The sequence below is a fragment of the Budorcas taxicolor genome, chromosome 5 (genome assembly GCF_023091745.1).
Source record: "Budorcas taxicolor isolate Tak-1 chromosome 5, Takin1.1, whole genome shotgun sequence".
NCBI classification, from domain to species: Eukaryota; Metazoa; Chordata; class Mammalia; order Artiodactyla; family Bovidae; genus Budorcas; species Budorcas taxicolor.
The window spans coordinates 160044377-160170979 of record NC_068914.1 but is presented as its reverse complement, the minus strand read 5'-3'; the positions used below and the strand labels follow the sequence as shown (position 1 = coordinate 160170979).

The window sequence follows — 126603 nt, the reverse complement described above, 5'->3', positions numbered from 1 at the left end:
AAACCACTTCAGCATTCTTGCCTTGAGAACCCCGTGAACAGTATCAAAAGGCAAAATGATAGGATACTGAAAGGGGAACTCCCCAGGTCGGTAGGTGCCCAATATGCTACTGGAGATCAGTGGAGAAATAACTCCAGAAAGAATAAAGGGATGGAGCCAAAGTAAAAACAATACCCAGTGGTGGATGTGACTGGTGATAGAAGCAAGGTCCGATGCTGTAAAGAGCAATATTGCATAGGAACCTGGAATGTCAGGTCCATGAATCAAGGCAAATTGAAAGAGGTCAAACAAGAGATGGCAAGAGTGAATGTCGACATTCTAGGAATCAGCGAACCAAAATGGACTGGAATGGGTGATTTTAACTCAGATGACCATTATATCTACTACTGCAGGCAGGAATCTCTTAGAAGAAATGGAGCAGCCATCATGGTCAACAAGAGTCCAAAATGCAGTACTTGGATGTAATCTCAAAAATGACAGAATGATCTCTGTTCGTCTCCAAGGCAAACCATTCAATATCACAGTTATCCAAGTCTATGCCCCAACCAGTAACTCTGAAGAAACTGAAGTTGAATGGTTCTATGAAGACCAACAAGACCTTTTAGAACTAACACCCAAAAAATATGTCCTTTTCATTATAGGGGACTGGAATGCAAAAGTAAGAAGTCAAGAAACACCTGGAGTAACAGGCAAATTTGGCCTTGGAATACGGAATGAAACAGGGCAAAGACTAATAGAGTTTTGCCAAGAGAATGCACTGGTCATAGCAAATACCCTCTTCCAACAACACAAGAGAAGACTCTACACATGGACATCACCAGATAGTCAACACCAAAATCGGATTGATTATATTCTCTGCAGCCAAAGATGGAGAAGCTCTATACAGTCAGCAAAAACAAGACCAGGAGCTGACTGTGGCTCAGATCATGAACTCCTTATTGCCAAATTCAGACTGAAATTGAAGAAAGTAGGGAAAACCGCTAAACCATTCAGATATGACCTAAATCAAATCCCTTATGATTATACAGTGGAAGCGAGAAATAGATTCAAGGGATCAGATCAGATACAGTGCATGAAGAAGTATGGACGGAGGTTCATGACATTATACAGGAGGCAGTGATCAAGACCATCCCCAAGAAAAAGAAATGCAAAAAGGAAAAATGGCTGTCTGAGGAGGCCTTACAAACAGCTGTGAAAAGAAGAGAAGCAAAAGGCAAAGGAGAAAAGGAAAGATATACCCATTGGAATGCAGAGTTCCAAAGAATAGCAAGGAGAGATAAGAAAGCCTCCTCAGCGATCAATGCAAAGAAATAGAGGAAAACAATAGAATCGAAAAGACTAGACATCTCCTCAAGAAGACTAGAGATACCAAGGGAACATTTCAGGAGAAGATGACCACAAGAACAGAAATGGCATGGACCTAACAGAAGCAGAAGATATTAAGAAGAGGTGGTAAGAATACACAGAGTTCAGTTCAGTTCAGTCGCTCAGTCGTGTCCGCCTCTTTGCGACCCCATGAATCGCAGCACGCCAAGCCTCCCTGTCCATCACCATCTCCCGGAGTTCGCTCAGACTCATGTCCATCGAGTCTGTGATGCCATCCAGCCATCTCATCCTCGGTCGTCCCTTTCTCCTCCTGCCTCCAATCCCTCCCAGCATCAGAGTCTTTTCCAATGAGTCAACTCTTCGCATGAGGTGGCCAAAGTACTGGAGTTTCAGCTTTAGCATCATTCCTTCCAAAGAAATCCCAGGGTTGATCTCCTTCAGAATGGACTGGTTGGATCTCCTTGCAGTCCAAGGGACTCTCAAGAGTCTTCTCCAACACCACAGTTCAAAAGCATCAATTCTTCAGTGCTCAGCCTTCTTCACAGTCCAACTCTCACATCCATACGTGACCACAGGAAAAACCATAGCCTTGACTAGATGGACCTTAGTCAGCAAAGTAATGTCTCTGCTTTTGAATATGCTATCTAGGTTGGTCATAACTTTTCTTCCAAGGAGTAAGCGTCTTTTAATTTCATGGCTGCAGTCACCATCTGCAGTGATTTTGGAGCCCCCCAAAATAAAGTCTGACACTGTTTCCACTGTTTCCCCATCTATTTCCCATGAAGTGATGGGACCAGATGCCATGATCTTCATTTTCTGAAAGTTGAGCTTTAAGCCAACTTTTTCACTCTCCTCTTTCACTTTCATCAAGAGGCTTTTAGCTCCTCTTCAAGTTCTGCCATAAGGGTGGTGTCATCTGCATATCTGAGGTTACTGATATTTCTCCTGGCAATCTGGATTCCAGCTTGTGCTTCATCCAGCCCAGCGTTTCTCATGATGTACTCTGCATAGAAGTTAAATAAGCAGGGTGACAATATACAGCCTTGACGGACTCCTTTCCCTATTTGGAACCAGTCTGTTGTTCCATGTCCAGTTCTAACTGTTGCTTCCTGACCTGCATACAGATTTCTCAAGAGGCAGGTTAAGTGGTCTGGTATTCCCATCTCTTTCAGAATTTTCCACAGTTTATTGTGATCCACACAGTCAAAGGCTTTGGCATAGTCAATAAGGCAGAAAGAGATGTTTTTCTGGAACTCTCTCGCTTTTTCCATGATCCAGCGGATGTTGGCAATTTGATCTCTGGTTCCTCTGCCTTTTCTAAAACCAGCTTGACCATCAGGGAGTTCACGGTACACGTATTGCTGAAGCCTGGCTTGGAGAATTTTGAGCATTACTTTACTAGCATGTGAGATGAGTGCAATTGTGTGGTAGTTTGAGCATTCTTTGGCATTGCCTTTCTTTGGAATTGGAATGAAAACTGACCTTTTCCAGTCCTGTGGCCACTGCTGAGTTTTCCCAATTTGCTGGTATATTGAGTGCAGCACTTTCACAGCATCATCTTTCAGGATTTGAAACAGCTCAACTGGAATCCCATCACCTCCACTAGCTTTGTTCGTAATGATGCTTTCTAAGGCCCACTTGACTTCACATTCCAGGATGTCTGGCTCTAGGTGAGTGATCACACCATCGTGATTATCCGGGTCATGGAGATCTTTTTGTACAGTTCTTCTGTGTATTCTTGCCACCTCTTCTTAATATCTTCTGCTTCTGTTAGGTCCATACCATTTCTGTCCTTTATCGAGCCCATCTTTGCGTGAAATGTTCCCTTGGTATCTCTAATTTTCTTGAAGAGATCTCTAGTCTTGCCCATTCTGTTGTTTTCCTCTATTTGTTTGCATTGATCGCTGAAGAAGGCATTCTTATCTCTTCTTGCTATTCTTTGGAACTCTGCACTCACATGCTTATATCTTTCCTTTTCTCCTTTGCTTTTCACCTCTCTTCTTTTCACAGCTATTTGTAAGGCCTCCCCAGATAGCCATTTTGCTTTTTTGCATTTCTTTTCCATGGGGATGGTCTTGATCCCTGTCTCCTGTACAATGTCACGAACCTCATTCCATAGTTCATCAGGCACTCTGTCTATCAGATCTAGGCCCTTAAATCTATTTCTCACTTCCACTGTATAATCATAAGGGATTTGATTTAGGTCATACCTGAATGGTCTAGCGGTTTTCCCTACTTTCTTCAATTTCAGTCTGAATTTGGCAATAAGGAGTTCATGATCTGAGTCACTGTCAGCTCCCAGTCTTGTTTTTGCTGACTGTATAGAGCTTCTCCATCTTTGGCTGCAAAGAATATAGTCAGTCTGATTTCGGTGTTGACCATCTGGTGAGGTCCATGTGTAGTCTTCTCTTGTGTTGTTGGAAGAGGGTGTTTGCTATGACCAGTGCATTTTCTTGGCAAAACTCTATTAGTCTTTGCCTTGCTTCATTCCGTATTCCAAGGCCAAATTTGCCTGTTACTCCAGGTGTTTCTTGACTTCCTACTTTTGCATTCCAGTCCCCTATAATGAAAAGGACATCTTTTTTGGGTGTTAGTTCTAAAAGATCTTGTAGGTCTTCATAAAACCGTTCAACTTCAGTTTCTTCAGCGTTACTGGTTGGGGCAGACTTGGATAACTGTGATATTGAATTGTTTGCCCTGGAGACGAACAGAGATCTTTCTGTCGTTTTTGAGATTGCATCCAAGTACTGCATTTCGGACTCTTTTGTTGACCACGATGGCTACTCCATTTCTTCTGAGGGATTCCTGCCCACAGTAGTAGATATAATGGTCATCTGAGTTAAATTCACCCATTCCAGTCCATTTTAGTTTGCTGATTCCTAGAATGTCTCTTGTTTGACCACTTCCAATTTGCCTTGATTCATGGATCTGACATTCCAGGTTCCTATGCAATACTGCTCTTTACAGCATCAGATCTTGCTTCTATCACCAGTCACATCCACAGCTGGGTATTGTTTTTGGTTTGGCTCCATCCCTTTATTCTTTCTGGAGTTATTTCTCCACTGATCTCCAGTAGCATATTGGGCACCTCCACCTAGTCAAAGCTATGGTTTTCCCAGTAGTCATGTATGGATATGAGAGTTGGACCATAAAGAATGCTGAGTGCGGAAGAATGGATGCTTTTGAACTGTGGTGTTGTAGAAGACTCCTGAGAGTCCCTTGGACTGCAAGGAGATCCAACCAGTCCCTCCTAAATGAAATCAGTCCTGAGTGTTCATTGGAAGGACTGATGCTGAAGCTGAAACTCCAATACTTTAGTCACCTGAAGCCAAGAACTGACTCATTGGAAAAGACTTGATGCTGGGAAAGATTGAGGGCAGGAGGAGAAGGGAACGACAGAGGATGAGAAGGTCGGATGGCATCACAACTCAATGGACATTAATCTGGGTAAACTCCAGGAGTTGGTGATGGGCAGGGAGGCTTGGAGTGCTGCAATCCATGGGGTCGCAAAGAGTCGGATATGACTGAGCAACTGAACTGACTGAGAAGTTGCAGATCCCAGTGCTGGGTTGCCTCAGAGCAAATAACTACCAGGGAGAGAGTGCAGCTCCACCCATCAGGAGATAATTGGATTAAAGCTTTATCAAGCAAGGCCCAGTTTTTCCCATGTCCAGTGCCTCCCATCAAGAAACTTACAGCCTCTCAGCCTCATCCATCAGAGGGCAGACAGAAAAAGCAAGAAGGAGAGTCTGATAGCAGTTAAATAAAAAGCCATATTAGAAAGTTAATCAAGATGAAACCCTCCTCTGATAGCTCAGTTGGTAAATAATCTGCCTGCAGTGCAGGAGACCCCAGTTTGATTCCTGGGTCAGAAAGATCCACTGGATAAGGGATAAGCTCCAGTATTCTTGGGCTTCCCCTGTGGTTCACCTGGTAAAGAATCCGCCTGCAGTGTGAGAGACCTGGGTTCGATCCCTGGATTGGGAAGATCCCCTGGAGAAGGGAAAGGCTGCCCACTCCAGGATTCTGGCCCGGAGAAGCCCACGGACTGTATAGTCATAGTCACACTATGGTTTTCCCAGTGCTCATGTATGGGTGTGAGAGCTGGACCATAAAGAAGGCTGAGCGCCAAAGAATTGATGCTTTTTTGAACTGCGGTATTGGAGAAGACTCTTGAGAGTTCCTTGGACAGGAAGGAGATCCAAGCAGTCCATCCTAAAGGAAATCAGTCCTGAATACTCATTGGAAAGACTGATGTTGAAGCTGAAACTCCAATATTTTGGCCACCTGATGCGAAGAACTGACTCATTGGAAAAGACCCTGATGCTGGGAAAGATTGAAGGTCGGAGGAGACGGGGATGACAGAGGATGAGATGGTTGGATGGCATCACTGACTCAATGGACATGAGTTTGAGTAAGCTCCGGGAGTTGGTGATGGACAGGGAGGCCTGGCGTGCTGCCGTCCATGGGGTCGCAGAGAGTCGGACACGACTGAGCGACTGAACTGAACTGAGAGTCCATGGGGTCACAAAGAGTCGGATATGACTGAGCAACTTTCACTTTCACTCGTGATGAAAAAGTGGAAAGTTATGCCCCATATGAAGGGACAAGGTAAAACCCCAGAAAAACAACTAAATGAAGGAGAGATAGGCAACCTTCCTGTAAAAGAATTCAGAATAATGATATTCACGATGATCCAGGATCTTGGGAACAGAAGGGAGACGAGATTGAGACGATTTTACCAATGTTTACCAAAGACCTAGAAGAACTAAAGAATTAAGAGAGATGAATAATACACTAGATGAAATCAGTAGCAGAATAACTGAAGCGGAAGGACGGATAAATGACCTGGAGACCAGAATGGTGGAAATCACTGCCACAGTACAGCATATAGAAAAAAAAGAATGAAAAGAAATGAAGACAGCCTAAGAGATGTCTGGGACAACATTAAATGCAACAACATTCACATTATAGGGGTCCCACAGGGAGAAGAGAGAGAGAAAGAACTTGAGGACATATTTTAAGAGATAATAGCTGAAAACTTCCCTAACATTGGAAAGGAAATAATCAACCAAGTCCAGGAAGCACAGAGTCTGAGGCAGAATAGAGCCAAGGAGGAACACACTGAGACACATAGTAATCAAACTGACAAAAATTAAAGACAGAGATAAAATGCTTAAAGCAACAAGTGAGAAATGGCAACATACAAGGGAGCGCCCACCAGGCTATCCACTGATTTCTCAACAGAAACTCTACAAGTCAGAAGGGAAAGTCATGATATATTACAGTGATGAGAGGGAAGAACCTGCAACCAAGAATACTCTACCCAGCAAGACTCTGCTTTACATATGATGGAGAAATCAAAACTTTCCACATGAGCAAAAGTTAAAGAGAATTTAGCACCACCAAACCAGCATTACAACAAATGCTAAAGGAACTTCTCTAGGCAGGAAACACAAGAGAAGAAAAAGCACTACAGAAAATAAACCCAAAACAATTAACAAAATGGTAACAGGGTCATCACCTCAGTTCAGTTCAGTCACTCAGTCATGTCCAACTCCTTGCGACCCCATGGATTGCAGCACACAGACCTCCCTGTCCATCACCAACTCCCGAAGCTTACTCAAACACGTGTCCATTGAGTCGGTATTGCCATCCAACCATCTCGTCTCTGTTGTCCCCTTCTCCTCCCGCCTTCGATCTTTCCCAGCATCAGGGTCTTTTCCAATGAGTCAGTTCTTCGCATCAGGTGGCCAAAATGTTGGAGTTTCAGCTTCAGTATCAGTCCTTCCAATAAATATTCAGGACTGATTTCCTTTAGGATGGACTGGTTGGACCTCCTTGCTATCCAAGGGACTCTCATGAGTCTTCTCCAACACCACAGTTCAAAAGCATCCATTCTTCAGTGCTCAGCTTTCTTTATAGTCCAACTCTCACATTCATACATGACTATTGAGAAAACCATAGCTTTGACTAGGTGGACCTTTGTTGGCAAAGTAATGTCTCTGCTTTTTAATATGTTGTCTAGGTTGGTCATAGCTTTTCTTCCAAGGAGCAACTGTCTTTCAATTTCATGGCTGCAGTCAATATCTGCAGTGATTTTGGAGCCCAAGAGAATAAAGGCTGTCACTGTTTCCATTCTTACCCCATCTATTTGCCATGAAGTCATCGGACTGGATGCCATGATCTTAGTTTTCTGAATGTTGAGTTTTAAGCCATCTTTTCTCCTCTCCTCTTTCACTTTCATCAAGAGGCTCTTCAGTTCCTCTTCACCTTCTGCCTTAAGGGTGGTGTCATCTGCATATCTGAGGTTATTGATATTTCTCCCAGCAATCTTGATTCCACCTTGTGCTTTATCCAGCCCGGCATTTCACATGATGTACTCTGCATAGAAGTTAAATAAGCAGGGTGACAATATACAGCCTTGACGTACTCCTTTCTCAATTTGGAATCAATCTGTTGTCCCATGTCTGGTTCTAACTGTTGCTTCTTGACCTGCATACAGATTTCTCAGGAGGCAGGTCAGGTGGTTTGGTATTCCCATCTCTTCCAGAATTTTCCACAGTTTGTTGTGATCTACACAGTCAGAGGCTTTGGCGTAGTCAATAGATGCTTTTCTGGAACCCTCTTGGTTTTTCTGTGATCCAATGAATGTTGGCAATTTGACCTCTGGTTCCTCTTTTTCTGAATCCAGCTTGACCGTCTGGACATTCTCGGTTCACATACTGTTGGAGCCTGGCTTGGAGAATTTTGAGCATGACTTTGCTAGCGTGTGAGATGAGTGCGATTGTGCAGTAGTTTGAGCGTTCTCCGGCATTGTCCTTCTTTGGGATTGGAGTGAAAACTGACCTTTTCCAGTCCTGTGGCCACTGCTGAGTTTTCCAAATTTGCTGGCATATTGAGTGCACCACTTTAACTCAGCTGGAATTCCATTACCACTGCTACCTTCGTTCGTAGTGATGCTTTCTAAGGCCCACTTGACTTCACATTCCAGGATGTCTGGCTCTAGGTGTGTGATCACACCATCGTGATAATCCGGGCCGTGAAGATCTTTTTTGTACAGTTCTTCCATGTATTCTTGCCACCTCTTCTTAATATATTTTGCTTCTGTTAGGTCCATACCATTTCGGTCCTTTATTGTGCCCATCTTTGCATGAAATATTCCCTTGGCATATCTAATTTTCTTGAAGAGATCTCTAGTCTTTCCCATTCTATTGTTTTCCTCTATTTTTTTGCATTGATCAGTGAGGAAAGCTTTCTTTGCTCTCCTTGCTATTCTTTGGAACTCTGCATTCAAATGGGTATATCTTTCCTTTTCTCCTTTGCCTTTCACTTTTCTTTTCACAGCTATTTGTAAAGCCTCCTCAGACCACCGTTGTTCCTTTTTGCATTTCTTTTTTTTGGAGATGGTCTTGATCACTGCCTCCTGTATAATGTCACGAACCTCCGTCCATATTTCTTCAGGCACTCATCTATCAGATCTAATCCCTTGAATCTATTTGTCACTTCCACTGTATAATCATAAGGAATTTGATTTAGGTCATATCTGAATGGTCTAGTGGTTTTCCCCACTTTCTTCAATTTCAGTCTGAATTTGGCAATAAGGAGTTCATGATATGAATCATGAACAGCTCCTGGTCTTGTTTTTGTTGACTGTATAGAGCTTCTCCATCTTTGGCTGCAGAGAATATAGTCAGTCTAATTTCTGTGTTGACCGTCTGCTGATGTCCATGTGTAGATGTCTCCTCTGTTGTTGGAAGAGTGCGTTTGCTGTGACCAGTACATTCTCTTGGCAAAACTCTGTTAGCCTTTGCCTTGCTTCATTTTGTACTCTGAGGCCAAACTTGCCTTTGGCCTTGTATAGGGTCATACATATTGATAATTACCTTAAATGTAAATGGATTAAATGCACCAACCAAAAGACATAGAGTGGCTGTGGGTGAAACATGTTCCTGTATGTACTTCCACTTACCACATCACTCTGCTTGACCCACCCACAAATTGTATCTAATTATTTTATATGGTTAACTTAATAATGTTCCCGTTATGCATTGCAATTATAATTATCTTTTTTTTTTTTTTTGGTCTGGCTATTGATTGTGAAAACTGATAAACATCTTTTACAGTTGTGATTATATAGCTGCTGCTAAGTCGCTTCAGTCATGTCTGACTCTGGGCAGCCCCATAGACGGCAGCCCACCGGGCTCCGCCGTCCCTGAGATTCTCCAGGCAAGAACACTGGAGTGGGTTGCCATTTCCTTCTCCAATGCATGAAAGTGAAAAGTGAAAGTGAATTCGCTCAGTCGTGTCTGACTCTTAGCGACCCCATAGACTGCAGCCTACCAGGCTCCTCCGTCCATGGGATTTTCCAGGCAAGAGTACTGGAGTGGGGTGCCATTGCCTTCTCTGGATTATATAGCTATTGCTCAGCAAATACCATTATATGATAATTGGTCAACAGGAAAATAATAGAACTCTATACCACCAAAATTATTATCTAATAGAAAAGCTTGTCATCACTTTAAAAAATTCAGATGCATATCAGAATGATCTTGAAATTTTTTGAAGAATGCAAATGGTCAGGTATTGCTTTTTCCCCAGAGCTCCAGATATGTTTCTAATGAGCAGTCATGTTTAAAAACAACTACAGCACATGATGATCCTTTACTTTTATCTAGTTGCTTCACTTTCCCTATTTCATATTTAGTGCTTTCATCTCATTTAGTTTATGTTCTTCAATTTTTTCATCTTTTTCTTTTGATGTTTTTTTCTCAAGCCTTTATCAAGTGTAGTAGAAAAGCTTTTGTATGAAGTGAAGTGAAGTGAAGCCGCTCAGTCGTGTCCGACTCTTTGCGACCCCATAGACTGCAGCCTGCCAGGCTCCTCTGTCCATGGGATTTTCCAGGCAATAGTACTGGAGTGGATTGCCATTTCCTTCTCCAGGGGATCTTCCCAAACCAGGGCTCGAACCCGGGTCTCCCGCATTGTAGACAGACACTTTACTGTCTGAGACACCAGGGTACGAATATATATATATATATATATAATTATGTATGAAGAAAGCTGAGCACTGAAGAATTGATGCTTTTGAACTGTAGTGTTAGAGAAGACTCTTGAGAGTCCCTTGGACTGCAAGGAGATCCAACCAGTCCATTCTAAAGATCAGTCCTGGGTGTTCTTTGGAAGGACTGATGTTGAAGCTGAAACTCCAATACTTTGGCCACCTCATGCAAAGAGTTGACTCACTGGAAAACACCCTGATGCTGGGAGGGATTGGGGGCAGGAGGAGAAGGGAACGACCGAGGATGATGGCTGGATGGCATCACTGACTCGATGGACATGAGTTAGGGTGAACTCTGGGAGTTGGTGATGGACAGGGAGGCCTGGCGTGCTACAATTCATGGGGTCGCAGAGTCGGCGACCATGACTGAGCAACTGAACTGAACAAAACTGAACATATATTTTGGAAAACTTACAAGTTTTGATTAAGAAAGTTTGTACCTAATGAATAAATTTGCCTAATAAAAAAAATTATCACATTTTCATTTCACTTGTTTCACTTAGCAGGAATAGAATGCTAAATTTCTAATTAAAAATAGATAAGCAACAAGCAACAAAGGTTTACTATATAGCATAGGGAACTTTAGTCAATATCTTATAATAAACTATGGGAAATAATTTCAAAAATACTATTTTCGTATGTGTATACCCGAGTCATGCTGCTGTGCATCTGAAACACTCTAAATCAACTGGACTTTGAGAAAGTATATACACTGAAATAATGAGAGTAATTACACGAAACGCTGAGAGTAACTACACGAAATGAAAATGGTCTTTTGCTGTTGTTGTTCACTGGCTGAGTCCTGTACTATTCGTTGCCACCCCACAGGCAGCACCTCGCCAGGCTCCTCTGTCCTAGACTGTCTACCAGAGTTTGTTCAAATTCATACACATTGAGTCAGTGATGCAGTCTAACCGTGTCATCCTCTGCCCTTTTGACTTCAATCCTCCCCAGCATCAGGGTCTTTTCCAATGAGCTGGCTCTTCTCATCAGGTGACCAAGTATTGGAGTTGCAGCACTAGTCCATCCAAAGAATATGCAGGGTTGATGGTCTAAATAACTCAACTAAAAGGCAGAGATTGAATGAGTGGATAAAAGAGTAAAACTCTATTAAATGTGGCCTGTAAAACACTACTGATAAACATAAAGACATAAATAAGTTGAAAGTAAATGAATGAAAAAGACAAATGCCACACGGACAACATGCATGAGAAGGCAAGTGTGGTCATTTTATTTTACATGAATCCCCCCCACCGCCCTGTTTTATTGAGATATAATTGACATATAATGTGGCTATTTTTTTTTGATAGGCAAAGGAGAAACTCAAATCAAAGACAGTCACAAAAGATAAACACATCATAATGATAATAGGATGAGATGGTGGAATAGCATCACTGACTCTATGGACATGAATTTGAGGAAGCTCCTAGAGTTGGTGATGGAAAGGGAAGCCTGGCATGCTACAGTCCATGGGATCACAAACAGTCAGACACGACGGACCGACTGAACTGAATGATAATAGACACAATTCAGCAAAAAAACATAACCACAATTGTGTATCTAACTAACAATTAGACCTCAAAAATATAGGAAAAATAAGTTAACAGAATTAGAGCATGAATAGACAATTCCACGGTTACAGGAGGAGAGATTATCATCTTCTCTCAGCAACTGCTAGAACTAGAAAAAACTGCAGAAAAGATACAGACCACCACCCTCTTGACTTGACTCCCAGAGGACAGAGCCCCAACAACGGCAGAAAACACATTCTTTTCACGTGACAAGAAACGCACCATGGACTCAAGACAGACCACACGGTAGACTTACACAAGCTCAACTCGTTCAGAAAGGTAAAGGATCGCACGGAACATTCTGTGACCATAACAAACGGAATTACAAATCAATAACTGCGAGGATTTTTACAGAAACTCTAAGACTCTGTAAGTGAAAGTGTAACTTGAATTCAGAGGTCAGACCCAAACAGGGGCGATGAAACGACTGATTTCCTGGGCCGCAGGAACCCCACTGACCACGCTGACCCCAGGCCACAGTGGCCCCCGAACCACGCCCGCCGTGACCCCGGCCCGCGCCCCGGCCGCCCCGCGCCCTCCACGCCGTGTCCGTTGGCCCTCCGCCCTGCGCCTCCGACGCAGCTCGCACCGGGCGCGGCCATGGGGCCCGGGCCGGCTCTCCTGCTCCTGGGCCTGGGCCTGGGCCTGGGCTGTGGGCCCGGCCGCCGGCCTCCGCCCCCGGCTCCCGCGCAGGCGCCCGGCTCGCCGTCCCGAGGCCTCCCCGGCCCGACGCCCGCCTCGGCCCGGCGTGCCCCGTCCGACACCCGGGCCCTCGTCCAGGCGCGGCGCCCGGAGGCCGCGCTCCGCTCGGTCGCGGCCCCCCGGGACCCCGGGGAGCGGGGCGCAGGCTTTGGCGGCCTTGGAGCCGGCCGCGCCCGCGTCAGCCTCCGGGCCCGCGCGGCCCCGGGCGGCGGCATCGTCCTGAGCGGCCGCCGCGGCCTCTGCCTGCCGGCCGGGCGGCCCCCGAGCCTCGCGCCGCGCTGCCTCCGCGCGCACGTCCAGGTGCGCGCCCGCCGCGCCGCCGCTCACGCCGCGCCCGCGCCCGCGCCCGCGCCGGTGGACCTGCAGCTGTCCGCGCCCGGCGGGCGGCTCTCCCTGCGCTGGCTGTCCCGCCTGCCGCGCTCGCTCGGGCCTCTGGAGTGGACCTTCCGCCTCGGGCTGCTCGGGCCCGCGGCCGCCGAGAGCCGCGCGTTGCCCCGTCGGGCTCTGCACCGCGGCCGGCGCTCCTACCCGGGATTCGTGGCGCGAACCGAGTGCCCCACGGACGGGCCCACCCCGGTCTTCTTAGAAGCTGTCAGCCCGAACAGCTCAGAACCCACTCAGTCCTCCGTGTCCTGTCAGGTATCCCGACCGATGACCTGTAAATTGGACCCCGTGCGGATAAATAGGAACGACGATAAACCCGTGCGACTGACCAGGGACATGGGAGACACCTTCAATGCAACAGTCATCCTCTTCTGTCCAGTCCAAGAGTACTTTCTGCGGATTTGGTATATCTATCCTGTGCCTTATGTAGGGGCCGTGCCTGACTGGACTAAACCTATGCAAAAGCCACCGGTCAAGGTAGATAGAACTTCAACAGTGTTGACTATACTCCCATATTCTTTCACTTGGGGGGTGTATCTGTTTAATTTCTCGGTGGTTGTCAGAACGCGGGATCCCCGGGTTCCAGGGCAGAAGGACTCAGACAGCATCTATGTCGTCATTTTTAGACGTCCCCTGAATGCTGTTATTTCAGGGCCTTCCAACATCACAATTAACTTCACAGATGGGGTGACTCTCAATGGAAATACGTCTTCTGATCCAGAGGAAACAGACCCTCTAGAGAAAGAGAGGCTTAAGTTTCTCTGGTACTGTACCACAAACCCAAGAGACTATGATGGACAAAAAATAACAGTGATAAGCAAGGAAGTGTGTCTCCCGGGGCAGGTTGACCTCAAGTGGACATGGGCCTCTGGTGCTATTCTCACCCTTTCTCCAGAAACACTTCAAGGTGGCCGTGTATATTTTTTCAGACTGGTGATCCAGAAGACCGGCAGGTCAGCATTTGCTGATGCAACGCTGCACGTGCTTCAAGGAGAGCCGGTAGCAAGCATCTCATGTATTGAAAATTGTGACCAGGTTCTGGTTTTATCAGAGAGATTCTCGTTGTCTCTGGATTGCACAGGTTGTACAGCAGGCCGAGATGTCTATCGGTGGTCCATTCTGACGTCTTCAGGTCAGGAGGTGCCATTTGACTGGACGGGGCAAACTTCAACAGGACGGCATGGTGCTTATGTGTCTATAAAAGCTTTTGCTTTCTGGAGTTTCAAGGAAGATAAGTTTTGGATTTCTCTAAATGCAGCAACTTGGAGTGGAGTCACCTTGGTCTTAAGGTATCCTTTCATTATTCGCCATGTCCCTATAACCACAGACTGCAAAATTGTTCCAGAAAAAGGAATTTCCTTCAGTACTCAGTTTGTTGTCATTTGTACTCATTTCAAGCAGAAGAACATTGTTCTTACATATAAAATAATAGTTCCTGATGTACATGGTTTTGGTGAAATCAGTTCTTTGAAAGAGAATAACTTTGGATCCATCCTGTATTTGGGGAAGAGTTCCACATCGCCCCCTTCCTTTCTCCCTGTTGGTGTGTTGGACAGTCATTATGCCTTGAAAATAATTGCTCAGGCATATAATACCTCTCTGGGAGCTTTTTCCCAGGTGGACTTGTATGCCACTGTGCGGCCTCCCACTGACGTAAAGTCATCAACGACTGTGCTGGAGGAGTTATCCAACTTCACCACGGGACCAAATTCCTCCCTGTCCACTTTGCTTCAACAGCAGGATTTTCTAAATGCAAGTTATTTAATATACGTAGTAGCTTCTGTCATGAATAGCATGAAAACTGACGCAAGTCTGCAAGCTGACAAAATTAAACTCCGAGAACACCTTTTCAATCAGACACTCATTCTTCCTATAAACACTTTGGTGAATATTAGCCAAGTGGTTATGGCTGTTACTAAATTAACAGAAAAAACCTCTGAGATCAGCGCATTCTCTCAGAAACTGGCCACGGTGAGGACTTGGCAAGCAAGCCAAGCCCTCCAAGATAGTCATCAGAGAGATAAGAGCATTTCTTCTGAGCAAATAGAAAGTGTGTGCACTGGAATATTAACAACCTTGTCTAACATCCTGAAACTGCTGGTTCATTATGAAGTGTTCGAGGAGCCTTTCCACGTGGTTGAATCTCTAGCAGACACGGTACTGGCTGTGAAGGTGCCAGAGAATGAGACCACTGCCTTGAGGACCTCCAACTTTAAAATGCATGTCAAGAAAACCGAAAAGTGGAATGTTACCAAGTTCTTCAGCACCCAGAAGCACTGTCAGAATTGTTTTTATCCCACCCTAAATGTGAACAGCGTTGCTAGTCTGCCTGCCAGGGCTCCCATCTCCACGATGTTTTGTGAATTTGCGGATGACCCTTTCCCTTGGCTAAATCATGGGGAAAACATTTTGACCCAGGTGGTTGGATTCCGAATGACAGGAGTCGAGGTCACGGGTGACGTGACTGAGATACCACCTGATGCAGTGGAAGTGTACCTCATCAGGAAAAACCTGAGCTTTGGAACTTTCAATCTCACGGTGGGACCCAGCTCAGAGCCTTACGCAGTGGATGAGTCATCGGCAAAGACGACAGGGGCATTCAGCTTTGTTGTGGACAGTGCAGCAGGGAGGGACGTGTTGATCCACATCATGACAGACGTGTCTGTCTTGTTCACGGTGTTTGTGTACGCAGGCCGTGAGATCACACCCAACTCTTTTATGACCAGCTACTTGGTGCCCCATAAAATCCCTCCAATTGCCAACGAGAGTGACCTGTTTGACCCAGAGTGTCCGGTGAAGGAGGCCCGAGTGGTCTGCCTCCCCGCGGCCCTGGTGCAGGTCATAGCTCAGCGAACCGACTCCTCTGAGTGCACCATCGCTGTGATTCTACAGGCACCTCGTTTCGTCCTAAACCCCAATAACAAGTTGGTGAGAATTTCTGTTTTCAGCACTGAATGTTTGGACATGTTTGGGATCCAGAGCGACTGGAGAGAAGACACCTGCGTTGTGGGAGAGAAGACCACTTGGCAAAGAGTGCACTGTATGTGCAAGAACCCACGGCGGGCCAAACGGCAGCTGGATATAATCAAACAGGCCAACCTTCGCCTGCGTGCCCACTATTTGATGGCCAAGGTGATCGTGGTCCCTAACCCTGTGGATTTACGAGTGGAGACCATCAAGAACATCACCCAAAACCCTGTGACTCTCTTCACGGTACTTCTCATTTTGCTGTTGTACTTGATCCTTGCATTCTGGGCCTTGCACAGAGATGAAACGGACCAGTATCTTAGGGAGCATGTGATAGTTCTCCTTGATAACGATCCTTATGATAATGTGTGTTACCTAGTCACTGTTTTTACAGGAAGCCGTGGTGGTTCTGGCACCAGGGCCAATGTCTTTATCCAACTGCATGGAACCGAAGGTAGCAGCGATGTGCACTGTTTAAGCCATCCACAATTTACAACTCTCTACCGAGGAAGCATCTGCACTTTCCTCCTAGCGACACAAAAGGACTTGGGCGACATCCATTCCTTCCGCGTGTGGCACAACAATGAGGGCAGGTCCCCTGAATGGTATTTAAGTAGAATCAAAGTGGAGAATCTGTTCACCAGACACATCTGGCTCTTCATGTGCCGAGAATGGCTTTCTATTGACACATCTCTGTATCGAACCTTTCAAGTTACCCCCCCAGATAAGCCTCTCAAGAAAATGGACTTTTTCCTCATAGATTTTAGTTACAAGCTGGGGAGAAGCCACTTGTGGTTCTCCGTTTTTTCTGGTGTCATTTCTACACCATTCAACAGGCTCCAGAGGCTGTCCTGTTGCTTAGCCATGTTGCTGTCAATGCTTCTGTGTAACATTATGTTCTTCAACCTAGAAAAAGAGAATGAAGGAGAGACACAAGAGTGGAGGTTCACCGAGTTGATTTTGATCGGATTGGAAAGTGCCTTTATTACCCTCCCTGTGCAGCTAGTGATCAAATCTTTGTTCATCTATTCCCAGAGGAGACCTCGGGTGACTCTAAGTGAGGTCACTCCTCGGAAACATCCTTTGAAACCGCCAGCAAGTGAGCACTGGGAAGAACGATTGGGAAACTGGCATGCCTATGAAACTGCCAAGGCAAGCTCCCAGGAGCCTGTGTCTAAGAGACATCGTGCAAAGCCCAAGGCTTCTGTCAACGTCACCTCTAAAAGACAGCCCCCGGCCAAGCAAGCAGAAAGCAAGGTCTCCCGTACCCAAAGCAAGGTCTCCCGTACCCAAAGCAAGGTCTCCCGTACCCAAAGCAAAGTCTCCAGAACTCGAAGCAAGGTCTCCAGAGCTCAAAGCAAGGTCGCCAGAAAACAACACCAGGCCTCCCACACCCAGGGAAAAAATATAAACACTAATAACCCAAATATTGAAGATAATACAAATGTTTCTGTGGAGAAGCAGCCTTCCCAGACCAGGATTGTCCTGCCTCGATGGTGTGTTTGTATAGCCTGGGTATTGGTTTTTCTCATCTGCAGTATATCCTCCTTCTTCATCATATTTTATGGACTCAGTTACAGCTACGAAAAGTCAACAGCATGGCTGTTTGCATCATTTTGTGCATTCTTTCTGTCAGTCTTTCTAGTGCAAATGTCTAAAATTATATTTATCTCAGCCTATAGAACAAGTAAGGCCAAGTACGGTAAAAACCTTCCGTGGATCGGCAACTACCGCTTCACTGAGATCAAGCTGCGTAACACGTGGAAGGACCCAGAAAAAATGCAAAGGAGCCATGCAAATGTCATGGAGCTCCGAAACTCAAGAATGTACCAGCCTCTCACTCAAGACGAAATCACGATATTCAAAAGAAAGAAGAGGATCAAGAGAAGAGCTTTCCTGTTCCTGAGTTACATCCTCACTCACTTCATCTTTCTGGCTCTCTTGCTGAGCCTAGTCGCCGTCCTGCGCCCCACTGACAGCTTTTACTATAATCAGTTTATTCGGGACCAGTTCTCTGTGGATCTGGCAGGCGTGGCCAGGCTGGAAGACATCTATCAGTGGCTGAACAGGGTGCTGTTGCCTCTGCTCCACAATGACCCGAATCCCACGTTTTTCCCTGACAGCTCCTCTAAAATCCTTGGCCTGCCACTGATGAGGCAGCTGAGGGCACAACCTGGAGAGATAACGTGTCTGCCGGCCAAGAAATTTGTGGAGGGCAGCCTCAAAGGAGAGATTCGCTGTCACCCCGAATATGGCATTGACCCAGAAGACACAAAAAACTACTCTGGGTCATGGAATAGAGTTAGTAAGCGGGACACTGACCAGACGGCCGGAGGGTTTACTTACAGGCCTCCAGAGAAGAGGTGGGCGTACTCTTCCTATGGGCTGCTGCACACCTATGGCTCAGGAGGATACGCCTTCTATTTTTTTCCAGCAGAGCAGCAGTTTAATTCCACACTGAGGCTCAGCGAGCTCCAGAAAGGCCACTGGCTGGATGAGAGGACCTGGTCTGTGATAGTGGAACTGACCACCTTCAATCCAGACATCAGTCTCCTCTGCAGCGTCTCGGTCATCTTCGAGGTCTCTCAGTTAGGTGTTGTGAACACAAGCCTGCATGCGCACTCCTTCTCGCTCGCTCATTTCAACAGAAAATACTCAGCCGACTCAGCAGAAAACTACCTGTACTTGGCCATCTTCATTTTCTTCCTTGCCTACACTGTTGACGAGGTTTATGTAGTCACACAAGAAAGGACTGCCTACGTGCAAAGTGTATACAATTTGCTCAACTTTGCTCTAAAATGCATCTTTACCTTGTGGATCGTGCTCTTTTTCAGGAAGCACTTCTTGGCCATCGGTGTAGTTCGGGCTTACCTGTCAAATCCCGAGGATTTCATTCCCTTTCACGCAGTGGCTCAAGTGGATTACACCATGAGGGTGATTCTGGGTTTCCTGGTGTTTCTGACGATCCTGAAGACGCTCCGGTATTCCAGGGTCTTTTACGATGTGCGTCTGGCTCAGAGGGCCATCCAGATTGCCCTTCCTGGCATCTGCCACATGGCATTGGTGGTGTCCGTGTATTTCTTTGTCTTCATGGCATTCGGGTACTTGGTGTTCGGGCAGCATGAGTGGAACTACAGTGACATGATCCACGCCACCCAGACCATATTTTCCTACTGTGTCTCAGCTTTTGAGAACACGGAATTCTTCAATAACCGGGTTCTCGGGGTCCTCTTCCTCTCATCTTTCTTGCTAGTGATGATCTGCATATTGATCAACTTATTTCAGGCAGTGATTTTGTCTGCCTACGAGGAAATGAAGCAGCCCGTGTATGAGGAGCCCTCAGAAGAGGCGGAAGCCATGACTTATCTGTGTCACCGGCTAAGATCTGCTTTTTGCTGCCTGTGCTTCAAACCCAGGGCGGAAGACGAGCCCAGGTTCTTCATCAACATGGTGTACGGGCAGCCAGAGAAGAAGAGCCGCCGCTACCTGGGGCTGAAGACCAGAAACATCAATGGGAAGAAAATGGTTTACCTCGTCGTGTGATCCGTGGCAGTGTCGAGGCCCACAGGCAGGTTTCTCCAAAGGCTCGGTTTCTGGGGTCGAGGGGCGTTTTGTGGCTCAGTGTGTTTCCCACCCGCATTGTTCACAGTGCACCCCGCGTCTGGACGCGTCTGCAGTGGGGGCCTCCACGCTTGGGACTTGAAAGGAGGGTCAAGGGCAGTGTGGCCTCTGCGGAGAGAGGAGGGCGACCATCTGTGAGTCCCGGGTTCATTTCTCTTTGTCTTCGAAGTTGCTGTCTTTGGCACCGACTGCAGTTTAGAGGGTTAGAGACCTAGATTTGGGGGAGGGAGCTGAAAGGGCCCCCAACCTCATCTCAGCTTGTCAGAAGCAGCAGGTGAATGCTCCTGCTGTCCCGGCCCCTCTCCCACCGAGGCTGGGAGGCCAGGGCTAGTGGTTGAGGGCAGAGCCCAGGTCCCTCGGCCCTGCTGGCCCTTCCCTTTGCTGATGGGGCTGCAGAGCCTCCCCGCCTCCTTACTCCCACCACACACACTCCAGCTGGGCAGGGCTGGAGGGGCCTCGTGAGGGGTTCCAGGAGTGGCCCTTGTGCCTGGAAATGGCGGGATGTGGACCAGGGCGCAGCAAATTGAAGCTTCTCATGTGCTCTTAAGGCCACTGCAAGTTATGGATGTATCATATAGTAACGTTTCTGACCACGAGACATGACTTTTGTTAAACAAAGGGATGTGTGTAACACACACACACACACACACACACACACACACACGCTGTGGGGTTTACACTGGAAAGCAGTAATATTCCATGTACTGTTCTTGGCATATATACTTTTAGGATTTGGGCTTTTGGTTATTGTTGGCCTGGTGGATTATTTAGAATACACTGTTTAAGAAAATAGGCTAACAGCTCTTGTATTTTCACCCCAAAGCATGTTTCTTTATGTAGATGCCACTTTAAGCTTGATCAGAATTAAATGTGCGATTTCTTCCCTGAGGCCTTGCAGTGATTTCTGTGACGGGGGTGGGTACAGAAATGGCACCTGCTCTGCAAATCCAGTGCCAGGAAAGGGGGACCACCTGCAGGTGGTGACGGTACGTACCAGGTGTTTGTCACTCGCTTGACACACTGACGGTTCTCAGCTGCACTGGAACTGTTGTCACACCGCGCACCTTTGCAGGGACGGGCACGTGCGTGTGTAGGAGCCTTCCATCCCTTTCTCCCTGGGGCGGTGGTGATCTTGCTTGCCGGCTTAGATAACGAAGAGGCTTTGTGCCTTGCCCCAAACCAGCCAAACTGTTATGGTCAGAAGCTCAGTTCTGGCTTTTCTAATCCCTGGTGGGAATTCATGGGTGTGGCAAGGTTCTGGCCCAGTGGTTCTTAGTGAAGTGCATGTTCCAGGAGTACTGTTCTTATTGTTGTTCAGTCGGTCAGTTGCGTCTGATGCTTTGCGCCCCCATGGACTATAGCACACCAGGCTTCCCTGTCCTTTACCATCTCCCAGAGCTTGTTCAAACTCATGTCATTGACTCGGTGATGCCATCTAACCATCTCATCCTCTGTCATCCCCTTCTCCTGTCCTCAGTCTTTCCCAGCATCGGGGTCTTGCTAATGAGTCACCTCTTCGCATCACATGGTCAAATTACTGAGCTTCAGCTTCAGCGACAGTCCTTCCAATGAATATTCAGGACTGACCTTCATTAGGATAGACTGGTTGGATTTCCTTGCAGTCCAAAGGACTCTCAACAGTCTTCTCCAGCACCACAGTCCAAAAGCATCAATTTTTGGCACTCAACCTTCTTTATGGTCCAACTCTTACATCCATACATGACTGGAAAAACCATAGCTTTGACTAGATGGACCTTTATCAGCAAAGTCTCTGCTTTTCAATATGCTATCTAGGTTTTTCATAGCTTTTCTTCCAAGGAGTAAGCATCTTTTACTTTCAAGGCTGCAGTCAACATCTGCAGTGATTTTGGAGCCCAAGAAAATAAAGTCTGTCACTGTTTCCCCATCTATTGCCATGAAATGATGGTCCACCTCATGTTCCTGGGTAGCACCTCTCATTATCTCCCGACTTCAATCCCTAATTTCCTATGACTATAGCCTTGACCAGTACCTGTCTGTAGGGGACTGGTGCTGGGGTCCACGTGTGGGCGCCTGCAGGAGAACAAGTGTGAAGGGAGGGAAGGGGTACCCCCACATCACCCCTTCCTGCTCCTGTGGTTGTGACCCTTCACCTTTAGGTCACCCTCTGACTTCCTGAACCATCCTGCCATCCACAAGTGCCCACACAGATGGCACCCAGCAGGAGGGCCCAATGCCAAGGTGTCCAGGGGACCTTCCTGCAGCTGGCCCCCTGGGAGGTGACACCTGGTCCCCCAGCACAGAGCCAAGAGTACCATGAAGTCCCCTGTGACCCCCCCCAAAGCCCTGACTCGGGACTGCATCACAGACCCTGTCACCTCCTGTCAAGTCCCGCCTCTATATGTGAGCCCAGAGGTCTGCAGAGACCCATGAGCCCTGTGGCACCAGGAGGGCACCGCTGCCCCCTGGGGAGGGGGAGGGTGCTGGGAGCCCTCCAGGACAACGTCTGGGGGAAGAGCCCTGCTGGGAGCTGGGCAGCAGGTCTGTCCAGGCAGCACGGATGGTGCTCAGGCAGCCTGGGGAAGCCTGGCGCTGCCGTCTGTGGGCTGGGCGGCCTTGGCCTTGGCCTCCCAGAGCCCGGCTGCCCTCCTCTGAGTGAGGAAGGGCTCAATGCCTCATGGCATGCATCCAGCAGATGGACCGGGCACGTCCAAGTGAGGGCCACCCTGAGCCAGGCCCAGGAGCAGCCTTCACTCCCGGGTACATGGTGGTCCCTCCCGGGGCCTCAGTCTTTACTCCTGGGAGGGGACGCGCTGGAGGAGGGCCCTCTGAGTCAGAGAAGCTGAGGCCCTGGGGCCTGCAAGCCAGGCTGTCCAGGGTGCGTCCAGGGTAGCGGCCAGCCAATGAGCCCCAGCACAGAGGGAGGGGCCAGGCCTGCGGGAAGCACTTGGCATCCCACCCAGCTCTGTGCCCTTGGCTGCGGCTCCCTCTGGTGGACGTGGTACACAAGAGAAGGCCTGGCCAGCAGGCCCCAATGCCAGGTCAGGGAGCCAGCCTGCTGAAATAAAACTTCTATTGTATATAAGAAGCTAAACTTCTTAGGACGATCTGTGGTCTCTGAGCGGCCAGGACACGCGCCGTATTTCTTGGGGCCTGGCTGCCCCGGAGAGTCCACCTGTCCCTTCCGTGTGCCCAGGGCCCGCACTCATCTCTTGGGGACCTCGCCCCCTCTGGTCCCCAGGAAGGTCGGATGGCGCTGCCAGCCGCGCTCCAGGCAACCCCGGGGATGCGGGTCGGCGGGCGCTGTGCCCAGGGCGGCCTCCGGGTACCTGACAGTCGCGCAGCAGTGTGGGGGCCGCCATGGTGCGCGCGTGGTGCAGGATCTGCGCTTCGCCGCGACCTTCCGCGTGGGGGCGGGGTGTCGAGCCTCGGGGGCGGGGCTGGGGGCGGGGCTGTCCCCGCCCACTACTTGCTTCCGACACACCCACCGCGCCAGGAGGGTTACCCTACAGGCCCGGGAAACCCAGGGCCACCCCAGGCTGGCAGCTTTGATGTGAGCCCCCACCTACCCGATCAGACAGGAGCCAGGGGCAGCAGGGGCAGAGGGCGGGCTTGCGGGTTTGGTGGGACGAGGGAGTCCCTCTCCATGGGGACCCTCTGAGAGGTGACTGCAGAGTCCCCTGGGAGGCAGAGGAGCCCTGGGGCAGCGGTCCCTTTGGACAAGTGGGACCAGGGGGCGTGCTGTAAGGGCCCCAAGCCTGGGTGCCTCTGTCCTGGGTGTGGCCTGGACAGTTGCACAGGGCCTCACACTTAGAAGGACCCCGTGCTCGCTTTAAAGCTCTGCTGTGGTCATCTCGACACTCGTGACCATCTTTGAACAAGGTGCCTGCATTTTGGTTTTGCACAGGGCCCTGAAAATCATGCAGTCGGTCCTCTGACAGCCCACGCATCAGCACGTGCATCTTCTCTGAATTCCCCACAGCTCACCACCTCCACGGCCACTAACCCCAAACTGAGTCAGGACCAGCTCACTCACGTACCCAGTGTTCTTGCAGCAGGCAGGCCTGTGCCTTTGGTTTTCCTGGACCCCGCCTAAGAGGCCCCCATCCTTTCAATCCTGTCCACCTGCAATCTATCTCCCACACAGCAAGACAATGCTTCCAACCTGGAAATCAGATCAGGCCCTTCCCTGCTCAAAACCCTCAAACACTCCCCAACCCACTTGAGATAAAATCCAAATACATGACCACGGTCTCTGAGGCCCAGCTTGCTCTGGTCACTGGCCGTCTCTCCAATGACATCTTCTACCACTTCCTCTCCTCTCTGCTTCCTCAAGCCCCACTACTAACCTTCTCTCTCCTTCCTGCCACCCTGCATTTGTGCTTACAGCTCCCTGTCCTAGTTATGCCCTTCCCTAGCCCTTTGTGAGGCATGCTCCCTCATTTCATGCTGAACTGTTCGCTCAGAGGGCACCTCCTCGAAGAGGCCTTCCTTGATTCCCCATCTCATCCTCATTTTTCTCTCTTTAACTGCCTTATTTTTCATCTTATCACTTATCACACTCAAAATCCCACATAGTGTATCACGCTTGGGTTAATTTTGATTGTCACTCACTCCTATTATAATGGAAGCTCCATGGGAACTAGGCTTAGTGATGAAGCCTAGAAAAGTGCCTAGTATATAGTAGGTGCTAGAGAACGCTGTGTGAAATGACTAATGTTAAATGAATTAATTGGGAATGAAAAGCAAAAAATCAGAGATCAGAAGGGGTAATCAGAGATAATAAGAAACAAATAATTAGATGACAGATCTAAACCAAACGTATCAGTCATTATATGAAGTGCTGAGAGTAATCACTTTAACTGTAAACGGTCTTTGGTTGTTTTTTCAGTTGCTAGGTCCAGTTTATTATTTGCCAAGACATGGAGTGCACCTTGCCAGGCTCCTCTGTCGTCCACCATCTCCCAGAGTTTGCTCAAATTCATATTCATTGAGTTGGTGAAACTATCTTACCATCTCATCCTCTGCCTGCCCTTCTCCTTTTGCCTTCAATCTTTCCCAGCATCAGGGTTTCTTCCAATGAGTTGGCTCTTCTCATCAGGTTCCAAGTAGTGGAGCTTCAGGATCAGTCCTTCGAAAGAACATTGAGTTGATGGTGTAAATAACTCAATTAAAAGCCAGGGATTGACTGAGTGGATAAAAGAGTAACATTCTGTGATATGTTGCCTGTAAAAGACCACTATAAATAGGAAGACATAAGTTGAAAGTAAATGAATGAAAAGGCAGGTTTTAGGTTGTTTTAGAAAAAGCAGAGGAACCAGAGATCAAATTGCCAACATCCGCTGGATCATGGAAAAAGCAAGAGAGTTCCAGAAAAACATCTATTTCTGCTTTCTTGACTATGCCAAAGCCTTTGACTGTGTGGATCACAATAAACTGTGGAAAATTCTGAGAGATGGGAACACCAGACCACCTGACCTGCCTCTTGAAAAACCTGTATGCAGGTCAGGAAGCAACAGTTAGAACTGGACATGGAACAACAGACTGGTTCCAAATAGGAAACAGAGTACGTCAAGGCTGTATATTGTCACCCTGCTTATTTAACTTATATGCAGAGTACATCATGAGAAACGCTGGGCTGGAAGAAGCACAAGCTGGAATCAAGATTGCCGGGAGAAATATCAATAAATTCAGATATGCAGATGACAGCACCCTTATGGCAGAAAGTGAAGAAGAACCAAAGAGCCTCTTGATGAAGGTGAAAGAAGAGAGTGAAAAAGTTGGCTTAAAACTCAACATTCAGAAAACGAAGATCATGGCATCTGGTCCCAACACTTCATGGCAAGTAGATGGGGAAACAGTAGAAACAATCGCTGACTTTATTTTTGGAGGCTCCAAAATCACTGCATATTCAAAAGCAGAGACATTACTTTGCCAACAAAGATCAGTCTAGTCAAGGCTATGGTTTTTCCAATAGTCATGTATGGATGTGAGAGTTGGACTATGGAGAAAGCTGAGCGCTGACTAATTGGTGCTTTTGAACTATGATGTTGGAGAAGACTCTTGAGAATCCCCTGGACTGCAAGGAGATCAAACTAGTCCATCCTAAAGGAGGTCAGTCCTGGGTGTACATTGGAAGGACTGATGTTGAAGCTGAAACTCCAATATTTTGGCCACCTGAGGCAAAGAGCTGACTCACTGGCAAAGACCCTGATGCTGGGAGGGATTGGGGGCAGGAGGAGAAGGGGACCACAGAGGATGAGACAGTTGGATGGCATCACCGACTCAATGGACATGGGTTTGGGTAGACTCCGGCAGTTGCTGATGGACAGGGAGGCCTGGTGTGCAGGTGTTCATGGGGTCGCAAAGAGTCACACAGTACTGAGAGACTGAACTGAACTGAACTGAGCTGAAATGAATGGAAAAAAAAATGCCACTGCTGGGAGCCAGCGTGAGGAATCCCACCCGTGACAAGCTCATGTGGCAGAGGCCTGATGGGCAAGGCGAGTCAAGCCTCAGGTTTTCCCCCTGGTATTTCCAGAGCAGGTACCCCCAAAATAAGAATCTGCCTGCCTTGTACTTTTCCACTCTTCTGACACACTCTGGAAAAAGTTAACTCAGGGCTTTAGTCTTCTGCATTTGAAAGGGTGTTTCAATCCAAAAACCCCTCTGATGACTTTCTAGCCTGCCTGCAGGACTCTTACAGCTGCGCATGTGATTGTGGCCTCCCGTGGGAGGCATAGGAATCTTAAAACATCCTAGGAATGTAGGGGCTTCCGAGGAGTCAAAATCATTAGAACAGGACTGATTAAAGGTTTCATTTGTTGAGCTAATACTTGCTGCCAAATTTTCATATCTTTTATTTGTAGATATAGTTGGTATATAGAAAAACAGATAGTAGACCCGGTATTAGCAACATTAGATCTTTGAGTTAAGTACTTTCTTTGTTATAACCCACTGCACCTTTAGGAATGTAACTTTATTTAGTATTTGAGGGTGATGCAGAGTAAAGAAAAATCACTTCTAGGGAAAAGGAGTTTTCTGGTTGATAGACCATTATCCAGGAAGAGAGCCATAAAAATGTTAACAGGCCTCCTGGCCAGAAGATAACGTAAACCACCTGAGACCTTTTGTATATGGGAAGATATGCGAAAAGAAAGCCTGGTCTCAATGAGGGTCAGGACTGCTGCCCCTGCATAACTCTGCATATTCCATTATTTCTTTATGTACAACTTGGGGTATATAAGCTGATTTTGAAAATAAAGTCTTGAGTCTTGCACCGATGCTGGGCTCCCCATGTCGTTCTTTTCTACCTTTTTTCGGCTGAATTCCCATCTGGAGCGGGGAGGCTCACCACATCTACTTACTTCTCCTGGCTTCTAAGACCCACGCGAAAGGGAGCCTAAGGTGGGGCACCCTTCGATATTCAAGTGGGCGCCGGTGGCCTAACGTAGATGGTGCAAACCTCATCTCGAGTTTTATTGGTTTTCCCCGTAAACCAAGTTATTCAGCATCATTTTCTCCACCTTAATTTCCTACTATACTATTTCATCCTAATCTAATCTTGTATTTCTAAATAAGAGTTTTCCTCACCTATCCGTCTCCCCTTCGAATCACCCTGGATCCACCAGGGCTGGACCCCGGCATGCCACATAGACAATAAGCTTGAGAAGGCCAGTGTTGCAATCTTATTATCCTTCATTCCATTGCCTTTACCTATGTATCAGTTTAGTTCAGTCGCTCGGTCGTGTCCAACTCTTTGCGACCCCGTGAATCGCAGCACACCAGGCCTCCCTGACCATCACCAACTCCTGGACTTCACTCAGACTCACATCCATTGAGTCAGTGATGCCATCCAGCCATCTCATCCTCTGTCGTCCCCTTCTCCTCTTGCCCCTAATCCCTCCCAGCATCAGAGTCTTGTCCAGTGAGTCAACTCTTCGCAAGAGGTGGCCAAAGTACTGGAGTTACAGCTTTAGCATCATTCCTTCCAAAGAAATCCCAGGGCTGATCTCCTTCAGAATGGACTGGTTGGATCTCCTTGCAGTCCAAGGGACCCTCAAGAGTCTTCTTCAACACCACAGTTCAAAAGCATCAATTCTTCAGTGCTCAGCCTTCTTCACAGTCCAACTCTCACATCCATACATGACTACTGGAAAAACCATAGCCTTGAATAGACGGACCTTAGTTGGCAAAGTAATGTCTCTGCTTTTGAACATGCTATCTAGGTTGGTCAAAACTTTTCTTCCAAGGAGTAAGCATCTTTTAATTTCATGGCTGCAGTCACCATCTGCAGTGATTTTGGAGCCCCCAAAAATAAAGTCTGACACTGTTTCCACCATTTCCCCATCTATTTCCCATGAAGTGATGGGACCGGATGCCATGATCTTCGTTTTCTAAATGTTGAGCTTTAAGCCAACTTTTTCACTCTCCTCTTTCATTTTCATCGAGAGGAGTTTAGTTCCTCTTCACTTTCTGCCGTAAGGGTGGTGTCATCTGCATATCTGAGGTGATTGTATATTGTGATCTAATTGACATATAATATGGCTATTTTTTTTTAACCAGGCAAAAGAGAATTCAAATCAAAGGCTGTCACAAAAGATAAACACATTTCATAATGACAATAACGGCAATTCAACAGACAGACAAAACCACAATTGTGTGTCTACCTAATAAATAGACCTCCAAAATATAGGAAAAATAAGTTAACAGAATTAGAGCATGAATAGACAATTCCACGGTTACAGGAGGAGAGATTATCATCTTCTCTCAGCAACTGCTAGAACTAGGAAAAACTGCAGAAAAGATACAGATCTAAGGAGCACCACCACCCTCTTGACTTGACTCCCAGAGGACAGAGCCCCAACAACGGCAGAATACACATTCTTTTCAAGTGACAAGAAACGCACCATGGACTCAAGACAGACCACACGGTAGACTTACACAAGCTCAACTCGTTCAGAAAGGTAAAGGATCGCACGGAACATTCTGTGACCATAACAAACGGAATTACAAATCAATAACTGCGAGGATTTTTACAGAAACTCTAAGACTCTGTAAGTGAAAGTGTAACTTGAATTCAGAGGTCAGACCCAAACAGGGGCGATGAAACGACTGATTTCCTGGGCCGCAGGAACCCCACTGACCACGCTGACCCCAGGCCACAGTGGCCCCCGAACCACGCCCGCCGTGACCCCGGCCCGCGCCCCGGCCGCCCCGCGCCCTCCACGCCGTGTCCGTTGGCCCTCCGCCCTGCGCCTCCGACGCAGCTCGCACCGGGCGCGGCCATGGGGCCCGGGCCGGCTCTCCTGCTCCTGGGCCTGGGCCTGGGCCTGGGCTGTGGGCCCGGCCGCCGGCCTCCGCCCCCGGCTCCCGCGCAGGCGCCCGGCTCGCCGTCCCGAGGCCTCCCCGGCCCGACGCCCGCCTCGGCCCGGCGTGCCCCGTCCGACACCCGGGCCCTCGTCCAGGCGCGGCGCCCGGAGGCCGCGCTCCGCTCGGTCGCGGCCCCCCGGGACCCCGGGGAGCGGGGCGCAGGCTTTGGCGGCCTTGGAGCCGGCCGCGCCCGCGTCAGCCTCCGGGCCCGCGCGGCCCCGGGCGGCGGCATCGTCCTGAGCGGCCGCCGCGGCCTCTGCCTGCCGGCCGGGCGGCCCCCGAGCCTCGCGCCGCGCTGCCTCCGCGCGCACGTCCAGGTGCGCGCCCGCCGCGCCGCCGCTCACGCCGCGCCCGCGCCCGCGCCCGCGCCGGTGGACCTGCAGCTGTCCGCGCCCGGCGGGCGGCTCTCCCTGCGCTGGCTGTCCCGCCTGCCGCGCTCGCTCGGGCCTCTGGAGTGGACCTTCCGCCTCGGGCTGCTCGGGCCCGCGGCCGCCGAGAGCCGCGCGTTGCCCCGTCGGGCTCTGCACCGCGGCCGGCGCTCCTACCCGGGATTCGTGGCGCGAACCGAGTGCCCCACGGACGGGCCCACCCCGGTCTTCTTAGAAGCTGTCAGCCCGAACAGCTCAGAACCCACTCAGTCCTCCGTGTCCTGTCAGGTATCCCGACCGATGACCTGTAAATTGGACCGCGTGTGGATAAATAGGAACGACGATAAACCCGTGCGACTGACCAGGGACATGGGAGACACCTTCAATGCAACAGTCATCCTCTTCTGTCCAATCCCAGAGTACTTTCTGCGGATTTGGTATATCTATCCTGTGCCTTATGTAGGGGCCGTGCCTGACTGGACTAAACCTATGCAAAAGCCACCGGTCACGGTACGTAGAGGTTCAACAGTGTTGACTATACGCCCATATTCTTTCACTTGGGGGGTGTATCTGTTTAATTTCTCGGTGGTTGTCACAACGCGGGAACCTGGGGTTCCAAGGCAGAAGGACTCAGACAGAATCTATGTCGTCATTTTTAGACGTCCCCTGAATGCTGTTATTTCAGGGCCTTCCAACATCACAATTAACTTCACAGATGGGGTGACTCTCAATGGAAATACGTCTTCTGATCCAGAGGAAACAGACCCTCTAGAGAAAGAGAGGCTTAAGTTTCTCTGGTACTGTACCACAAACCCAAGAGACTATGATGGACAAAAAATAACAGTGATAAGCAAGGAAGTGTGTCTCCCGGGGCAGGTTGACCTCAAGTGGACATGGGCCTCTGGTGCTATTCTCACCCTTTCTCCAGAAACACTTCAAGGTGGCCGTGTATATTTTTTCAGACTGGTGATCCAGAAGACCGGCAGGTCAGCATTTGCTGATGCAACGCTGCACGTGCTTCAAGGAGAGCCGGTAGCAAGCATCTCATGTATTGAAAATTGTGACCAGGTTCTGGTTTTATCAGAGAGATTCTCGTTGTCTCTGGATTGCACAGGTTGTACAGCAGGCCGAGATGTCTATCGGTGGTCCATTCTGACGTCTTCAGGTCAGGAGGTGCCATTTGACTGGACGGGGCAAACTTCAACAGGACGGCATGGTGCTTATGTGTCTATAAAAGCTTTTGCTTTCTGGAGTTTCAAGGAAGATAAGTTTTGGATTTCTCTAAATGCAGCAACTTGGAGTGGAGTCACCTTGGTCTTAAGGTATCCTTTCATTATTCGCCATGTCCCTATAACCACAGACTGCAAAATTGTTCCAGAAAAAGGAATTTCCTTCATTACTCAGTTTGTTGTTATTTGTACTCATTTCAAGCAGAAGAACATTGTTCTTACATATAAAATAATAGTTCCTGATGTACATGGTTTTGGTGAAATCAGTTCTTTGAAAGAGAATAACTTTGGATCCATCCTGTATTTGGGGAAGAGTTCCACATCGCCCCCTTCCTTTCTCCCTGTTGGTGTGTTGGACAGTCATTATGCCTTGAAAATAATTGCTCAGGCATATAATACCTCTCTGGGAGCTTTTTCCCAGGTGAACTTGTATGCCACTGTGCGGCCTCCCACTGACGTAAAGTCATCAACGACTGTGCTGGAGGAGTTATCCAACTTCACCACGGGACCAAATTCCTCCCTGTCCACTTTGCTTCAACAGCAGGATTTTCTAAATGCAAGTTATTTAATATACGTAGTAGCTTCTGTCATGAATAGCATGAAAACTGACGCAAGTCTGCAAGCTGACAAAATTAAACTCCGAGAACACCTTTTCAATCAGACACTCATTCTTCCTATAAACACTTTGGTGAATATTAGCCAGGTGGTCATGACTATTACTAAATTAACAGAAAAAACCTCTGAGATCAGCGCATTCTCTCAGAAACTGGCCACGGTGAGGACTTGGCAAGCAAGCCAAGCCCTCCAAGATAGTCATCAGAGAGATAAAAGCATTTCTTCTGAGCAAATAGAAAGTGTGTGCACTGGAATATTAACAACCTTGTCTAACATCCTGAAACTGCTGGTTCATTATGAAGTGTTCGAGGAGCCTTTCCACGTGGTTGAATCTCTAGCAGACACGGTACTGGCTGTGAAGGTGCCAGAGAATGAGACCACTGCCTTGAGGACCTCCAACTTTAAAATGCATGTCAAGAAAACCGAAAAGTGGAATGTTACCAAGTTCTTCAGCACCCAGAAGCACTGTCAGAATTGTTTTTATCCCACCCTAAATGTGGACAGTGTTGCTAGTCTGCCTGCCAACGCTCCCATCTCCACGATGTTTTGTGAATTTGCGGATGACCCTTTCCCTTGGCTAAATCATGGGGAAAACATTTTGACCCAGGTGGTTGGATTCCGAATGACAGGAGTCGAGGTCACGGGTGACGTGATTGAGATGCCACCTGATGCAGTGGAAGTGTACCTCCTCAGGAAAAACCTGAGCTTTGGAACTTTCAATCTCACGGTGGGACCCAGCTCAGAGCCTTACGCAGTGGATGAGACATCGGCAAAGACGACAGGGGCATTCAGCTTTGTTGTGGACAGTGCAGCAGGGAGGGACGTGTTGATCCACATCCTGACAGACGTGTCCGTCTTGTTCACTGTGTCTGTGTACGCAGGCCGTGAGATCACACCCAACTCTTTTATGACCAGCTACTTGGTGTCCCATAAAATCCCTCCAATTGCCAATGAGAGTGACCTGTTTGACCCGGAGTGTCCGGTGAAGGAGGCCCGAGTGGTCTGCCTCCCCGCGGCCCTGGTGCAGGTCATAGCTCAGCGAACCAATTCCTCTGAGTGCACCGTCACTGTGGTTCTACAGGCACCTCGTTTCGTCCTAAACCCCAATAACAAGTTGGTGAGAATTTCTGTTTTCAGCATCACGTGCTTGAATATGTTTGGGATCCAGAGCGACTGGAGAGAAGACACCTGCGTTGTGGGAGAGAAGACCACTTGGCAAAGAGTGCACTGTATGTGCAAGAACCCACGGCGGGCCAAACGGCAGCTGGATATAATCAAACAGGCCAACCTTCGCCTGCGTACCCACTATTTGATGGCCAAGGTGATCGTGGTCCCTAACCCTGTGGATCTACAACTGGAGGTCATCAAGAATGTCACCCAAAACCCTGTGACTCTCTTCACGGTACTTCTCATTTTGCTGTTGTACTTGATCCTTGCATTCTGGGCCTTGCACAGAGATGAAACGGACCAGTATCTTAGGGAGCATGTGATAGTTCTCCTTGATAACGATCCTTATGATAATGTGTGTTACCTAGTCACTGTTTTTACAGGAAGCCGTTGTGGTTCTGGCACCAGGGCCAATGTCTTTATCCAACTGCATGGAACCGAAGGTAGCAGCGATGTGCACTGTTTAAGCCATCCACAATTTACAACTCTCTACCGAGGAAGCATCTGCACTTTCCTCCTAGCGACACAAAAGGACTTGGGCGACATACATTCCCTCCGCGTGTGGCACAACAATGAGGGCAGGTCCCCTGAATGGTATTTAAGTAGAATCAAAGTGGAGAATCTGTTCACCAGACACATCTGGCTCTTCATGTGCCGAGAATGGCTTTCTATAGAATCCTCTTTGGACCGTACCTTTCAAGTTACCCCCCCAGATAAGCCTCTCAAGAAAATGGACTTTTTCCTCATAGATTTAAATTATAACCTAGGGAAAAACCACTTGTGGTTCTCCGTTTTTTCTGGTGTCATTTCTACACCGTTCAACAGGCTCCAGAGGCTGTCCTGTTGCTTAGCAATGTTGCTGTCCACGCTTCTGTGTAATATTATGTTCTTTAGTCTAGAGAAGGAGATTGAAGCCGAGCCACAAGAGCGGAGGTACATCAGGTCAATGGTGATCGGATTGCAAAGTGCCTTTATTACGCTCCCTGTACAACTAGTGATCACATATTTGTTCATTTATTCCCAGAGGAGACCTCTTGTATCTCTAGATGAGGTCACTCCTCGGAAGCATCCTTTGAAGCCAGCTGCAAATGAACACTGGGAAGAACGGCTGGGAAAGTGGCATGTTTACGAAATTGACAAGGCACACTCCCAGCAGCCTGAGAAGTCTAATATACATCCTGCAAAACACAAGTCTTCTGTCAAGGTCACCTCTAAAGGACAGCCCCCGCCCAAGCAAGCAGAAAGCAAGGTCTCTGGCTCCCCAAGGAAGATATCAGGCACCAAAAGCAAGGTCTCCAGGCCCCAAAGAGATGTCTCCAGCTCACAAAGAAAGGTCTCCAGCACCCCAAGAAAGGTTGCCGACACCCCAAGAAAAGCCCTCAGCACCCAAAGAAAAATCTCTAAAGCCCAGGAAAATAATAAAAACACCAACAACCCAAATGTTGAAGACAATCAAAGCATTTCTTCCGAGGATCTGCCTCCCCACCCAGGTTCGCGAGCCCTCAAAGAGAAGCCCAGGATGGTCCTGCCGCTGTGCTGTGTTAGTGTGGCCTGGCTCTTGGTTTTCCTTACCTGTGCAGTATCCTCCTTCTTCATCATATTTTATGGACTGACTTACGGCCTCGAAAAGTCAACAGCATGGCTGTTTGCATCGTTCTGTGCGTTCTCTCTGTCAGTCTTCCTAGTGCAGCCATCGAAAGTCATACTTATGTCAAGCTACAGAACAAGTACATCCAAGTATTCAAAGAACCTTTCATGGATCAGCAACTATCGCTTCACTGAGATTAGGTTGCAAAACCTCTGGAAGGACCCAGAAGAAATGGACAGACGCCACCAGTTTGTCATGGAGCTGCGAAACTCAAGGATGTACCAGCCTCTCACCCAAGACGAAATCACGATATTCAAAAGAAAGAAGAGGGTCAAGCGAAGAGCTTTCCTGTTCCTTATTTACATCCTCACTCACTTCATCTTTCTGGCTCTCTTGCTGAGCCTAGTCGCCGTCCTGCGCCCCACTGACAGCTTTTACTATAATCAGTTTATTCGGGACCAGTTCTCTGTGGATCTGGCAGGCGTGGCCAGGCTGGAAGACATCTATCAGTGGCTGAACAGGGTACTGTTGCCTCTGCTCCACAATGACCTGAATCCCACGTTTTTCCCTGACAGCTCCTCTAAAATCCTTGGCCTGCCACTGATGAGGCAGCTGAGGGCACAACCTGGAGAGATAACGTGTCTGCCGGCCAAGAAACTTGTGGAGGGCAGCCTCAAAGGAGAGATTCGCTGTCACCCCGAATATGGCATTGACCCAGAAGACACAAAAAACTACTCTGGGTCATGGAATAGAGTTAGTAAGCGGGACACTGACCAGACGGCCGGAGGGTTTACTTACAGGCCTCCAGAGAAGAGGTGGGCGTACTCTTCCTATGGGCTGCTGCACACCTATGGCTCAGGAGGATACGCCTTCTATTTTTTTCCAGCAGAGCAGCAGTTTAATTCCACACTGAGGCTCAGCGAGCTCCAGAAAGGCCACTGGCTGGATGAGAGGACCTGGTCTGTGATAGTGGAACTGACCACCTTCAATCCAGACATCAGTCTCCTCTGCAGCGTCTCGGTCATCTTCGAGGTCTCTCAGTTAGGTGTTGTGAACACAAGCCTGCATGTGCACTCCTTCTCGCTCGCTCATTTCAACAGAAAATACTCAGAAGAAATCTACTTGTATGTGGCCATCTACCTTTTCTTTCTCGCCTATATTGTCGATGAAGTCAATGTCATCACGGATGAATGGACTGCCTATGTGAAAAGTGTATATAATTGGCTCAGCTTTACTCTTAAATTCTTCCTTACCTTGTGGATCGTGCTCTTTTTCAGGAAGCACTTCTTGGCCATCGGTGTAGTTCGGGCTTACCTGTCAAATCCCGAGGATTTCATTCCCTTTCACGCAGTGGCTCAAGTGGATTACACCATGAGGGTGATTCTGGGTTTCCTGGTGTTTCTGACGATCCTGAAGACGCTCCGGTATTCCAGGGTCTTTTACGATGTGCGTCTGGCTCAGAGGGCCATCCAGATTGCCCTTCCTGGCATCTGCCACATGGCATTGGTGGTGTCCGTGTATTTCTTTGTCTTCATGGCATTCGGGTACTTGGTGTTCGGGCAGCATGAGTGGAACTACAGTGACATGATCCACGCCACCCAGACCATATTTTCCTACTGTGTCTCAGCTTTTGAGAACACGGAATTTTTCAATAACCGGGTTCTCGGGGTCCTCTTCCTCTCATCTTTCTTGCTAGTGATGATCTGCATATTGATCAACTTATTTCGTGCTGTGATTCTGTCTGCCTACGAGGAAATGAAGCAGCCCGTGTATGAGGAGCCCTCAGAAGAGGCAGAAGCCATGACTTATCTGTGTCACCGGCTAAGATCTGCTTTTTGCTGCCTGTGCTTCAAACCCAGGGCGGAAGACGAGCCCAGGTTCTTCATCAACATGGTGTACGGGCAGCCAGAGAAGAAGAGCCGCCGCTACCTGGGGCTGAAGACCAGAAACATCAATGGGAAGAAAATGGTTTACCTCGTCGTGTGATCCGTGGCAGTGTCGAGGCCCACAGGCAGGTTTCTCCAAAGGCTCGGTTTCTGGGGTCGAGGGGCGTTTCGTGGCTCAGTGTGTTTCCCACCCGCATTGTTCACAGTGCACCCCGCGTCTGGACGCGTCTGCAGTGGGGGCCTCCACGCTTGGGACTTGAAAGGAGGGTCAAGGGCAGTGTGGCCTCTGCGGAGAGAGGAGGGCGACCATCTGTGAGTCCCGGGTTCATTTCCCTTTGTCTTCGAAGTTGCTGTCTTTGGCACCGACTGCAGTTTAGAGGGTTAGAGACCTAGATTTGGGGGAGGGAGCTGAAAGGGCCCCCAACCTCATCTCAGCTTGTCAGAAGCAGCAGGTGAATGCTCCTGCTGTCCCGGCCCCTCTCCCACCGAGGCTGGGAGGCCAGGGCTAGTGGTTGAGGGCAGAGCCCAGGTCCCTCGGCCCTGCTGGCCCTTCCCTTTGCTGATGGGGCTGCAGAGCCTCCCCGCCTCCTTACTCCCACCACACACACTCCAGCTGGGCAGGGCTGGAGGAGCCTCGTGAGGGGTCCCAGGAGTGGCCCTTGTGCCTGGAAATGGAGGGATATGGACCAGGGCGCAACAGTCTGAAGCTTCCCATCTGCTCTTAAGGCCACTGCAAGTTATGGATGTACAATTTAGTAACATGTTTCTGTCTATGAAACATGTCTTTTCTGAATCAAGTTACGTGTTTATGCTGAGTGGTTCACACTGAAAGGTTGTAAATATTCCATGTAACGTATGTTACCATATATACTTCTAGGATGTGGGCTTTTGGTTATTGTTGGCCTGGTGGATTGTTTATAACACATTAGTTAAGGAAATGATATAGCAGCTCCTGTATTTTCACCCTAAAGCATGTTCCTTTACGTAGATGCCACTTTAAGCTTGATGTGAATTAAATGTATGATTTTTTTCTTGAGGCCTGTGGTGATTTCTGTGATAGGGGTGGGTACACAGATGGCGCCTGCCCTCCACATCCAGTGCCAGCAAAGGGGAACAATCCACAGGTGGTGGCTGCTTTTTCCCAGGTGTTTGTCACTCATCACCCCTGGAGAACGGAATGGCTACCCACTCCAGTATTCGGGCCTGGGGAATTCCATGGACAGGAGCCTGGCAGGCTACAGACCACGGGGTCACACAGAGTTGCATACAACTGACTAACACTTTCAATTTCACTTGGCACCCTGGAGGTGCTGATCTGCACTGCGTGCCCGTGGCACCTCACACCTTGGCAGATCTGGGTGCATGCACAGCTATAGGCCTTCCATCCCTTCTTCCCCATTGTGGGGGCACTCTTTTTCATCAGGTGAGTAAATGAAGAAGCTTTGTGACTTGCCCAAGGCTACCCAAGAGTTAAGAGTCAGAAGCACAGTTCTGGGTTTTCTATCTGCCCTGGCGGGAAGTCCCAGGTGTGCCCAGGTTCTGATCCAGTGTTCCAAGTGAACTTCATGTTCATGGTTAGCACCTCCCATTAGCACACGACTTATGAACTGGTTGAGAGAGTAGAAAACTGGGGCTAACTCTTTAGATTGGGTTCCGGTCAGGTGCACTCACCCATGGAACACAGAATTGTAGAGTGTAAGCCCTGACAATGTGCAGGAACTGTGGGCCAGGCCCCCTTAGAGGCTGGGAAGACCCATGGCAGATAAGGCAGTCTCAGGTGCTCTTTGGGGGAGGGTGGGGAGCGCCCAGACATTCTTCCCAAATTAGGCATCAGGTCAAGTCTCCAGCCCTTCTGATGGTGTGGGAGGTCCAGGGTCACACTATTTGGGCTCCCTTCCCTGGAAATAAGCCCCCAAGTCAGCACTGCATCTCATGATTCAGAGGTGTGACAGAGTCAGAAAGGGACCACCCAAGTGGGCAGTCCAGGAACAAGGCTGGGAATGGGAAGCCATCTGAGACAGGACCAGGGACAGCAGCTGAATGCCCCGGGGAGACACGACTCTCCACTTGTGGCTTCAGTGAGAAGTCTAGCAGATTCGCAGGGCTGTTCCCATGTGTACTGGGAACGAAGGGAGTGCCAAGGGCCTTCCAGTGTCAGAGAGCAATGACATGTATTCTTATAGTTTAGAAATCTCAGAGATGCCTATTATAACATTGTCAGCGTGGGAAGTAATAAAGGGAAACCTCACTAAAATGGAGTCGGGAGGCCAGATGCGGGGTCTCATGCATACCCCACTCTGGTCAACACAGATCCCAACTGGAAAAGAGGTACTGGCAGGAAGTGATGCAGGAGGAAGAAAGATTTCCTCCTTGCCTGGCAACTACGTAGCCAATGAGAGGCTGTCACAGCTTAGCCAGTGAAAAGCTATCATAACAGCCCCTCTCAGCTACCCTTCTCTATCAAAGACTTCTCTTTTCTTTGTTCTACCAGACTTACTTGTCCCAAACTGCAATTCATTGCTGCTCCTGAATGAATCCATTTTTTCTGGTAAAAATAACGGGCTGTTTTATTGTTTTAGGTTAACATCAGGAAAATAAAGTAATGAGAAAACTATAAATTCAGGTTTCTTTAGAAGGTCATTTTCCTGGAACATTGCATCAATTTCTAAAGGAGTCTTTTAAGATGCCTTTATTCTTACCACGTTTCCAGGCACAGGGCAGGCATTTTTTAGAACAAGTTGGAAACAGTTATTCATGCCTCCAGAGTGTGCATTGCCCAGGAAAACAAGATAGATGTTCTTGGATTTGTTTTTCACTCAGAGGAGTGGAACAAGCTTTGTATGCAGAGAGGTGGCACCGTCTGAAGCTACATGTCCTTCATCTACCTCAAAGTGTTGTGTTAATTAAGAAGACTTGTATTTGTAAAGCCTGCTTCTGTGTGTATATTATGTATTATACTCCAGTTCAGTTCAGTCGCTCAGTTGTGTCCAACTCTTTGCAACCCCATGAACCACAGCACACCAGGCCTCCCTGTCCAACACCAACTCCCGGAGTTTAGCCAAACCCATATCCATTGAGTCAGCGATCCCATCCAACCATCTTATCCTCTGTCATCCCCTTCTCCTGCCCTCAATCTTTCCCAGCATCTGGGTCTTTTCAAATGAGTCAGCTCTTCGCACCAGGTGGCCAGTTTTGGAGTTTCAGCTTCAGCATCAGTCCTTCCAATGAATATTCAGGGCTGATTTCCTTTAGGATGGACTGGTTGGATCTCCTTGCAGTCCAAGGGACTCTCAAGAGTCTTCTCCAACACCACAGTTCAAAAGCATCAATTCTTCTGCGCTCAGCTTTCTTTAGAGTCCAACTCTCACATCCATACATGACCACTGGAAAAACCATAACCTTGACAAGATGGACCTTTGTTGACAAAGTTATGTCTCTGCTTTTCAATATGCTGTCTAGGTTGGTCATAACTTTCCTTCCAAGGAGTAAGCGTCTTTTAATTTCATGGCTGCAATCACCATCTGCAGTGATTTTGGAGCCCAGAAAAATAAAGTCAGCCACTGTTTCCACTGTTTCCCCATTCACTTGCCATGAAATGATGGGACCAGACACCATGATCTTAGTTTTCTGAATGTTGAGCTTCAAGCCAACTTTTTCCACTCTCTTCTTTCACCTTCATCAAGAGGCTCTTTAGTTCTTCTTCAATTTCTGCCATAACGGTGGTGTCATCTGCACATCTGAGGTTACTGATTCCAGCCTGTGCTTCCTCCAGCCCAGCGTTTCTCATCATGTACTCTGCTGAACTCACCAGGTGCCCAATATGCTACTGGAGGTCAGTGGAGAAATAACTCCAGAAAGAATGAAGGGATGCAGCCAAAGCAAGAACAACACCCAGCTGTGGATGGGACTGTAGATAGAAGCAAGGTCCGATGCTGTAAAGAGCAATGTTGCATAGCAACCTGAAATGTTAGGTCCATGAATCAAGGCAAACAGGCGATGACAAGAGTGAACATCGACATTCTAGGAATCAGCGAACCAAGATGGACCAGAATGGGTGAATTTAACTCAGAGATGACCATTATATCTACTATTGTGGGCAGGAATCCCTTAGAAGAAATGGAATAGCCATCATGGTCAACAAGAGTCTGAAATGCAGTACTCGGATGCAGTCTCAAAAATGACAGAATGATCTCTGTTCATTTCCGAGGCAAACCATTCAGTATCACGGTAATCCAAGTCTATGCCCTGACCAGTAACGCTGAAGAAGCTGAAGTTGAACAGTTCTGTGAAGACCTGCAAGACCTTATAGAACTAACACCCCAAAAAAGATGTATTTTTGATACTCTTAAATATTTACTTAAAAACTATACAACAGTTAAAGGCATTTTGTCTCTTGGCCATAAATTCAGTTCTCTAAATGCATCTTCCCTCCACCACCCTACAGAGGGCCAGCCTTTCCTTTGAGCCAGAAGAAACCTCTAGTGTCTTGCATTGTGGAAGACTTCACCTGGGTGCTGGATACACTGTTGTATTTACTTTGTGAGATTTCACCTTGCTGCACACTTAGGAAGTACGTATTTTTCTGTATGTATGTTATACTTTTAAGACTTTACTTAAAAAACTAAAGCCTGCTTCTGGCATTTCGTTCAGCACTAAAAGCAAAAATGCTCATCTTTGGAGCTTAATTTTACTGGAAGAAATGGAGAAAGGAATGAGCAAGGCTATACTTAAGTGAGATCAAGTGCATAAAGAATGAATCCTCCAGAACACCCCCTTTTGTTGCTACTAGCAGTGCTTTGCTTTAGATTCTAATCTGCAATTTCTTATTTTTCAATTTTCAAATCTTTCTCAGTCTTCACTTAACTACAAATGTATAATATCAATAGTATTTACAATGTTCTGCCTTTTCCCGGAATGTCATAGAATTGGAATCATACACTATGTATCCTTTACATATTGGATTCTTTCACTTAGTTATATGCCCTTACATGTCCTCCATGTCTTATTATGGCTTGATAGCTCATTTCTTTTTAGTGCTGAATAAAATTCCTTTGTCCATAGTTTATTTATCCATCGACCTACTGAAGGACATGTTGGTTGCTTCCAAGTTTTGGCAATTATGAATATGAATAAAGCTGTAATAAACATCTGTGTGCAGGTTTTTATATGGACCTAAGTTCAATTCCTTTGTTGAATACCAAGGAGCACAACTGATGGATGATATGGTAAGAGTATGTTTATTTTTGTAAGAAACTGCAGAACTGACTTCCAAAGTGGCAGCACCATTCTGCATCCCTGCCAGCCACGAATGAGAGCTCCTGCTCTCTACATCCGCAGCAGCATATGGTGTTGTCAGTGTTCCAGATTTTGGCGATTCTAATAGCTGTGCAGTGGTATCTTATTATTGTTTTCATTTGCATTTCCCTGATGATATAGGATGTGGGACATCTTTTCATATGCTTACTTGCCATTGTGTATCTTCTTTGGTGAGGCATCTATTTCAAGTCTTCGGCCCATCCTGGGTTGTTTTTATTGTTGAGCTTTAATAAGAGTTCTTTGTATATTTTGGATAACAGTCCTTTATCATATATGTCTTTTGCAAATACTTTCTCCCATCCTATGGCTTGCCTTTTTAATCTTTTAATTGGAGGCTAATTGCTTTACAATGTCATGTTGGTTTCTGCCATACAACATAAGTATACATAAGTCCCCTCCCTACTGAACCTGCCTCCCACCCCCCAACCCCCCCACCCCCTAGGTTGTCAGAGCACACTGGGTTGAGCTCCCTGTCCTATATAGCAACTTCCCACTCGCTGTTTTATATATGGTAGTGTATATCTTTCAGTGGTGCTCTCTCAGTTCCTCCCGCCCCCTCCTTCCCCCACTGGGTCCTCAAGTCTATTCTCTGTGTCTGCATCTCTCCTCCAGCCTTGCAAATAGGTTCATCAGTACCATTTTTCTAGATTCCATGTATATACATTAATATACAATATTTGTTTTTCTTTTTCTGACTTACTTCACTCTGTGTAACAGGCTCTAAGTTCACCCACCTCACTAGAACTGAGTCAAATTCATTCCTTTTTATACCTGAGTAATATTCCATTGTATACATGTACCTTACCCATTCCTCTGTTGATGGACATCTAGGTTGCTTCAGTGTCCTAGCTGTTGTAAATGGTGCTTCAATTAATGTTAGGGCATGTGTGTCCTTTTGAAATATGGTTTTCTCAGGGTGAATACATGGCTTGTCTTTTCATTCTCTTGATTTAATGCCTATTTCACATGCAGTTTCTTTTGGGAAACGATTTTTTTCTAAAGCTTTATTAGATATTTTAAATCCTTTTGGATTTTTTGTAAGCTTTTTCATTCATCAGTAAACTGTTGTTGTTCAGTCTGACATTTTGCAACCCCACGGACTGCAGCACACCAGGCCTCCCTGTCCTCCACTATCTTCTGGAGATTGCTCAGACTCATGACCATTGAGTCAATGATGCCACCCAATCATCTAATTCTCTGTTGCCCTCTTCTCCTCCTGCCCTCAGTCTTTCCCAGCATCGGGGTTTTTGCCAATAAGTTGGCTGTTCACATCAGGTGACCAAAGTATTGGCGCTTTAGCTTCAGCATCAGTCCTTCCAACGAATATTTAGGGTTGATTTCCTTTAGGATTGAATGGTTTGATGTCCTTGCTGTCCAAAGGACTCTCAACAGTCTTCTCCAGCATCACAGTTTGAACGCATCAATTCTTTGGTGCTCAGCCTCCAGCTATCACATCCATACATGATTGTGGAAAAATCATAGCTTTGACTATACGGACCTTTGTTAGCAAACTGATGTCTCTGCTGTTTAATACACTAAGTTTGTCATAGCTTTTCTTCCAAGGAGCAAGCATCTTTTAATTTCATGGCTGTAGTCACCATCTGCAGTGATTTTGGAGCCCAAGAAAATAGTGTGTCACTGTTTCCATTGTTTTGCCATGAAGTGATGGGACCAGATGCCATGATCTTAGTTTCTTGAATGTCGAGTTTTAAGCCAGGTTTTTACTCTCCTTTCACTTTCCTCAAGAGGCTCTTGTAGTTGCTCTTTGCGTTCTGCCGTAAGGGTGGTGTCATCTGCGTAGCTGAGGTTATTGATATTTCTCCCGGCAATCTTGATTCCACCCTGTGCTTCATCCAGCCTGGCATTTCGCATCATATACTCTGTATATAAGTTAAATAAGCAGGGTGACAATATACAGCCTTGACGCACTCTTTTCCTAATTTGGAACCAGTCCATTGTCCCACGTGATGCTTCTTCATGGGCATACAGTTTTCTCAGGAGGCAAATAAGGTAGTCTGGTATTCCCATCTCTTGAAGAATTTCCCAGTTTGTTGTGGTTCACACAGTCAAAGGTTTTAACGTAGTTAATGAAGCAGAAGTAGATGTTTCTCTGGAATTCCCTTGCTTTTTCTATGATCCAACGGATGTTGGCAATTTGATCTCTGGTTCTTCTGCCTTTTCTAAATCCAACTTGAACATCTGGAAATTCTCTGTTCATGTAGTGTTGTACTTCAAGCCTAGCTTGAAGGATTTTAAGCATTACTTGCTAGCATGTGAAATGAGTGCAATCAATAACTGTGGACAGCTCAAATCAAAATTAACATTAGTTTCTGCCTAAGACCACATGACTTGCTCTTTGAATATTATTTCACTTAACTTTCAGTGCAGCTAGGAACTTGTCCACACTAATGGCTTTGACAGCATTCGTGGGATAAGCTGTCATATATCTGAGAGTGGATTTAGGTCAAATTGGAAATGCTTCAAGATGGTCTATCTATGGCCAGACTCAGAAATAAAAACCAACAGTATATAATCGTTGAATTGACCCCAAAAATGCCATTGCTGTAAGCACACGTCGAGGTCACGTTCTAGTAGTATAATAAAAGTGATTGCTAATTCCTGAGACTCAGGACAGGAGCATTCTTTGGGTCAATTCAAAGATTATATAGCATTGGTTTTCATGTTTGAATCTGCCCAGATGACGAAGGGCATTGCAGGCCACTTAGGTCACTTCAAGGCTCTGGAGGAGCACAGTGGCAAGTCCCAGGCGCACACAGCTTTTAAGGACAGCAGGCAGGGACAGGACCGATTTTGAACCCCTTTTATCTGTTGTCTCAGAGGACACACTAACCACTGCGTGCAGGGCTCGCCCAGAACCCGGGCTTCCGTCCTAGTGAGGAGACGGTAACGGGAGAACTAAGATCAGCGCATTTCTCTCGGAAGCACAGGGTGAGCGAAACTGCCTGGGGCTACAAACCTCAGGGGATGGGCGGTCTGTGGGGCTGCACACTGGCAGCACCGAAGCTCGAGAAGGAAGCTGAGAGACTCCGCGCAGCCAGGACGACAGGCCAAGATGAACGAGTCAAAGCGCGCCAAGGGCTGCCCAGCCCCTGCCAGACAGCAGATCTTGAGTGTGGGACGCCGCCGCAAGGCGGAAGCGAAAATGAAAGGCATTCAGTCGTGTCTCTTTGCGACCCCAAGGACTGTAGCCCCACCAGGCTCCTCTGTCCATGGGGATTCTCTAGGCAAGAATCCCGGAGTGGGTTGCCATGCCCTCCTCCAGGGCAATCTTCCCAACCCAGGGATCGAACCCAGGTCTGCCACATCGCCGGCGGAGTCGTCACCTTCTGAGTCACCGCGGAAGCCAAGCGGAAGGCGAAGAGGAAGTCCGCCACGGAGCCCCGCCCCCGCCGCGCAGCCCCGCCCCCGCCGCGCAGCCCCGCCCCCGCCGCGCAGCCCCGCCCCCACCGCGCAGCCCCGCCCCCGCCGCGCAGCCCCGCCCCCACCGCGCAGCCCCGCCCCCACCGCGCAGCCCCGCCCCCACCGCGCAGCCCCGCCCCCACCGCGCAGCCCCGCCCCCACCGCGCAGCCCCGCCCCCACCGCGCAGCCCCGCCCCCACCGCGCAGCCCCGCCCCCACCGCGCAGCCCCGCCCCCACCGCGCAGCCCCGCCCCCACCGCGCAGCCCCGCCCCCACCGCGCAGGCGCCCAGGGCAGACGGCGGCCGTGGGTGAGGCCCGCGCACGCGCCCAGGCCTGGGCTTCGCCGCCGCGGAGGCAGCGGAGGTGAGTGGCGCGGCCTGGCGGCCTGGCGGCCTGGCGGGCACTGAGGGACCGCGTGCGGCCGCGCGCTGGTCGCCTGCCGGCGTCTCCCGCTGCCCTGGCCGGGCCTGAGTTCCTCCGCGGAGAACTCGGGGGTTCTGAAGGCAGAGGCAGGCGCCGTGGGGGCCAGGCCGCGGAACTTGCGCCCGGCTCGTTCGCGCGCTGCGCGGCGCTGCGGGCCCGGGAGCCGTCCGAGGGCCGGTCGGCCGACTGGGCAGAACCGAGGGGGAAAAGTCAGTGGACTTGACGGCAGGGCGGCAGAAAGAGAGGGACCCCAGAGGTCCCGAGACCCGCGGGGACACCACCCGAGCTCACCGTACTTGCGGTTGAGATGTCCGTGGGAGGCGAGAGAGAAGGGGGCTGAGGAAGAAATCCATGAAGTGACAATGGTTAAGGATTTTCCTAAACTACAGATCAAACTGCTTAATGCAGCACAAGCAGGATAAGTAGGTTGAAAAGGGGGGAGGGGGCGGGGAAGTAGATATGTATTCAAACCGCTGGAAGCCGAAGGTGAAGAGAGAAACTTCAGGGCAGCCAGAGGGAAGGCCCCTAGGTGGAGACGCGAGAGAGGCCCTCCAGGCGGCTGGAAGGCCAGGAACGAGGCCGGGAGGTGGGAGAGCGCAGGGGACGCGTGAGGGAAGCCGAAACGCAGCGCAGCCTGCTGTATGGACGGTGGACGGCGGAGTCTTTGGGAAAAGATAATTCCTGCGTTAAAGAGGCCTCACATGACCAGGAAGGTTTGAAACAGCACTCGGAGCCTTGAATTTTGTAAAATCCTGTTGAATTCTCTCATGCTTATAATTTATGCGTCTCCTGAAGTGATGGTGCCCTGTTTCTTCCTGTATTGTTAACTCTCCTGAGTTGGCGTTCACTGGTTTTCGAATGCTGAACCAGGTTTGCATTCCTGGGTGGAATCCAGTCTGCCCTGATGCTCTCAGCTTCTTATGTATTATTGGATTCAGTTTGCTAATATTTTGCTGAAGAATTTTGTTTGTGAAGGATATTGCTCTGTTTTGTTATTCGGTGGCTTCAGTTCAGTTCAGTCGCTCAGTCGTGTCCTACTCTTTGCGACCCCATGAATTGGAGCACCCCAGGCCTCCCTGTCCATTACCAACTCCCGGAGTTCACTTAGTTGTGTCCAATTCTTTGTGACCGCATGGATTGCAGCACGCCAGGCTTCCCTAACCTTCACTATCTCTGGGAGTTTGCGCAAACTCATGTCTGTTGAGTCGGTGGTGCCATCCAACCATTTCATCCTCTGTCATCCCCTTCTCCTCCCGCCCTCAATCTTTCCCAGCATCAGGGTCTTTTCAAATGAGTCAGTTCTTCACACCAGGTGGCCAAAATATTGGATCTTCAGCTTCAGCATCAGTCCTTCCAATGGATATTCAAGGTTGATTTCCTTTTGGATGGACTGGTTTGATCTTGCAGTCCAAGGGATTCTCAAGAGTCTTCTCCAGCACCACAGTTTGAACGCATCAATTCTTTGGCACTTAGCCTTCTTTATGGTCCATCTCTCACATCCCTACATGACTACTGGAAAGACTATAGCTTTGACTATACGGACCTTTGTCAGCAAAGTGACATCTTTGTTTTTTAATACACTATCTAGGTTTGTCATAGCTTTGTAGTTTTCCTATAATCAGTTCAGTTCAGTCTCTGAGTTGTGTCTGACTCTTTGCAACCCTGTGGACTGCCCCACACCAGGCTTCCCAGTCCGTCACCAACTCCTGGAACTTGCTCAAGCTCATGTCCATTGAGTCGGTGATGCCGTCCAACCATCTCATCTTCTGTTGTCCCCTTCTCCTGTCTTCAATCTTTCTCAGCATCAGGGTCTTTTCGAAGGAGTCAGTTCTCATCAGGTGGCCAAAATATTGGAATTTCAGCCTCAGCATCACTCCTTCCAATGAATATTCAGGACTGATTTCCTTTAGGATGGACTGGTTGGATCCCCTTTCAGTCCCAGGGACTCTTAAGAGTCTTCTCCAACACCATAGTTCAGAAGCATCAATTCTTCAGTGCTCAGCGTTCTTTATAGTTGAACTCTCACATCCATACGTGACCACTGGAAAAACCATAGCTTTGACTAGATGGACCTTTGTCAGCAAAGTAATGTCTCTGCTTTTTAATATGCTGTCTAGATTGGTCATAACTTTTCTTCCCAGGAGCAAGTGTCTTTTAATTTAATGGCTGCAATCACCTTCTGCAGTGATTATGGAGCCCAAGAAAGTAAAGGCTGTCAATGTTTCCATTGTTTCCCCATCTATTTGCTATGAAGTGATAGGACCTTAATTTTTTGAATGTTGAGTTTTAAGCCAGTTTTTCACTGTCCTCTTTCACTTTCATCAAGAGGCTCTTCAGTTCCTCTTCACTGTCTGCCATAAGGGTGGTGTCATCTGTGTATCTGAGGTTATTGATATTTGTCCCAACAATCTTGATTCCACCTGTGCTTCATCTACCCTGCATTTCGCCTGATATACTCTGCATATAAGTTAAGTGTATGCAATATACAGCCTTGACGTACTCCTTTCCCAATTTGGAACTAGTCCGTTGTTCCCTGTCCGGTTCTAATTGTTGGCTTCTTGACCTGCATATAGATTGCTCAGGAGGCAGGTGAGATGGTGTGGTATTCCCATCTCTTGAAGAATTTTCCAGTTTGTTGTGATCCACACTGTCAAAGGCTTTGGCATAATCAATAAGGCAGAAGTAGATATTTTTCTGGAACTCTCTTGCTTTTTCTGTGATCCAACGGATGTTAGCAGTTTGATCTCTGGTTCTTCTGCCTTTTCTAAATCCAGCTTGAACATCTGGAAGTTCATAGTTCATGTACTGTTGAAGTCTGGTTTGGAGAATTTTGAGCATTACTTTAGTAGTGTGTGAGATGAGTGCAGTTGTGCAGTAATTTGAATATTCTTTGGCATCACCCATCTTTGGGATCGGAGTGAAAACTGACCTTTTCCAATCCTATGACCACTGCTGAGTTTTCCAAATTTCTTGGCATATTCAGTGCAGCACTTTCACAGCATCATCTTTTAGGATTTGAAATAGCTCAGCTGGAATTCCATCACCTCCACTAGCTTTGTTCGTAGTGATGCTTCCTAAGGCCCACTTGACTTCGAATTACAGAATGTCTGGCTCTAGGTGGGTGATCACACCATCATGCTTATCTGGGTCGTGAAGATCTTTTTTGTACAGTTCTTCTGTGTAATCTCTTCTTAATATCTTCTGCTTTTGTTAGGTCCACCATTTCTGTCCTTTATTGAGCCCATCTTTGCATGAAACATTCCCTTGGTATCTCTGATTTTTTGAAGAGATCTCTGTTCTTTCCAGTTGATGCTGTTGGGTATCAGTTAATCAGGTATCAGCTAATAGTCTAGTCCAGTTAATGGTATCAGGGTACTCCTGGCAGTTTTGGTTGTTCATGTGATACTGGCCTCAGAATTTCTTTGGCAGTCTTCCTCTCTCTGCTTTCCTTTTCCTGTGATCCGTGCATCTGCGTCTGGCTGCACCGGGTCTTTGCTGCGCGTGGGCCTTCTGGGCTGCTCTCTGCTGGTGACGTGCGGGCTCCCCGTTGTGGCGGTCTGCTCGCTGCAGAGCGCGGGCTCTGGTGCGTGGGCTTCAGCACTCGCGGCTCCCGCGCTCTCTGGTACATGGGCCCAGTTGCTCCTCCACGTGGGGGTCTTCCTGGTATCAGGGACCCATCCTCTGTGTCCTGCATTGGTGGGTGGCTTCCATACTACTGAGCCACCAGGAAAGCCCCCCTGCTCTGTAATTCTGAACGTTTCTGTAGGTTGTTGTTACTTCTGTAAATGCTTGACGCTTTGCTGGTAAAGCCGTCTGGGCATGAAGTTTTGCTGGTGCTCTGTTTCATTTTAAAGTAAAATTTAAAGTTACAGATTCACTTTTCTTAATAAATATAGGTCTTTTCAGGTTCTCCATTTTGAGTCACTTTTGATAATTGGTGTTTTTTTTTTTCCAAGAAATGTGTCTATTTCATCTAAACTGTCGGGTTCATTTGGTGAAAATGTCACTGCGCTCCCTAACCCTCCTAATGTCTGCGGTCTTGGTGACGCCCCCTATTTGGTTCCTCGTTATGGTAATTTGTATCATTTTCTCTCTGTCTTGATCAGTCTACCTAGAGGCTATCAACTTTACTGAGGTTTTGAAGTAACCAGCTTTGGTTTTATTGATTTTTTTTCCTATTGTTTGTCCATTTTCTATTTCTTTGATTTCTATTCTTTATTATTTCCTTTTTTCTGTGTAGTTTGTGCTTAATTTGCCTTTTTCTAGCTTCTTAAGGTAGAAAGTTAGATGACTTATTTTAAACCTTCATTTCCAGTTTAGGCACTTAAAGCTGTGAATTTCTCTAAAATCAGCTTAAACAGCATTGTGTATATTTTGATATTTTAGTTTTCATTTAGTTCAAGCTATTTTCTAATTTCTCTTGGGATTTCTTCTGTGAATCATGATTTATGCAGAAATATATCATTTAATTTCCAAATATTTGGAGGTTTTCCATGTATCTCTTTGTTACTGACTTTAATTCACTTATTTAGGGGTTAGAGAAGGTACTTTATGATTCCAGGCTTTTAAAGTTTGAGGCTCATTTTTTGGCCTAGCCTGTAGTCTTATCTTGGTGGTTACCTCATGCACACTTGACAAGAATGTGTGGCCTTGAGCAGGCCTTGTGGTCGTCCTGAACTGATGGACACCTGACGAGCGTGTGTGGCCGTGGGCAGGCCTTGTGGGCGCCCTGAACTGATGGACACCTGACGAGCGTGTGTGGCCGTGGGCAGGCCTTGTGGGCACCCTGAACTGATGGACACCTGACGAGCGTGTGTGGCTGTGGGCCGGCCTTGTGGGCGCCCTGAACTGATGGACACCTGACGAGCGTGTGTGGCCGTGGGCAGGCCTTGTGGGCGACTGAACTGGAGACTCCTCATCTGTGCTGTGCCCGTCTCCCCGTGGGCAAGAAGCAGGCAGTGGGGACTTTGAGATGTGGGTGGTGCTTGGTTCTGTGGGTGATGTACCCCATCTCTTGGCCTTGCAGATGGCGTGTGAGACAGAGCGAAACCCCCTGGGTGTGTTCAAGTGCCAGCTCTGTGCCTTAACAGCTCCGTACAGCTACCAGGGGCAGCAGCCCCCTGACAGCCAGTCTGTCGTGTGAGTACCAGGGTCCCAGCCCAGGAGCCTTCCCAGAGCTCGCTGGCCTGAATCTGACACAGAGCTTGGGTGTTGCGTCTGGGCCCACCCAGCCCAGGCTCTGGGTGCTTGAAGTGTGACCCACACCTGAAGGGTTCAAGGGCCATCTGGCTCTTCTGGCACCTCCCAGTCCCTCCCTCCGTGTTCGGCCCAGGGTCCAGCCTCGGGTGGACTTTGCTGCCTGTGGCTCCTGTTCTGGTAGGAGTGAGCCCTGAGGGCCAGCATCTGCCCAGGGAAGGCCTGCAGTGGAGCCAGTGGGTCCCAGGCCTTGATTCTTGACCTTCAGCTCGTCCTTCATCAGACGCCGCCTTGTGAGGATCTGACCAGTCCATTACGTGTGATGGGTGCTGGGGGCCAGGCCTCTTCCCTCCGGCCACGGGGATCCTGGGGGTGTCGCCTCAGGACTCTCTTGCTCTCCTTTCTGATGCACTGGAGGCCAGCAGGGCACCCACCAGCAGCCTCCACGTGCTCCCTGCGCAGAAGCCGTTTGGGAGTGGGCGTCATCGTGGGGGCGGGGAGAGGACTCGTGCCTGCCCCCAGCCCCATGCTGTTGAGTCAGGCGGGGTCTGGGGTGGAGTTGCCGCAGCCCTTCTCTGGGCGGAGGAGGAACGGCGCTCTCTCGGCCACTGTCACGGAGCCTGGAGCAGGTCTTGTTTCAGTCCCAGGCTGGCGCCTTTGTTCCACTCTGCTACTACTTGGAGGCAGTGGGGGCCCAGCCCCAGCCCCTCCCACGATGAGCGCCCACAGCGGGCGGCCGCCAGGGAGGTCTGTGCAGCTGCCCGGTTCCTGTCAGCAGAGGCCGGGCCTTTCCACCCCCACTTCCTGTCCTGCAGCCTCCTGGAGGAGAGCTACGTGATGAGGGACCCCTTCACCCCCGACAAGGGCAGATTCCTGATCATCGGCTCGAGGTGCAGCATGTGCGGCAGGCTGGTGTGTGTGGGCCCGGTGGGTAAGCCGCGTGTGCCTGGGGCCCTTCTCTCTTTACCCCGTGGCTGGGACCTCACGTGAGTGGTCTCGGGAGAGGTGACCTTTGTGCCCTTCCCAGGGGCAGTGTGAGCGGCAGCCTTTCCTGGCCTTGGTGTCCCTGGGCCCCTCACGGTCACTTGGCGGGGGCAGCTGCTCTGCCTCATCATGGGTGGGTCCCTGCAGCCAACAGAGGGCTTGGGGACAGGCAGGCTGGGGTCAGTTTGAGGGTCTCAGTGGGGGTTGAGGAGAGATTCTTGGAGGCTCTGCACCGCCCCCCCCAACCCCTTAGCCCCTAATCGCTTCCCCTCCCCCACCAAGTGCAGCTGGCGTTGTGCTCTTCCTTCCGTGGGACTGTGGCCTTCTTTCTGATCGTCCTCCAGGCCCCTCCAGAGGAAGGGGCGTTTTTTCTGGAGCATTTGTTGTGTGCTAGCCCCTGTGCTTGGGACGTGTGTTGCCGGCAATGCCTTCTTTATTCCTATCCCGGCCCTAGTTAGGCAGAGCAGTGCCGCACCCATTTTACAGGTGAGGAGACTGAGATTTGGAGAGGTGGAGTTTGCCCAGTTCACTGGGCTAGCTGAGCCTGTTGTGTGAAAACCCGAGGACGGATGGAAGTGCAGCTGTGTAGACCCTTACCCCAAGTGACTCTGCAGCCCAAGCATCCCTGAGTATTCTGGCTGGGGGCCGAGGGCCAGCAGCGGAGGGGCAGGGGGCTGTGTCACAGAGCAGATTGGGACAGCCAGTCTCCATCCATCAGAAGTCAAGGTGATGAGACTGGCAGGTGGGAGGAAGCCTCAGCTCAGGCAAAGGCCCAGAGGGAGCCGCTCCACTGTGGGGCCATGTGAGGAGACGGGCAGCTGGCGCCGCGGAGGCCCTGTGTGGACGGGACGCAGCGGGAGTCGGGAGTGGGGCCAGGCGGGGGAAGCCAGGACTGCCGCCCTGGGAGTTCGGGCCACACTTGGTGACAGAGGGGATGGGCCCCCGTGTGGCGTCATATCTCCACGGTTGTCTTGGTTGAGGCAGAGCCTAAGCTCCTGGAAGGAAGGGACCCCGATACACGGGACAGATGAGACAGAGCCCGGCCCAGTGGCGCTGGCTGGGGGGGCACAGCTGTGGTCCTCAGCGCAGGACCCGTCGGGTCCCCTGCAGAAGTCGCAGCTCCCACCATCACATCTACATACCCGTTGGTGGGAAGGGACAGGAGCGCACACGCCTGTTCCTTCAGAGAGCTTGACCAGGATGTGGCACACAGCTGTGGTGACGCCGCTGAGCAGACTCAGCCACGTGGCCACACCTGGCTGCAGGGCAGCTGGGAGGCAGGCCCGGGCCCTGCGCCGGACGGAAATCAGTGCAGCGTTAGTGGGTGCCACGCTCGCCACTGTACGTGGTGGAGCAGTTCTGACCTCCTGCCCGGACCAGCCTCGGCTGTGGCCTCCGGCTCTGTGGGCCGTCCCTCCCATCCCCGGCTGCTCCTAGCACCAGTGTTACCGAGCCCGTTTCACCGCCGTGATAGCCAGGAGAGGGAGGGACCTCGGGTTTCCAGTCCGTTGGGCCTGGCTTGTGCTCATCCTTGGCCCACAGTGGAGCCCCGCCCTGCAGAAGCCAGGCTGCACCGTCTCTCCTGGCCGCCTTCGCGGGTCTCACCCAACCACTCCCACGGCCTGCGGGCTCCGGCCCTGGCTCTTTTGCCCCCACTGCCCTCTCAGAAGCCCACCGGCTCTTCTCTTAGAAGAGGACCACCCTCCTGGAGGTGGGCACCCGGCCCCTGAGCCCCCCTCTCCCTCTTGCTGTCTGGCTCCAGCCACACACCCCAGCTCCTCTCTGATGCTGTGTATCTGGGGGCCTTGCCTCACCACCCTGCCCTGCCTGCAGTGAAGGGCTGCCCTCTGGGAGATGTTGCACTGGGCTTCTTGTGGCACTCAGCACTCCCCTCCCTTCTTTCAGGAATGCAGTTTATTCTACTCGAAGAGATTTTGCCTCCCCTGTGTCCAGGACAACGTGGATGCTTTCCCTCAGGAAATTCAGCAAGACTTGGAGAAAAGGAAAGTCCCCTCCACGAGGCCTGCCAGCCAGCGCAGTTCTCAACCATGAGTGCAGTCAGGTACCAGGGCTGCAGCGGTGCCCACCCAGGGCTCGTGGCCACGTGGGCTTCCGTGGCCCAGGTCAGAGACGGGGCCGAGATGGAGCCGCTGTGCCGGCCTCCTCTCTGGGCCGTGGGAGCCATGTCTGGAGCCCAGGGGGGCTGGGGTCTGCCTGCAGCAACACCAGGGTCAGGTGCCAGCCGAGACGGCGCCCACAGGCAGACCCCAGACGCCCGCGCTCAGGGACCGCAGCCTCCCACCCTCACAGCCCCCACCTTAGCAGCTGGTGAGACGCTGACGTGGGCTCGCCGTGTGGCCCCAGTCCTTAGTGGGTAGAACTGCTCCATCCGATTGTATAATTTCTGCAGGGCCAGTGCACACTGCCTGGGGGTGATAGAGACATGTCTGATGAGGGGATGAATAAAGAGCTTTTATTGACGATGTTGGTGCTGGGTTTTGTCTTCTGGGCCGCACTGTCCCAGGTCCACTCTGTTACTGGACCCTGACAGGCGGAGACAACCTCAGGCTTGGGTTCAGGGCAGACCTATAGTTGGTACTTGTTTTTCCAGCCAGGCAGTTCATCTCACAGCATCACTCAAAACTCCCCAAATAATTTTTAAAAATAGTTTATTTTTTAAAACCATTAAGGCAGTACTGTACCCTGAAATTAACTCTTTACATTCATCAGTCTTACAGTAGGACATTCCAAACATGTAAGTTCCCATCAGTTCAGGATAGAAATTAACATACGTGATCAGTTCAGTCTCCTTAAGGGAAAATGAATAAGATCCAATTTTTTTTTTTAATTAACGTTATTTTATAGCCATTTTCTAATTGCCTGGCACGACCACCAGGAAAGTGACCAAGGAGATCCCACTTGCTGTCCTCTGCATACCCCGGCTTCCCTGACCCCAGGTGCCCCACTGATCACACCCAGGGGGCTGAGCCACAGAGGTCATTTGGAGCCTACCCAGAAAAGCTCTGCTTTGGAATTGCTCCTGTTTAGTATGAAATACAAGGGGTCTGTCAGCCCCTAAATGCTTTGAGAACATTAAGGCACCAAGAACAGTAACGGACCAACACACACCAAGGAGTCACGCTCAGTCCTGGCTTTGGAAGCTGCGTGGCTCTACCGCATGTCTGGCAAAGGCTTCCTCTGTGCCTGTGTGCCCCAGCCACAGACACGCATCAGGAAGAAGCCCACCCAGGTTTGGAACAAGTCGCCCGGGAGATTCACGGGGTCTGTGGCTTCTGCTGGAGGCTGCCAGAGGAGCAGCCAGTGAGAGTCCCTGTCTCAGCATCTCTCAGATTGCAGAGCTCTTTGGTAACAGCCCCCAGGTAGTAATTCCCTGAAGAGCAGACAGCTGCTTACTCCATAGGAGAAGCTCCGCGTCTCCGGTGGGACCGACCCTGCTTGCGTGAAGTTGGCTTCTAACCTGGGTCTGCCTTGCTGATCGACAGACAGGCGTGCCTGTGCTGCTCAGATGCGAAATGATGAAGAGAACAGATTTACAGGGAGATAAATTCCAGATGGCTCAGGAGAGAAGGAGAGCTCAGACGTGTGTGCGTGCGTGCGTTCGTGCGTGTGTGCGTGTGTGTGTGTGGTGTCCGGGGAGGGGCGGGCCTGTGTGCGCATGCAGTTGTAGTTCTGTTGTGACATTTCAGCTTTTTTGTGTGTTTCCAGCAGGTCCAAGAGCCAAGCTACTAAACAGTATACATCAGTTCACACTGATCTCGAAAGAATCCCAATGTTTGTTGTCAGATGCATGATTGTAGGTTAGTAAAATATTATGATTTAAAAAAAAAACACAACCTCAAATCACAGTATTTAAGATATAGCTATTAACATAGTTCCTTTTACCATACAGTGTAGGGAAAAAAAAGTGATTCTCGAATACAAATACTGTAACTGTAGGGCAGTGAGTGGTGTCCATCTCATGTGAGGTATGTTGTTTTTTAGGCCTGATGAAAGGACCAGGCCATCTGTGCCTTTAAAAAGAAACTTCCCCAAACCGAATGATTTTTCCTGGAAAAGAGCAGCTACTCGTCTCCAGGGCCTCTCTGCCCGTGGCCCCCACCTTCCGTCCCAGGAGGCAGGGCTGGTGGTGGGGTCTGGTCTGCACTCCGGCTGGCACGACGCTGTGCTGGCCACACCGCTGGGGGTGGTAGTGGTGGGGGAGGCAAGAGAGGAGGCGGCGGCTGTGCTGCCTTCTCTGGGGGAAACAGGGAAGCTGTTCACATTTGACCCAAACTAGCAAACACATTTTCAAATGAAAAAACCTGACCCAGGTCTCAGTTTGCTGTTTTGCGATGTAAAAAAATTGCTATTTCTTCGCTTTTTTTTTTTTTTTCCAAATAATGCATTTAACAGCCACAGGGCCCCCCTTGGCGTGGATGCAGTGTGGTCCGTCCTGTGCAGAGGATTCCAGCAGCATGTGGCTCCGTGTCTTCCGGCTGAACCACATCACGGGGCCCCCTCTTCCCGGGGGTTATACTCTCCCTGCCTCACTGAAATTCTGAGAAGCAGTCTAGACCTGAGGCGTCTGGGCGCCTCAAGCCAGGGAAAGGCGTGTGGAAGTGAACCTCAGGCAGGGGACTCTGTTCTAAGCGGGAGTAAAGTAGGAACCTGCCACACCCCACACAGACAGCATCATGGAAAGCGTCATGTAACTCTTCAGATGAATTTGAAGATGCGTGGTCTTTTTTTTTTTTTCCCTTAGAGCACTTCCAGTACCACAGTTTAGTTCGTCGGCAGTTCCCGGAGAAGCAGGAGGGCCTCCTGTATTCCCAGTCAGACCGAGTTGCTGCCCTTGTTTTCACTCTGGTGTGTGTCCCTGGATGAGGGTTGAGAACCATTTTCCTAACTGTGCTAAAAAATGGTGCCTAAAAATAGATGTAAATCTCAGCCAACACTCAGACCTCAACCTTTGGAGCCTAATGTTGGATCTTCCTGGAGAGAAGTTCCCCAGAGGAAAGCGTGCCCCGGTAAAGTCAGCCCTGGGAAGGGGGGGCATGCGCAGGCGGTGGCGCGCAGTCGGCAGCACTCAGGCCGGCTGGTCGGCATTCCCCGCCACGGCCCTTGGTCCGCTCTTCCCAGGGGGGCTGTCTGCAGAGCCTCCCTGCTGCACTCGGGCCGTGCCATCTAGAGAGCTGAGGCAGGAGTCCCCTTAGCTACCACTCCAGGCAGAGATTTCGTTGCCGAGAATCTGTCATCCCAGGGGAGCCGCATAAGCCCGCTTGGACCAAGACTTAAGAACAAATACAGTCCAGTGCCTGCAGCAACAGCGCTGTGAAAACCCTCCCTGGACACCTCTTGATAGTTAAGCCCTCAGTTGGTGGCATCGGTCTTAGTTTGTGGCATCTAGGGACAGTACGGTTTCCTTGCCTCTCTTGAATTGACACGGCTGCTGTAAGCTTAAGGAGCAAGCGACCCCTCCAGGAACATGTGCAGCCAGGGGAGCAGACTCAACCACGGGGACCACTCTGAAGCACCCTCACCCACCTCAGATGCAGGGGCGGGAGAGGGGGAGCAAGCCACCCCCGGGCCAATCCACACGTCCAGGCAGTCCTTCTGAGCCCGGTGTTTCCACTCGAAGGTGGGATGACACGGTCCGACCCCCTCGAGGGTCTGAGGCCTGGAGGTGACGCCGGAGCCTGCGCTGACGCCGCAGGTGGGGAGCCGGGGGCACCTGCACATCTCCCTTGCAGGATCCGCATTTTGGAAGCCGTGCGGGTTGAAGAGGCACTTGCTGGTTCTCCAGGGTCCCTGGAAGCCCCTACTGAAGGTCAGGCCAGTGGCCAGGTTGGTCTTAGCTGGAAGCACCTGACTCCCTAGTGAAACAATGGACTTCTATTTAAACAGGACTTTTTAAGACATTCCAGAGACGAGTGTGGTCATTGGGTCAAGACAAAAAAGGCCCTCTGTCGTGCATCCGGCCGTGAGCCATCAAAATGTGCCTGGTGTCACAGTGGCTGGAAAGGAGCCAGGCACAGAGGGGCTCAGGTGCGACTCGGGGCGGAGGCCATGGGGAGCCGAGCTGACGAAGGCTTGCACAGAGATGCCTCTCTGCCGTCGCCTGCCAGAATCTCCCTGTGAGCAGGCTCCTCCTCGGCCAGCAGGTGAAGCTGCAGAGGAGGGAGGCCCTGCGTGGGCCGATCACCTGGGCCCTCGGCAGCGAAGGCACAGAGTCCTAACCCCTGGACCACCGGGGAATTTCCAAGGCTCCCTTTAAACGATGAAATTTCCTTTAAAAATCCACACAGGCTTCCGTGTCTCGGTGCACACAGCAGCGGTGGGTACACAGTCTCTGAGCCCTGATCACAGACGGTCTGACTAGGGACGCGCCGAAGGCCCCAGTGCTCCGTGGATCTTAGATTTAACAGAGGCACATGACAGCCCTATTGACGTGGCTGTCCAGCTGCAGATTTGGGGAAACAGTAGCTGCTCAATTAATAGCTTTCTCATCAGTCATCTAACCAAGGGCCTACCTGTGCCTGGAGCTTCTGTTCAGATCGTAGGCTGCCGTGTTCTATGCTCTTCAAGTGGAAGGAAGGGCTTGCTTTACCAGGGCCAGCTCTCAGGCATTCTGGAATTCTTTGCCTTTGATTCACAGTCACTGTTGACACCTATGCATGTATCCTCTTTGGGAAGATGCTTTGAGCCCCTCTTCCCAGAGAGCTGTGTAGAGGTCACAGGGTTCCCGGGGGCCAGGCGGGCAGTAGGCAGGGCTGTCACCAAACTGCTCCTCTGACACTGGACGTCACGGAGGCGGCATCCACGCGTGCAGCCCTCAGACTTCTCGCGGTCTGGGAGGGGCAGAAGTGAGCCCGTGGGACCCCCAACCGGAAATGCCCAGGAGGCAGAGAGGAGGGCCACTGGGGGGCAGCCAGGCGGCCCGGAGGAGCCCCATGGTCCACCTGTCCAGACAAAGGTCCCCAGTAGTCTGCGGCCTCTGGGGAGTTTGGCACTTGGTGGTAAGTGAGGGAGCGAAGAACCAGGTTTAAATGATGGCTTAAGAGCGGATCAAGGTGGAAAAAGGAGTCTCGCCATGACCTGCATCCAGGACCGCAGGCAGCTGGCTCTACACTCGTTGTCTGAAGTTTCTGGAACCCGCTTCCACTGGACCTTATGCTGATGTCTGCTAAAATATCACAAGCAAGAAGCGTGCTCCTTCCATAGCTCCTGTTTGAAACACTACCATATACTAAACTGGTGAATAATTCATCCATAATTTGACTATCAGTGCTCGGAGAAATCTTTGATTGCGTGACCCCAGATACTCTGAGTGGCAATGAGTGGCTCTGTTATTTCAAGTGAATTTCTTCTTATTAGCAAGTGAACAATGTCAGGTTGCTTTAAGGCCAAGGTCCTCTGCAGCTTCACCATGGGCTTCCCTGGTGGTCTGGCCAGACCCCCAGAGGACCAGATGCTCGCTGACACCGGGGATGCAGAGCCTGGGCCGGCAGTCAGCTTGTTCAATGGCAAGCATGAGCTAGGAGCTGTTTCAGATAGATCCTAAGAGAATCTAAACAGGACCGACAAGTCTTCCGAAAGCCTGAGTCTTGGGCCTCACTTTCCAAAGCCGTGTCTGTGTGAGTAGACCTGTCCTGAAACACTAGAGCGAGAGGCGGCACCCACAGGATCCAGCCCGAGACCCCAGACCTCGCACGAGCCGGGCCTCCAGGCTCGCCAGCCCAGGGAGTGCCCATCTTAGGGAAGAGCGGGCACACGGGCGCACCTGTGACTCAGCTTACCTCCTTTCTGACTTAGGGTGACCCCTGACTGGCATCAGTTCTAAAGCAGAAATGCTGTCATTTGTCTCCAGCAGGCCCTTTGATTATCTTAAAAAAAAAGATAAAAGCATCACCGAATGTGTAATATGTACAAAGACGTCCTAATTGTGAGGCTTGCTTTTTTTTAAGCTGCAGTCTCAGTTTTCTGTATCATAATGCTGATCGTGGAGACTTTCAAACTCAGTCCTAGCCATTCTTTAACAGCAGATAATAAAGACCTTATAGAACCAAATGTCCCAAAGACAGAGGGGAGGGGCGTCAAGGGTCAAAAAGGCTGCCGGCCCATGAGGCGTCCAGGGGCTGAACCAGCCAGGGGGTGGGGAGGCACTCTGACAGCTCTCTGACGGGACAGTTAATCCAAGTGGTGGACAGGACCATGTGCTCTAGACAAAACCATAATCCACACTGCCTCCAGACTGGACTGAGGTTGAAAACTTGACCTTTAAGGCTGAATCAGACATTTTAGATTTTGGTAAAACCACCTTATATATGTAGCTGGAAAAGGAAACAACTCTTGAAATCCTCGCGAAAACCACCAGCCTGTTGTGAATCCGGAGACCAAAAGAAACCATTTCATCCCCCCACCCTGGCCCGCCCTGGCCCATTCTCCAGGCGAGACCCCCGGCCCCACCCCCATGCTATACTGTCACAGGAACTTTGCCCTCTCCACCCCAGGGAGCAGCTGCCACCAACAGGGGTTAAAAGAAACAAAGCTGCATATTTAGAAAAGCAACACAGAAAAAGACCAAGGAGCTGCCTTGACAGAGGGGGCTTGGAGCAAATTTACAAATAACTTGTCAGTTTGCCCATGGAGACGCGACCCTGGCCCCCAAACAGCTCGGCTCGGTGGATTCCGATTTGATAGGGAATCGAGCCGAGAGGAATGAGAAGTGGACTACACTTCAGTCCCTCTTGTTCCTGCTGACCACAGGTGCTAGCTTAAAACAGGGCGGGGATTGAGTCCAGGGGGGCCTTGAGACATGGCTTTCTGGAATCTTCTACACACACCTGGGAACAGACTTTTCCACATACTACTTACAACCACAAAAACAGCAAACTGAAACGAAACACCCGGTGCATTTCGATAAGCTTATTGAAATCATTCTTTGACATTCTAAATCCTGTGATTCAAAAATAGCACGTTGTCTTTCTTCGAATTCAAGAAACAGAACCGAAGTCTTCCAAATAAATATTTCGCTGCTTTTAAAATACTTAACCTTTGGAGACATCTATGTTTACAGGATTATAAAAATTAAAAAGTGCTGATTAGTTTTCAAAATTAAAAAAGAGCATAACAGTCAAAAAGGGGTAGAAAGGGAAGAGAGACCACGTATTTTGAGGTTAATTCACTGGTAAATTCCTAACACGATATAAAGAAATCTGCATTGATTCACATCAGGCACATTAAAAATCAGACCGCTGAACACCATTCCCCCTCATTTCCCAAGTCCTGACTAGTAGCTGCTTCTCACCAGCATTTCAAGACTGCACTGCTCTCAGAAGTGGTCACAAAAAAGAAATGTGGAGTAGCCTTCCGGTTACCTAGGCAGTAAACCTCCCGTTGTTCCAAGGTTTCCATGGGGGACATTTGTGCAAAGCTGCGTTGCTCCGTCTCTCCTCTGTAGCGCCGCCGCCTCTGAAAACCCGCGAGAAGCCCCTCCCCGCGCGCGCGCCCGGGAGAAGCCCCTCCCCGCGCGCGCGCCCGGGCCGTCAGCACATGTCCCTGCAGACCTCCTGCAGAAGCCCCTCCCCGCGCGCGCGCCCGGGCCGTCAGTACATGTCCCTGTAGATCTCCTGCAGCAGCGGGTGCAGGGCGGCGTCCGACTCCGTCTTCTTGATCACCTGCACCAGCTGTGCGTGCTCCGTGACCAGCTGCCGCAGGTCTGCCATCTTCTGCAGGAGTTTGGGGAAGAGGAAGGCGTCGTCAGGATGGTTGTTCTGGAGATGGAGTTTGAGCACGTGCACAATTCCCTCCTGCATTTTCTCAATGTGTCCTACGTTTAGGAGGCCGGGCCGATCTACCCTCAGGAGAGAGGAGAGAGGGTGAGTGGGGTAACCAGCACGGTAATGCCGAGAACAGTCTTCCAGTCTGAGAAACCAGACATCCTGACTGGACTCTGCCTTTCTTACCCAAAGCTCAGCCGCCTTTACACACGGGCCACTTGCCTAGAAGACAGAGCTGCATTTTTCCCAAATCGCTGGGCCTGGGACAGACAGGAGAAATACTCGTTCCTAAATATTTCTTTTCTTTTTTTAAATGTATTTTATTTATTTGGTTGCACCAGGTCGTGGCTGCAGCTCACGGGATCTTCCATCTTCACTGGGGCATGTGGGATCTAGTTCCCAGATCAGGGCTCGATCCTGGGCCCTCTCCACTGGCCTCGAGGAGCCTTAGCTGCTGGACCACAAAGGAAGTCCCTCTCAGTACTTCTATGACCTTAAAACCACAGCTACCTTAACGGGTGGCTGCTTCATTTAGAGTTTATCTCATGACCACCTGTCAGGGGAAAACTCCCAAAACATTAGGAGTAGAAGCTATACAGACAACCTGCAGCTGCTGCTGCTGCTAGGTCGCGTCAGTCGTGCCCGACTCTGTGCGACCCCACAGACGGCAGCCCACCAGGCTCCCCCGTCCCTGGGATTCTCCAGGCAAGAACACTGGAGTGGGTTGCCATTTCCTTCTCCAATGCATGAAAGTGAACCTACTTGTGCCTAATATGGAAAATGATATCCTTCTTCCTACATCTTCTTAGGTACTCCGTTTCAACAGTATTTAAGCAGTGTGGTTATGTCCGACACAGGTTTAATGTGGTATAAAGCATCACTACAGGTACCGTCTAACGTGTGTGGGTATGTGCGCCCAGTCGCTCAGTCGCACCCAACTCTGTGACCCCATGGACTGTAGCCCGCCAGGCTCCTCTGTCCATGGGATTTCCCAGGCAAGAATACTGGCGTGGGCTACCATTTCCTTCCCCAGGGGGTGTTCCTGACCTACGGCTTGAACCCGTGTCTTATGTTTCTTGCATTGGCAGGCAAATTCTTTACCACTGTGCCATCTGGGAAGCCCACCTTCTAATATGAATCAGACAGAAAGTAGGCGGAGCCAGAAAGGAATGAGGGGATGGATACAGGCTGGAGAGGGGCTGAGGACACCTGGAGAGGGGACATGTGAGGCTTGCACCAAGAAAAGTGAGGTGGACACCAGGTGGCCTCCCCAGGTGGCTCAGACATGGGCACCAGGCACCTGGGGCAGCTCAGACCATGCATCCTGCCCTTGACCCAGAAAGATCAGCCCTCACCATGCGTATTCAACAGGCAGCGCTCTCTTTAGAGTCCCACACATCACTAGGGTTTCAGAAGTGTTGCTCGCAATGTGGACTTGTCGTTCTTTGGGAGGGGGGGATTGTAAAATAAATATTAGGTTTTTAAAGAGAGAAGTTTTAAAAAAGTAATAAGTGAGTCCCACTTCATAACTGTAGCCCCATCATACAGATTTCATGTATGTCTCACCAGATATTTTTCTGATCTGATTATAATTTCTTTTATAAAACTGTGGTCACACTACTTATATAGACAGTCATGCATCACTTTCCCCACCACACTGCTTCTTGAGCATGCAAAGGACAGTGGCAGATTATGCACGGCTGCCTTGCCACTCTGCTTTTTACCTCCACCTAACTGTGCCCAGCTGGATGGCCAGAGGGACAGACCTCATGGAGCTGGGCCACCCTCACCCAGCTCCGTGTCCGGAGTTGGGGCTGCTGCGGCCAGCCTCAGTTCCGCGAGCGAGGGACTCACGGGGCACTACAGCTTCAGGCAGCAGTGGCCCCGTGGCTCTCATGGCTGGGTTGGGTCAGCTAAGTTTACAGTAGAGGGCTGACCTTCTTAGACCCAGGACGGCTATTTAAAGGAACATGAGGCTGAGCCAAAATTCTGCAGAGCCAGCTCCCCGCACAGAGGCCCAGGTTTTCCTTCACTGGAATCCGTTTCCTCTGGCAAAGCATGCTGTGCAGTCATGCCTGTTAGCTAGCTACTGATGCTTTTCATTATGAAATCGCACAAGTATACCAGCACAGACAGCAAGTGCACTAACGACCGTGGGGCACTTTATAGAACACTGTCTGCAAGATGGATACAAAATGATAAGAACAGTTATAACACAGTCGTCCCACGGTATCTGTGTGGATTGCTCCAGGACCCCTTGAGAGTCCCTTGGACTGCAAGGAGATCCCACCAGTCCATCCTAAAGGAGATGGGTGTTCATTGGAAGGACTGATGCTGAGGCTGAAACTCTAGTACTTTGGCCACCTGAGGCAAAGAGCTGACTCATTTGAAAAGACCCTGATGCTGGGAAAGATTGAAGGCGGGAGGAGAAGGGGACGACAGAGGATGAGATGGTTGGATGGCATCACCGACTCAATGGACATGAGTTTGAGCAAGCTCTGGGAGTTGGTGATGGACAGGGAGGCCTGGCATGCTGCAGTTCATGGGGTCACAAAGAGTCGGACACGACTGAGAGACCGAACTGAACTGAACTGCAACACCCAAATCCATGAAAGCTCAAACCCCTTACATAAAACGGCACATAACCCGTGCACATCCTCCCAAACATACTGCATCACCTCTAGACCACCTGTAATGCCTCAGGCAGTGTAAACAGTATGTGAACAGTTGCCAGTGTGTGGCAAATTGAAGTTTTGTTTTTTGGAACCTTCTGGAATTTTTTTTTCTGCATGTTGACTCTGCAGGTGCAGAACTGACGAGTATGGAGGGCTGACTGAATATGATGGTGTTATTATAACATATACATTGTAATATTACTACGATTATATCTGATATATAATAGTGGATATGATAATAATGAAAGTGAAAGTCACTTAGTCGTGTCCGACTCCTTACGACCCCATGGACGCTACAGTCCACGGAATTTTCCAGGCCGGGATACTGGAGTGGGTGGCCTTTCCCTTCTCCAGGGTATCTTCCCAACCCAGGGATAAAACCCAGGTCTCCCACATTGCAGGCAGATTCTTTACCAGCTGAGCCACAAGGGAAGCCCATGATGATAAGAGATATCACTAAATATTAATTATTAATGATCCCTAATATATTTTGCTGTTGCTTAGTCACTCAGTCATGCCCAACTCTTCGCAACCCCGTGGACTGTAGCCTGCCAGGCTCCTCTGTCCATGGGATTTCCCAGGCAAGAGTACTGGAGTGGGTTGCCATTTCCTTCTCCAGGGGATCTTCCCTACCCAGGGATCGAACTCGCATCTCCTGCATTGACAAATGGATTCTTTACAGCTGAGCCACCAGGAGAATGCCCCCTAATATACTTTATTACTGGAGTGGGCTGCCACTCCCCCCTCCAGGGGATCTTCCTGACCCAGGGGTCAAGCCCAGGTCTCCTGCACTGCCGGCGGATTCCTTACTGTCTGAGCCACCAGGGAAGCCTGACATACCGCACCCTGTTACAGACCAACTATCATTCACGCAGTTACAGGTGGGACATGTCACTGTGGCACAAGTGTGTCGCCGTCTTGTCACTCAGCCACTCGGTCGTGCCCAGCTCTTCTGGGACCCCATGAGCTGTGGCCCAAGAGGCTCTGCTGGGTTGCCATTTCCTTCTCTGTGGGACCTTCCTGGCCCACGGATTGAACCCACATCTCCTGTTTGGTAGGCGGATAATGTGTTTTATATAAAGTAACATGAAGACACTGCCATATATAAAATAATCAAGAGAGACCTCCTGTGCAGCACAGGGGACTCTTACCCTGTAACCACCTAAATGGGAAAGTAATCTGAAAAAGAACAGACACATGTGTATGGGTATCTGAATCACTTCGCCTCACACCTGAAACTAACAAGACTATAAACCAACTATACTCCAGTGTAAAATAAGAATTGTTAAAAATAAAAAGTTAAAGCTCTGAGACAGGAAAAATTACCTTTGCTACAATATGATCCAACATGGATCTCCTTCTCACTGAATCCTGGTTAGTGTCACTGTGGGCGCTCGGACGCCCTCCCCACCTGCCCCCAGCGGTGGCTCCGTGCCACTCACGTCGGATTCACCGCTGCTGGGTTCTCAAGACGGGAGGCCGTAAGTGCCCTGGCACCGACGCGAAATCAGCGACTTACCTCCGCAGCAAATGATAGCAGCCACAAAGAGGGAAATATCACTGTCGTCCAGCTCCAGTGCATTGAACTTCATTGCAAAGTCGAACTTGGGCTCCATGATATCACAGAAGGGTTTTCTTAGGCTTTTAAGGAACTCACGGGTTATGAAGCCATTCCCATAGGCTACCAACATCCCGTCTTTGTTCATCACAGAAGACAGCATCGCAAATATGGCTTCGTAAACTCCATACTTCAGCAGGGTGACTTGGTCGTTCAAGTCCAAGCTTGCAAACCCCGGGATGGACTTGGCGAACTCCGTGAGCTCGGTGACGGTCTCCACGGACGTGCACTGGCAGCAGTGGAAGATGCGGACCTCCGCCTCCTTGTTCTGGATGCCGTTGGCCACCAGCTTGGCCACCAGGGTCTTCTCGGCCATGCACAGCGTCTCCATGTCGTGGATGACGAAGGGCTGGAAACCAAGACACTGGAATAAGTTGGACGACTGGTGACAAGCTGTCTTCTTAATTATCATGAAACTGATGGGTAGCCCCTGAAGTTCAGCCGCCTGAGAAGCAAAGTACATGCACGACACAGTCCCCGCCCTTAGACAGCCTCAGAATCGGCTGGGGGTGAAAAGACGTTCAGTAGCGGACAATATACATCAGAAAGACAGTCATCATCATCGCCTGGAACTGGGGGGGATTTCATTGCTAAGGAGGTGAAGGACCTCCCTGGCGGTCCAGTGGTTAGGATTCCGTGATTCCACAGCTTTGGGCCCGGGTTCAATCCCTGGTCAGGGAACTAAGATCCTGCATGCCTTGCAGCACGGCCAACAGCAACAAAGTAAAGTACTGATTTTGGCAATAAAGCTCACAGGAAAGAGAATATTAGCAAACCACTCTAAATATTTGATAATTTTCTCTGGATTCCCAAATACTACTGCAATAGCCAATCATTAGAATAATTCTTTTTTTTTCTATAAACAATGATGGTGGTGGTTTAGTTGCTAAGTTGTGTCCGACTCTTGCGACCCCATGGACTGTAGCCTGCCAGGCTCCTCTGTCCGTGGGATTCTCAAGGCAAGAATACTGGAGTGGGTAGTCATTTCCTTCTCCAGGGGATCTTCCCACCCAGGAATTGAACCTGAGTCTCCTACATTGCAGGCAGATTCTTTACCGACTATGCTACAAGGGAAGCCCTGAGCTACAAGGGCTTCAAGCCCTGAGCTATAAACAATAATGGTTCATTTATTTCAGAGACTCTAAAAAAAACAAATCCTAGTATTTATTTTGGCAAAGTCATATTTAAATCAATGAAAAGTGATAAAACAAATGAAATGATCATAGTCACTGATCATTGGGGAATATGTTCTATTTTAACAATGAACTTTTGGTAAGTTGGGATTTCCTGGTGGTTCAGACAATAAAGAATCTCCCTGCAATGCAGGAAACCCAGGTTTGATTCCTGGGTCAGGAAGATGCCCTGGAGAGGGAAATGGCAACCTCCTCCAGTATTCTGGCCTGTAAAATCCCACAGATGGAGGAACTTGGCGGGCTACAGTCCATAGGATTGCAAAGAGTTGGACATGACTGAGCAACTTCACTTTCACTTGGTAAATTATTCATTACGTGCATGCGTGCTAAGTTGCTTCAGCCGTATCCGACTCTTTGCGACCCCATGGACCATAGCCCCGCCAGGCTCCTCTTGTCCATGGGATTCTCCAGGCAAGAATACTGGAGTGGGTTGCCATGCCCTCCTCCAGGGAAATTATTCATACAGTAATTCTTAGTTTTTCCATTTTATGGACGTTAGAGATAACCATCCTTATCCAACACTATTGAATGAATAAATTTTGCATGTAAATAAATGTAACTCAGAAAGTTGGCATCTGTGTTGAAGTAAATGGACAGCACTGTTAAACCCTTGCTCTCTGGGGATAAACCGGAAAGCCTCACAGGACCCCCTTTCCTGGTGCAGAAGACTGAAATCTCCCCACCACTGCTCCACATTCTGAGACAGTCTCCACAATCTCCAAATGCTTGTGGCAGCTCCCTAAACGTGGCCTCACCATGTGCATCTAAACCCACCCATCCTATCATTTTATAAGGATCTAGTGGGCTTCCCCGGTGGCTCAGATGGTAAGGAAACTGCCTTGAATGCAGGACACCCAGGTTCGATCCCTGGGCCGAGAAGATCCCCTGGTAAAGGGAATGGCAACCCACTCCACTGTTGTTGCCTGGAAAATCCCACGGGCAGAGGAGTCTGGCTGGCTGCAGTCCACGGGGTTACGCAGAGTCGGACACGACAGCGACCAGCACAGTGGAGGACAGACGAGATGGTGGGCCGTGGATTCGGAGCCAGTGTGCACAGAAGAGATGGTGTGTCTGGTGGGGCTCAGGAAAACGGGCACAGATAAACCCTGCAGCTGAAATGCAGCCAGATCCTTCTGCGGACAGGAGAAACGGCAGCCTGCGGGGGAGCTCGCTGACTCTTCCACAGGCCGGCGATGAAGCAGGCTGAGGCGTTATGTTCAGTCCCCGCTGGACAAACGCTGAGTGGACGAGCAGCCCAGTGATTTTAAGAACCACTCTGCAAGTGGGCAGATCACATCACTGACAGAGCCTCCGGGCCCCACGGCATGACGTGTGCCCTTTCTGGGCTCACGAGCGTCGGGATGAGACACCTGCAGGGCACCTGTGGGGTGTACCTGGCACAGAGGCGGAGGTGCTGGGATAATCTGACGCACTGTCTTTGAAATGTCTAAACAGAATTAGAATTCGCAAGATAGTCTTGGACCAAAAAAAAAAAAAGATCTGATTTCGCATCTGAGACAAGGAAGTATTTTTTAAATTATCTGTGAAGGACTGCAAGCATCCTGAATACAAAACTTAAAGCCAAATTTCTAGCAATCTCAGGTTTGATGGAGAAAGACTAAAACTATCTTTTTCCAAAGACTTTACAAGCAGGCCAGGTTGACCATTTTGGGAGGAAAGTTTGGGGGCAGTTTTTATGAAGTTAGAGCTCAGATTTAAAGTGGACTAGAAAAATATTTTCAAAGAATACATGGCAGTGTTTCCTCAATTGCAGAAAATACAATATAAGTCCACCTTGACTTTATGCAGATCACTGACTTTTTAAAGGCACATTCAGCAGAAATAAAAATGTTCAATGAATTTTTTTAAAAATGAGTTTTGTTGTTAAAAAAAACAACGACTGGAAAAACACTGAGCTAAATGAAGTTAGGTCTTGCCAGCGTCTTTAACATAATGAGTGTACGCCGTCTATCTTTTAAGAATGGGGTTAGGGCCTTCCCTGGTGGTCCAATGGTTAAGGCCTTGCAATGCAGGGGACGCCAGTTCAATCCCTGGTCAGGAAACTAAGATCCCACATCTCACGCCACTGAGCCCAAACTAGAGAGTCTGTGACCCACAGCGAAAGATCTCACATCTCAACTAAGACCTGATGCAGCCAAATAAACATTTTTTAAAACAGAAATCACCTGCTAAAAAATTTATTAAGAAAAAAAAAAAAGAACTGTTTGACTGCAGAATGCCTATTATTATTGGTAGGACATTCCATAGGACTAGCAGACTGGCTACATAATTTTCAGGGCCCAGTGCAACATGCCAGCCACTTACTCAGAAGCGATTAAGGCTTTCAAGACGGTGACAGAGAGCATGAAACGCCAGCGCAGGGCCCGCTAAGCGGGGGCGGTATGTGGCAGGACACACACCCAGGACGCCAGCCCTGGACTAGTTTACGTGAAACATTCTCTCACAAGTGAAGACTTCGATCATAACGAGTATTTCATTTTTATAAAATTATCAGTTGGGTTTTAGAAGGCAGGCCTCATTAACAGGCAAAATTAGAAACCATTTGGATTCAAAACAAGTGCAAACATTTAAAATTATGTTTATTATAGCCGAAGAGAAGTTGTAGAGCGAGACCCTTGACAGTTTGCCAAACTTTATTGAGAAATATTCTCCGTTAGGCTATTTTAGAAGTCCTGGAAGCTTTCATTTAACTTTGGAATGTGCCTTTTCTACTCAAGCTTGAATATGAATATATCTGATGTTACAAGTGGTCGTTTTAAATCAATAAAGCACATCATAAAAAGTTTAAACAGTACAAGGCAGAAAGCTGCCCACTTTCCCCTCAGAACTGTGCGTGCGTGCATGCTAAGTCCCTTCAGTCATGTCCGACTCTGCGATCCCATGGACTGTACCCTGCCAGGCTCCTCTGTCCAAGGAATTCTCCAGGCTAGAATCCTGGAGTGGGTTGCCATGCCCTCCTCCAGGAGACCTTCCTGACCCAGGGGTCAAACCCTTGTCTCGTTAGGTCTCCCGCACGGGCGGGCGGCTCCCACTAGTGCCACCTGGGAAGCTCCCCCCCAGATCACTCTGGGCCAAGTCCAGAAGGCTCCCCTCACGGATACATTTTTTTTTTTTGCCACCTGAAGTGTTCTATGTGTGTTAATGATATTCCTTATAAGAGTTCATTTCTGAAACACATTCAAAGAGCATTTTCTGTGAAAACTTAGGCAGCACCATCTTTTAGGAGAAATTTAATTGTGAGTTATTTGGTAGAATTGCTTTGGATGACATTATCTAATAAGCTCTTGATGAGGTTTTACTATACATTTCTCGATATAAAACGGTATGTTTTTCAGCCTACTGACAACTGAAGTTATAGGTATAAAATTTCAACACAGCACAGCAGGCCAGACCCCAGGGTGTGGTGGGAGGGGTGTCAGGCCGGGACCCGCTGTGCCTGGGCAGCTCTGCCTCTGTCTGAGCACAGATGGAGCAGCGCAGACCGTGGCCCCGAGCTGGATGCTCCAAGCTCTGGCGTGCCCTGGGCAGGCCAGGGAGACAGGGGAAGGGCCACGTCTCCATGTATGCGGGGCATGGGGCGGGAAGTGAGCCCACCTGGGAGCAAACAGGGTCATCAAAGGCAGTCACTGTTCCCTGGACACTCCCTTTCAAACTGGTACCCGTAATGCTGCGGTTTGGAGGTGGGTGCAGAAGCAAGCGACGGACACTTAGCCATATCCTGCACTCAATTTTCCCCATCCAGTGAGACCTAATCCTAGACTACTTGTCTACTATTTATTTCCTTAAGGCCAAAACACAGATTCCTCTCCCCAAGTCACTGTGTGACAGTCCTCAACTGTCCAGGTTCCCACTGGCCTTGGGTGACGGGCTCCTCCTCGGAGTGCATGGACCTCAGTGGGATACGGGAAAGATACTCTGCGGAAACCAAGTTAGTATTAAAGAAGAGTGCTTGGCTCAGAGTAAAGATGACTTTTAAGTTTGCTCTACATTCTGGAAACCCAAGGGAGAAGTAGAAGATCTCAGCAACATGTCAAAAGATTCAAAGAGATCAAAAATTTGGACTACAAGATCAAACCAGTCAATCCGAAAGGAAATCAACCCTGACTATTCACTGGAAGGACTTGATGCTGAGGCTGAAGTTATAATACTTTGGCCACCTGATGGGAAGAGCTGACTCACTGGAAAAGACCCTGATGCTGGGAAAGATCGAAGGCAAGAGGAGAAGGGGACGACAGAGGATGAGATGGTTGGATGGTGTCACTGACTCAATGGACATGAGTGAGCAAACTCTGGGAGATGGTGAAGGACAGGGAAGCCTGGTGTGCTGCAGTCCGTGGGGTCGCAAAGAGCCAGACATGATTTAGCAACTGCACAACAACAACTTGGGGCTATACCAATCATTTCCAGGGTAGAAATTCAAAGGTGAAAGGTTACTTTGCTTTCACCCCGGTGATGTGGGAAGGATTGAGTCTGTGCTGGCCCAGCATGGGTGCAGCTTTACCAATTTAACGAGAGTTCACTCAAACCCTTCTAAAGTACCTCAGCCTATTTCACTGGAGAAATCACCAAAGAATGAAAAGACTCAGTAGAAAAGACGGTGGGTGTCTTCATGAAAGTAAGCAGCTTGTGAAATCCTTTATTTTCCCGTGACTAAAAGTTCCAGCTTGTAATTCCCAATAGGGATGGCTTCAAGCTACTCATTAGTACAAATTAAACCTGTTGCACCACGCTCATAGGGAAGGGGCAGAACGTCTTGATTTGCCAACCTCGGGCCATGCCCCGCTTTGAAGGCCACTCTGAGATCAGTCCTGTAACGGAGACAGAGGCTGGGCTCGCTGTGGGGTGGGGACCGGGTGGGGACTGGGTTGGGGCCGGGTGGCGCTAGGCTGGGCAGGCAAGTGTCGGTGCCCACAAGGGGCATTCTCAGTTGCTCCCAAGAAGGTCCAGAACTGTCCAAAAGACAGTGAAAATAAAGTTACTGAAAACAAAAGGACCCCTTCTAAGCCCGGAGATGTCATTTGCTTCTCACTAGAGAAAAAGAAGATGAGGGGTGGGTAGGAAGGGGGCACACTGGAGAGGAGAGAGTATTTTTTTAGGAGCAAGGATATAAGGGCACATTTTGAGTCAGAAGGGAATGGTTTCATTTTCTGAGATTTAAAAAAAAAATCACTGATACAGCTCTAGAATCTGGTAAACTATTAAACAGAGGTTTTGGGCACATTAATTACACAGTCATTATACTAACTTGGTTGCTGGGAGCTTTGAGGTGGATCAAATGGATGGGAATTGCTGTCAGGCTGAGTTTCATAGTGTCTGAACGAAACTGTTTCCATTGCATTGTCTGTCGTTGGCCTTGGGGATAAATATTTTCTCAACATTCAGAACATACCTCCTCCACCCTCTGCTACGACTCTAGCTGACGGGTTGCCCAGGGAGCCCGTCAGACTGTAACAAACAGAGCAGAGCCACCCACCGGATTGTTGTTGGTCTTCCCGGCAAGGATGACCCGGGCCTTGACCTTGTTCATGTTGAAGTTCTTCAAGTAGGCCTCATAAATCCTCTTGGCCAGAGACTTGAGATCTGCGGTTTCGGAATCTTCTAGGTCATGTTCACACGTAAGGATTTCTGCCTTCAATTTTGCTTTTTCAGATCTTGGCATTCGTCCAAAACGAATCGCTGGGGGTCGGAGGGGAGACACGGAATCATGGAACACAGAGAGACGAAGGACACAGTGGGGAGTGGTGACTGACAGCTGCGGGGAAAGTTCACACTATGGGTCAAACTGTGGGCGAACATTAGCAGGAAGTTAGAACACACTTCACGACTCAGCTTTCTCCCTGTGGAGCGGTGAGCATGCTACTCACACCCCATATATCCTAGACTTTTAAAACCAAGAGGTTAAAGTAAAAATTAGCACCATTACTCACTTCATCAACAGGACTGGCTCAAGGTCACTTCATGTTATTAAGTATATAATTGACCCTTTCAATCAAGGAGATGAAAGTGAGCCTTAGAAGGAGTTAACTATTACCTTTTTCCTTCTCAGAAGGTAGACACGCAACTCTTATGGACATTATTTTAAACTTCCTTTCATATAGTAATTGGCATGTTTTAAAATAAAAGTAGGGGGACTTCCCTGGCGGCCCAGTGGTTAGGACTCCACGCTTCCAATGCAGGGGGCGTGGGTTTGATCCCTGGTTGGGAAAGGATCCCACATACCACGTGGCTTGGCCAAAAATAATAGTAATAATTAAAATAAGAGTATGACTGAATATAATTAAGCTTATAATATGGTGAAATGTTTGAAATGGCACACACTTCATATATATGATCTGAACATTATCACTGTGATTTCCAATTGGTTGCAAAATCTTATATCCAAGTTTCACCATTTGAAGTTTCTAACCATAATTCCAAGGGCTCTACTGGATTTCTGCGCTTTGAGACTTCCTTTTTAGGCTCTCGTGTTACAAAATGACCTGAATATTAAATGCTGCAGCACATTCATTCAAAGTACAGCACGTTCCGAGCCCACAAGGGAGGCAGATGGAGGCATGAAAAGTGAAAGTGAAAGTGAAGTCGCTCAGTCGTGTCCGACTCTTTGCGACCCCGTGGACAGTAGCCCACCAGGCTCTTCCGTCCATGGGATTCTCCAGGCAAGAATACTGGAGTGGGTTGCCATTTCCTTCTCCAGGGGATCTTCCCGACCCAGGGATCGAACCCACGTCTCCCACACTGCAGACGCTTTAACCTCTGAGCCACCGGGGACGCCCAGATGGAGCCATGGGTGGGTAAAGTTCGAGAGCCAACCTTACCTACCGTTATGGGACATCCCAACGGAAAGGCACTTGTGGAAGCGACAGTACTGGCACTTATTCCGGTTCTTTTTCTGGATCTTGCAGCTCCGGTCGCATCTGTCATACACCAGCTTCAGCCGAATCGTTCTCCTAAAGAAGCCCTGTGGATCAGTACACGGTGGGTTAAAGAATAGGACCACTGATGAATCAATGTCCTCCTTTATTCACGCTTCTTGTTGTTCACTTATTGCCTCTTTTAAGATGAACTAAATGCAGAGAAACGGTTCATCTAAAAAGTCTGATGTCGGCACTTCCCTGGTGGCCCTGTGGTTAAGACTCCCCTCCCAGTGCAGGGGGCACAGGTCTGATCCCTGGTTGGGGAACTAGATCCCATGTGCAGCACAGCCCAGGCAAATAAATAAATAAAGTTCTTATATTAAAAAAAAAAGTCTAATGTAATTGAAGCAGGTTTACATGGAAAAGTAAGAAAATGAGGCAAAATTCAAAGTAATACCAATACATCCTCACCTGGGAAGACACACAATCTCCCAAAGAGTGACTCCACCCAGCCAAGATTTCTACAAATGTGACTTTCTCTTCTTAGAGAGCAGGTCCATTTGGGTGATGAAAATGTTCTAAGCATTTTTTGTGGGAGAACATAAACTCTCTAAAAGATAAAGATTATATAATAAAGGGAAGCTAGCTGGTTATAAATGGAGAAGGCAACGGCACCCCACTCCAGTCCTCTTGGCTGGAAAATCCCACGGATGGAGGAGCCTGGTGGGCTGCAGTCCATGGGGTCGCTAGGAGTCCGACACGATTGAGCGACTTCACTTTCACTTTTCACTTTCATGCATTGGAGAAGGAAATGGCAACCCACTCCAGTGTTCTTGCCTGGAGAATCCCAGGGACGGGGGAGCCTGGTGGGCTGCTGTCTATGGGCTTGCACAGAGTCGGACACGACTGAAGCGACTTAGCAGCAGCAGCTGGTTGTAAATAACTTTCTTGCTTTATAAAAGCATCTTAAACTTTACCCGGTGAGAAACAACTTAAAAAAAACCCCAAAGTAAACAAAGGTGACTCAATCATGGCCCAGCGGAAAGACAGCTTTGCGGGGAGCAAGGCACTCGCTGTGGAGCCCGTGGTTCGGGTGGATGGGCCCCTGGCACAAAGGACACACTGGGGCGTGCCGCAGCGGCCGGGGAGGACTCGGCCCGGGGTCTGGCCGTTGGCCGGCATGTGCTGTGGGCTCCGATGGTGCTGATGCTTGTGAGGACCACTGCCCTCCACGGCCTTCTGAGGACGATGGAGAGAGAATGTGCGCGGAAGCTCTCTGACCGTGCATCCCCATGAAGGGAGCAGCCTTAACGTGGTTCATTCTCCTTCAAACAGCACACTTGCTACATCACGTATAAAGAGCAGTCCAGCAATATGCCACAGGCTTTCCAAAGAGAGAAATGAACGTGTTAATGGGGTCGGTTTCTGATCAACAGCTTTCACGTGCTTGTACTAAGTCACTTCCGTCGTGTCTGACTCTGTGCCACCCCATGGACTGTAGCCCGCCAGGCTCTTCTTGTCCATGGGACTTTCCAGGCAACAATACTGGAGTGGGTTGCCATTCCCTTCTCCGGGGGATCTTCCCCGCCCAGGGATTTAGCCCGAGTCTCTGTGGCTCCTGCACTGCAGGCGGATTCTTTACCACTGAGCCACCAGGGACGCCCTTCAGCAGATCTTTCTTACTAACAACAAACATTTGTGTGTAAGATAAAGGGAAGCACACATGGTCCCTGAAAGGTCACTTTTCTCCGCACCTCGGATCCCCGTACCTTGCAGCCCTCACACGCGTGGACACCATAGTGGTAGCCAGAGGCTTTGTCCCCGCAGATCCTACACTCGATGTTCAGGGCGATGCTGGACGACTCCTCGGCGCTGCCAGGGACCGCGGGGTAGGAGGCAGATGAGGGGCTCGAGGCTGGGGACAGGGTGTCTAGGAAAAGAAGGGGAGGGCTTATGAACTTCCACACTCTCACCATCCAACATCCAGACCAGCTTTCTGAGGATCTGATCCCTGCCTAACCACCCTCTGCCCTCAACTCCCCCCACCCCACCGCCCCGGGCTTTCACTGGGGAGGCGTCAGCTGGTGGGTAGGGCTCCTTTCCTGTGTCAGCCCTGGCCCGGCCCTCCCACAGCGACCAGGGCTGGGACATCTGGAAGCTCCCCTAGCCAGGGACCCCCCCAACTAAAAAAAAAACTATACGCTTTAACCCATAAAAATCAAAACAAAATGGACCAAATCATGGCCGCATAGAAGAGGCCACTTCCTCAGCAGCCTATACACACGAATGCTCACAGCAGCTTTGTTCTTCGTTGCCGAAGACTGAAGTGTCCCACACAGAACTTGTTGCTTTTTTTTTTTTGCATCCTCCCTTCCAGCCCTTTTGTACTTGTTAACTCAGTAAATTGCACCAAAAAGACAATAAAAATCCATGTGGGCAACCCAAAAGCACAACTCAAGAAAAAAAGAAGTTGGGCTTTCTTAAAATTAAAAACTCCTGCTCTGCAAAAGACACTGTTAAGAAAATGAAAAGACAAGCCACAGACTGGGAGAAGCTATTTGCAAAACATACGCAATAATAGAACTGCATCCAAAATGCATGAACGAGTCTTACAACTCGACAGTAATGAAACTAAAAAACTCAATTAAAAACAGGCAAAGGATCCAAATAGATATCTGGCTGAAGAAGACACACAGATAGCAAGCAAGAACATGAAAACATGCTCCCCATCAATGGTCACTGAGAACCTGAATTAAAACAACGAGACGTCACTGTGCAGCTATTGGAACGGCTAAAACCCAAAAAACTGACACCATCAAATGATGGGGAGCAGGTGGAGGAAAAGAAGCTCTCATTCTAGGGAAGCAGAATGGTGCAGCCACTTCGAAAGACAGTTTGGCGGTTTCCTATGAAGCAAAACAGTCTTAAAGAGTTACACTGCTAGATGTCGACATGCGGTGCTGGAGGAGACTCTCGAGAGCCCCTTGAACAGCAAGGAGATCCAACCAGTTCATCCTAAAGGAAATCAGCCCTGAATACTCATCAGAAGGACTGACGCTGAAGCGGAAGCTCCAACACTTTGGCCACCTGATGCGAAGAGCCGACTCATTGGAAAAGACTCTGATGCTGGGAAAGACTGAAGGCAGGAGAAGGGGACGACAGAGGATGAGATAGTTGGATGGCATCACCGACGTGATGGATATGCGTTTGAGTAAGCTCCGGGACTTGGCGATGGACAGGGAGGCCTGGCGTGCTGCCGTCCATGGGGTCGTGAAGAGTTGGACCAGACTTGGCGACTGAACGACAATACCAGTATTGACAAAAGTGATTTGAAAATGTGTGTCCACACAAACACCTACATGTGAGTGTTTCAGCAGCTTTATTCTTTTCAAACGTGTTTCTGAAGCATCGTTGCGTTAGTGCTGTGTTTAGTTGCTGCCGTACAGAACAGTGACTCGGCCACACATGCGTGTTCTGTTTCATACAGTTCGTCACAGGATACTGAACACGGCTCCCTGCGCTGTACAGTAGGGCCGCGTTGTTTCTCCACCCCATATACGCCAGCTTGCCTCTGCTAATTCCAGCTCCCGACTCGACCCTCCCTCCCCCTCCTCCCCCTCAGGAACCCCAAGTCTGCTCTCCGTCTCTGTGTGTCTCTGTTTTGTAAATGTGCTCATTTCTTTTTAAGTTTTAGATTCCACACACAGCTGATGTCATAAGCTATTGGTTTCTCTCCTTACGACTTAGTGTGATAATCTCCAGTTGCACCCATGTTGCTCCAAATGGCTGAGAAAAATGGAAAATCACTTCTCTTTTTTCATGGCTGAGTGATATTCCGTTGTGCCTACACATGCACCATGTCTTCTTTATCCACTCCTCTGTCGATGGACGTTCAGGAGGTTTCCGCGTCTTGGCTATTGTGGACAGCGCTTTAGTGCCAAGAGGCCCCTCAATAGGTGAGGTCAGTTCTGAAAGGCTACATATGCGGCTCTTAATGTCTGACATTTGGGGAAAGGCAGAGCTATCGGTGGTGAAAAGATCAGCAGCTGGAGTGGGGTTAGGGAGGCAGGGCTGAATGGGTGAAGCACAGTGGCTTTTTCGAGGTGGTGAAACTATTCATAAGAAATTGTAATGGTGAATACACGACCTAATTTATTCGTCAAAATCCACAGAGTTTTACGTTCAGAGTGAACTTTAATGTGTGCAAATAAACGAAAATAATTGAGGAGGTCCAGGGGTTCCAGAATGGCACACAGAATGCAATTATACAACCTTTCTTGCCTGGAGAATCCCATGGACTGAGGAGCCTGGTGGGCTGCAGTCCTCGGGGTCACAAAGAGTTGGACACGACTGAGTGACTTTACTTACTTACTTATATCACAAGTGTGGGAAGCATTTGTAGGAACGCTGATGAAGATGCTCGCCTGCATGACCTTGGAAATGCATGGAGTCTGTGAGTCCAGAGGAAAAGGGAACTGCCCCTGGTCACTGTCCTGAGCCGACAAGCTTGTTTCCCACAGGGCCCTGGGGGAGCAGTTCTAAGGTCACCACTTTTGCTGGTCTCTCACTCGGTCGTGTCCGAATCTTTGTGACCCCATGGACGGCAGCGCGCCAGGCCCCCCTGTCCATCGCCAACTCCCGGAGCTTGCCCAAACTCATGTCCATTGAGTCGGTGATGCCATCCAACCATCTCATCCTCTGTCGTCCCCTTCTTCTCCTGCCTTCAATCTTTCCCAGCATCAGGGTCTTTTCCAGTGAGTCAGTTCTTTGACTCTGGTGGCCAAAGTATTGAAGTTTCAGCTTCAGCATCAATCCTTCTAATGAACTGTCAGGACTGATTTCCTTTAGGATGGACTGGTTGGATCTCCTTGCAGTCCAAGGGACTCTCAAGAGTCTTCTCCAACACCACAGTCCAAAAGCATCAATTCTTCAGTGCTCAGTCTTTCTTTATTGTCCAGCTCTCACATCCGTACATGACTACTGGAAGAAAACCGTAACTTTGACGTAGGCAAAGTAATGTCTCTGCTTTTAAATATGCTATCTAGTTTTGTCATAGCTTTTCTTCTAAGGAGCAAGCATGTTTTAATTTCATGGCTGCAATCACCATCTGCAGTGATATTGGAGCCCAAGAAAATAAAGTCTGTCACTGTTTCCATTGTTTCCCATCTATTTCCCATGAAGTGATGGGACCAGATGCTATGCTCTTAGTTTTTTGAATGTTGAGTTTTAAGCCAGCTTTTTTACTCTCCTCTTTCACTTTCATCGAGAGGCTCTTTAGTTCCTCTTTGCTTTCTACCATAAGGGTGGTATCATCTGTGTATCTGAGATTATTGATATTTCTCCTGGCAATCTTGATTCCAGCTTGTGCTTCATCCAGCCCGGCATTTTGCATGATATACTCTGCATATAAGTTAAGTAAGCAGGGTGACAATATACAGCAGCCTTGACATACTCTTTTTCCTATCTGGAACCAGTCTGTTGTTCCATGTCCAGTTCTAACTGCTGCTTCCTGATCTGCATGCAGCTTTCTCAGGAGGAAGGTAAGGTGGTCTGGTATTCCCATCTCTTCCAGAATTTTCCAGAGTTTGTTGTGATCCACACAGTCAGAGGCTTCAGCATAGTCAGTGAAGCAGAAGTAGAAGGCACTACACCGGAAATGAAAGACTAAGTCTAAATGTTCACTTGACGGTGGATGGATGGTGGATGGTGGATGGATGGCGGATGGATGGATGGCGGATGGATGGATGGCGGATGGATGGATGGTGGGATGGTGGATGGTGGGTGGGTGGATGGATGGTGGATGGATGGATGGATGGGGATGGATGGATGGTGGGTGGTGGATGGATGGTGGATGGATGGATGGATGGTGGATGGTGGGTGGATGGATGGTGGATGGATGGATGGATGGTGGATGGTGGGTGGATGGATGATGGATGGATGGATGGATGGTGGGTGGTGGATGGATGGATGGTGGATGGATGGTGGATGGATGGATGGTGGATGGATGGATGGATGGTGGATGGATGGATGGATGGATGGATGGATGGTGGATGGTGGATGGATGATGGATGGATGGATGGATGGTGGATGGATGGATGGATGGATGGATGGTGGATGGATGGATGGATGGTGGATGGTGGATGGATGGATGGTGGATAGATGGATGGATGGTGGATAGATGGATGGATGGTGGATGGTGGATGGATGGATGGATGGTGGATGGTGGATGGATGGATGGATGGTGGATGGTGGATGGATGGTGGATGGTGGATGGATGGATGGATGGATGGTGGATGGATGGATGGTGGATGGATGGATGGATGGTGGATGGTGGATGGATGGATGGATGGTGGATGGTGGATGGTGGATGGATGGTGGATGGATGGATGGATGGTGGATGGTAGATGGATGGATGGATGGTGGATGGATGGTGGATGGATGGATGGATGGATGGTGGTTAGATGGATGGTGGATGGATGCTGGATGGTGGATGGATGGTGGATGGTGGATGGATGGATGGTGGATAGATGGATGGATGGATGGATGGTGGATGGATGGATGGTGGATGGATGGATGGATGGTGGATGGTGGGTGGATGGATGATGGATGGATGGATGGATGGATGGATGGTGGGTGGTGGATGGATGGTGGATGGATGGATGGATGGTGGATGGTGGATGGATGGTGGATGGATGGATGGATGGTGGATGGTGGATGGATGGATGGTGGATGGATGGATGGATGGTGGATGGATGGTGGATGGATGGATGGATGGTGGATGGATGGTGGATGGTGGATGGTGGATGGATGGTGGATGGTGGATGGTGGATGGATGGTGGATGGATGGATGGATGGATGGTGGTTAGATGGATGGTGGATGGATGGTGGATGGTGGATGGATGGTGGATGGTGGATGGATGGATGGTGGATAGATGGATGGAAGGATGGATGGTGGATGGATAGATGGTGGATGGATGGATGGATGGTGGATGGTGGGTGGATGGATGATGGATGGATGGATGGATGGTGGTTAGATGGATGGTGGATGGATGGTGGGTGGTGGATGGATGGTGGATGGTGGATGGTGGGTGGATGGATGGATGGATGGTGGATGGTGGATGGATGGATGGTGGATGGATGGATGGATGGTGGATGGATGGTGGATGGATGGATGGATGGTGGATGGATGGTGGATGGTGGATGGTGGATGGATGGTGGATGGTGGATGGTGGATGGATGGTGGATGGATGGATGGATGGATGGTGGATGGATGGATGGATGGCGGATGGATGGATGGTGGATGGATGGATGGATGGATGGATGGTGGAGGAATGAATGGATAGATGGATGGATGGATGGATGGTGGATGGTGGATGGTGGGTGGATGGATGGATGGATGGTGGATGGTGGATGGATGGTGGATGGATGGATGGATGGTGGATGGATGGTGGATGGTGGATGGTGGATGGATGGTGGATGGATGGATGGATGGTGGATGGTGGGTGGATGGATGATGGATGGATGGATGGATGGTGGTTAGATGGATGGTGGATGGATGGTGGGTGGTGGATGGATGGTGGATGGTGGATGGATGGTGGATGGTGGTTAGATGGATGGTAGATGGATGGATGGATGGCAGATGGATGGATGGTGGATGGACGGATGGATGGATGGATGGTGGATGGTGGATGGATGGTGGATGGTGGTTAGATGGATGGTGGATCGATGGATGGATGGCAGGTGGATGGATGGATGGATGGCAGATGGATGGATGGTGGATGGTGGATGGATGGTGGATGGATGGATGGATGGATGGTCGATGGTGGATGGATGGATGGTGGATGGATGGATGGATGGATGGTGGATGGATGGTGGATGGTGGATGGATGGATGGATGGATGGTGGTTAGATGGATGGTGGATGGATGGTGGATGGTGGATGGATGGTGGATGGTGGATGGATGGATGGTGGATAGATGGATGGATGGTGGATAGATGGATGGATGGTGGATGGATGGATGGATGGTGGATAGATGGATGGATGGTGGATGGTGGATGGATGGTGGATGGTGGTTAGATGGATGGTGGATGGATGGATGGATGGCAGGTGGATGGATGGTGGATGGATGGATGGATGGATGGTGGATGGATGGATGGATGGTGGATGGTGGATGGATGGTGGATGGTGGTTAGATGGATGGTGGATGGATGGATGGATGGCAGGTGGATGGATGGATGGATGGCAGATGGATGGATGGTGGATGGATGGATGGATGGATGGATGGTGGAGGAATGAATGGATAGATGGATGGATGGATGGATGGTGGATGGTGGATGGATGGATGGTGGATAGATGGATGGATGGTGGATAGATGGATGGATGGTGGATGGATGGATGGATGGTGGATGGTGGATGGATGGATGGTGGATGGTGGATGGATGGTGGATGGATGGTGGATGGTGGATGGATGGTGGATGGATGGTGGATGGATGGTGGATGGATGGATGGATGGTGGATGGATGGATGGATGGATGGTGGTTAGATGGATGGTGGATGGATGGTGGATGGTGGATGGATGGACGGATGGATGGTGGATGGATGGTGATTAGATGGATGGTGGATGGATGGTGGATGGTGGATGGATGGATAGTGGATGGATGGATGGATGGTGGATGGATGGATGGACGGATGGTGGATGGATAGATGGATGGTGGATGGATGGATGGTGGTGGATGGATGGATGGTGGTTAAATGGATGGTGGATACTGTTGGAGTGTGAGCTCACAGGTAAGAAGAGGCTAGAGTGGTCCATGAGGTGGTGGATTAGAGGTACAGACATTTGTTTGAATTTATATTACCTTAACATAGAGACAGACAGCTGTATATAGAAATACAGACACGTGTACATATGTGGGTATGTATGTACACATATATGTCTGCTCCATCAGCTGAGAGAGCCTAAAAGGAAAGATACTCCAGGGAATTTCCTGGTGGTCCAGTGGTTAGGGCCCCAGGCTTTTACTACCAAGGGCTCAGGTTCAATCTTTGGTTGGGAAAACTAAGATCTGGCAAGCCGTGGGGTGTGGCCAAAAAAAAAAGGGAAGATAAAGAAAAGATACTCCAAGAGCAACCTCAAATGCTTGGAGGGAACAGTATGGAGTATCTCAGAATCCTTAGGACCCTGGGTAAAACACTCGAAAGGGTTTTGCCTCAGAACTGGGGCAAATTACCTCTAGCATCAGCACTGCTCTGGTCCCATCTAACAAAGCTTAACCACAGGGCCTGAAAGGATCAACATTTTGCACATTAAAACTTAACTGCCTCCCAGAACAGGACTTAAGAATATTTATGTAAATACAAAATATCCATCATCAACAAAATCCACAATGTATGGTATCTAAAAATAAACTGTAAAAAAAAAAAAAAAACCATGCAAAGAAGCAGAAGAACATGACCCATTCCTATTTACCCAAGAGAAGTGGAAGCACTGTTCACACAGAGATGTGTACGTGAACCTTCCCAGCAGCTGTATCTGTAACAGCCAAGACCTGGAGACAACCGGATGTTTATCAACAACGTGGATAAACAAACCATGGTAAACCCAGACAGGAAATCTTAAAAGATGAACTGTTGATACACGCTGTCAATGCAGATGAAACTAAAGATAATTTGGCTGAGTGAAAGGAGTTAGACTAAAAAAAGAACATGTTGTATGATTCCATTTATATAAAATTCTAGGAAATACAATCTGACTGATGATAGAAAGCAGAGCGGCGGTTACTCTGGGAGAGGGAGGTGTGGTGGGAGGAGGGATTACAAAACGGCACAAGTGAACGTCAGGGTGACGGGGCTGCCATTTGATTGTGCCGATGGCTGCACAAGTCTCCGTGTGTGTGTGTCACTATTTGGATATGTGAAGTTTTTATGTCAATAAAGCTAGCTAAGAAAAATTGGGGGTAGGGCGGGAAATACACACTGGCAGAGCAAACAGTCTCACCCGTCCGATCTCCTAGGTGTAAAGCTGACCGTGAACAGGTTTTATAGAGGGCCCTCCTGTATGTGCAATTTACATAACTTAGAAATATCACCAAGGGACCTGTTAGAGACAGGATAAAAGTTGGATTCACAAATAAGAAGTCATTTTATCTCTCAGATGAACTGGTAACGATAGCAATGAAAAACCTAACAAGGAGACAAAGACTTTACGGATTACGAGATGATTCTAAATGATCAAAAGGTTTAATTAACCATGATAAAGAGAACTGGAGGGAAGTAAAAATGGATGACCACTCCGGGGCGGCTCACCTGTTGCCCTGAGAGACGGATAGGGCCGTGACTTCCTCTTCCCAGTAAGACTACCAGACTAGACCCCACATTTTACTGCTTTGTATCTGCCTTGCCTGATGCTTGATGTAGTCCTTTTTTTTTTTTTTTTTACCATAACCATCTTAAAATTCCTTTTTTTAACAGTTTTAATTTTTTTTTTACTGAAGCATAGTTCATATGCCACGTTGTATTAATTTCTGCTGTTCAGCAAAGTGATTCAGTTGTACACATATACATATATACATTCTTTTTCAAAATATTCCTTTCCATTACAGCTTATCATATGCAAAAGACCCTGATGCTGGGAAAGACTGAAGGCGAAAGGAGAAGAGGGTGGCAGAGAATGAGATAGTTAGATCATCAACTCAATGGACGTGGATTTGAGCAAACTCTGGAAGAGAGTGGAGGACAGAGGAGCCAGGTGTGGTGCAGCCCGTGGGGTCGCCAAGAGTCAGACACACCCGAGCGCCTGGACAATAATGACAAATTTAATACAGTTCACGCTGTGCAGCAGGGCTTCGCTGCTCATCCATCCCACACATGGGAGTTTACAAAAGAGTCAGGAGATGGTTCACGTCCATTCCCAGACAAGACAGTGATTTTTATTACAGTAGGAGTCTCTGCTTTAAAGAAACATAAACTCACACCATTAAAAAAAAAAAAAAAAAAGCAGCTGCCAGCTGAATTTCAAGCATTATGTGACTCATGTCCAGCTTTTATAAAGAGGACACACTGAGATGCCTCAAAAGTCCGGGGGCACAGAATGTCACGCTCTCACGGCTGAAGATTTCAAGGCAGAAAGACGTGACTTCTCCTCCAGGTGAAGTGAACACTGTTCTCTGCGGAAAAAACATTTCTGAGTAAAGCTTTCCAGGAAGGGGTACGCTTACCTGTAATAACGGAGCCATCTGATCCTGGACCACTTCCTAAGTACTGGTATTCTGTAAAACTGAAGCTCCCGGAACTGTCCTCCCCAATAGACTGAGAAATCTCTTGAATGGTTCCCATCTCTTGTAGGAAGTCTGCCGAGAGCGGGCTTTCCAGGTCATCAGCCTCCAGTGGGGAGAGGGGACCGATGGGGCTCTCTGTGTCCACCATCTCCATCGGGAGGAGCTGGTCCCACTGCCCAGCTCCGATCTCCTGGGAGGAGAGAGAGGCCATCGGTGAAAACACTGGGAGACTGGAGGGCCACTGGCTCCCCTTGAGCGGAAGCATCACTGGCCAGTGGAGACACACCTGAACTCATAATCGAAAGAGTGACATTGTCGGCCATTCTTCCGCTTGACTCTTGATAAGCTCAGTAAGAAAAGGAACATATTTTTTATTATTATTACTTTTTATTTTGGTCAAGCGGCTTGCAGAATCTCAGTTCCCTGACCAGGGACTGAACCCAGGTCCTTGGCAGTGACAGAACCAAATCCTAACCACTGGACCCCCAGGGAACTCCCCTCAAAATGAAAAATCTCTAAACAAGAGCTCATCTCAGGAACCAGAGCTGACCCGGCCGGGAATCCCTCTGTGTTGCTGCGCCCTCTGTGTATCGGAGGAAGACGGAAATAGCAGCGACACACACTTAGTCCCTGCTGCCCCAGGGCAGCCCCTCCGGTGGGGACATGTCTGGACTATCTGATGGGCACGCAAGGATGCGGGAGGGGGATGGGGAGGGCACGGCTCCACACGGCTGGCCAGGGAGGGCCTCGCTTAAAAGGGTGCAGACCCCGGCAGGAACACAGCAGAGCTGTGCAGACATCTTGGAGAGAATGTTCCAGTGAAAGGAGCGACAAGTGTGCAGCCCCCAGGATGGATGCCTGCGGGAGTACGTGCAGGCACAAGCGGGTCAGTGTGGCTCGGCGGGGGTCCCGGGGGAGTGGGAGGGGCAGGCAGCTGGCGGGCACACTGGGCACGATATGTTCTCTGTGCACGTGGGGTGCGCCATGCAGGTAGGTGTTCCTAAAGTGACTACTCTGTAACGAACACATCTGGTGTTACAAAAATCTAAACGGGTCAGTCCCCGATAGTGCTAGGCTGTTTCAACTCACACACGGAAGAACGCTCTCTAGGTGGGCACTTTCAGACTGCAGTGTGCCCCCCAGATTCCTGTGTGGGAGTCCTGATGCCGGTGCGTGCTTGCTCAGTCGTGTCTGACTCTCTGCGACCCCATGGACTGTAGCCCGCCAGGCTCCTCTGTCCATGGGACTCTCCAGGCAAGAATACTGGAGTGGGTAGCCATGCCCTCCTCCAGGGACCTTCCCAGCCCAGGGATGGAACCCATGTCTCCTGTGTCTCCTGGACTGGTAGGTGGATTCTCTACCACTGAGCCACCTGGGAAGCCCTCGGGCCCTAGCATGGGGCTGCATTTGGACATAGTAAAGGGGTGATTGCATTAAGATGAGTCTTCAGAGGGGGCCTGATCCAATCTGGCTGCTGGAAATCTGCACACACAGAGACACGGGGGTGCACACTCAGTGGGGGGCAGCCTGTGAGCACACAGCGGACGGCGGCCCTGTGGCCCGAGCAGAGGGGCCTTGAGAGGAACCAAAGCCGCCCACACTTCGATCTTGGCCTGTGGGCCTCCCAGACGGTGAGAAGCAAACACCGTCGGGGGCCGCAGCCCGTGGCCCGCCCTGAGGGCAGCCGGGGCACAAGGCCAAGGTCAAAGCACAGGCCCTCCCCGCTGGCTGGGTTCACGCTGCTGCCCGGACCTCTGAAACCACTTCCTGCGACCTTCAGACCAGGGCCCGGCCTCCTGCACAGCGTGGGCCCTGGTGACCTGCCTTCCCCGCCTCGCCCTGGTTACCGGCCCCCATACCCCCGAGACCAGTGGCACCAGGTCATCTCCCCAAATAGAACCCCAGCGTCGGCCCTGGGCCCCTGCCTAAACCGCCCTCCCCCGCCCCCCGCCTTCCCGAGGCCCCGTCCAAGTTCACCCCCCAGCCCAGCCTGGTCTCTCCTCGCCAACAAGGCCGAGGCGACATTCAGCTTCTGAAATGGTCTCAGGGAGGCCCACACGCACGTTGAGGACAGGACCCGAGGGGCGCATGCCACCAGTCCTGGCTGGGGCTCAGTGGGCGGGGGGCTGTGATCCCTCCACGACCTCGGAAGGCTGGGCTCTTGGGACCAAGGAAGGAAAGAAAAGAAAGAAAGAAAGGGAAGTCGCTCAGTCGTGTCCAACTCCTTGCGACCCCATGGACTGTAGCCTACCAGGGTCCTCTGTCCATGGGATTTCCCAGGCAAGAGTACTGGAGTGGGTTGCCATTTCCTTCTCCAGGGGATCTCCCCAATCCAGGGATCAAACCTGGGTCTCCCATGTTGCGGGCAGACACTTTACCCTCTGAGCCACCACAACCTCGGAAGGCTGGGCTCTTGGGACCAAGGGAGAGGACGCTGCCAAAAGCAGAGCTGTGGGAGGTGCTCGGGCCAGAGCATGTCCCACCTCAGCCCGGCTGCGAGTCAACCGCAGCGTCAGGCGCAGAGACGAAGGCACGGTCTTCTTCCTTTAGAAATGAAGAATGGGGCCAGTCCACATGCTTTTGTAAGGGTCACATCTCATGCCAGGATTCGGACAATAAATGACCACAGTCAGTGATAATGCCACAGCAAAACAGAAAAGGGAGCATTAAACTTCCATAAGACTGAGAAGATGTTATCATCTTTTAGGGTACATCAGACTGTGATCTGCGCTTTTTTTATTATGTTTTATTCTGCATCATAACTGTATTTCTTCAAATGGCAAGTGAGATAAAGGGATTCCTTAAGATATTTTCTGGGAGCTCCCTGGTGGTCCAGTGATTATGACTTCACCCTCCAATACAGGGGGTGCAGGTTCCATCCCTGGTTGGGGAGCTAAAATCCCACAAGTCTTGTGGCCAAAAAACCCAAACATAAAACAGAAGCAATATTACAAATTCAATAAAGACTTAAAAAATGGTCCACATCTAAAATAGATTTTTATTTTTAAAAAAAAGGTGTTTTCCACCATGAACAAAAGGTCCCAAAGTGCAGTCATTAACTTACTACCTCTACCATAAAGCTCAACTTCAAAACTATACGAAAGCCAGGCAGAGGCCATGTTATCAACGGGGCCACGACCACGTCCTCTATGCTGTCATATTCTAAGCGCTGCAAGGAAAACACACATGGAGGCAGCCTTGTATTCCCGCAGACATCCTATCTTTCAACCAGGAGCGCCCAGATCCGGAGGAACTCAACTCTGACTACAAACGATGTTAGTCTCCCTGGCATTCCAACAGGGCATTGCAATGCTCTGCCATCTTATCATTTTACCTTTCAGTTGCTTTCCAAGGGCACCTGAGATTTATGGAGAGAAACGTCAGTGTTTCTGTTAACGAAGAGCTAAAGGACGTGAGAGTTGGACTATATAAGGAAAGCTGAGCGCCGAAGAATGGATGCTTTTGAAGTGTGGTGTTGGAGAAGACTCTTGAGAGTCTCTTGGACTACAAGGAGATCCAACCAGTCCATCCTAAAGGAGATCAGTCCTGGGTGTTCATTGGAAAGACTGATGCTGAAGCTGAAACTTCAATACTTTGGCCACCTGGTATGAAGAACTGACTCATTGGAAAAGACCCTGATGCTGGGAAAGATTGAAGGTGGTAGGAGAAGGGGACGACAGAAGATGAGATGGTTGGATGGCATCACCGACTCAATGGACCTGAGTTTGAGTGAACTCCGGGAGTTGGTGATGGACAGAGAGGCCTGGCGTGCTGCAGTCCATGGGGTCGCAAAGAGTCGCACATGACTGAGCGACTGAACTGAACTGAAACGAGATCCTTGGGGAGTGAGGCAACACCATGACCTCTGGCCAGAGGACTGGCTGCCACACGTCACTGGATGCACTGGCCCTGCCTGCTTCCAGCCTAAGCAGATAAGGGACACTGCCCTTTGGATGTTTCCGCAGGTAAAGTCGAGGCCGCATGGCACACGCCCTACCCCGCGGGCCCGCGGTTCCTGGCAGCCTCTGCACACACTGTCTCCACACCAGTCACCTCTGCTCCGGGATCAGGAAAATCACAGCAGTTCCCTGCCTCTGGAGCCCACAGAATGCAGCCATCGCCTGGTCCGCCAAGACGGGCAGCTAGGTGCCAGTTACCGTGCCCTGGCCCAGGGTCCTAGGTCCTCCGGGGCTTTAGGAGAGAGAAAAAGACACCACCAATGATGTCTCAGCAGCTTCCAGGGTAGCCAAAAGACAAGACATCAGGAAATGGTGCAAATGGAAGTCAAACAGGCCTCAGTTTCCAGGCAGGGAGAAGCGAAGGATGGAGTGGCGGGTGCTGAGAACGGGTGATAAAGCCGAGCTCCAACAGAGACATGGGGGATGCATACGCCGTCTCCCTGCCTGGACAATCCATTCTGAGACTCGCTGGCTTCTAAAGGCATTTTTTTCCTCCCCTTTCTCATCCAACATAAGTGTTAGAACTGTATCCCATATATGGGAAACTCAAATGTAAACTGCTAAAATTCTACTTTTAGTAGAACACTGATCCGTCAAAATATTGATGATCCGGTGGTTATGACTCAGCCTTGCAGGGGGTGTGGGTTTGATCCCTGGTCAGGGAACAATTATATAACCCCACATGCTGAGCAGTGCAGTGAAAAAAGATTCAAAACAAAACCGAATGAAAAAAAGAGAAATTAACAGAGTGAATCATAACCGTGAAACTAAGCCTGAGAGATGAGACGAACACACACAAGTCTAGACACCACTGCTGTTTGCTGTTGTTCAGCCGCTAAGTCGTGTCCAGCTCTTTGCGTCACGGTGAACACAGTGAACAACAGAGTCCAAGTGGGCAGGAAAAGGCAGGCTTCACACGGGGAGGTGAGCGGTAGGGGTGGTGCACCTTTATCCTGAGGACGGGGACCGTGCCCGTGGCCTGGGCAGCCGACTGGCACACATCTCCGACCGCTCAGGAAAGGCGTGGACAGAGTGCTAGTCTGAAGCAGAGAGGAGAGAATTTGGAGAACGTTCAGGACGTTCAGTCACATACCAGTGCTTTGCAGAGAGTCAGGAAGTCTCATTATCTGATTGGAATGACAAAGCGGGGACTCACTTGGCTGTTGTCTTCCGAGGGTGTTGCTGTGTCTCAACCATCTTTGTCCCCTTACATTACTTTTCTAAGTTTTTTTTTAAAGTATTTATTTATTTAATTAATTTATTTGGCTTTCCCAGGCCTTAGTGGTGGCATACGGGATCCAGTTCCCTGACCAGGAATCGAGCCCGGGCCCCAGGCATTGGGAGCCTGGAGTCTTAGGCACTGCACCACCAGGGGAGTACCCCGCTACACACACATTATTAGCAGAGCTCCTTGGACCTAGAAGGCCTTTTGTAAACGTTCTCCGAAATAAAGTACTAAATAAAAGTTCACCATCTAAACATATTTCTGTGCTGTGACATCTGACACTCAAGAAAAAGAGCAAGGGGAATTAGGCTGGAGCTCTCTCACTCAGAACTCACGTTCGCCTCAGCAGGGCGCAGCTAAATAGCTGAGCGAACGGCAGGCTTTTAGTGTGCTTCTCTTCACCTCCCTCTGCTCAGTTCTCACCGCACCGTAAGGCCCTGGTGGACGCTCCCTGCCCAGGCCTGGTAATGCCGCCTCCGAGCAACCTGCTGACGGCTGTCTTCACTCAGGTAGGTCTGACTAGACTTCATTGAGTGATTAAAGGTAAAAGGGGATTTTTGTCAAAAGAGTACCATTTGTGGAGCAGACAAGCAGCTTTCAGACAAGGAATTTTTCCACTTTTCATCAACTCTAATTCACTACCTTGTCAGCTTCTTTATACCTTCCTGTACACTTTATGGAGATTACACAACTATTGAGGTGACTTTTGGCTTAACTTGTTGGTTTAGGACTGGAAACAACATTTCAAAATAAACAAAATAATGCTAAAAAGCCCTCTGCACCTTCACCTTGCACCTGAAGGTCACTGAAATAGATTAATCATTAGTGCCTGTATAATGATTGACAAGGTAAGTATAGAAAAGGCCTAGGAAACGCATTGAAAACAGAAAAGTCCCAGAGTGCAACAGAAAGAAAACAAAGGGCTGTGCATTTTATGAATTAAATCAAGCATGCTAGGAGAGTCTGCACAATAGGTTTGACTAGAGCTTTCTAGAGCTCTTCCAACAATGCTTAAGGCGTGAAATTTTGTAATCAAGAGTCTGGCAGGCAGAAATGGGAGACAAAAAGATAGTTGTGAGCCTCTACACCTCTGTCTTTAAAGGTGCAAAGAGAATGTTCCCGATCATTTCCAAGAAATCTCCCCCCAGTTTTATACAAAGGTCACACTCTATCATCTTGGTGTTCCAGCACTTCAAACCCACTCCTTCCCATATTCCTGAAAATGGAGTTATCGTTCTTAAATATAATCTTACTTTTGTGGATGGTGATACCAAAATAATCACAGGCAAGTGGCAACTTTGGACACGCGTTGGTGTCAGCTGCAATGGAATGTGAGTGAGCTGAGAACCAAAGTCAGTGGATGCAGCCGGTATGGAAAACAGTATGGAGTCCCTCAAAACACCAAAAATAGAGTTATGTGATCCAGCAATCCCACTCCTGGAGGGATAGCCAGACAAAACTACAATGCAAAAGGATACATGCATCCCTGTGTTCTCAGCAGCACTATTTACAACAGCAGAGACGTGGAGACAACCTACCCGTCCATGGACAGACAAATGGATAAAGCAGTGGCAAAGACAGACAGAGGAATACTGCTCAGCCACGAAAAAGAGTAAGACAAAGCCGGCGGCAGCAGCACGGACGGACGTAGAGATCACCATGCTAAGTGAAGCAGGTCACAGACAGAGAGACAAACGCCACATGACGTTGCTTGTATGCGGAGTCTAGGACACGACACAGCGGAGCCTGCTTGGGAGACAGAAGCAGACTCACACAGAGAGAGACAGATTTCTGGTTGCCAAGGGGGACAGGGCGTTGGAGATGGATGGTCTGGGAGTTGGAGGTTAGCGGATGAAAACTATTACACGTAGAAGGGATGGACAACAAGGTCTTACTTGTAGTACAGGGAACTCTATTCAATACCCCTGACAAGCCAGGATGGAAAAGAACAGGAAAGAGTGTGCATGCGAAAGTAAAGTGAAGTCGCTCAGTCGTGTCTGACTCTGCGCGACCCCGTGGACTGTAGCCCACCAGGCTTCTCTGTCCATGGGATTTTTCAGGCAAGAATACTGGAGTGGGTTGCCATTTCCTTCTCCAGGAGATCTTCCCGACCCAGGGATTGAACCCGGGTCTCCCGCATTGTAGGCAGATGCTTTACCGTCTGAGCCACCAGGGAGGTCCTGAAAAAGTATGTGTGTGTATATATATATATACACATATAGCTTATATATATACAAGGCTACTATGTAGCGCAGTCAGTAAAGAATCTGCCTGCAATGCAGGAGAGCCGAGTTTGATTCCTGGGTTGGGAAGATCCCCTGGAGAAGGGAATGGCAACACACTCCAGTATGCTTGCCTGGGAAATCCCATGGAGAGAGGAGCCTGGCGGGCTACAGTCCATGGGGTCACAGAGTCGGACACGCCTGAGCAACTAAACCATCACCGTATGTGTGTATATACACATATAACTGAAGCACTTTGCAGCAGAAATGAACACAGCATTGTAAATCAACTCAACTTCAATTAAGAAATAAATGTAAGAAGTTGTGAGCAAAAGTCCACAGAAATGTAACTCATATTTATGACACAAACGCTTTGACCCAATGAAGCAGCGGGGAGGACGCTGAGCTTCTGCTGCTCAGACGACAGACAAGCTAGTGGAGGATCAAGGGCCTTGATGGTCACAAAACTGAACGGTGACACCCCAGGCAGGGAGGGCCTGGTGGGTGTAGGAGGAACGTCCCACGGACGCCAGGACGTGAGTCAAGCCGGGGCTCACTGCTGGGATGGGAGCCGTGTTTCGTGAGCTTGGTGGACCATGTGCGTTCCCCTGAGCTGGTGACCATACTTCTCCTGGAGACATCTTTGGGGGACCCACAGCTCCAGGGCAGGGCTGTGGGAGCCGAGACGGGGGGGGGAGGGTGCAGGAGGCACACCCAGAACCAGGCCCTCCCGAACAGTTACTGCAGCGCTTTCTCTATGGGTCCACACTGCGGCAGGGGAGGCAGCCCTGGTCCCAGAGGCTCAGAGAGGGGCACGCCTTGTGCAGCCGAGACATGAAGAGAGAAATGATCAAGTGACGGCAGAGGCAGTGTGACGAGGGCCATCTGGGGGACACCCTGAGGGTCAGGGAGCCTCCACCAAGGAGGGGATGTCCACGTGGAATCTTAAAAGGTGGCCATAGAGAAGTGCAGCAGCAGAGAAAGGGCAAAGAGGTGTTTCTAAGAAAAGGGCACAGCCCGTGTGCAGAGATGACTTGAAATATCACTGAGTAGCTAAGAAGGTCAGGATCACCCACATTGAGGGGCTGGACCCATGACCCGTGGCCGCACAGCAAGCAACCCCATAGCCCAGCAGCTTGAACGCCATCCACTGTGTTAGCTCACAGTCCTGTGGGTCGGCAACTCGGGCTGGGCTGGCGGGGCCTTCCTTGGTCAGTGGGTCACCGTGGCTGCGGGGTCAGTGGGGACGGATGCTGGGTGCAGGCTGGGCCCTTCTCACCACGTGGCCTCTATCCTAGGAGGCCAGCCCCGGGCTCCTGCAAGTGCCTTCGTCTTCCAAGAGGGAGTGTGAGAGCTTGGCGACCTCACTCATAAATACTGCATCACTTCGGCCAATTTCTGCAGGTCAAAGCGAGTCAGAGGTGAACTGAGATCCAAGTGGTGGGGAAATGAGCCCGGCCTCCGAGAGGGAGCCCCAGAACCTGGGACCCTTTTTGGGGCAGCGTGGGTTGGGGGTGGGGGCCTGCACAGGCGGGGAGGCTGCAGTGCAGTCCAGGCACGTCACCGCCCATGGCTCAGGACTCCGCCTGTGGCCTCCACCCTGCAAGCAGGAAGCAGCCACGGGGGGTGACGGTAGGATGGTGACAGGGAGGGGCTGCACTGGGCTTGTTCCGGCAGCAGGTGGAATCCAGAGTTAGATGGAAGCAGGCAAGGTGAGAGGCAGCAGGACTCCTCCAGAGTATGCGGTGACACGCCCTGGGGGCTGATCTGGGGAGGTGGGAGGGAAGGGGACGAAGACCTAACATGGCCAGCAGGCAGGGGTGGGGCAGGGAACTCAGACGGAGCCTGGGCTACACCTCCTCTCCAGCTCAAGTAACTGGGAGACGAGGTGCCGCCATGAAACCGGGAGCGTGAAGAGAAGAGCCAGTTCCCAGAGCGGAGAGTTGTGGAGAGGGAGGGTGGCGAATTCAGGGGTGAGCGGTGGTGGCGGTGTCTGCGGGACGCGCAGGCTCAGCCTCTGTCAATGCCTCCTCTTCTGGAAAGTTCTGAGGATGTTACCAGTGTTCGCCTCCTACAGCTCTTAGCAGCAGCAGCATCGGCCGGGCAGATGAAGCCCCATCCTGCTCTGGGTGACCTTGGATACCTGACACGCAGTCTCAACAGCTGTGATGGGGTTACTAACATCCACACGCTGGTTGGCCCGAGCGTGTGTGGATCGACTGTCCCCCCTCCTTCCTCAGGTCCCCCGCCCTACCCCCACTTTTATCCCTTAATCACGCCCTTCCTCCCGCCTGGCTGGACCTTAAAGAAGGCTGAGTGCCGAAGAATTGATGCTTTTGAACTGTGGAGCTGGAGAAGGCTCTTGAGAGTCCCTTGGACGGAGGAGATCAAACCAGTCCATCCTAAAGGAAGTCAGTCCTGAATATTCATTGGAGGGACTGATGCTAAAGCTGAAACTCCAGTACTTTGGCCTCCTGATGTGAAGCGCTGACTCATTGGAAAAGACCCTGATGCTAGGAAAGACTGAAGGCAGGAGGAGAAGGGGACGACAGAGGATGAGATGTTAGGTGGCATCACCGACTCGATGAACATGACTTTGAGCAAACTCTGGGAGCTGGTGAAGGACAGGGGAGCCTGGTGTGCTACAGTCCATGGGTTTTCAAAGAGACAGACACGACTGAACGACTGACCTACAACAAAGGCAAGAGCAAGCTGATGAGACATACAGCTCACAATACCCCTTGGCTGGGCTGAGCTGAGCACCAGGAGGAAAGGGAAACGAGGCAACATCTGCATTAGATTCTACAAGTACCAAGAAGAATGTCGGAGACCTGTGAGGCCTTCACGTTGCTGAAACAAAATGAGACAGTAGGAAGCATATTACTCAAGGCCGACTGATGCTGTCAGCCCATGAATGTATTTCCACTGCCTGCCCTGCGGTGCTGAGAGCCTAGATAAAGGTTTTATGGGAAAGAGAAAAGTCCCTTTATCTTTAACTTCTCCAGGCCAACTCAATGAAATCTAAGTTTGTTCTAAACCAAGAGAAATCAAGTAGAAAGACGATTACTTTCGGTAGTTGTATATCTTGGAGGCTAATTTTGGCTTTATGATTTCAGAAACTTGATAACAGATGTGTCCATATTTTCTTTTTTAAAAAACCATTAAAAAAATCAAAGTATAGTTAATTCCCAATGGTCTGTTAGTTTCAGGTGTACAGCAAGGCGGTTCAGTTATACACATATACACATATATAGGGCTTCCCTGGTGGCACAGAGGGTAAAGCGTCTGCCTGCGATGCAGGAGACCTGGGTTTGATCCCTGGGTCGGGAAGATCCCCTGGAGAAGGAAATGGCAACCCACTCCAGTATTCCTGCCTGGAGAATCCCATGGATGGAGGAGCCTGGTGGGCTACAATCCACGGGGTCACAAAGAGTCGGACACAACTGAGCAACTTCACTTTCACATACACACGTATGTTCTTTGCCAGATTCTTTTCTATCACAGGTTGTTACGAGATATCGCATGTAGCTCCCCATGCTGTACAGCAGGTCATGGCTGTCTATCTTTCATACATAGTAGCGTGCATCTGTTGTGCGTGCATGCTCAGTCGCTTCAAGCATGTCCGACTCTTTCTGACCCCATGAACTGTAGCCCGCCAGGCTCCTCTGCCCACGGAATTCTCCAGGCAAGAATGCTGGAGTGGGTGGCCATTTTTCTCCTCCAGGGGATCTTCCCGACCCAGGCGTCAAACCCACATCTGTCGGTGTCTCCTGCATTGCAGGCGAATTCTTTACCTACTAAGCCACCTGGGGCCCGCATATCTGTTAATCCCTGCTAATTTATCCCTCCCCAGGACCACCCCCTCGGGAAACCATAAAATTGTTCTCTGGGTCTGTGAGTCTGTTTCTGATTCATTAGTAAATTCACTGATACCGCTTTTTAAGATTCCACAGGTGATACCATACAATCCAAGTCTTTGTCTGACTCGCTTGCCTTAACATGATCATCTCTAGTTCCAGTCTGTTGCTGCAAATGGCAGAGATGTGGCTGTGTCCAAGCCGCTCTCCTTTAACTCCTGCTTCGGTTCTGGATGAGGTCAGAGGCATCGCATTCAACATCGGGCCGCAGTGGGCAAGGTCTGAGCATCCTCCCATTTTTCCGGTTTGACACAGAACCACAGAGGGTCAGACACGGGGACTCAGAGTAAAGCAGGCCTCCCTCTAGCGACAACGTTCGGAGAGATGGGAGATACCAGAAGTTTCTGGGGAGACAAGCTCCCTCCAGTAATGTTCTGAATGCCCAGAGCCAGCTTGGCCTGCAGAACCATCTGGGAATTCAGCATCAGCCCTTCCGTAAACGCACTCAGAGGAGCACCTTCATGGACAAGGTCCCACTTTCTGGGAGGTGAGAACCACTTTTTGGACATTTTCAAAAACCGTGCTAAGCTACAGAACGAGCCAGTGCGTCCAGCGTTCAGAGGGGCCTGCCCGCCATCTCTCTCGCCTGACTGAATGGTGATGCATGCTCACTCTCAGGGTCTTTCGCTCTGCAGCGGATGAGACGACGGTAAGGAAAAAGCCAAAATCTGGGATAGTAATACAGTGTTGTCACTGGGTTCATCCTCCTCCATGAGGATAAAGAGATTGGGGAAAAAGTCCTCTTCGTCTCACCCCAGTTCTATTTGGACAACTGACACACAATATTACAATTTTATTTCTACAGTCGCCAAGGGATGGTTTCTCTTCAGCTTCACGGGTCTGTGAGTGGCTGCGATAGGCATACGGGGGAGACCACCGACTAGGGCAGCACTCCCACTCCTGAGCTCCAAGTAATCGCGGGGGATGCTGGAAGGCAACACATGCAGACCAGCAAGCTCCCAGGAAAGCAGACACAAGCTGCACTGAGCACTGAAGACGGAGAGCTTCAGGGGGAAATCCAATTACCACACTCAAAAATTAAATGGGAGCTCAGCTTTGCAGAAGTTCAAACTTTTTTTATTTCTTCATTGTTTTTATTTTTTGTGATTTTTTTTTTTTTTTACGGTGCCATTCAGCCTGTGGAATCTTAGCTCCCTGACCAGGGACCAAACCTGTTCCCCAGCAGTGGAAGTGTGGAGTCTTAACCATAAACCACCAGGGAAGTCCCAAAACCACTTTTTAAAAAATTTATTTGTTTTTAATTGGGGGATAATTGCTTTACAGTATTGTGTTGGTGTCTGCCATACATCAACACGAGTCAGCCACAGGTACGCATACATCCCCTCCCTCTTGAGTCTCCCACCCTCTAGGTTGTCACAGAGCAGGTTTGAGCTGCCTGCATCATAGAGCGTTTTCCGTCTGGTAATGTACACGTCCCCATGCCGCCCCCTCAGTCCGTCGCGCCCGCTCCTTCCCCACTGGGTCCACAAGTCTGTTCTTCATGTCTGCATTCCCACTGCCGCCCTGTAAACAGGTTCATCAGCACCATCTTCCTAGATTCCATACACATGCCTTCATATACGATATCTGCAGGACTTCTTTTTTTTTAAATTCAGACTTTAATCTTAGCCCAGAGATCAGGAAATGTGAGTTCTGGAGTCACCAGAACTGCCACAGCTGCGCAGGGGTTGTGTAACTCTGGAGCTGACTTACAAAGTCCCTAAGGGTAGGGGGATAAAGGCCGTCATCTCCCAGAGAGCAAAGGGGAAAGGCAGATGGAAATGGGAGAAGACAGAGGAGAAAGTCAGAGGAGCAGTCCAGGGGTGAGACATCCAAGCAGAGATGTCCCAGAGGGAGGGAGGCGGGGAGTCAGGGCGAAGGAAACGATCCGTGAGAACTGCCCTCAGAACTGAAGGCTGTGCGTTCCCAGGTCCCCAGGACAGGGGGTGAATGCAGGCCCCCATCAAGGCAGAGCACGGGGAAATTCTGGAACACACTGGGACAAGAGAGGCCACCAGACCCTGCATAGGAATGAACTCCACCCCCACAGCACATCTGTACGTCCAGCAAAGTTAGCCGAGATACCCAGCTAACACAATGGGCTATATACTTGTTGTTTTAGTCTCGAAGCTGTGTCCGACTCTTTGTGACCCCATGGATTATAGCCCACTAAGCTCCTGTCCATAGGATTTCCCAGGGAAAAATCCTGGAGTGGGTTGCCATTTCCTTCTCCAGGGGATCTTCCCAACCCAGGGATTGAACCTGGGTCTCTTCCATCTCCTGCACTGGCAGGCAGACTCTTCACCACTGAGCCACCAGGGAAGCCCGGGCTCTCTGGCACTGCACTGCAACAGGGTTATAACACTTTCACACAAGTAATACCTGAAAACAAACAGATACAAAAACCAAGGAAAACACCTTGAACCTGGCAGTACAGTACCTTGAAAAGTGCAGTAGTGACTGCAGAGTGAAACTCAAAGGTGCTTGCTCCTTGGAAGGGAAGCTATGCCAAACCTAGACAGCACGTGAGAAAGCAGAGACATCACTTTGCCAACAAAGGCCTGTCTAGACAAAGCTATGTTTTTTCCAGTGGTCATGTATGGATGTGAGAGTTGGACCATAAAGAAGGCTGAGCACCAAAGAATTGATGCTTTTGAACTGTGGTGTTGGAGAAGACTCTTGAGAGTCCCTTGGACTGCCAGAAGGTCAAACCTGTCGATCCTAAAGGAAATCAGTCCTGAATATTCACTGGAAGGACTGATGCTGAAGCTGAAGCTCCAATACTTTGGCCCCTGATGCAAAGAGCTGACTTATTGGAAAAGACCCTGATGCTGGGAAAGACTGAGGGCAGGAGGAGAAGGGGACGACAGAGGACGAGATGGCTGGATGGCATCACCAACTCAGTGGGTATGAGTTTGAGCAAGCTCTGGGGGATAGTGACGGACAGGGGAGCCTGACTGCTGCAGTCCACGGGGTCGCAGAGGCGGACACGACTAAGTGACTGCGCGATAACAGCAGGGCAACAGCTGGCATCCCGGGGCTCGCGACAGTACCAGCTGCATCACCGCTGCTTTTACATGTTTCTGGACATCCACGGCTTGAAACAGAGACAGCGTACGACTGTACTCACAAGCACAAAGGATCCACGCACACAGCAATGTGCACCAGATACCTGAACCAGCGGACACAGCTGGACACATAAACGCACGTTCAAATGTTTGAAAGTTTGCAGCTTGAAGGCTCATGTGTGGGCGCCTTGACTCCCTGCCTCAGAATGCTTTTGCATTTCTCAACAGCAGCACTGAAAGCAGAAGGCGACAGGACGGCACGCTTACAGCGGGGAGAGGGGGGGACTCCCACTCGCAGCTCAGCGCCCAGGTGAGCAGGCTACCGGGTGGGGAAACAGGAAAGCGCTGGTGTGATCTTTCAGTGCGGTAACTGTGCCTCTCTCCAAGACTCCATAGCCTCTCCCTCCCCTGATAACCTGGTGCTTATCTCGTCTCACAGGCAACGATGGGGGAATGTGTTTTTTAAGTGGAGTTATGAAATTCAACTCAAGCTCCTCTTCTAGCCATCTAACTGCAGTGAAGTGTTGAGAGCTGCTCACGTCCCATCTGCTGTGGGTCTATAGGCTCTTATGCGTCAGCCTGACGTCATCACTGGCCACCACGCAGACACAGCACTGCTCTAAGTTAGAGATTCTGTTGCCGTGGATGATGGAGGCTAACGCTCCTTGAATCATCATAACGTGCCAAGCACGCGTTAACTCGTTCCATCCTTGCAACAACCCCACGAGGAAGGTCCTGTGAATATGCTTACTTTAGAGGTAAGGCAACTACAGTACAGAGAGGCTACAGCCCTGGGCCCAGGGTCTCAGCACAAGTGGAGGTGGGGTTTGGACCTTGCGGGCCAGCCTCCAGTTTCCGCTCCTAACCCACCACACTACTATCCTCGGTAGAGTTCGTGGTGTAACATGTCCCAGGGCTCATGTTTCACAGCCTTCTGGTCAACTACTATGATTTTTGAGGTTTGTCATCTAGTTTCTGAATTACCCACAAGCTATTTTTTCCTTCCCAGTTTAGTCTATGTTAAAAGCAGACACTCTGTTGCAGGAATGTTATTCTTAACTAGACTGTCTGGTAAAGTTTAGAGCTGAGAAAAAAACCCAGCATCATTTCAGTTTGTTTATTAAGTGGAGATTGGAGATTTAAAGTCATGGCAAAATGAAACCCAGGTGATTAATGGAATGCCCAGTTCTCATGTGCTGTTTGCATATTAAGTGGAGAACTGTCTACTCGACTTTGCCAATGGCGTCATTTTTGCAAGTGTCTTTAAGTTGGGCCGCGTGAGTCTTAGCTGATGACTTTAGGGCCAAGCCTACAGTTTTAATACCAATTATGAGTGAATCATTTTTTTTGTTTTTAAACACCGGTCTTACTGATGTATAACTGGCATACAATAAACTGTACATATTCATTTTTTTCAATTTGTATTATATATATATATATTAAAGTAATTATTTTTCTGTGTCAAGTCTTAGTTGCTGCCCGCGGGCTCTAAGGCGCTCATTAGTCTAAGCACACAGGCTTAGTTACCCTACAGTGCGTGGGACCTTAGATTCCTGACCAGGGAATCGAATCCGTGTCCCCTGCATTAGAAGGCGGATGCGTAACCACTAGACCACCAGGGAAGTCCCTGTATGTGTATCAAGTATACACTTTGAGAAGTTTTGATATCTGCACACACCTGTGAAACCACCATTGCTATCAGGATAGTAAAAATATCCGTTGCCCCCAGAGTTTCTTCCTCACCATCTGTAACCTCTCTCTCTCTCACCCCCTGGACCCCCAGCCTGCTGATCTGCTCTCTGTCACTGCACACTGTCTGCATTTCCTCGAGTTCTATACAAACAAGCTCGTTCGGTGTATACTCCTGTCCGTTTCCTTTCACTCAGCATACTTCTCTGAGATCCATTCATGTTGTACACATCCAGAGTTCACTCCTCTTCACTGCAAAGTAATATTCCATCCACCTGTGGATGGACATCTGGACTGTTTCCAAGGTTGAGTTATTACAAACAAAGCAGCTATCAACATCCATGTATCAGTCTCTATATGGACAGGTGCTTTTCTTCCTCTTGCTAAATACCTGGGTGTGCGATAGCTGGATCAAATGCTAGGTGTTTAACTTTTTAAGAGATTACCAAACTAGTTTCCAAAGTGTTTGCATCGTTTTTCATCTCTACTAGCAGTGTATGACGGAGAAGGCAACGGCACCCCACTCCAGTACTCTTGCCTGGAAAATCCCATGGGCGGAGGAGCCTGGTGGGCTGCAGTCCGTGGGGTCACAAAGATCTGGACACGACTGAGCGACTTCACTTTCACTTTTCACTTTCATGCATTGGAGAAGGAAATGGCAACCCACTCCAGTGTTCTTGCCTGGAGAATCCCAGGGACAGGGGAGCCTGGTGGGCTGCCGTCTATGGGGTCACACAGAGTCAGACACGACTGCAGCGACTTAGCAGCAGCAGCAGCAGCAGCAGTGTATGAGAGGTCCAGTTCCTCCGTGACATGGCCAACATTTGGTGTGGTCACTCTTTCGAATTTCAGCTCTTCTAATGGGTCTGTAGTAGCACCTTGTCACCTCTGTGAAAGCTGTGAAACCCAAGCACAGGGATTGCAGGCAATTTGCATTGCCCTGGCAACTGATGACGTGGGGCATCCTTCCCAAGCTTATTGGCTGCCATGCATCTTCTTTGGCGATGTGTCAGTTCGGATCTCTCGCCCATTTAAAAACTGGGTTATTTCCTTACCGAGTGAATTTCCTAAGTGTCTCCCTGTTTTCTGGTTACAAGACCTTTATCAGGCTTGTGCTTTACAAACATTTATTCTCAGTCTGTACTTTGCATCTTCATTTTCCCAGCGCTGACTTTTGAAGAGCAAAAGTTCATTTTGATTAAGTCTAATTCAGCAGTTTTTCTCCTTTTGTGGATTGTGCTATCGGTGTCATAACTATGAAACTGTTGCCCTCCTGGTGGGCTTCCGTCTATGAGGTCACACAGAGCTGGACACGACGGAAGCGACTTTGCAGCAGCAGCAGCAGCAACCCAAGGTCACACAGGTATTTTTAATTCTTGCTTTCTTTAGATTTTACATTTAGATCTATGATCCATTTTGAGTTCATTTTTGTATATGGTGTGAGGAATGGATCAAAGTTCATTTTGGGCACATGGATAAACAGTTTTGAAAAGATTGTCCTTTCTCTGCTGAACTGCCATTGTACCTTTGTAAAAAACACTGATTTCTCTTAGTAACAAAGATGGAATTTCATCAAAAGCTTCTTCTACATCTATTGAAATGATCACGTAGTTTTTTTCCATTCTGTTAATTTGGTGAATTATGATAATTTTTGATTGTTAAACCATCTTTACATTCCTGGGCTGAATCCATTTGGCTATGATATAACATTTTTTTATACATCATAGATTCAATGTCCTAAACTATAAATTAGAATTTTTGTATCTATGTCCAGAAGGGATTTTGGTATTTAGTTTTCTTTACTTGTAATACTTTTGCCTAGTTTTGGTATCAGATAAATGCTAGCCTCATAGAGTGAATTGGAATGTACTCCCACTTCTTCAGTTTGGGGGAAGATATTGTATAGAATGGTATTATTTATTCTTTAGATATTTGGTAGAATCTACCAGTGAAGCCATTTAAGCCTGAAGTTTCTTTGTGGAAAGATTTTTTAAACTACAAATTTTATTTATTTAATAGATGTAGGGCTAGATAGATGATTGATTTATTCTCGAGTTTAGTTTTGGAAATATGTGCATGTCAAGTAACTTGCCTTTTTGTCTGCGTTGCCAGATTTATTGGCATAAAGTTCACAACGGTTTCTTTCTATCCTTTGATAGCTGTAGGGCCTGTAGTGGTGTCACCCCTCTCATTGTAGATATTAGTAGCTTGCATCTTTTCTTCTTTTTCTGAATAAAACAGGCTAGAAGTTTATCAATATTATTTATCTTTTCACAAGAACCAGCTTTGTATTACTATTTCATTGGTCTTCTCAGTTATGTTTGGGTTTCTATTCATTGATTTCTCCCTGATCTTTATTATGTCCTTTTTTGTACTTATATCAGGTTTAATTTGCTCTTCTTTTTTCTATTCTTAAGGAGTTCTTTCTTCTTTTCCAGTAAGGTGCTTAGTGTTATAAATTTGCATCTAAGTACTGCTATAGCAGAGTCCACAAATTTCAACATGTTGTTTTTAATTTTCATTCATTTCAAAATACTTTCTAATTTCTTCTTTGATTTCTTTTTTGATACATGGCTTATTTGGAAGCATGCTATGTAATTTCCAAATATCTGGTGAGTTTTCACTCATGTTTTTGTTAGTGACTTCTAATTCAATTCCATTATGTCAGAGAATCTGCTTCATATGACTTAAACCTTTTAAAGTTTACTGTGATGTGTTTTATGGCCCAGAATACACTGTGTCTGGTACATGTTCTGTGTGCACCTGAAAGTGATGCACAGCCTGCTGTTGTTTGGTAGGTTGTTCTATATAGAAACGTCAGATCAAACTGACAATATTGTTCAAGTCTTCCATATCCTTGTTGATATTCCCTATATCTAATAAATTCTCTGACTATAATTTTATATTTGTCTGTTTCTCCTTGCAGTTCTCTGTTTTTGCTTCATGTATTTTAAAGCTCTGTTATTAGACACATAAACTTAAAGAACTGTAAATCTTCCCAAAGAACTGATCCCATTATTTCTTCAAATGTTTTTTTTTCTGCCCCCCACTTTTTCCCTAGGGTCTCCAATTATGCATACATTAAGCTGCTGTTGTTCACCAACATAGCGATGGCTCTTTTCATTTTTTAAAATCATAAGAACTATTTTACTGCTTAATCTAACATACATACACATCAGTATATATCAGTTCTGGGTTAGTTTCAACTCATTGATCCCCACCCCTCCCCCCATTATGGATCCTCTTTCCTGGTTTTTTAGCTTATCTAGTAATCCTTGATTAGATGTCAGACACTGTAATTTACTTTTTACCTGACTCAGTACTGAGTAATTCTGTATTCCTATAAAGATCCTTGAGCTTTCTTCTGGAATGTAGTTAAATTAGTTGGAAAAGATCCTTTTGTATATTAATTTTGAGAATCGCCAGGCAGGACCACAGCAGCATGTAATCCAGTGCAAATATCCCCCTACTGGGGCAAGATCTTTCTGAGTGCTCTGTCCAATTCCTCTTGAAGTGTGAGGTTTTCCAGACTGGCAAGTGGAAACAGGCACTGTTCCCAGACCCATTAGCGTGCCAGGCACTGTTCCTGGCCCAGCTTGACTGCTGGGCACTGACCCTTCCAGTCCTCCCAGATGGTGCCTTCACTGGCCTCAAGCAGCTTCACTCACACGCCCGCACCAGGCAGCACATAGCAGGCTCGGAGCTTTCTCCTCTGGTGCTCTGCCCTGGGAAACTAGGCCCTTTGGTCTCTGCAGACTCTCAGCTCCATCTCCTCTGCTTAAAGACCCTGCCAAGCTCTGCCCGGCGCCTCCTTCTGGCACCGCAGCCTGGAAACTCACTCGCATCACACCTCTCACCCTGTTTGTTTTCAGCGCCATTCACTGCCTGACGTCCAATGTATGGAAAACATTGTTTCATACATCTGTCTGGATTTCTGGTTGTCTCTGGCAGGAGAGTAAATCAGCTCCGTTCCATCTTAGACAATGGAGCCAATCATTTTTACACAGACAGAATAAGTTGGTCACAAGGTCACAACCACTTTCTCTCGATCTTTTAAATGTGAAATGTGAAACGGTTAACATAAAGTTATGTGACCCATCAATTGCACTCTTGGGTGTGCCAGTGACGAAAACTCATGTTCACAAAGAAACCTGAAGACATACCAAGGGCGCAAGTGTCAAAATGGAAAACAAATTGGATGTTGAATTTTTTTTTAAAAAGTGTGCTATAAACATTATCATCAAGAAAGAGAAGACAACTCACAAAATGGGAGAAAAATGTGAAAATCAAATCTCTGACTCAAGACTTCTCTCCAGAAGATATAAAGCACTCTTACAGCTCAACAACGAAAAGGAAGATACCCAATTAAAAAATGGGCAAAGGATTTAAGTAGACATTTCTCCAAAGGAGATATACAAATGGCCAACAGGTGCATGAAAAGATGCTCAATGGTCTTTGGTTAGGGAAAAGCAAATCAAAACCACAGTGAGATACCACTTCACATCCACTAGAATGACTATAATACAAAAACAGACAATAACAAGTATTGGGGAAGATGTGGGGGAACTGGAACCCTCACACATTGCCACTGAGACTGTAACATGATGGAGCCATTTGGAAAACAGTTTATCAGTTCCTCAGAGGGGTCAGACATAGAGTCACCACATGGCACAGCAATTCCGCTTCTAGAGAAACGGAAAGATACATCTCCACAAACACTGGTTCATGCAGCGCTCACAGCAGCATTGTTCATCACAGCCAGAAAGTGGAGCCACTCACACGTCCACCGACTGATTACTGGGTAAAGAAAGTGCACCGGGCCGGCACGTGGGTGTGATGATTCTTCAGGTGTGCCCGGCTCCTGGCGAACCCACGGACTGCAGCCTGCCAGGCTCCTCTGTCCGTGGGATTCTCCAGGCAAGAACACTGGAGTGGGCTGCCATGCCCTCCTCCAGGGGATCTTCCAGACCCAGGGGTCAAACTCACATCTCCTGCACCGGCAGGTAGGTTCTTTACCACTACCGCCACCTGGGAAGTCCCAAAATGTACTATATCTATACAATATTCTTGGTGACAAAAAGAAATGAAGTATTGATTTGTGACACAACATGGAGGACCCGTGAAAACATTATACTAAGTGAAAGAAGCCAGGCACAAGAGACCGTGTACTGGGTAAATCCATTGATATGCAACTGTCCACGATAGGCCAATTGTAGAGACAAAGCAGATTAGCAGTTGTTGAGGGCTCGGGGTGGGGTGTGCAGGGAATGAGGCACGATTGTTAGTGGGTATGTGGTTTCTTCCGGGGGTGATGAAGATGTTCTAAAATTAGATTGTGGCAATGGTTGCACAACCCCGTAAGTATAATGGAAACCATGGAACTGTATACTTTAAACCATTGTTTAAACATACCAGTTACATACTAGTGTATGGTATGTAAATGACATCTCAATGGAGCTATTTAAAACCTGCAGAGCAACTTCATTCATAGTAGCTCATAACTGAAAAGAATCCATATGTCTTCTGATGGTGAATGGTTCCAAACACTTGGTATATCTGTTCCACAGAATACGACTCAGCAAAAAAAGGAATGAACTATTAATATATCCAATAACCTGTATGAATCTAATGAGAGTTACGCTGTGTGAAAAAGCTAGCACCGAAAGGTTGCATGCCACTGCTGTTCGCTGTTCAGTCGCTAAGTCCTGTCTGACTTTCTGTGACCCCACTGACTGCAGACCTCCCAGGGCTTGCTCAAACTCACGTCCATTGAGCCGGTGATGCCATCCAACCATCTCATCCTCTGTCACCCCCCCTCTCCTCCTGCCCTCAATCTTTCCCAGCATCAGGGTCTTTTCCAATGAATAAGCTCTTTGCCTCACGTGGTCAAAATATTGGAGCTTCAGCTTCAGCATCAGTCCTTCCAATGAATATTCAGGGTTGATCTCCTTTAGGATGGACTGGTTGGATCTTGCTATCCAAGGGATTCTCAAGAGTATTCTCCAGCACCACATTTCGAAAGCATCAATTCTTCAGCGCTCAACCTTCTATTGGACTCATTATGTACCACTCTCAAAATGATACAATGATAGAAATGGAGAACAGACCACCAGGGTAAGGAAGAGGCTGGGGTTTGAGAGATCGGTGTGGGTCAGAAGATGACTCTGAGAATGTTCTGGACACATGACTATATCCTGGCTATGAAGCAGCACTGCGGTCTTATAAGGTGTTTCCACGGGGGAAACAGTGTAAACAGTACGGAGATCTCTGAATTATTTCCTACAACTGCATGTGAATCTACAATTATGTCAAATTTCAAAGATTTTTTTCATTTTAAAAAAGTACTAAAAGGGAGATAAATTAGGAGTGATAGTTTCAGAACAGGTGAGCTCAGACTCACAGTTCTGATCTGCAGCTTGGTAAGTAAACATGGTAATAAACGTAATAGACGGTAGAACCTGTCCTCTTTTGTTTGCTTGCTTTTTTGGTTTTTTCACTTGGAAGTAATTTCACTTACAGAAAAATTGCGCGTGCACGCAGACTAGTATTAAGAACATTGTGAACTCTGTGCCCTTTATCATATTTACTAATGATTAACATTCTACCCACTTGCTCTGTCTTTGTAGGTAGGTAGCCATACAGCGTGTGTGTGCGTGTGCGTGTGTGTGTGTTTGAAGCATGACTCTGTCTCCCTCAATAACGAAGTACCTATTTTCTAAGAATCAGGATATTCTCTTATACACTAGAGTACGTTTATCTACAGGACACTTATCAATTTCAGCCAACTGAATAGAGATACAAGGCTTTATGATTCAAGGTCAAATTTTCATCAGCTGACCCAATAATGTCCTTGACATTATTGCCTCCAGTGCAGGACCTAGCGTGGGGGTCACCTACGGCATTTCGTTGTCATTTCTCTCTCTTTTACTGTGAAATACTTCCACTGCTTTTGTCTTTTCATGAAAGTGACTTTTTAAAGGCTCACCATTTCTACTACTGTTTTTAAATAGAACGTAGACATTGCTTTAAGGGAATGGCAACCCACTCCAGTACTCTTGCCTGAAGAACTTCATGGACAGAGGAGCCTGGCGGGCTACCATCCGTGGGGTTGCAGAGAGTCAGGCGCGACTGAGAGAGTAATAGGCACACAGTAGCTTGCGTTTCGGTAGGTTCCTGGGGAGAAGAGCCAGCGCTTCTGGAGGGCCTCTGCCTTGAGATGCCGCAGGTGCCCTTCCAGAGCTGGGTGCTTCAGCTGCCTCGCAGCCTCTCTAGCGACTTTTGCCCGTTTGCCAGCTGGACAATGTTTCCCAGGCCTTCCTATTTGGAACTAGAGGTTCCCAGAGCCACATAGCTTCCATTCTTATTCATCACAACAAATAAAAGAAAACTGAAAACAATTATTCTGTAAATTCCCAAACAAGAAGAGGTTGACCTAACGCTGATTTTCAGCAGCTCTGTAATTCCAACATTTAGCGAATGTTGGTAACAAGCAACCAAGGGCCCTCTTCCGGAGCAGGCTGTAGATCAATTGCTTTTCTAAAGAAACCAGGGTGAATGCAACTTAAAGCGACAAGGAGCCGAAAGGAACAGAAGCAACCTGTGTAAGGGGGATAAGTGAGTCTACTGCTATCAAGTCAGACTCTGCATGAAAATAAGAGAACCGGGAACTCTACAGCGCCGGGGCTTATGAGAAGGAGATGGTCCTGTATCTGCGGTAACTGGCTATTCGCATCCACTGCACCGAATCTGGGAGGGGAGCGGGGACTGACACGCAGGAGGCTCTGCTCGGCCACGCTGCCGGGGAGAGCAGTTCTGGGGGCGGGAACAGCTGTCCACATGCCTCTTAAGCAGCATGCCCTGATGTGACCTTGGTCTTTGAGGGCTGACAGAGCTCCAGCCTAGAGTCTTTTGGACAGTCTGGTTTGCTTGTTTCTTATTTGATAGATTGTTCCTTGCCTCTATCCTGCCTCCGCCCAGCCCACAGCAGCACTCCCCTCCCCTACTTGGACTTCAGCAACATCCTCCTAACTGGCCAGCTAGCCAGCTGCTCCCCTCTCCGAGAGTCACCAGCGACGCTGCCAGTGGCATCCTGAAGTCCTGCCCTGATGGCCCCACCCCTGCTTTACGCACCCCTCTGAGGTGCATGGGTTCCAAATACCAGGACTTACAGGTAAGGAAGGAAATGACAGTCCACTCCAGTATTCTTGCCTGGGAAGCCCCCCACACAGAGGAGCCTCCGGGCTACAGTTCGTGGGGCTTCAAAGAGTCGGACACAACTGATCATCTGAGCATGAGCAGACCCAGGGAAAGCATCACCCAGGGCCACACGGCCGCTCAACCGTCAGCGTCTCTGCCCCACGCGGGACCGCGTCCACACCACCCGGCAGCCCGAGCTGCTCTCTGCCGGGCCCTCAGTGAGCCCCAAGAGCCTCACGGCTGGCCTGTTGCTTCTGTCCCCAGCCCCAGACGACAGCCAGAGGGAGCCTGGACCAGCTGAAGAGCAGTGTGTGGCAGCCTCTGACTCTGACCCTGCCCCGGGGGCGCTGTGTTCACAGAGCACACAGCCAGAGGCCTCGCAGCAGCCCCAGGGCCCTCGAGGGGACCTGCTGCCACCTCCCTGCCGGCGCCACGTGTCCCCCCTCCGCGTGCTCCTCTGGCGAGCCTGGCCCCGGCTGCCCTTGGCCCCAGGACACTACCCACCCCTGCAGTCTGTGGAGCCTCTCACCTTCCAGTCCTTTCTCAGACATCATTTTCTCGGCGAGGCCACTTGGCCGTCCTTCCAGCGCCCTGGCCCTTCCCTGCATGCACGCCCGCCCACCTGCCCACACACAGCATCTCTGAACACACCAAGCCAAGCTTGGATGTGTCCACTGGGCTGATTGTACATCTCTCCCCACCAGAGAGCCAGCTCTCCAAGAAAAGAGATTTGTGGAATTTTGCTCCTTTATGTATCCCCCAACCAATGCTTAAGAATGATGCCTAGCACAGAGAAGGAGCTTAATAAACATTTGCAGAAGTTTTACCCTGAACTGATCCAATGTCTCTTCATTCCCCTTTGCAACCCTGTGTTCCAAAATAAACTAGTCAGGGTCTTGCCAGACCCACCTCCTAATTTCTAGCCTCTGTACTTTACCCTATTCCTCTGCCTGGAATGCCTCCCATTCCCATACATGTCGGGGGAAGTTCAAACACAATTCCTCCCTGAAACTTTCCTGGATTCATCCAGATGGAAGGACCCCAACCTTCACATCACAGGAATTGATTGAAGTAGATTGATGTCTGTAGTTAGGCCACCTGATGTGCAGAACTGACTCATTGGAAAAGACCCTGATGCTGGGAAAGACTGAAGGCAGGAGAAGGGGATGACAGAGGATGAGATGGTTGGATGGCATCACCGACTCGATGGATATGAGTTTGAGTAAGCCCTGAGAGTTGGTGATGGACAAGGAGTCCTGGCATGCTGCAGTCCATGGGGTCGAAAAGAGTCAGACATGACTGAGCGACTGAACTGATCGATGTCTAAATGCCCAGCTGATCTGGGACTCCTTAAGGCAGTGTTCACAGCCCAAAAGGCAGGTGTTCAATAAATACAGACTGATTCAACCTAACATCAGTGCTACACTCTGGACATTGATCCCTTTCTTACAAAAACACCTCATATCATTTCAAGCAACGAACCAGCGAAAGGAGTTTACGTGGGGAACACAACCAAGGGTCAAAGGGCTGAGGCCGGGCATGGAGCAGGTGCTTTTCTGAAGAAACAGGGGTTGATGCAACTTCAAGTGACAAGAAAGGTAAGAGAACAGAGCGATCCATTTAAGGAGAAAAAAAGATGGCAAAGTTCCTGAAGCACATTCGAAGACGTTCTGGGGAACAGTGCATGGGGGGTGTCAGGGCCAATTACGGTCTGCAACCAGTTTCCAGCGTCCACACCATTCAGCTGAGCGCAGTCGAGATGCCCATGTGAACTTGGTGGTGAACTTAGAGGTCACAAAGGAAATCAGCCCTGATTTTGGTACATGAGGCCTTTCCAGAGAGAACTGACCCCTTCCCAAAACACTGTACAGCCATCTGTTTATTTGGGCTACATTTAGTGTCAACACTTGGGTTCGATGCCTGGGTCGGGAAGATCCCCTGGAGAGGGAAACGGCAACCCGCTCCAGTGTTCTTGCCTGGAGAGTCCCATGGACAGAGGAGCCTGGCGGGCTACAGTCCTTGGGGTCCCAAAGAGTCGGACACAACTGAGCGACTAAGCACGCATCCATGTTAATGTCAGCAGTGGGGTCAATTATCTGAGTAGAGGTCTTGTATACCTGTTTCCTTAATAGGTTTATTCTTAGGTACACGACATATGCAGTCTAATTTAATTCTTAATAGACTGGATTTTATTAGAGAGCTTTTTTCCAATTCTTTGAACTGAAGTACAGTTGATTTATAATGCTGACTTCATTTCTGCTGCACAGCACAAGATTCCGTTATACATATACATACATCCTGTTTTTAACATTCTTTTCCATTCTGGTTATCATAAAACATTGAATATAGGTCTCTGTGCTGTATAGTAGGACCTCCTTGTTTATCTATCCGATGTATAAACGCTTAGATCTGTTAACCCCAATGTTCCACGCCACCTCTCCCCCAAGCCCCTCCCTTCTTGGCAACCACCAGTGTGTTCTATTTAGCGTAGTTCAAAGTTTACAGGAAAACTTAGAGGAAAGTACAGAGAGTTCCCGTGTTCTCCCATTAGTAACATCTTGGTAGGGTCATTACCACTGATGAGCCAATGTCAGTGTGCTAATTAAAGTCCACAGTTTACACCAGGGTGCACTCTTGCTGTTGTACGCTCTGTGGTACAAATATATAAGGATATAAATAAGCTATGGTTTTTCCAGTAGTCACGTACGGATGTGAGACAATAAAGAAGGCTGAGTGTCGAAGCATGAATGCTTTTGAACTGTGGTGCTGAAGACACTTGAGAGTCCCTTGGACTGCAAGGAGATCCAACCAGCCAATCCTAAAGGAAATCAACCCTGAATATTCATTGGAAGGGCTGATGCTGAGGCTGAAGCTCCAATATTTTGGCCACCTGGTGTGAAGAACTGACTCATTTGAAAAGACCCTGATGCTGGGAAAGATTGAGGGCGGGAGGAGAAGGGGACGACAGAGGATGAGAGGGATGGTTGAATCACTGACTCAGTGGACATGAGTCTGAGCCAACTCTGGGAGATAGTGAAGGACAGGGAAGCCTGGCGTGCTGCGGTCCATGGGGAGGGGTTGGATACAACTGAGCAACAGCAAGCGCCTATTACAGTGTCACACAGGGGAGCTCCACTGACCTAAAAGGCCTCTGCGCTCTGACGCATCCTTTCCTCCACCCAGCCCTGGGCAACCACTGATCTTCTAACTGTCTCCATAGTTTTGCCTTTTCCAGAATGTCACAGAGTTGGAATCATGTAGTCTGTAGACTTCAGTTTGGGTCCTTCAGGTATATGATATTTTCAGTAATAGCATCAGTGATATCACTTGCCAAAATGTTTTACAAAGAGGCGGTAGCAGTTTACAGTCCCATCAGCAGCATGAGTTCCTGCCAGACCACGTCCTCAGACTTGACACTTGGCCAGTCTTCTTAAGGTATCCATTCTGGCTGGGGTTTAATATCTCTCTACTACTAACAGCAGGCTTCCCTGCTGGCTTGGACAGTAAAGAATCTGCCTGCAAAGCAGGAGACCCGGGTTTGATCCCTGGGTTGGGAAGAACCTCTGGAGAAGAGAACGGCAACTCACTCCAGTAATCTTGTCCAGAGAATTCCACGGACAGAGGAGCCTGGTGGGCCACAGCCCACGGGATCACAGAGTCGGTCACAACTGAGGGACTATCACTTCCCTACTAACGGCAAATATCTGCTGCTATTAGTTTACATTTTCCTAACGACTAATGATGTTGAACACCTTTTCATGTGCTTACTTGCCATCTAATACCTTTGGCTGAAGAATCTGTTCAAATATTTTGCCCATTTTCGCTTTCATTCTTAACTGGGTTGCTTGTTGTCTTCTTACTGAATTGTGAGAGTTCTTTACAGATACAAGTTCTTTGTCAGACACATGTTTTGCAAATATTTTCTCCAAGTCTGGGGCTTGTCTTTTACTTTCTTAAATGCCTTTTGATGAGAAAAAGATTATATTTTTTAAAATTTTATTTATTTATTTAAGGCTGTGGGGGGTCTCCATTGCTGCGTTTTTTTCTCTCGTTGTAGCAAGCTGTGGGTGCTTCTTATTATGGTGGGTGGGTTTCTCACTGCAGCGGCTTCCCTTGTTGGGGAGCACAGCCTCAGTAGTTGTGGCACACGGGCTTACTTGTTCCACAGCCTGTGGGATCTTCCCAGACCGGGGATCGAACCTGTGTCTCTTGGATTGGCAAGTGGACTCTTTACCTCAGCTTCAGTACCAGTCCTTCCAATGAATATTCAGGAAGGTTGGTTGATTTCCTTTAGGATGGACTGGTTTGAGCCGCAAGGGAAACCCAAAAGTTTATAATTTTGATGAAGTCTAATTTATTAGATTTCTTCAATAGCTGGTATTTTTTCCATTATAATCTTTACCAGCCCTGAATCACTAAGATGGGCTCTGTTTCTTCTAGAAGCTTCTGCAGTTCTCACTCTTTAGCTTAGGTCTATGGCCCACTTCAAGTGCTTCCTTTTTAATATGACGTGATATGGGGGCTGAGATTTGTTCTCTTGCATGTGGCTAGCCAGTCGTTCCAGCACGAATTGTTGAAAAAAAGCGTCTTCTCCCATCTTCTCCCATGGAAACGGTCCGTCACTCTGTTCACAATCAGTTGGCCACGTAGTCGGGTCTGTTTCTGAACTTGCTGTTCTGTGCCGTTCCTCTGTTTTTCTGTTTTCGTATCGATACTATATTGTCTTGAGACTGTGGCTCTATCATTCTTGAAACCAGATAGTCCAAGTGCTTCCTCTCCATTCTTGTTTTCCAACATTGTTTTAGCCACTCCAGGTCCATTGCGTTTCCATATAATGTTAGAATCAGTTTGTCAGCTTCTACAAACAGGCATGCTGAGATCTGACTTTGATCACTGAATCTGTAGATCATTTGGGAAGAACTGCCGTCTTAATGATACTGAGCCTGATAACGCGAGAGCATGCTGTGACTCGCCATTTAGTCAGGTTTTTCAAAATTCCTCTCAGCCACGTTTGGTAGATTTCATTGTTCAGATCTTAGGCATTTTATCCAGAAGCATTTCATGCTTGTTGATGTTTGATTACTTTTAAAAAATGGTTATTTTAAAAAATAATTAATTTTTGGTTGTGCTGGGTCTTCACTGCTGCGAGGGCTTTCTCTAGTTGCTCCGAAGTGTTGGAGCCTCAGCTTCAGTACAGTCCTTCCAATGAATATTCAGGAAGGTTGGTTGATTTCCTTTAGGATGGACTGGTTTGATCTCCTTGCTGTCCAAGGGACTCTCAAGGGTCTTCTCTAGCACCACAGTTTGAAAGCATCAGTTCTTCGGTGCTCAGCCTTCAACTCTCACATCCATACACGACTACTGGAAAAACCATAGCTTTGACTAGACGGACCTTTGTCAGCAAAGTGATGTCTCATTTTAATGCGCTGTCTACGTTTGTCACAGCTCTCCTTCCAAGGAGCAAGTGTCTTTGAATTTCATGGCTGCAGTCACGGTCTGCAGTGATTTCGGAGCCCAGAAAAATCCTCCTTTCTAAGTTTGAATCTGCGTCCAACATTTTATCCTTTGTACTTTCAATGTCGTGAACTATCTTAGAGAGTTCTATTAATGTGATGGGGGAAAGGGCTAGGCTCATTTCCTGTGTGGTACTTTCAACCATTTTCCGCAAGCATGTGGATAAGTCACTTTTACTAAGCTCCTCTGCCTGCCCCTCTAGAGTGCTAAATTGCTAGCAGCAGTGTCCACATTCCCACTTTTGAGCCGGTAAAAAGCAGAGAACCTTCTCTGGCTGAAATGAGGCAAAAGGGGAGGTGGGAGAGGTTCAGGGCATGAGAAGGACTATACCCACACAGCAGGTTTGGAAAACCACACGGGGCCATGAGCCAAGGAATGTGGGCACCTCTGGTTGACAACCAGGAAGAAAACAGGCATAGAGGATGTTCAGAACGCACCGAACTGTCCACCCAAAAAGGATGGATTTTATTGCATGTAAATTATACCTCAGTAAACTAGACTTTAAAAAGACCTGAAACCCACCTCCACTGTCTGGATTTTAGGGACAGGTGGCTCAGTGGTAAAGAATCTGCCTGCCAATTCAGAAGACACATGAGACAGAGGTTCAATCCCTGGGTCAGGGAGATCCTCTGGAAGAGGAAATGGCAGCCCACTCCAGTGTTCTTGCCTGGGAAATCCCATGGACAGAGGAGCCTGGCGGGCTACAGTCCATGGGGTCTCGAAGAGTCGGACGCAACTGAGCGACTCAGCAATACAAAGAGGCGAGTCTGGTGTTAGAAGCTGACCCGACACACATCCCGCCCTTGGAGCAGGGCAACCACGGAGGCTCTCCAGCATCTCCAGGGGCCAGCCCTGCTCCCACCTGCTGTGACCGAGCTCCTGACCTCCTGGGCAGGGTACAGCCTCTCTCCCCACCGCCTCAGCCACGGAGCAAGAAGCCAGGAGGCACAGACCTCACCCATCTATGGTCCTAGGAAAGGGGCATGCATGTGTCTAAGGAACAGTTCGCCTCATTCGCTTCTGTGGCAGCAAACAACGGCGGGCTGATGATACGCCCGATCTCTCACGCCTGGCTCCTCCAGGAAGCAACTACCCCACTCACACGATGAGGACCGAATCACTGCTCGGCAGGGTTCTCCATGCCTCATGCCTAGCCATCGGCGACAGAGGCAGCAGACCCCGCAAGTCAAGTGCGGTGCTTCCTGGAGACAGGTCACTAGGTGTGGGGTGGGAGTCTCTATGCCTCTAAGGTTTAAATCTGGCTGACCTGAGCGGGGCAGAAGGATTTCAGCTGAACACATGACGCCAAGAGAAATAAGAAGGTAACCATCAGAAGAACTGAGACGGGTGCAACAAGGGCTCGGGTCCCTCGCGTTCACTCGTTTCCTTTCTCCCAACTCAGCTCCTGTAGTTCAGGAGTCCCCGAGCCCTGGCCACGGCCACGCGCCGCCCTGTGGCTTGTTAGGAAGTGAGCCCCACAGGAGGAGTCGAGCAGTGGGCAAGTACCTGAAGCCTTCATCTGTATTTACAGCTGCTTCCCACGCCCCCCTCGACCCCGCCGCCGTCTAGCTGCAGGAGAACAAGCCCAGGGCTCCTGCTGACTTTGCACTACGGTGAGTTCTGTAATTATCTCATGACACACCACAGTGTAATAAAAACAGAAATGAAGTACACAATAAACGGAATGTGCTCGAATCGTCCCCAAACCATCCCCCAGCCCCACCCTGGTCCGTGGAAAAGTTGTCTTCCACGAACCCAGAAACTGTCTTCTAACTTGCCCTGCGTCAGAAAGGCTGGGGGCTGCTGCTCCAGTTGAAAGGACGTGTTAAAGACAACTATTACTCGAGGCGCATGCAGACCCCTATTAAATCGTTGCTGTCCCCCTGGTCCCCCGGAGGCTTGGAGAAGTCCAGCCTCGCCCGTCAGGTCTCCTGGGTTGGCTGTCCCCACACAGCACCGCCTTGCTTGGGTACCTGCCTGAATCCTGAGCCCAGGGGTCCCGCTTGCCATGGGACGCAGCGCTTCCTGATGGCAGGGAACATGGCCTGCCCTTTTCCGCTGCTGCCCCCAGTGCTTGGAACACTGCCTGGCCCGTAGCAGGGGCTCAGGAAAGGTGTGTTGAATAAACAAATGAGCTCAGGAATGAACGACTGAAGTACTCGATAAACAGCTGCAGACGTGAAGGTAGAACATGTCCAACCAGAGAGATTCAAACCGCAGTAGGGTGTCTGAGCGGCAAAATTCCTGCCTCTCTCTCGGGTAGGAATCAAGGAAGGCTTCTGGAAGGAGGCGGTATTTGATTAGGCCTGGAATGAATCTCAAATGGAGGGGCAGCCGAGCCGGAGCTCACGCAGATTGTCCTGCAGCCCCTGCTGGCGCACATTCCGGTGATTAGAGCGTGAGGCATCTGTGGTTTCCTGCCCCAGAGGGTCTGCGACTCAGCTGGGGAGGGCGGCTTGCACCAAAAGGCCACGATGAACATGTGACAGGCGAGCACGCAGGCAAACGCGCCTGACGCTGCGCCAGACAGACCTGCCCTGGGCAGGCAGGCCTGGAAGGCTTCCCCAAGAGTGATTTTCACTGAGATCTCTGGGGTAGGGGTAGGGAAAAAGGAAGGGTGAACAGCAGGGTGAGCGAGCTTCTCTGGCACAGACGAGGAGCTGGCCACAGAGGAAGCACATGGGCCTCTGGGCGTCAAGGGCCTGCGCTCCAGTCACCACCGGAGCCGACAAACAAGGACGAGTAAGTCCATGTCACAGCTAGAGAGTTAATAACAAGCCAGGAAACAATGAAGCCCCAACAACAAGGTCCTGTTGTGTAGCCCAATGCCCTATGATAAACCATAATGGGAAAGAACAGGAAAATGACTATACACATGTATATGTGTGTGTAACAATCTTATGTCCTATACAGCAGAAATCAACACAACACTCTAAACAACTACACTTGGAAAACTCATAGCTTTGAGTGTATGGACCTTCGTTGGAAAAGAGATGTCTCTGCTTTTCAATACGCTCCTTAGGTCTGTCATAGCTAACCCTGAATGAATTCATTGGAAGGGCTGATGCTAAAGCTCCAATACTCTGGACGCCCGATGCGAAGAGCAGACTCACTGGAAAGGCCCTGATGCTGGGAAAGGCTGAGGGCAGGAGGAGAGGCAGGCAGAGGATGGGAGGGCCGGATGGCATCACCGACTCAGTGGACTTGGGTGCGAACAAACTCTGGGAGTCGGCGAAGGACGGGGAAGCCTGGCGTGCTGCAGCCCATGGGGTCACAGAGAGTCGGGCGTGACTTCGGAGACTGATCAACAACAAACTCTTGAATAAAGTGAAATCTTTCGGAAAGCCTTCTTGGGAATTCCCTGGCGGCCCAGGGGTTAGGACTCCACTTTCACTGCAGGGGGTCCAGGTTTGATCCCTGGACAGGGAACTACAATCTTGGACCCCACAAGTTTCAAGGAGTGGCCGAAAGTAATGAGAATGAAAATAAAAGGCATTCTTCCTCCGCGCCAGGCGAGAGGCTTGCACTCGGAGCACTAGCATCCCCCACCTGTGGACTAGGGGAACGGGGGGGACGGGCGATGCCGGCAGCCGGCCAAGAGCCCCTCGGCTCTCGGTGCTGCTCCGCCTCCAGGGCCGCAGTGGGAGGCCGCTTACTGGACTAGAGGAAGACCAGGGTCAGGGAGGGGAAACATGGGGGGCTCAGAACCGACACTCTGAGTCTGAGTCTCAGGGAGGCAGGCTGGGGAGCGTGGGGGCCCCGTCACAACAGCAATGGCAAAGTGCCGCTCTGCTGAGCCTCCGCTGCCGTAGTTCAGTCTAACATCATGTCTGCGAAGATGAGGGCTTCCCGGGTGGCTGAGCGCTAAAGAACCCGCCTGCCAGTGCAGGAGCTGTGGGTTCAATCCCTGGGTCGGGAAGATCCCCTGGCGGAGGGCACGGCAACCCGCTCCAGTATTCTTGGCTGGGAAATCCCATGGACAGCGGAGTCTGGCAGGCTACAAAGAGTGTGGCCTGGGGTCTGAAAAGAGCGGGACATGACTGGGCGCACACACACACACACACAATACAAAGATGAAGACGTCAGCTGGATGGAGGTGCTGATACCTTCTTCGGCTGGAATACCATCTTCTCATCTCTTAAAGTGGTCCCTTTTCTAAATTTTATTTACTAGTTTTTGTCTCTCAGAGGTCTCATTCTCAAAGAGGCCACACCAGATCTGACATCACAAGTGGCCATGGGGCTTTCTGAAACGTCTTCTAGAAAACGCCCTCTCCCACTATGAAAGCCCACGTTTGAACTCATCCGTTCCACACAGAGTTGCTGAGCCCTTCTTCGGTTTGTGCCCTTTCACCAGTCCGTGAACCAGTCATGGGTTTATCTGCTTCCCTGGCTACTTTTTTTTTCCCTTCTAGAGTTTTCTTTCTCTTAAGTCCTGTGCCTCCCTTAGTACTAAAGATCATCAGCCGTCCTTGAATGTGGTTAAATATTCACTTTCACTTAGACTTCTGACCCAGACACTGAAAGCTAACTTTGCTGCCTTCCTCTAAGTAAAGAGAAAGCAGTAGGGAAAAAGTCGATAATTTTTGGTTTCCAGAGTGAAAGAAAATACCCTGTATTTTTTTTTTATATTGATAACCTGCTAAGTAGGCTTGTTTAAAAGATTTGTTTTCCTGAAATATGGACTGACAGTGCTGTGTTCTGCTAGATACCGACATCCACACACAAAGCTAGACTTGGAAAGACTTAGTCCCGTTCTTCCCGGAGCCCTTCCTCTTGCCACCGGCCACTGTCACCGTCGGCCAGGATGGGGGCCTTCCTCTTTCCATCCAACACACCAGCCCTGGAGGGGTCTTCCTGCCCCTGCGCTGTTTCCAGGCTGCTTGGGTGGATGCTGGCAGAGCCCCCCACCACTGGAGAGCCAGCATCTAGACCCGCCCTCCCTCTCCCCTCCCCAGGGATGCAGGCACCCTGCCCTTTCCTCCTTCTCCAGGTCCAGAACCTTCCGTCTCTGGCTCAGACATCAGTATTTCTACCCCCTCGACCTTCTGGCATCGCTTGTCCAACACATTCTGGGAACCCTGTTTGGGCTGTTTGTTTGTTTTCTCTCAAGCAACGTCTGCATGTGGATACTCTGATGCCCTTCTCCGCACGCCTCTTCCTTTTTGAAGCCTTCGTGGTCGAGTGTCTCCCCCCACAAGCTCCTGCCATGGCTTTTTGCACAGCTGAACTTTGTGAGTTTTTTTCAACCGCTCCTCTCTGTTGGGACCCCCGCCTGAAGGTGGCGGATGAGCTTTACTTTCATGGCTTGAGAAGCACCACACTGGAATGCCTTTCTTCCTGGAAAGAGCTCTTGAGAAGTGAGAATTTGAAGGAAAGGAGAGAGAAAGAAAGAGGCTCTTTCCTGAACCTGTGTGTGCTCTGGACCGATTGCTGTGAACAGTCAGGGGGACCTTGCTGGGATGGGGCTGGAGTCCCTTTGCCTAGAGATGGGGATAGATTCTGCAACAGGTTTCAAGGTGGAGAAGAACAGGTGATGATAATATTCAAGCAAGATATACCCCCAAAAGTCCTAAAGTCCAAGGATATTGTTAACACATCCAATAATGCCTTTTTGTTTGGACTATAAATAACTTCAGTACAGCAAGAGATGCTTCTATTTAAACCAAATTTCAAATTGCTCGGAACCATTTTCCTTTTGTACGTCACTCCTGTTAATCCCGTCCCCGGTACACAGATAGAAAATCGGAAATAAAGTGAGTGGATAGAGAATAAAATAAGACAATAACCCACTTATCAAACTGACCCATATAATGAGCCAAAATGAGATTGCCAATTAGAATTTATCAAATTGATTCACACTCCTTGACAGAGGGGACATACGTTCTTCATGCTGGCAGCCTAATGTCAACTTCTCCAAGGAGGAACACTGCCTGAAAATGCTTCTGAAAATTTTTTTTGGTTAAAAAAATCCCATTAACATACAGGTAATAGAAGAAAACTTGATTTCAGATCATCAAGATCTGATTGTCACTTGAGTCCTCTGTTTTACTAGCCACATTGCTGCACTGTAAATATGCCCTTAAATACATGTCAGGCTAACAATTTCTTAGAACATTTCCGAAAGAGACATGGCCACGTGTCAACCTCTAGATGACTTGGTCTGTTTTACTAGAACTTGGCAACTTGTCACCTCGGCGTGGTTATCACATAACCACAGATGTATGCAGTTGCAAATGGCCTCAGGGAACTTGGTGCCCCACTTGCTCTTAAAAATTGGGGGAGGGGGTAAGGAACTACGGTATACTGTTTACTTAACTGTATTAATATCTCCAACCTTTCCTGTGAAGCTTCATAACCTTTGAGACAATTCATTCTGCCTTTGCTTTCCAAACTCCTCCTTGTGGCCCCATAGACTACACACTCCCAGCCTCCACTGCCCATGGAATTTTCCAGGCAAGAATACTGGAGTGGGTTGCCATTGCCTCCTCCAAGAGATCTTCTCCATCTAGGGATCAAACCCCCATCTCTTGTGTCTCCTGCACTGGCAGGTGGATTCTTAACCACTGTGCCACCTGGGAAGCTCCACAAATCTCTTTAAAAAAGGCAAAGTAAAAGCAGTCAGATGGGAACTATATTCAATCTCCTGTGATAAACTATGATGGAAAAGAATACGAGAAAGAACATATATATGTATAGATAACTGAGTCGCTCTGCGCAGAAATTAACACAACACTGTAAATGAACTCTGCTGCAACAAAAATTTTTTAAAAATTAAAAGCCAAGCGATGAGTGTGGCATCTGAATACAGAAGACAAACCTCTGCAACGCTTTCTCTAATTTCTCCTGTGTATCTTATCTTCACAGTTGGAGAGCCAACAGGACCCTTGCCCTGTTAAATAACAGCACACGTTCCAACTCACAAAGATTTAGAACACAACTCTCTCCTTCTGAGTCAATTGTTTAGAATTAGAACGCATGATCTTGCAGAAAGAGCAATTTATTTAATCATCTGCTTAGGCCACCTTGTAGAAACTCTATTTCATGCTTAATATACCCCAAAGCTGGGCTTCCCAGGTAGCATTAGTGGTAAAGAGCCCTTCTGCCAATGCAGGGGACGCAAGAGACGGGGGTTCAATCCCTGGGTCGGGAGGATCCCCTGGAGGAGGAAATGGCACCCCACTCCAGTATTCTTGCCTGGAGAATCCCAAGGACAGATGAGCCTGGAGAGCTGCAGCCCACAGAGTCTCAAAGAGCCAGACACGACTGAAGCAACTTAGCACACATACCCCAGATCTAGTGATAATTATAAACAGAGTAATCTGAACGGCGGCTGCCACCTTTACACACCTATGCGTGGGAGCCACGTGTCCCGCACGCCCGTCTAGTGCAGACGGAAGGAGGGGTTCTGGCCATCTGGGTGTGAGGGGAGCTGCAAAATGCCAAGGGGAAGTCCTCCAGCAGGGGTGGCTAGGCCCCTGCTGGACTTCTAAGTCCCCCCGACTAGTTCCCACCCACATCTGAGCACTGTAAAAGAAATCGGCAAATACTCGCTGGATTCAATTCTGTTCATGTTTTAGTGGTTCAGGGCCCAAGCACAGTCGCCCGTCGGCATCCTCAAGGATGGTCCCAGGCCCCTCGGGGGCACCAAAACCTGCCCACCATGCTCAGGTCCCTTAAATGGTTTAGCATTTGCATACAACCTACACACATCCTTCATAGACTTTAAACCACCTGGAGATTACGTTCAATACCTAATACCACCTGCATGCAATGTAAATAGTTGCAGATACAATGTATAGCTATTGGCAGGTGGCAAATTCAACTCTTGGTTTTTGGAACTTTCTGGAATTTTTTTCCCCTCGAATATTTTCCATCCATGGTTGGTTGAATCTGGGGATACAGAATCTGTGGATGTCGAGGTCCTACTCAGGATACAGGGCGAGCTGGGCAAAACTGCCTGACACACTGTCTGGCTCATCGAGTTAGACTCAGTGGAAGAAGACGTCATTCAGCCTGCATTTCCAGAGACCCTCCAAGGATGAGGACCAACTGTTTTCAGGGTCTGGGGATACCAGAGGAAAGACAAATGCAGAATACATCACCATCAAAACCTGAGCATGTGGACGTCCCTGGTGACCCAGTTAAGACTCCATGCCCCCAGTGCAGGGGGCCCAGGTTTGACCCCTGGTTGGGCAACTACTGAGCCCACATGCCGTAACTGCTGAAGCCAACGCACTTAAGAGTGTGCTTCGCCAAAGCCCCCGGAAGGAGAAGCCCCCGCGCTCTGCAGCTAGAGAAAAGCCTTCACAGCAACTAAGGCCCAGCTCAGTGAGGGATGAATACATAAATAGACAAACATTTTAAAAAAGAATAAGAAAAGTAAAGGAAAAATTATTTTAATAAAAGTGTATATGCAGGGTGGGGGATGTGCTTCTTTCCAAAAGCCTTTGAAAAATCATCCAGTGGTCAGAGCCAAAATAACACAGGCACCAGATCCGGGCAGGCGGCACAGGCATGCTCCCTCAGACCCCGACTGGGCGAGACCGGCTTCTTACATGCCCCCGAGAATCTTTACCTGCACCTCTCTGCCACCAAGTTTGAGCCTCCTAACCCTTCAAAGAGGTGGAGCAGAGCGGAAAGCCATTTTGTGATGAAAAATCAGCATCTAGAGAGGGGGGCAGAGGTCCCCTGGCCCAGCGGGCGGCCCCGAAGGGACAAAAATCAAACCTCGTGATGACCTAACACCTCCTCCACTCTGTCAGACTGCTTCTCTGATGCGACCGCAAAACAAACACGGCTCAGCTACCAAAATAACTGTATACGAGGTCGGACCTCGTAAGGAGTAAACGCTCCATCTTTTGAGGTGCATAAACCCCTCCCCGATACTGCGACGAGAAGATGCCAGTTAAATGTTCCAGAAGCAAAGAATGAACACCGCTCCAAGCAGCAAGCCAACCAGACTGGCTGAGGTCTCTTCCCCACCGGACAGGTCACTGCATGTGAGTGGCAGAAACACAGGGAAGAAAAAACAAGTTCTGTCAAATCTGGCCCACCGGGACATCAAGGGCTTTCCCTGTTTGGTTCTTAACCTTAACACTATCTTCACACCAAGTCGGAAATTAAAATTCTTTGCCTAATTTTCCCCAACCACATGGCCTTAGAAGCGAGCTGGCCTGTTCTATGAAACTGCTAAGGCAGAAGTGACAGACAGCACACGTCTATCCTACAAACAGAAACTGGCGTTACTTGAAGTGTCTATGAAGTCTATACCAAGCCACGAAAACCAGAAACAAAAACAGAGGCCCTCAAATTCCCAAAAAGCCACATCCTCTAACTGCAATGGAACAAAATTAGTACAGACATTTACCCCCAACGCCGGTCCCTTGGAAGTTAAGACATTCTGCCGTTAAGGATATATTCATTCACACAAGACTAAAAGAGGAAATAGAGAAATGTGGCATGTTTAAAATATGTTTACAGTAAGCAAAGAAATGTTTTAATAGAAGTTTTTAAAGATGATTACTTAATCCTTATAAAAACAGATGCTCACAGACAACACATCAAAAAAAAAGCACTGGTTAACAATCATTTATAACATATCATATAACATATGATTTGATTTATTATATCATATATAATCATAACCACAAGGTATATGGCAAAAATAGATTCCCTTTCTGCACCCCAGTTTCATCTTCTTTCAGCTCCTTTTTTATATTCTGGTATAAAAATCAGCTTATGAGTAGATTCACAGCTGCCTTCCCCAATACTAAACACAATATCCCAGGGCAGCTAAAAACTCAGTAAACATTTATAGAATATATGAATTTTAAAATGTACACCTATTAAAGAATCAGCTTAATAATTATTCTAAGCATGATGAAATATATGATATAGACACAAACACATTTATTCACATGAAAAGATTTTCCATAACCCAACGCTTAATAAAGCAGCTTATAAAATAGTTTCTACAGAAGAAACACATTTTTTTTTCTTCCCTCTCTCATGTTCTCTCCCACATACACACACTATGTTTAAAAATCTGGGTACAAGTTGGACAAACATGAGCTAGTAACAACAATTACTTTAGGACTATGAAATAACTTTCACACATCCAAGATGTGAGAAGAGGGAAAATGTTGCTTTCTGTGGTCAATTAATTTGCTGTTATTTCCAAGTTATGTAGAAGTTTGTCAAGCTCCCTGCCTGGTCCCTCAGTAACCAGTGAACCACTCAACCTGAACCATCTCCTCCAGGGTATCACCGTCCTGGCTGATGGCAGTTCTAGACCTGGCCTACCAGCTTGGCAAGCATCTGCTTGATATTCAAATTGGAATTAAAACAGCTAAGAGGTGGCACGACTCCTGACTTGTCAGCATCTGTAACTCAAGTGTCTGTTAAGTGAAAACATTTTTCACAGTCATATTATCTAGTTTTAAATTACGTGGGACCAGCCTGCCATAAAGAAAGGAAGTTCCTAAAGAACACTGACACGATCAAGTTTTTAGAACTTAAAAGAACTTACCCATATTTATCTTACTTTCAAAGAAATGAAAATAGACCTGACTATGGCATCGGCAAGGTAGTAATTAACCCTCAAATTGCTAGTCTGTAGAGCAATGGAAGTAAAGACTTCAATATTTCAGTCTGGAAAAAAATGAGTAAATCAAACCTTCTGTTTACCTGTGATGACAACGTCTTCGTTCCGGGCTGCTCCGGCCACAGACTGTTACTTCCCAGAGGAGGCAGGGCCCTCCTCCTCCGGCCTTGGCGGCAAGAAGGTAAAGGAGGAAACGATCTGTGCTCTGGTTCTCCCCAACTCTCCACCACCTTGAAAGAGGAAAGTCACCGTGACCCTGCGTCTTCAACCGCTACGGTGTGGCAGGGTCGTCCCAGGAAAGCCCAGCCCCGCCTCCCCGCCCCACGCACCCCTTCCCAAGCAGCCTGGGGGAGGAGGGGACTCCGGAGTTTGGGGAGGGGCGGCAGGGACTAGGGGTGGGCCGGCGGCCGCGAGCCGCCCAGGGCGCTTGGCGAAATCCAAGGCAGTATCCAAGCCCGGACTTTTCTTAGAAAGAATCTTGACGTTTGCGAAGCAGCCACCAGCCTTTAAACTTCAAAAGGCAGGAGAGCACGGGTGTGCCGTTGTCCCCGGTTAGACTGCGGTGCGCGTAGGGGCAGAACCAGCCCTCCGGACTTCCGCCGGGACGGCCGCGCGCAGCCGGGAACCCGGGGAGTCCCGCGGAGGCTGCCCTGGGCTCGGCCCGTCCGGGTCTCCCGATGGCGCTTAGGCGCAAAGTGGGGGCAGTTCCTCACAGCTGAACTAACCCGCGCTTGTCTCTCCCATCCGAGCTCAGCCGCCCGGTGCACGAGGGTCAGTCTGCCGGACCTCGGGCCACCTGGCCAAGGGGATCCTCGGAGGTCTCGGAAACGCCCCCAGTCGGGGACAACCAAACTCGACCATGCAGAAAGAAGGGCGAGCCTGATGCCCCCGCCTGGCGGGCCTTCTCTCCGGAGTGGGGGACAACCTGAGCACCTAGTGTCTCTGAGGTGCCGGACCTCGACCCCTGCCCAGGCCCCAGTCCCAACCGACAGCTGCGGACGCCGGGGCTCCAGGCAGGCCCCGGGCGCTCGGAGGGAGGCCGACCAAAGGGAGGCCCCCTGGGCCCCGGGATCCCCAGTACTAGCCAGCAGCGAGCGCCCTCACCCGCGCCCCGGGGCCCCGCGCATGCGCCACCCGGCCCCTCCCCGTCCGCCGCCGCTCCCGGGGGGGAGCCCGGCCGCCGGACCCCCGCGCGCGCCCGCCCGCCGCCTGGCACCTGGGGCCGCGCGGCCCGCCGCCTGCCGGTCCGCCGGGCGAGCACGCCGAGGGAGGCGGCGCCGGGCAGGGCGCTAGCGGCCGCCTCCGCCCCTGCCGCCGGCTGCCCCCACCGTGGGGCCGTCGCGTCCCCTGCCCCTGCCCGGCGCCGCCTCCCGACTCCCGTGCCAGCCGCGCCCCCGCGGCACGCGCCGCCCCTCTGCCCCCCGCCCCAGGCCGGGCCGCCCGCGCAGGCGGCCCCTCCAGGAAGCCCCGCCCCCGGCCCCACCCCGCGCGGGGACACACCCCCCGGACGGCGGGGCCCGATTGGCTGCCCGCGGGGGCGGGGGTGGGACCGCTCTCGGCGGGGGGGGGCGCCCACCTCCTGTCCCGCGGCAGCAGCGTTAGGGGGGAAACTGAGG

The 126603-nt window shown here is 49.2% G+C and overlaps 4 protein-coding genes across 4 annotated transcripts; 3 read left to right on the top strand and 1 right to left on the bottom strand.

The window, feature by feature from the left end:
* The first annotated feature begins 12558 nt into the window (after positions 1 to 12558).
* Positions 12559 to 19554, top strand: LOC128048274 (polycystin family receptor for egg jelly-like). The gene is made up of 2 exons (XM_052640652.1): positions 12559 to 17268; positions 17395 to 19554. The coding sequence occupies exons 1-2, from the start codon at positions 12559 to 12561 to the stop codon at positions 19552 to 19554; spliced, it is 6870 nt and encodes a 2289-aa protein (XP_052496612.1).
* Positions 19555 to 28898: 9344 nt separating this feature from the next.
* Positions 28899 to 35936, top strand: LOC128048273 (polycystin family receptor for egg jelly-like). Its single transcript, XM_052640651.1, has 2 exons — positions 28899 to 33674; positions 33774 to 35936. The coding sequence occupies exons 1-2, from the start codon at positions 28899 to 28901 to the stop codon at positions 35934 to 35936; spliced, it is 6939 nt and encodes a 2312-aa protein (XP_052496611.1).
* An 8927-nt stretch (positions 35937 to 44863) lies between these two features.
* CDPF1 (cysteine rich DPF motif domain containing 1) lies at positions 44864 to 53657 on the top strand. Its single transcript, XM_052640146.1, has 4 exons — positions 44864 to 44936; positions 50023 to 50135; positions 51008 to 51119; positions 53082 to 53657. Exons 2-4 carry the CDS (start codon positions 50023 to 50025, stop codon positions 53226 to 53228), a joined length of 372 nt encoding a protein of 123 aa, XP_052496106.1. The 5' UTR covers positions 44864 to 44936; the 3' UTR covers positions 53229 to 53657.
* Positions 53658 to 59661: 6004 nt separating this feature from the next.
* On the bottom strand, positions 59662 to 126064 carry PPARA (peroxisome proliferator activated receptor alpha). Its single transcript, XM_052639871.1, has 8 exons — positions 125713 to 126064; positions 125071 to 125217; positions 84533 to 84782; positions 75086 to 75246; positions 73282 to 73420; positions 71936 to 72138; positions 65150 to 65597; positions 59662 to 61029 (listed from the first exon to the last, which is right to left on the bottom strand). Exons 3-8 carry the CDS (start codon positions 84744 to 84746, stop codon positions 60782 to 60784), a joined length of 1413 nt encoding a protein of 470 aa, XP_052495831.1. The 5' UTR covers positions 84747 to 84782; positions 125071 to 125217; positions 125713 to 126064; the 3' UTR covers positions 59662 to 60781.
* Between the last annotated feature and the right edge of the window lie 539 nt (positions 126065 to 126603).

What these genes read in the sequence shown, in the direction of transcription:
- LOC128048274 (XM_052640652.1), top strand. Translation starts at nt 12,559, where the DNA reads ATGGGGCCCGGGCCGGCTCTCCTGCTCCTGGGCCTGGGCCTGGGCCTG. An exon ending in CCAAGCAAGCAGAAAGCAAG is followed by an intron (nt 17,269 to 17,394) that starts GTCTCCCGTACC and finishes AAACAACACCAG; the next exon opens with GCCTCCCACACCCAGGGAAA.
- LOC128048273 (XM_052640651.1), top strand. Translation starts at nt 28,899, where the DNA reads ATGGGGCCCGGGCCGGCTCTCCTGCTCCTGGGCCTGGGCCTGGGCCTG. An exon ending in TCTCCAGGCCCCAAAGAGAT is followed by an intron (nt 33,675 to 33,773) that starts GTCTCCAGCTCA and finishes TCTAAAGCCCAG; the next exon opens with GAAAATAATAAAAACACCAA.
- CDPF1 (XM_052640146.1), top strand. Translation starts at nt 50,023, where the DNA reads ATGGCGTGTGAGACAGAGCGAAACCCCCTGGGTGTGTTCAAGTGCCAG. An exon ending in CCTGACAGCCAGTCTGTCGT is followed by an intron (nt 50,136 to 51,007) that starts GTGAGTACCAGG and finishes CCTGTCCTGCAG; the next exon opens with CCTCCTGGAGGAGAGCTACG. An exon ending in GGCTGGTGTGTGTGGGCCCG is followed by an intron (nt 51,120 to 53,081) that starts GTGGGTAAGCCG and finishes CCCTTCTTTCAG; the next exon opens with GAATGCAGTTTATTCTACTC.
- PPARA (XM_052639871.1), bottom strand. Translation starts at nt 84,746, where the DNA reads ATGGAGATGGTGGACACAGAGAGCCCCATCGGTCCCCTCTCCCCACTG. An exon ending in AGATGGCTCCGTTATTACAG is followed by an intron (nt 75,247 to 84,532) that starts GTAAGCGTACCC and finishes TTCTTTTCCTAG; the next exon opens with ACACCCTGTCCCCAGCCTCG. An exon ending in CGTTGGGATGTCCCATAACG is followed by an intron (nt 72,139 to 73,281) that starts GTAGGTAAGGTT and finishes TCCGACCCCCAG; the next exon opens with CGATTCGTTTTGGACGAATG.